We start from the raw sequence: 144,179 nt of genomic DNA on the forward strand, positions 1-144,179 counted from the left end.
CGAGCCTCAAATGTGTTTATCACATTTGAATCATACTTGCACAAGTTTAATAGCTATATAAAGGTTATTATAAATATTTTTTTCTTTTTCCAATGATAGCATTTGGGATCAACAATGCAATTGGGTTTAGTTGTGGTTGTTTTGGTTGTCCATTTTGTTTCATTCAATAGCTATTTAGGTATATCTCTAAGAATACCCTCCTAATTTTAAGTTGGTCTCAAAGCATGTGAGAGATAACCCACTCTTGTAGAGTTTACCTTGAAGCCTCCACAATCTATTGATAAGTTGATTTCACTTCCATAATGACAACCCTAGCCTTGTGAGTGAGATTTTGTTTTAGAAATTGGAGCAATGATTTTGGGATCCAACATAACCAAATGCTCTTTCTTCCAACCTAAAATATGCTATTTTGGGCATATCTTATCTTAGAAAGGGATTTTTGTTGACCCCTCAAAAATTTGAGCCATTATTAAGTGGCCTAATCCTAAAAATATATCAAAGATAAGAAGTTTAATGGGTTTGGCAAGATACTACTAAAGGTTTGTGAAGGATTTCTCCAAGGTTTCCAATCTCACAATCTCCTTGCAATGAGAAGCAAAAATGTGAAATGACCTTTCAACAATTAAAGGAAGCCCTTGTCACCACCCTTATTTTACCTATACCAAATCTAAAAAGAAAAAGAATTTGTTGCATAGATTGATGCCTTCTTAGATGGGTTGGTAGGAATTTTGATGAAAAATGGTCATAGGATTGTCTTTGAGTCTCAAAGGTTGAAGGATCATCAACTTAATTATCCCACTCATGACCTAGAATTGGTTATAATTGTGCACGCCTTGAAAATATAGAGTCACTATTTAGTGGGAAAACTATTCAAATTGAATATAAATCACAAGACTCTAATATTTATTCATGTAACTTGACTTAAGTACTTACCAAAGAAGATGGGTGGAATTATTAAGCAACTATGATTTCAATACCTCTTATCTAAAAGTGAAGAAAAATTAGGTAACTCTATGTGTTGAGCCATAGTAGCTTGGGTATGATCTCCCAAAAACTCAACCTAATTGAAACAATTAAGAAAACGCAAGAAATGGACCCCTTTTGCTAGAAAATGAATTTAGAATTAAGGTTGTTGATGTATAGCTAGGTAGGAGTCTTCTAGGGGACGACCTAGCACGTTTGATGGCTAAGTGGCTTGTCGGCCTTAGCCATAATGATGATATAATTTAATATGTAATCATGGGCGGTAACATGTAACTTGTGTAGCTTGTAAAGCAATTAGGTCTGGCCCTAAATGGGCGAACCCCTTGTGCAATAATGTAACTTGTCAACATGTATTGGTCTGACCCAAATTGGGCACCATATGTAACTTGTAATTAGGGTTGACCTATATGTAACTTGTAATTAAAGGTCTGATCCTATTCTTGGCACCAAAACTACAAGGCCCACTATGATCAATTGAAAGCATCAATTCATATGTATTCAAGATAATTTGTGATCATTCTACAATCAATAAAACAATCAGCAAATTACCTATCTCTGCAAGCAGTGATTTACTTATGCATGTCAATCATCATAGACCTGGGAACTATCACCTTATTGGTGAATTATCTAGGGCTTGCAGACTCATCAAAGTGCAGCAAATTCATCAGACAAGGACAATGAACTTGTATTCAGATTGGCGAACTTCATTTTAATCAGTAATCAACTTCATTCTGGACTGCCGAATTAATTCACAGTGACAGTGATCTTCCCTTGAAGGATAATTGATTAGATTATTGTATGACAAATAAGTTTTCCCTAGTTTTGGTTATGCCCTAGCAAGGGAATATTGTAAGTTTGATACTGTGTTTTGATCTAATACAATATGAGATATTTGTTGTTGGGTTTTTCACCTCTAAGAGGGAGGTTTTCCCAGGGTACTATTGTGTTATGTGTGTTGCATTTGTTATTTTTTGTTTACTATTATCAGTCTGATCCTAAAATTAACATGGTATGAGAGCTTGGTTCGAATTGATTGTGATCATATTGATAGTAGTTTGCTTCACTTCTCCTACTTCACGCTACTTATTGCTTCATTAAATATGGTGAACAGCCTCAGGGTTGAAGATAGATTGGATGGAGCATCAAACTTTACATCATCGAGATTCAGAATTATGCTCGCTTTGAATGAAAGTGAGCTGGCAGAATTTGTGGACAGTGAAGCTTCCGAGCCTAAGGAAGATGAAGAAAAGATTTAATGGAAAAAGAAAGACATCAAGGCACAGAAGATGTTAGTTTACTCTGTGAAGGACCACATTGTTCCTATCATCTCCAAGTTGAAGACAGCAAGAGAGATGTTTAAAAATTTGCAGGAGATGTAGGAAATCAAGAACACAAGTCGTGCTCTAGCCTTAAAGCAACAACTCAATCACATCAAGATAGAAAAAGGAGAATCTATTACTGCTTACTTCATGAGGATATTTGAGTTGAGATATCAGCTCTCTTCTATTGGTCATGTTGTTGACAGTAAGGAATTGACCATGTTGGCTCTTAATGGTCTTCCTGTGTCCTGGGAATCTTACATTCAAGGAATCAGTGCAAGATCGAAACTTCCCAAGTTTGATCATCTTCATGTGGATTGCATTCAAGAAGAGTCAAGATTGATATCAATAGGAGTTGAGCGTGATCATTATGATGTGAAAAATCAAGTCCTTGCTACACTTATGGAAAGAGGCAAAATAAGGAAGTTGGATAGAGACAGAGAATCGGATCCTGCCTCTGAATCAAAAAGGAAAAAGGACTTATCTCACATTCAATGCTTTAGGTGTGATAAGTATGGTCACTATGCTTGAGAGTAAAAATTCAAGTCTACTCCTCTAGCTTCTTCTGCAGAAGTTGGCATAAAGACACCTCAAGAGGAGCCAAGGTCAAATGTCAACTTAGAAGATTTCTTATTCTAGAAGGAGGAAATGTCATTTCAACTTCAGAGGGAGCCTGATTTTTAGCTTCAAAGGGAGCCTATCATTTTTCAGCCTCAGAGGGAGCCTGATTTTTTTTAGCTTCAGAGGGAGCCTAACATTTCAGCTTCAGAGGGAGCTACATTGTCATGAAGATTTGGTTAAAGCATTTTTTCTATGATGGAGAAATTTGAGGTGAAAGCCCTTGTTAATGAGTTCTTCTCTGTGAGGGAGAAGTTTGAGGTGCAATCCCTTGTTAATGCATTCTTCTCTGCAAGATAAGTTTGAGGTGAAAGCCCTTATTCCGCCCTTTGTAAGTAGGCATGGTGGAACCACCCTCTGCAAGTAGGCATGGTGGTAATTCACTCTTCTCTGGGAGAAGTTTGAGGTGAAATCCCTCGTTCCACCCTCTGCAAGTAGGTATGGTGGATCCACCCTCTGCGAGTAGGCATGGTGGATGTCATGGAAAAAATTTAATGATGTAGCACTTATGTTTATCCACCCTCTACAAGTAGGTATGGTGGACCCACCCTCTGCGAGTAGGCATGGTGTATGTCATGGAATAAATTCCATGTTGTAGCAGTTGTGTTTATCCACCCTCTTCAAGTAGGTATGGTGGACCCACCCTCTGTGAGTAGGCATGGTGGATGTCATTCCATGACTTAGCACTTGTGTTTGTTCACTCTCTAGGAGTAGCTATGGTGAACGTCATGTTGAGATGACATCATGTTTCCATCCATGGGAGTAGCCATGGTGGTTGTGTTCATTTGCATTTTTCATGGGAGTAGTCATGATGGTTGTCGCCGTTAGGATAACCAGTGAACAACTGAGAGGGGAGGGTGAATCAGTTGTTAATAGATTATAACTTTTAATCCACAATACAACCTTAAACAAATCAATTACCCATACAAAGAGATGTTGGTAGGAACAGATACCAGTAGACAATACAACTTTAACAATTAACCAGATAATCAATGCAAAGCAATCATACCACATAACACCATGATTTGTACATGGAAAACCCGGAAAGGGAAAAACCACGGTGGGAAGCCTACCCACAGTCAGATGATACTTCTACAGAAAGTATGTGTTACAATGAGGGGCCTGCACTTGCAGGAAGGCACACTGCTTAGAGTGTACTGCTCATTACAAAAGAGTCTCACTGACTACAGAGAGGATACAACCTTCTCAAGATAAATGGACAACAATCCAATAGAGTGAATTGTTGGAAATAGCATCTACTATGCCTGATTACAGTCCTGGTTAAGCTCAATGCCAGAGGACTAAATCCTCTTTTGAAACCAATCTGATCACCAATGATCGATTAACTCCTCTGCCTGAATGATATTACAATATTCGCACATTACATTCCTTGGCCATGACCTTTTCAATAACCATGATAGTTTACAAAAAGTTTCTACCTCTTATTTATACAAACCCTAAGGCCTAAACCAATTAGGTCAGCCACCTAAAGATATTACAATAATACCATTACATAATTCCTTATTACAATGATATGCCATGTCATCTTAAGACCAAAACAATAATATCAAATCCATAAAACATATTGAAACATCCAAGTAACGTGAAGAGTACATGCTAGCATGATACCGGTCCATAACCTAGATAGGTACCAGACCTATTCTAGGTCCACCACGCCAGAGCAATATCTTCAAGCAATTGAAGCACGATCAACAAACATCTTCAGCATCCTAAAATACTCGAAGAAGTTGTACCAACACCAACTGTGCATCATGTCTTGATTCCTCAATGAAAGCTCTGTCAGTAAAGCCTTAAACCAGTGTCAGTAAGGGTTTACTAGTGTGTATGATAACATCCAATTATCAAGCCAATACCAACTGACCAAAACATGCTTATGAAGCATATAACACATGAAATCCAATATACTTAACTAATCCAAACATGTCGGAAGTGCCAACCAGATAATCTCTTCTGTCGATAACACTAGATCTTATACCGATAACCTGTCTGTCAGTAACCATCCATGTCAGCCAGTGTAAATCTGTCTGCCGATAAGAGCTAGTGTTGACATCAATGACAAAACATCAATGCCACACATACCCATAGTGCCAACAATCTCCCCCTTTGGCATCGATGGCAACACTAGATGTGAAAAACATCTAAGTACCAAGAAATGTCAAACAAGTCTCCCCCTGTGGAAGACAACCAACAATCAATAGCTCTCCCCAATGTATACAACTTTTCTTTTATTTTCACATCAATATCTCTCCCCCTTTCACATCAATGCCAGAAACCTGACAAAAATATCAAAGCAATGATATAAACCTTTGAATCTCAAAGCTTACTACTCCCCCTAAGTAGTAGCACCATTCATCAGTGTCGAAATGGATAATGTTCCTGATAATGCATACAGGACTGATGAAAAACTTCATCAATCAAGTCTCTACTGGAGGGGCAGAAACCCCTAACTTGTCTCTCAAGTATTCAAATGATTCCTTAGACAACGGTTTAGTGAATATGTTTGCAATCTATTCTTTAGTGTTCACATAAACCAATTTGACTTCCTTTGCTTCTACCTTGTCCTTCAGAAAGTTATACTTTATTGAAATATGCTTAGTCTTAGAGTGAAATAATGGATTCTTGGACACGTCAATAGCTACAGAGTTATCATAGTAGATAAATACTGATTCACTATAATTTATCCTAATATCCTTCAACATTTGCTTCATCCACAAAACTTGAGTGCAATTAGTTGCTGCTGCAGCATACTCAGCTTCTGTAGTAGACAAAGAAATGCATGACTGTTTTTTGCTTATCCATGAAACCAGTTTCTTTCCAAGAAAGAAAGCTCCACCAGAAGTGTTTTTCCTGTAATTAGTATCACCTGCCCAATGTGAGTCAGTATGTGCACATAAAGTGAAATCATCATTTCTGGAATACCATAAGCCATATTTTGTTGTTCCTTGCAAATACCGGAATATCCTCTTTACTGCACATTCATGATTTTCTTTAGGATTACTTTGATATCTTGAAACAATACTTACTGCATTCATAATATCAAGTCTAGTCTGAGTTAGATATAATAGACCACCAATCATAGATTTATACCTTGTCGGATTTACCGGTGAAGAAGTATGCTTGATAGATAATTTCTCACTTGTAGCCATAGGAGTACTTACCGGTTTGGAATTCTCCATACCAAACTTTTTTAACAATGCCCTTAGATACTTAGTTTGACAGATAAAAATGCCTTTGTCAGTTTGAGTAATCTGCAAACCTATGAAAAATTTCATCTCACCAATCATGGACATTTCAAATTCATTTTTCATGTTGTTAGCAAATTCCATGCACAGTTTATCTTCTCCTCCAAAAATGATATCATCAACAAAGACTTCAATAATCAGAATATCATTACCAGTGATCTTATAATATAGATTACTCTTAGCACTGCCTTTAGTAAAACCAAGTTTCAAAAGATATTTATCCAACCTTGCATATCAATCTCTAGGAGCCTATTTCAAACCATATAAAGCTTTCTTCAATCTGCAAACCATGTCTTTGTCGTTTGTCAATTAAAATCCATCAGGTTTCTCAATGTAAACTTCTTCCTCAAGATCACCATTCAAAAATGCACATTTGACATCCATTTGATAAACCTTATAGTTCTTATAAGCTCCATAGGCAATAAATAGTCTAACAACTTTAATTCTAGCTACAGATGCAAATGTCTCACCATAATCAATTACTTCCATTTTAGAATATCCTTTACAAACCAATCTAGCCTTGTCCTTATAACTTGACCATCCTCATTCATTTTATTTCTAAAAATCCATTTAGTTCCAATAACATTCTTATTTTTAGGCCGAGAAACTAAAGACCAAGTTTTATTCTTCTCTATTTGATCTAACTCGTCTTCCATAGCCTTTAACCAATGTTTATCCTTACAAGCTTCAATAACAGTTTTTGGTTCAACTTGAGAAATAAGACATACCTCTTCATTTGCCAATTTTCTTCTTTTCATTACTCCCTTGTTCCTATCTCCAATAATTTGATCTTCAGAATGATTTAATCTTACATACCTTGGAGTCTTTTGAACTTCAGGTTCACCACTTTGATCATAAGTCATAGTTGAATTTTTTGATTGTGTCGGTGTAATTGTTTCAGCTTCCTGTACCAGTTGAGGCATTGTTGGTTCAGTTATGATCATTTCCACTATTGGTTCCTTGTCATATGATATAGAATGATTTTTGTACTATTCATCCACTTTCACATTAGCACTTTCCACAATTTTTTGCAATCTTTTGTTATAACATCTATATGTTTTTCTCTTAATTGAATAACCAAGAAATATCCCTTCATCACATCTTGGATCAAACTTTCCAATTGAATCATCTCTTTTGATATAGCATTTACTTCCAAAAATTCTGAAATACTTAATAGTAGGTGTATGTCCAAACCATAGTTCATAAGGGGTCTTACTGGTTTCACCTTTAATGTGAACTTTGTTCAGTGTGTAGACTGTTGTACTCATTGCTTCTCTCCATTAGATATGAGACAATTTGGCTTCCATCATCATAGGTCTAGTTGCATCCAAAATGGTTCTATTCTTTCTTTCAACTACTCCATTTTGCTGAGGAGTCCTAGGTGCAGATAGTTGTCTCCTGATTCCATTTGTCTCACAATAACTGTTAAATTCATGAGAAGTGAACTCACCGCCATGATCTGATCTTAGACATTTGATTTTCAATCCAGTTTCTGTTTCAACCTTTGCTTTAAAGATCTTGAATTTCTCAAAAGCTTCAAACTTTTCCCTCAGAAAAGTCACCCACATTATTCTAGAACAGTCATCAATAATTAGCATGCAATACCTATCACCTTGAAAGCTTCTAGTCCTTGTTGGACCATATAATTCAATGTGAATCAAATTAAGTACATCATTAGATTTATCATGTATTCTCTTAAAAGAACTTCTGACTTGCTTACCCAATTGACATTCCTTACATACCAGATTATGAGGCTTCATAATCTTAGGTATATCTTTGATTGCCTTAGTTGAACTGATCTTAACAATACAATCAAAATTAACATGACACAACCTCTTATGTCATAGCCAACTCTCATCAATATAAGCAATCAAACATGTCTTATTACCAGTGTTCAAGTGAATGATATTACTTCCTATCTGAATACCGGTTGCAATCTCCAAACCAGTTTTGTTAATATTTTGCATTTTCTATCCTTAAACTGAAGTTGAAAAACCTTATCAACTAATTGACCAACACTCAAAATATTATGCCTTAAACCTTCTACATAATAGACATTATCAATGTTATGCTTTCCATCCAAAGAAATAATACCTCTACCTTTGATCATACATGCCTTGTCATCTCCAAATCTGACTTGAGCACCATTGTATTCTTGCAAGGACAGAAATTTCCTTTTATCTCCAGTCATATGATGTGAGCATCCACTATCAATTACCCATTCATCCTTATCTTCAACTTTTTTTGCCAAAGCCTTCTCTTCATTTTTGATAGTCGGTTCTAGTTCATCTTCCTCCAAAGAATAGAACACCCATTCCTTTCCATTTCCAGATCCACTAGTTGAGTCTTCTGTCGGTTCATCTCCAGAGTCATCATTTACACCTTCCTCATCTACTATGTAGCAATGTTTTTTTTCTTGAATCTATATCTGTTTGGGTTAGGCTTAAAAGTTTTCTTAACTCTTTCCTCAAACCTTGCATTCCTTTTAGGATATCTAGATGCAAAATGACCAATCTTATTACATGCAAAACATTTAAAAGGTGCTTTTCCTTCATACTTACTTCCAATTGGACCTTTAGGTACTCTTCTAGCAAATAAGGCTTCAAGTTGCTCAAGCTCTTCATCTTCTTTCCTCGTGTCTTTCAATTTTTTTGCATATAGGGCTCTCCAATCACTTTTCCTTGTAGATATTGATGATGATGCATGAAAAGTAGGTTCAGACTTTACAACTCCAGAGGATCCAAATTCTTCAAGCTCAAAAGCAGATAATTTCCCAATCAGAATGTCTTTGTTGACTGAAGTGTTTTCCATTGTTCTTAACTCATTAATTGCAGTTGCCTTCATCTTGTAAGTCGGTGGAAGGGTTCTCAATACTTTGGAAACTATTTCATCTTCACTTAGAAATCCTCCACAACATTGAATTCCCATAACAATCTCATTTACTCTTTCCATAAACACAACAATTCTTTCATTTTCTTCCATTTTCAAGTTTTCATACCTTACCCGATAACCATCAAGTTTAGCAATTTTGGCAGTAGGGTCACCTTCATTCAGAGTTTGAAATTTGTACCATATAACCTTAGCCAATGATTTTTCAGTCAATCCCATGATCTATTGATCAGTAAGTGCACACAAGAGGGCTTCTCTAGCTCTGTAATCATTTTCAATATTCTTGTCTAGGTCTGCAGGAGCAGGATTGTCGGATGTCGGATCATAAGGTGTGTATCCTTTCTCAGTGATCTCCCAAATATCCTTTCCAAGACATCTAAGATGAGTCTCCATTATAATTTTCCATATCCCATAATTTGTTCCATCAAGCTTAGGGGTTTCTCTTCTGAAAACTAGTTGTTGATGGATTAGAAGTGTTAGCTGCTATAGGATCTACCTCAAGCGGTTAAGCTTCTACAAAAGAGGACCAAAGCTCTGATACCAATTGTTAGGATAATCAGTGAACAACTGAGAAGGGGGGTAAATCAGTTGTTAATAGATTATAACTTTTAATCCATAATACAACCTTAAACAAATCAAGTACCGGTACAGACAAATGTCTGTAGGAACAGATACCAGTAGACAATACAACTTTAACAATTAACCAGATAATCAATGCAAAGCAATCATACCACATAACACCATGATTTTCACGTGGAAAATGCGGAAAGGAAAAAACCACAGTGGGAAGCCTACCCAGAGTCAAATGATACTTCTGCAAAAAGTATGTGTTACAATGAGGGGCCTGCACTTGCAGGAAGGCACATTGCCTAGAGCGTACTACTCATTACAAAAGAGTCTCATTGACTACAAAGAGGCTACAACCTTCTCAAGATAAATGGACAACAATCCAATAGAGTGAACTATTGGAAATAGCATCTACTATGCATGATTACAGTCCCGGTTAAGCTCAATGTCGGAGGACTAAATCCTCTTCTGAAACCAATCCGATCACCAATGATCGATTAACTCCTCTACCTGAATGATATTACAATATTCGCACATTACATTCCTTGACCATGACCTTTTCAATAACCATGATACTTCACAAAGATTTTCTACCTCTTAATTATACAAACCCTATGGCCTAAACCAATTAGGTCGGCCACCTAAAGATATTACAATAATACCATTACATAATTCCTTATTACAATGATATGCCATGTCAGCTTAAGACCAAAACAATAATATCAAATCCATAAAACATCTCAAAACATCCAGGTAACATGTAGAGTACACGCTAGCATGATATCGGTCCATAACCTAGATAGGTACCGGACCTATTTTGGGTCCACCACACCAAAGCAATGTCTTCAAGCAATTGAAGCACGATCAACGAACATCTTCAGCATCTTGAAATCCTTAAAGAAGTTGCACAAACACCAATTGTGCATCGTGTCATGATTCCTCAATTGATGGGATGGGGTGAGGGATAGACTAGCCTAGTCTATGCTCTTGGATCCTTTCCATGGATCTCCTAGTGTTCTCTACACACCCTAGGGTCTCTAGGACTTCCCTTTTCTTGAGGAATCCCCTGACCATGCCCAATCCACCCACCAATGAGTTGCAATACTGCTCCTAAGGTCTCACCTACTCATGAGACTCAAAACCCCCTCCTATGGCTAATAAGGGCTAATCTTGTTCCACACCTTCCAAGGTCTTAGCAAGGTTGATTCAGGTCTATTTCAAGGTTTTTCCACCCATTCATGAGCCCCCAAGAGGTTTCAAGATTCTAACCCCTTACTGATTTCACAAATTTGGGTGTTTGCCTTCAAAAAGGGCTACAAGGATTAGGACCAATTAGGCCTCCTAACCGGTCTTCTAGGGCTCCCTCTCACAAACGATGCACAAACAACCCAATCTCCCAAAAAGGACTACCATTAATTTGGCAAGGACTCAAGGATTTTCTAGGTTTTAGGTTTCCAAGTGTCCGTACACTGTCCTAGGTGGATTTTAAGGTTTTCAAGGGTTTTTGTGAGGGTTTTTAGAGTCTGCCTGGGTCACAGTGAAGGTTTTGCATTCTAGCCACCTTGTTTGTATTGGTGGAGGCTCCTCCTTCACACCAATGATGCTTCACTCACTCCTCTGCACTTCCTCCAAAGGATGCACTCTCCACTAATCAACCTTGCTCTCCAAGACCTCTGCACCAACAACCATTCCTAACCGGGCACTGTCCAATCTTGCCTAGGAATGGGTCTTTGCTTGGCCTCCTTACATTTCCAAGGGCCCTGCTTGCTTGGGACTATAGTACATGGTCTTCACATCCATTCCCCATGGTTTCATGGTGGTTCCACAATGGGGAATGGAGTTAAGACTTCATTTACTCAAATTGGTCCAAAACTGGACAGTAAGACTGCAATTACAAATTATTTACAAACACACTCAACCGGTAAACAAAAACCTGATCTAATCACTCACAATGAAGATATATACACCAAAGTAGACATTTCACACAGGTTTTCTCACAAATCAATCCATTATTTTGCTCTGTAACTTCATTCAAACTGACTGATAACCCAAAAACAGTCACAGTCAGGCTTTTCTTCCTTGGGCCGTACAATGTCTGACATCCAACCCTTTAACTTAGGGTTTGTAACATCTTATACTACCCATACCTCAATCGGTGTGCCACATTTAGGGTTGTCCATGCCAACCTAAGGTTTTTGACATCATGGTGGAAAAGTTGCTTGACAACTTTTAAAAGTTGTCATGCAACTTTTGCAACTTTTGAGCAACTTTCCCAATGTTGCTCTTCATGACTCCTAGACCCACAATGGGCCAACCTAAGGACACCACCCTGATATGAAGGACCCCTAAACACCTCTAGGACACACATACTCTCCATTTTCAAGAAAATCACAATCTTGACTTATGACCCCTAAGATCTCCTCTAGGACCCTACCTAGGACCTATGAGCACATGGCTCATTATTTTATGTACAATGGCTTCTAAAGAAGCATAACACCAACAAGACAAAGAAAGAGAAAGAGTCTAGAAGGGTGCTCCTACACCATCAATGAAATCTCTTCCAATAAAGCCTTAAACCAATGTCGATAAGGGTTTACCAGTGTGTATGATAACATCCAATTTTCAAGCCAATACCAACTGACCAAAACATGGTTATGAAGCATATAACACATGAAAACCAATATACTTCACTGATCCAAACATGCCAGAAGTGCCAACCAGATAATCTGTTCTGTCGGTAACACTAGATATTATACTGATAACCTATCTTTTGGTAACCATCCATATCAGCCAGTGTAAATTTATCTATCGGTAACAGCTAGTATTGACATCAATGAAAAAACATCAATGCCACACATACCCATAGCGGCAACAGTCACTATGTGACTCGGTTATTGATAAGTACTCCTCCCTAGCTAAGAGAGAGTGTTGATGTATACCTAGGTCAGAGTCTTTTAGGGGCCGACCTAGCACATTTGATGGCTAAGTGGCATGTCGACCTTAGCCATAATGATGATATAATTTAATACGTAATAATGGGCAGAAGCATGTAACTTGTGTAACTTGTAAAGCAATTAGGTCTTGCCCTAAATGGGCAAACCCCTTGTGCAGTAATGTAACTTGTCAACATGTATTGGTCTGGCCCTAATTTGACACCATATGTAACTTGTAATTAGGGCCGACCTATATGTAACTTGTAATTAAAGGTTTGATCCTATTCTTGGTGCCAAATCTACAAGGTTGACTATGATCTATTTGTTGGTGTAAATAATTATTCATCTTGGATATTATTACACTTACTTAAGTTTACTTAGGATAATGTATTTCATAGTAGTTTGGGTATGAGACACTTGGGTGTTTGTGCCACATTGGGATAGTGTGTGTAGGAGAAATTCCACCTTTTATGGTGTTGATCTTGTTGTTACACTCCACTCTTATTGTTACACTCCACATTCAGTGGGTGGTCCACCTCATGTGGACTATTATATTATTTCTCCTACCTACCCACACCTATTTCCTACCTACCCTTGTTTCTAATTGAGCCACATGTCATGTTTGTGTGCTCACATATCCCTAGCCTTGCCTATATAAGCAAGCTCATCTACATTATATGTAATTTGATTATTGATCATTTTCTATTGATAAGAATACAGTTTATTCTTGTCCCATATTATGTCTCTATTTTGTACATTTCATTGAGCTCTTGATCTTGGCAAAATCTCACATGGTATCAGAGCCATTGGGGCTTCATTGATTCGTCTTGAAGAGGCATTATTGCGACGTTAAGAGGCAGATCTGAGGAGCAGCATCTTTTGGAGGCGTCCTAGACCAGATCCGACCCCACCATTGCGTCCAGAAGGCTGTTTCCATGAATTTTGGTTATAAAGTCAGCCTATTTTGGTGAGAAAAAAAAAATTCTCCAATTTTGCTATAATCGTACGGATTTCGAAATTTTTTTACATATTTTTCGTCAAAAAAAAAAAATTGAAAAAATAAAAAATAAAAAAAAATTGAAAAAATTTTGAAAAATCAAAAAGCAGTTTTTGGGGGTCCGCAAACCCCCCCGTACCTACGTGTTGCAGGTTTTGCAAGGTTGTCGTACCTTCGAGCAGCCGAAGACCTGTGTCGAGATCCGTGCTGCCGTCGTCGCTGTTGAGTCTCCTCCGACGACCACAGACACCTCCCGCCACGCCCATCTACCCAACGCCGTCGCCGGCCGTTTTGTCCCCATCAGCACCCACAGTCACCGGCATCTAGGTCACCTCCCACCGGCCGCTTCACCTGCACGCTGCCGGCAGAGATCTCCCAGCGACCTCGGCTCCCGGCCCGCCGGGATCTTCCTCTCCGGCAACGCCCGCTTCGCCGGCGACCACACAAACCGGAGGACCCGCGCCCACCACGTGGCAAGCGGCCACTAGCCCACAGGTACACCCCGTACATGCAGACAGCCAAGTCATCTACCACACAGACCTGCCCAGTCATCTTTTCCGTACGCCACCGCACAATGCCACGTCAATTGTTCGTACAATATGGACACCCAGTCAGCAGGGGGCGAAGTTTTTGCGACGGTCATACGGTCATCAAATTTAACCCAGTGAATTGCTGACGTCAGGGCCACGTTAGCATTTTTCAAAAATTTGGCAGGCCCCTCTCATTTGCATTTTTTATTTTGCAGTTCAACTTCAAATGGCCATAACTTGCTCATTTTTGCTCCTTTTTTGGTGCAATTTTTTTTGAAATGGGCTAGAATTTCGTGCTCTCCGCAGTGAAGAAGAAATTTTTTGATTTTGATGCACAAATTTTTCAGAAAATGCAGTTTTTGGTGACTGTACATGAGTAATCCCAGTTTTTGAAACTTCAGAGGCTTCGTTTGGGGTCATACAACCTCCTTTTCAGGTGCCATTTATTTTGAAAGTGCGTATTTTTTTTTCTACTTTCACATGATGCTATCAGATTGATGCCATTGTAAGTAGAAATTGTACTTTCATATTTTGGCCATTTTTGGCTTTCTTGGTACTTGTATATTTGCTTGAATCTCAGTTAGATTCATTGCACTATTGATTGAAGTCTCTTGTATCTCATTTGTGAAGTTGTAAAATTTGCATCATAAGTCCACTTTGCCTTGTTTTGCAAGTGGCTCATTGTAATCGCACTAAGTATAAAGTGCCAAAATCATCACTTTGGGGGGGGGGTACTTTGATTGAGTGAATTTGGGGGGGTGTATCTTGTGCTTTTGTGCTCTTGTGTTCCTTCTTTTTTGCTGCTATGGGTTCTTCTAAGTTTCCTCTCTTAACTCCTCATAATTATGTTACTTGGAAAATTGATGCATGGAGTAAACTTATGGAAAAAGGACTCACTCATTACATTGATGGAACTATTGTTGCTCCAGTTGATCCTAAGGCTGATCCAGTTGGTCACTTAGATTGGCTCACTAAAAATATCATGGCAATTGGTACCTTAAGAAAGTATGTATCAAAGGATCTCATTTTTCATATTGAGAAATGTACTCTAATCAAGGATGCTTGGCAAAAGTTTCAAGACTTGTATGGTCAAGTTGATGAGATTAGGGGATATCAAATTGATAGTGATCTCACCATGTTAGATCCCAAGAACTTTGATACTATACAAGATTATGTCACTAAGGCAAATGAGTTGAGGGCACAAATCAAAGATTGTGGCATTGATAAAAAGGATACTCAATTGATATTCAACTTGATAGGCAAGCTTCCACAAGAATATGCAGCATTTGTTTCTAGTTTCCAAACCCATAGGATGACAATGGGTTCAAGCTACAAAATGCCTACATTTGATGCTTTCAATGAAATGTTGATGATGGAACAAACTAAGTTGATAAGCATGGGCATTCTTAAGGCTTCTAAGTCTCAAGCATTAGTGGCAAATCAAGGGAACAAAGGAAATCAAGGAAAGGACAACTCAAACAAGAAGAAATGGCAATCAAAGCCTAAAGAAAAAGCACCATCTTCTCCAAAACAAGGAGATTCATCCTCTTCCAAGAGAAATAATTCACCAAAAAGGGAGAGACCTACTTGTGCTTATTGTAAAAATATTGGTCATGAGGAGCATCGTTGCCATTCTAAGAAGATTGATGAGCTCACACATATCATCAAAAAGCATAACATTGATTTGCCTAAAGTCTACAAGAAGGATGATTCATCAACTTCCACTCCCTCACATTCAAAAGGAAAAGGGCAAGCATTCATGGCTTCTACAAGTGGAAAGACTCACTCTTTTGGAACAAGAAAAGGAAAAGCTCTATGTGCTACTATCAGTCATGATTCAGAGAGATGGCTTCTAGATTCAGGGGCTTCTCATCATATGGCATCTTCGCAGTCTATGTTCTCTACATTTGAGCCTTGCACCATGCCACAGATTTTGATGGGCAATCATACATGCATGGATGTGATTGGGAAAGGATCTATTGACATTGGGGATAACTCCTTCAATGATGTGTTGTGTGTACCCCACTTGACAAACAATCTCCTTTCTATCTATCAAATCACACATGGCATAACTAAGAGAGTTGTGGAGTTCACACCTGACTCAGTTTTCATTAGAGACTTGGAGACTAGAGCTATCATTGCGACTGGGGTGGTTGATCATGCATCTCGGTTATACTCCTTTTCAGATTTTGTTGATGATGATGATTTCACATTTGATGTTTCTACACATTATGATCACACTTCTTGTGATAGTTCAGTTTTTTAGGAGAACTTTGGACACTTGAACATGGGGATTCTCACATGTGACCCCATTCTTGAGTCTTGTATTTCATCTCCTCATATTGCTATCACATCACCTATTGCACCTGATGATGTGGATAGTGTGACAGTTTTGCCTTCATGTGATTCAGTGTAGCAGGATATTCATTGTCTTCCAGCTTCAGATTCATGGGATGATTACTTGACAGATATTGCAGGTTTGTTTATGGAATCCTACATTGCAGATTTGGGAGACATCATTGATGACATTCATCTTCTCTTTGATGAAGGTGATCCTTCTTCGATTGTTGCAAGGGCACACTCTGACCCTCTTGTTCATTCTCTACATGATCATTCTTTCGAGGTTGACATGATTGTGGATACTTATGTACAGCAGTTGGAGGAGGTCTCTTTATGTTTTGAGGAGACATGTGAGTCTTTGGGACATGTTCTACATCCATCTCCACTAGATCTTGGAGTGCCTTTTTCAGCAGTGTGGCACAGTTTACCACCTTTGGAGGGGGTATCTTTCAGCATCGACATGGGGACATTTGAGCAGTTTTCAGAGATTCCTTTCATCATGAGTTTTCTTCATACATCTTCCCTTCATGATTTGGGAGACTTCATGGATACACCTTTGGTTTTGTTTCTTCCTAAGGGGAGGAATGTTGTTCGACGTTCGTGGAGCAGTTTCTTCATACATCGAGCTTCTATCATTGGTGCAGATTCCACATTGAGGGGGGGCTTCCTAGCTTCTCTTCTTCTCTCATATGGGGGGGACTTTTTCCTCACATGGGGTTTTGTTCTTCACATTCTTCTATGAGAGTTCTCTTGTATGTTTTCATCTCTCTTTTTGGGGGAGGGTTTTTTCCCATTGGGTTTTTCTCTCTTTCCCCACCTTGTGAGAGATTTCATTGCATTGGTTTGCATGCATTTGCATTTGTACATGGGTACCTAACATGGCCTCATAGTCGGGACCCATCTTGCATTGCTTAGTTGCATTGTAGACTTAAGTGCATTCCCCTAAGTTGCACTTAAGGGGGGGGTGTTGGTGTAAATAATTATTCATCTTGGATATTATTACACTTACTTAAGTTTACTTAGGATAATGCATTTCATAGTAGTTTGGGTATGAGACACTTGGGTGTTTGTGCCACATTGGGATAGTGTGTGTAGGAGAAATTCCACCTTTTATGGTGTTGATCTTGATGTTACACTCCACTCTTGTTGTTACACTCCACATTCAGTGGGTGATCCACCTCATGTGGACTATTATATTATTTCTCCTACCTACCCACACCTATTTCCTACCTACCCTTGTTTCTTATTGAGCCACATGTCATATTTGTGTGCTCACATATCCCTAGCCTTGCCTATATAAGCAAGCTCATCTACATTGTATGTAATTTGATTATTGATCATTTTCTATTGATAAGAATATAGTTTATTCTTGTCCCATATTATGTCTCTATTTTGTACATTTCATTGAGCTCTTGATCTTGGCAAAATCTCACACTATTGAAGGCATTAATTAATATATATTCAAGATTATTTGTGAGCATTCTGCAATCAATAAAACAATCAGCAAATTACCTATCTCTGCAATCAGTGATTAACTTCTTAATGTCAATCATCCTAGACCTGGGAACTATCACCTTATTGGCGAATTATCTAGGGTTGGCAGATTGATCAAAGTGCAACGAATTCATCAAACAAGGACAATGAACTTGTATTCAGATTGGCGAACTTCATTTAGATCATAAATCACCTTCATTATGGGTTTCCAAATTAATTCACAATGATAGTGATATGCCCTTGAAGGATAATTGATCAGATTATTTTATGACAGATAAGTTTTGCCTAGTTTTGGTTATGCCCTAGCAAGGGAATATTGTAAGTCTACTATTGTGTTTTGATCTAATACAATCTGAGATATTTGTTTTTGGGTTTTTCACCTCCAAGAGGGAGGTTTTTCGAGGGTACTATTGCGTTATGTATGTTGCATTTGTTATTTTCTGTTCACTGTTATCAATCTGATCCTAAAATTAACAGAGGCAAGGAATGAACCAAACCAAATATCTCCCGGGGGGTGATTTGGGGACAAATTATAGTAACCAATCAAGGTGGATTATGAAAGAATCCTAGAAGAGAGTCATAATACTCTATATCAAGGTCATCCATGGGTGACCAAGATGTATACAAACTAAGAATAATCTACTTTTAGTTGGGAATGAAGAAAGCAAATTTTATAGTGAAGTGTCTAAAATGCCAAAGAGTTAAAGTTGAACATTGCTAGCTTGTTGGTTGATAATTTCAATGGATTTTTTGGTGGGTTTTCCTAAAACCTACCTTAACCATGATAGTATCCTAGTGGTAGTGGGTCAACTAACTAAGGTAGCACACTTTATATGTAACAATATTAATGATGATGATTGAGCCATATCAAGAAAACTATTTAAGGATATAGTTAGATTGCATGGGGTGAAATCATCTCTAATGGACAAATGATTCACAATTTAGTTATAGATTACTCCATTTACAACTCTAGGCCCTAAACTTGAATTTAGCACGGCTTATCATTCGAAAAAATGATCAAATTGGGAGAGTTATCTAAATTATGGAGGATGTGCTCTAAATATAAATAATAGAATAACATGTTAAGTAAGAACAATATTTATCATTGGTTGACTTTGCTAATAATCATTGTCACAAAGCATTGTGCCTGAATGCTAAGTGTAAAACTCAGCAATCCTGTGAAACATGGAATGATCCTTAGGCCTGTGGGTTACCTATCTTGATGATCAATCTCTAGAGTGAGCTGGTTCTCTTCATGAATACATCCTAAAACTATTGACTTGACTAAAAAAGGGAGAAAGGTTTTCTCTAAAGCTGAAAACTTCCTAACTCTAACATGAGGTAATGTACCAAAATAACTAACTAAGATTGCAACTTGATTAACTCATAGTACTACACCAAATAGATGTGAATCTTTCACAACTTAACTGAACATGTTAAGCATCAATATTCCATTGGAAGGATTGAATTCAGAGCTTGCTTGAAGGAAACCAGTCTGTTTATCTATTTTCACAACTACAAACTACTAAAATCATCTAGCACAATCAATGTTGCATTAATAATGCATCTTCTTACACCAATCTTATTTGAATGAGACACACATAAAGGATTAAGAATAAATCACAATAATAACGTCGAATCATTCATCCATGATACAGTACGAGAAGTAATAAGAAGGAAAATGTTTCTATTTTATTAAAAAACTAAAGGTGCTTTTGTTGTTACACTACTCAGAAAATGACTTACAATGCTTCTTGCCCTGCTGGGTGCAAAATCAGAGAACAAAAGAAGGTGATCAAAAATGGAGAGAAGAAAAGACTTATAGAAGAAGTATTGAGAAGAACTTGAAGATCAGTTATTGTGCCTTGTTGAAGTGAAGATGAACTAGTTGCTTCCACCTTGTTTCTATCTCCAAATTGCTTGTGATTAACCCCTTGGGTCGAATTTGGAAAAAAAGTATGCAAGAAAGGTATTGAAATTGCCTCAAACTAATGTTGAACTGCTTGAAAGCCATCTTGACTCATGTATGACCCATGTGGGGTTCTCAACTACACTTATACTTCTACAAACTCCTCAGAAAGCTCTTCTTTTCTAGGTCTTAAACTGATGCTTGCTATTGTGACTCCACCTCCTAACTAATTGTATGAATTGTTGGTATATAACTTTCAACTTGTATGATCTTAAAAGTAAATGCACCTCTTAAGGCTTGTTTACAACTTGAAGTTTGACTACCTTATATCAAGCGTAGGTTTTGATTTAGATCCAAATATCTCCAATTCTGGAAACTTGAATTAATACTTTACTTTGTCTTTTCTATCCCTTGAATCAATGCTTTAACTCTTTAACCTTATCATGTGAGCTTTCAATGTCACAATAATTTTCATATCTATGTTCTTTGAGTACCCTTATCAATGTTGTATCAAGTTTATCATCATGTTCTCCCTTATACCTCAACCTCGCTGCCTTTGAGTCCTCTCCAAAACACTAGGATTGTCGATGTATCATCTGGCTACTATAACTATGTTTTCATTTTGTGACAGTGAATACCTTTGTCCCTCCATGGATTTTTGTTTACTGTTCATATGAATGGAATATTCATCTCTTTAATTGTCATTCAAAACTACCTCATATTCCTTGAAACTATCAATGAACTATTGTTACCAACCACTCCATGAAGCATTGTAGAAGAATACAATCATGCTAGAAGATACAAGGTCAACAAGAGCTTTTCTATGACCAGCTATGTCTAGTATTCCACCTCTCTGCACACTTAGTTACCACTCCCTTTTGACAGCCACTATCATAAAATTCCCTAAAACAATATTTGCCAATGGGTTTGTGATCTTTAATGGGAATGACTCCTACTAGTCTGCTCACTGCCCATTGAGGCTGATAGGATTGAATTTTGGTCTTTCATGTAGGTCATTGACCCTTTATTATCACTAATATTGCTTTATCATTACTATTTTCTTGGTATACCACAATGAACTCTCATTTATTTTATCTTGACTACAACTTTTGACTTTATTTGTTGTATTTTATCCTTTGTTATAAGCTTCCTTATTAATCATTATCTCTTCAATACACTGCCTTTATTGATCCATTTGGTGGTCATTTCTATAACTATGATTGTCAGTTTATTGTACAGGGGACCTTTTTTTATTATTTTTTGTCTTTTGATGACTGTTCCTTCTTGAATCTTTATGCTACTCTTGATGGGTTTCCAACCATATTATATCTATCAATCATGATTCTCACTCTATGATCTTGAAAGTTGGCCTCATTTATTCTGATTAATATGAAAAACAGGTTTTAAGGACCCGAAACCTTTAACAAAGGAGTATAAGATAGTTCAGCATAGAGAAACAAGACCAGCAATGAAACAGCATACAAAAGACTAGCAAGAAGGCCAGTAAACCGAATGGACAACAAAAGAAAGGAATAGCAAAGCGAATAAAACCATATTAAAGACCTAAACAACTAACAACAACTACAAAGACTTAAGAAGATCAGCTGCCTTAATGACCAACAGGTCATAGTTTGCCGAAGCAACTTTGAGTTCTTCAATTTCCTTGTTTGGATTTTTCTCATTCTTCTTGCCTCTGGTCCTCATTCTAGGTACTTGCACATCTCCCATACCTTCCATGTCAGGTTCCAGCTCCAGGGAATCCTTCTTGTTCTCTAGCTTGCTGATAAGAATTTTGGTGTTGTCAGTCGAGGCCTTCATAATGTTATGGCTTTGTTCAACAATGCTTTTGAGGCAGGTCTCAATTTTGTTGAGTTTGTTGTCAGTATCTGTCATTCTCTGGTTCATAGCATTGTCATTGGTTTTTATCTCTTCCAGGGCCTTCTCCACTTTCTCAAACCTTGGGTTGAAGGCATCCCTAATCTCTTCAACTCTGGTAACAGTCTTACCCAGGCCATCAACATATTCAACCATGGATTTACCCTCACCAATATTGATTGTCTCCAGAATTTGAACCATGTGGCTTAGCTTCTTATTATCCTCCACAGCTTTCTTGTGACTATTAATTAACCAATCGAGGGTGTCCACAAGCCCTTTCAAACCCTTGGTAGGAGGATTTGAAAGGGGGATTTTATCACCAGCATTGGCCTGTTTAGTATTGGGAACATCTCCACCAATGATCTATTCAGCATTTCCACCAGCACTCTGGTTGAAACCTTCCCCCGTAATCTCCTCCAATTTTTGGTCGATGTCAGGATCCTTTCTCTGCACTTTATCCTCCAATTCCAACTTAGAATTGCCCTGCCTTTTCTGTTTATTCCTTTTCTGAATGGAAGTTTTAGTTTTCTTTTTCTGAGGGGACTGAGATTCATCCTTCTCAGAGTCCTCAGAGACCTTCGATGAGGAGGAGTGAATCTAGAAGACCTTCTCTTTTCTTTTTTTTCTTTCCCTTAGAAGAGGACGGCTTAATACTCACCTATTTTCTTTTCTTACCAGGTTCAGCTTCAGAGTCTTCCAGACTCTCCTCTGTCTCACTTTTTGAATCACTTTCAGACTCATCACCCATAGAAAAATCAGAATCCACCCCTTCCTCCTCAGAATCAGAGATAGAAGGTTGGGGGCAGGCAATTTGGTTAGCTTTTAAATGGTCATAGATTAAAACCATAAGACCTTGGTGCATGGTTGTATCTCCCTTAGGGTTCTCTTTATGGGATTTAATAGTAGCATTCATTGAACAAATCAGGAAATAGGGTATGTTAACTTTTTCATCATACCTAAAATGGTTGAGTATCACAAAATGATAGCCATACACTTTCGTGAATCTACCATCCAAGGTAATGTATCGTATAATAGCAAACAGAACCTCCCTCCAAGGCTTAGCAAATTCCCTAGGAGGGTAGTAAGTCTTGCTTAGCATAACCAGGCACTTCTTCTCCTTTGTCGTTTTAGGGTATCACTCGATGGCCTCCTTGCTAATCTTTTTGTCCCTGTATAAATTTATTCCTTCCCTACGAAGACCCGTCACCTGAGCAATGAGGTCTTCATCAATGGAGATAGTTTGATCTCCCATCTTCAGGGTGCCCTTCCTCCAATTTTTGCATAAAAAATTAGTGATTTTGGCATCCCTCCCATGGAGTCTCTCCATATACTTTGTAAGCCCACCCTTCTGCAAGATGCTCCACATTTCCTCCTTTTGTTTCCACTCCTTACAATTACTGGGCTCATAGTGATGCCTGTTACCTCCCATAGTTTCATAGCTCAAAACAGAAAATCGAGAGTTGCAGAAAGCTACAGGAAAGAAATTTCTCGAAGCGACTCCAAAGACCCAGAAAGCATGGGAAAAGGTGGCATTCATCTTGTCATAAATGGTACTGACACAACGATAAGTAGTAATATCCCTCCAAGTAATGTTATTAATCATTATTTTATCTATTTATGATCTTTGGAATGCAGTTATATCAATCCATGAAAATTATCGATCTAGCATCATTGAGGAGATCCTCCTCACCCTTCCAAGTAACCATGTTGTTATGAGTGACCACCACGTTGGCTACCCAATCAGCGGGGCCATTTGCTTCACGACAAATGTGGGAAATAAAACATTTATCAAAGGTGTTAATGAGATCTCTAGCATCCTTTATAATGTTGTTGATAGTCCATGAAGGCTTAGAAATTCCTTTAAGGAATTTAATGATATTATTAGAGTCCCCCTTAATCCATAGATAGGGACAGTTCCACCTTTTAGCCAGGAGAATGCCTTGGAGAGCAACCATAGCTTCCACCATGTGGTTAGTTTGGCAACCTATAGGAATAGCAACCATTTCCTTACAAATGCCATTTTCATCTCTGAGAATTGCACCACATCCCGCTGGTCCAGGATTGCCTTTGGCAGCTCTATCAAAGTTGATTTTGATCCATCCATGAGGAGGAGAGTTCCATTTAGCTTCAAGTCTCTTTCTTTGTTTAGAATCAATACTAACAGCACTCTTCATATTTTAGGAGTTGAGTATGTGAGCTTCCATGGGATTGACAGGATTCCATGGTTCTCCAATGATCCTAATGTTCTCCACAATAGCCCTTTGAATTTTTTGAAAAACAACAGCCTGGGTGAGAAAAGTATCCCTGAAGATGCGGTTGTTTCTTTCTTTCCAGATCCCCCACAGGATGTGAGGGAGTGAGAGTTGCCACACAGATCTCAAAATGGGATTAGACCAATGATAACTCCAAGAATGGAACAAATCTTGGATAGAGTTAGGAAACACCCATTCCATACAAAAATTCTTAAGAAAGCTTTCCCAAATTGAAACAGTGAAAGAATAGTGGATTGCCAAATGGTCCACAGACTCTTCCTCCTCGAGACATAAAGCACACCTATTAGGGAAGATAAAACTTCCAACCTTCAGGTTGTCTAAGGTCAAAATTTTGTTTTGGAGGATGGTCCAATAGAAAATATTGATCTTTGGGATAAGACCCTTTATCCCGGCTTTAGACCTGAAGGGGTTCTCTGAGGGGGCTGGGGATAGCACTCCATACATAGAAGAAACAATAATGATGCCTTGGGGTTCAAATTTCCAAATAAGAATATCTTCCTCATTGTTCAACCAAGAAGAAGACAGGTGTTCCTTGATATTGATAAGGTCAGGGTGAATACCTTCAATGTTCTGTCATTTATCACATATCCAATACCCCTCAGCCAAGGAAACGAAGACTCTTTTACAAGGGGCAGAAAAAGGGGCCCAATCAGGGATTTCCAGCAAAGGCTTATCAAGCAACCAGGGATCTTCCCAAAATTTAACTTTCCTACCATTACCAACTCTCCATTTCACCCCTTTGGCAATGTTGTCTTTACACTTGGAGACATGATTCCAAATGTGAGACCTGTTGATACTGAAATCACAATTAATGAAAGAGAAAAGAGAAGAAGATAGAAGAGGATACTTACTTCTCCAAATTTTACACCACTCACTGTCAGAGTGGAACAATCTCCAAACCTGTTTAGACAAAAGAGCTTCATTAAGGGCCCGGACTCTCCTCAGGCCCAAGCCACCTTTTCTTTTCAATCTAGAAACCTTGTCCCAAGCCACTAATGCCATTCTTTTCTTTTCCTCTACCTTAAACCAAAGAAAAAAATTTTAATTTTTTTCAATAGCATCAGCAAACTTAACTGGAATTCTAAAGAGACTGAGGGCATAAATAGGAATGCTTTGAAGGGATGCTTTAAGAATTTGTAGCTTGCCAGCCTGACTTAGGAGAGCACCTTTCCAACCAGCAAGCTTTGTTTGAAATTTATCCACCAAAGAGATCCAAAAGGAATCAGGTGGAGCAATGCCCAGGGGGAGGCCTAGGTAGGTAGCAGGGAGATCAACAATCTGACATTCCAAAATTCTGCTAATTCTATGTTGTCTTCTCTCGAGAGTGTTGATGAAAAACACTTCACTTTTAACCCAGTTGATAAGCTGGCCAAAAGAAGATGCAAATTTGCAAAGGGTGTCCTTCAGGATTCTGGCTTCTGAAATGCTTGAGTCCCCCATAATGATGGTGTCATCCACAAATTGTTGGTGGGAGCAAGTATCATCTGCAGAGGAGGGTTGGAGACCTTTAAAAATACCTCTAGTCACCATGCTTTCCATGGACCTACCAAAACATTCAGGCATAATTATGAAGAGGATAGGGGAAATGGGATCCCCTTGCCTCAATCCTCTGGAGGCTTTAAAGAAGAAGGAGGGAGATTCATTAACAAGAATAGCAAAGGAGGTAGAGGATATAAGTTGCTTGAAGAGGTCCACACATTTGTTAGAGAAGCCAAAAGCCAAAAGGACCTTCATGAGAAAAGACCAATCGACCCAATCATGGACCTTAGATAGATCCAGCTTGAGAATAAAACCCTGCTTCTTACCCATAACAAGGGAATGGATGTTCTCATGGACAGTTATGATGGAATCAAGAATTTGTCTTCTTGGCACAAAACCATTGTTCTGATGACTGATCAGAGAGGGAAGGACATTCAAGAGTCTGTAGGTTAGGACCTTGGAAATTATCTTATAAAAAGAGTTGCATAAACTGATTGGCCTGAACTTATCCATGGAGTCAACACCTTGAATTTTGGGGATTAAAGCAATGAAGGTGCCATTAATTTCTTTCAGAAGTTTTCTTGCCCCAAAAAAATCTTTAACCCCATTGGAAACATCTTTCCCAACAATATCCCAGAACTCTTGGAAAAAGAACATAGGGAAATCATCAGGTCTAGGGGCTTTGTTGCCTTCAAAAGAAAAGACAGCATTTTTTATCTCAAAATTCGATGGGATGGAAGTTAAGAAATCATTCTTCTGCTCATCAATAAGGCAAGGAATGTTCTGAAGGAAGAAATTTTGAACATCATCATCCAAGCTTTGATCCCTACAAAGAAGATCAGAGAAGAAACTTTTGGCCTCATTTCTTATCTCCTCCTCCTTAACCAGCTCCACATTGTCCACCATCAGTTTTTTGATCCTATTAGCTGCTTTATGTTTGATTGTCGACATATGGAAGAATCTGTTATTCTTATCTCCTTCCTTTAGCCAAATACATCTAGACCTCTACTTCCAAAAAGATTCTTCTTTAGCTATGATTTCCTGGTATCTTTTGAGGATCTCATTTTCTTCAACAATAGTCACAGTAGAGAATCCATTCTTCTGGATTTGGACCTATATTTGGCCTCAAAAATATTCCCAAAGCTGGATTTATTCCAAGTCCTTATGTTGTCTTTTATGCTTTTAAGTTTCTTCACAACTCTATACATGGCAGTACCCTCAACTTGAATGTTCCACCATTCTTGAATTTTATGAGTAAGATCTAGATGTAAAGTCCACATTTTTTCAAACCTAAAAGGAAAATGCCTTCTCCTATTTATGTGGTCAGCAATAAGAGTTATGGGATAGTGGTCAGACCCAACACGAATGTGAGTAGACAGAGAGCAGAAGTAGTGTCTATACCAATCATCAAAAATAAGAGCCCTATCAAGGCGAACTTGAATAAGGTCATTTCCAGCCCTCCTATTACTCCAAGTATAATTGAAACCTTGCATCTCCACATCATTAAGAGCCTGAGTGTTTATAAAATCCATGAGGGCCAGTCTTCTATCCAACTAAGAAGGGCTTCCACCAAGTTTTTCCTCCTCTCTCAACGGGGTGCTGAAGTCTCCCGTGACCAGCCAGCTGAGGTTCTTGAAGCTGTCCCTTATTTCCATAAGTTTTTTCCAAAAATTGCTTCTAGCTTTCAAGGTGTTAGGAGCATAAATGTTTGTGAGGACCCAAGAGGTTTCATCTTTTAAATGCTCAAATTTAATGCAAGAAAAATTGCTTTCTTGAATAAGAACTTGACCTCTGACACTATTGAGATTCCAAATTGTTGCAATGCCTCTAGAGGCACCTTCCGAGCTACCACCACTGATGCTCCCAGATTTAAATAAATTAAAAGCTTCAACCTTATCTCTAATCATCTTAATTTTTTGAATAAGAAAGATACCAGGTTTACTATCCCTAATCATATTCCTAATAATATCATGCTTGTGGGGATTATTAAGACCCCTAATGTTCCAATAAACAATCTTCATGATTACTTACCAATTCCTAACTCCTTCAGAGTCCTCTGAGTCCCATCTGCTATGTTCTTGTTGGCCTCCTTATCTCTGACTTTTTGGTTTGAATTTCATCCTGGGGATGAGGAGACATACCCTACATCAACTTGAGAAATTCTACTAGACTTCCTTAATTGAGCGGCAGAGGGAGTGGATCCTTTTTTGTTCCTATGTTTTGGAATTTTCCATTCGGCTTCTTTCTCAAAAACCGCTTCAGGATTGCTAAGGATTCTAGAAATTTCCTCTTCATTACCCTATTTAGGTGATCTGGATTCATGTGAAGAGCTATTGACTATTTTAGAGGCTTGATCTGAATCTGAAAGGTTCGGACCTAATATAGCACATTTTTGGGCCTCTTGAAAATCAGAACTAATTGTGAGAGGGGGAGAGTCAGCCTTTTCTTCTTGTGATCCAGTGATGTCCCCTTCCTTAGATTGTTCCACTTCCTTAATATCCTTATCCTTTTGATCCTCTTCATTGGAAGCTTCCTTACTGGCCAAGGTGTCAGCAATTACCATCTGGGTATTTACTTTAGAAGATTCATTCTGATCTATTATTTCCTCTCTTCGGATCTGCCCTCCCAGGGGGTTGTCTGCTTTCATTCCTTCCTTCCTCAGAGATTCTTGGGGGGGGAGATGTTTAGAGACAGGGGCTGAGGAGACCAAATCCATATTCTCCCCCAGGGGTCCAAAACAATTGATATCCACTAGGTCAGTTTCCTTATTTTCTGAATTTTTTGACTTGCCAGACTTTTTTCTCCAGAGCCTTTCTATTTTCTAAGTTGACCTTATTTGTTATTCCTTATGATTATTAGCAGTAATTTCTATGCATTGTTTGTTAGGTTTTGCTCACTAGGCCTATACCTTCTCTATCATAGAATGGTCTCTATCATTTTTTGTCTTTATTATTGTAGCAGACCTCTATCCTCTTATTGACTACATCAAATATCATAATCTTCTCTTTGATAATATTTAATGGTGATTGTTATAACACTTTAAGAGGTCATTGTTTGTACATCATACATCTTTTACTCAGTCTTTTAAATGATCTTACTTCTAATTTGTCTTTGTCAAAAGATTGTTGTCTTACTATCCTACCTCAAAGGATTGTCATTTCATTTCCCATTCAGTGTGTATGGAATTATTTACACCTTTATTTATTTTGTGATTACTTTGAGGCTTGAACTGTCATTGTTCTGAGAGATAAGGCACTTGTAATTTTTCTATACCCTGCTCACACCTTGGCCTTTGTTGGCTTCAAAATGTATTCCTTGTCATAAGGACTGTGACTGTCATAAGGATGGTGTCCTCATCATTATCAATGCAACTTTGGGGGCTTCTTTACTGTGTATAGTTTCATCCAAACTTCAACCACCCTATATCATTGCAAAAAATGTGATATCTTTGTTTTTACCTTGGCAAATCACTGTGTTGACTGTGATCTCTTCCTTTTGTTGTAGCTTTATGTGCATTGTTATGCTTTGAATCTGTACTGTTCCGCTGAAGGCTTCTTCCTTGAAGTATTTTCCAATAACTTTTGTCTCTTTGAGAACACAGTAAGCCTGACTCAAACATGAGTTTTCAGTCATAGGTCATTAGTCATTTTAATTCCAATACAAGTCTAAAATAGAGGACTGCCAATGATTGTAAATGTAGCCATTGAAACAGTGGCCTTCTTTGAATGTACTAACAATGTCTTGATAGTCTATTCTCTCTGTGATCTTTGAAGTTCATTATTATTGATATTGATGGTATTCGTTGTGATCTTTCTGTTCTTGTTCTCATGCCTTGTACACTGAGATTTAGCTCTGTTATCCTAACTCTATTGGGGTTTTGCTCATATTTTGTCCTAATGACAATTAAATATCTATGATTTACAAGCTTTGTGTGTCACTATTTTGACTTTGTCCTATAACTTTTATCCTTATGAAGAATGTCTTGATCTACTCTTCCTAGTGGACTACAAAAAAAGAGCTTATACTGATCTATCAATGTTCCTGAGTCTCTATGGATTGTATCTTTCTTTTTGTGCTATTGATTGCTTACATTGAAAGATCTGTAAAACTCAAAGTCATTGTTGTATTCTATTGTTAATGTTGCTCCTACACACTTCCACAGGGCTGCCTTCAAGGAGAATGACTATCTTTTGATGGAAATGACACCTCAAACAATCTTTCTACCTCTCTTTCACCATGTCTTTTATTTTGTAAGCCACAAAATGATTATGGTTGTTGTATTTGAAGGGTATGACCTATTACTTTAAAACTTGTCCATCATTGAATGTTACATGATAGCTCTCCTCAACTAGTCATACCTTGAACCTTTGTATTGAAAGTCATTGTTATTGAGGCTGCTAAGAACCTATGGTTGCTACTCCGTATCATTTTTTATTGAAAATTATCTTTCTTATATCTTTGTTCATAGAAGATCTCTAAAAACAATATTGACTAGTGTGGCGTATGATTCAAACCTCCTTGGATCAATTTCAAGGTTTTCTCACTCTTGACAAAAACTTGAAAGTAAATCAGTGATACAAAGACAAAATTCCTTATGCCAAGCCTATTCTATAGGATGAAGCCTCCCTTACTTCAGCCATCTTACTTTCTTTTCGGTGTGACTTATAAGAATATCTCAAAATGAAAATACAAGATCCTTTCTCTCTTTAAGAGTAGAGTTTTGAAACCCTACCTTCTAGCAGAGGAAATTGTTCGATTGAACTTTTGATTTGAGAGGCTTTAACTATGCACTTTCACATAAGGATCTCTTGCACAGATCGGATAGCTACTTGCAACTAGTTCTTTAATGATGTATCAGTTGTAATAACCCTTTGCATGTAGTTCATGAGGTGGGAAAGGCTCCATTTTCACAGTGAGGGCATGAGACTGTAAACAAACTTAGAGAAAGACTCAAAGAAGCCCTAAAGCAGCGTAGAAAATCTTTTTAAACTTTTTCTTTTGCTTTTCATTAGGGGAGAGGATCCAAAACATGCACGAGATCCAATAGGTGCAATAGTACTAGAGCGGTTAGGGGCCCACAGGTGTGTGCCTGATCACCTTCATTTCGAACCCCAAAATATACAAATTTACAAATCAGTTAAGTAACTGATATAAATTAAACACATTTTAGTATAAAAAATGTTTGTTATATATATATATATATAACATAAAGTTCAAATTTTAGTGGTCAAACAAGTTGGACTACTTCAAAATCCACCTGTACATATCAGGTCCACAATCCAATGTGCCCAAAAATGGGTTGATTGTTCAAAAAATAAGTGTCTTTTCAAAGCACAAACAAGGAAAACATTAAATCTTTATAGAACCCACTACTTGACATAACATCACTACAATGCCACCTATGCACCCATGGACTCAAAAGTGGCCCATCAAAGGTCACCTAAACATATTGTTGTGTCCATGTGTGCATCATATAACATCACCTCCTTAACACATAACTTCACCCTCTATGTCATCTGTCCAGCTCGAACAAGCATGTAGTGATCACTTCATTGCATACATACTGGTCATGTCACCAACACTTAGGCCACCTGCATCCACCGCAAGAAATATTTAAGGCCACCAATTTCGATACAAAATTAAACAACTTAGACTTGAATGGCGAAAACAAATTGGCTCTACAAATTGAATGGAGATTCAAAATTCAAATTGGATATGGTGCAAACATTAAAGAGGGCACAACAACAAATACATGTATATAGATAAATAGACATGAAATCATCTCATTGCAGTTACGAAGAAAACACGGCAGGCATTGAAAAGGTGTAAGAAGACATAGGAGCAATAAGTCACATTTTTTGTTTCGGGTATTAATCTTCTTCACTATCCACGTTTGTTCTCATTTGCCTACACTCATTACTATATATATTCAAGTTCATACAGTTGTTATCATTTCTTTCATTCAAGTTTTACACAGTCGTTAGTATATACATTTACTTGTGGACATTCATGTTCATAGAATCAAGTTCATACAGTCCTTTATATATTTACTTCCATACATTTACTATATGCATTCAGGTTCATAAAGTTGTTACTATATACATTTACTTCTATATTTTCAATAAAAAATATTACCAAAAACATTTACTATACATGTGGCATTGGAAAGTTACCAAAACCTTCAAAAAACATTACCCGACGCATACAGAACTTAAATCCTTGTAGACCCCTATGGGATCATTAACCCAGAAGTTTCCCAACTCCCATTTTGGCTCTGACGGTCACTAGTCATCACCATCTTCCCCACCTACACCTCCCACCGCCTCTATACCATGCCCATGAGGGCCAAATTATTTATCTCGAAGATATTGTTTCAATAATTTCCACCCCACCGTCGCTTCTGCACTCCTCGAGTCCCGATCCTCCCCAATTTTCCATCTAATAGAGGGGAAGAGGAAATGAAATCCTTCTTCATTTGCATCCTTCCCATCCTCAAGATTAAATCCTATACCTAGGATGGCCCTGTCGAGCAAAGACTGGAAGCCACCCATCCATTCCTTCCCCACGCATGTCTTCAACATCCACTCTATTTTGTCGTTCTTGCCAATCTCCAACCCCCATGCTGCCACTATGGTTACAATATCCACGTTAGTGTGATACCTGTGTGGTGTTTACATGAAGCAGTCCCCAAGAAGCACCTTCAATGTAGTCATAAATTCATCGTCCTGGTACTTGAAGATAGATTTCAACCTCTTATCCAAAAAAATTCCAACAAAAGTTAGTTGTTGTCTCATTGTGTAAAGGGTGAAAGTGGCTTCCATGCTTTCTCTACAATTTCCCAATGTCACTCGTCCCCTACACAAACAACAAAATAGACTATATTCTTCAGACAGTACCTACTTCACCCCTATAAATACTACCATCTTACATCCTTGCATCGACTTAAATGCTTTGAAAATATGGCAGTGTCCCAAATATCTCAATGATCTTCACACAATTAATGCACACTTCCCATTCGAACGATTTGATAAATTGGGATGAAGGCCATTAATTTTTAAATGCATGGGAATTGATAAAAGGAGTATTAATTATTCTAATCACTGGGATTTTATTCCTTGCATCGATATCCCTCATTTATTTCGTAGTTAATAGTCCTTTTTCCAATTCCCATGCATTAACAATTAATTCCCATGCATAATTCTCATGCCTTTAACAATTAATGACCTTCATTACTTGTTTAACAATCAAGAGACTTTGTTTTGTATATAAAAATATATATATATGTATGTTTTTACATAATTACATATAATATATATAGCTTAAACTCTTAAATTGAATCCGTAAAACAATGAAAATGAAACCCTTTAGCAAATTTCAAATAGTGAATTTGAAGCCCTTAAACCCTTAAACGGTAACAATGAAATTCAAACAGTGGATCAAAAGACACTTTATTTTGTATAAAAATATATATAAAATATATATATGTACATACATATATGTATGTATATACATAATTACATATAATATAGATAGCCTTAAACTCTTAAATTGAATCCATAAATCAGTGAAAATGAAACCCTTCAATAAGGAAAATGGAACCCTTTAGGCCATTTCAAACAATGAATTTGAAGCCCTTAAACCCTTAAACAATAACGGTGAAATTCAAACAATGAATCAAAAGACACTTTATTTTGTATATATACATGATATATATACACACATACATATATATACATGATATATATATGTATACATATGTGTGTGTATATATGTATATGTATATGTATATGTACATGTATGTATATATACATGTGTGTGTGTGTGTATATATATATATATATATATATGTATATATACATATGTAAATATATACATATATATATACACATGCATATATACACATGTATATGTACATATATGTATATATACACATGTATATGTACATATATGTATATATACACATGTATATACACACATGTATACATATATACACATCTATATATACATACATATACATACACATGTATATATATACATATATATACATGTGTATATACATATATATACATGTGTATGTGTATGTATATGTATGTATATATACATGTGTATACGTGTATGTATATGTATGTATATACACATGTGTATATACACACACACACATATATACACACATATACATATATACATATATACATATATACATACATATACATATATATAAATATATACATACATATACACACACATATATATATACATATGTATATATGTATATTATGTATATATGTATATGTGTGTGTGTACATATACATATACATATATATACATATACATACACACATATGCACACACACACACACACACACACACACACACACACACACACACACACACACACATAATTGCATATAATATATATAGCCATAAATTCTTAAATTGAATCCATAAAACAGTGAAAATGAAACCCTTCAACAAGGCAATTGAAACCCTCAAGGCCATTCAAACAATGAATTTGAAGCCCTTAAACCCTTAAACAGTAACAATGAAATTCAAATAGTAACCGGTGACTTAGCAATTTGCCACGTGTCCCGGTCTTACTCGTCCACCTTATCGTCTTTATTCCACTTCAGTGTGTGGACCAGAACATGGTTGGGCCTACACCCTAAACTTGTCATGCTTACCATCAGTATTGAACAAGATGGTTGAGTGGCAATCAACCACATGGCAACCCAATCGACCACCTCCTCCATAAAAAATTATTGCCAACAACTTCAAACTTGGTCTACAATGGTATTAACTACACATCACCCATCCTTACTTGCACCTAAAGGCTCACATTGATCAAGCAAAACTCCATTCAATACGCTTGACACATCATGGATCGAGTCATGTTTCATTCCTTTCTATCCCATGTATTATCGACTCTTAGACTGCTTTCACATCACAACGTAACTGGCAATGGGACTATGCAAGTTAAGTTGTCAATCCAAGCCATGCTTTCCATCTAACAAGTATTGATCTCCATTATTGACTATAACGAGAACACACAACCATTTGAAGACCTTAGTACTTGAGAATTGTGTTGCAGAGACCATTCAATTTGAATGTTTCAGTGCAACATAATTCACGAGTACAAAGGTCTCAAATAATAACATGTCCTCATTGTATAGAATTATAACAATTGCAATCAAAAGGCACTTTATTTTGTGTATGTGACACATGGTTGATTGCAGCAGTGTGAGGGAAATTGCATCCATTCATGGTGTATACAATCTATCTAATAATATTGCAAATTTGTAATATTGCAATTTGATTACATTGTTCAAGCTATGTGTGTACTTGTTCAAATTGTTCAAGGTTTGTGGGTACTTGTTAAAATTGTTAACACCTTGGCCCAAACATCGCATTACATTTGAATGGACTAGATAATAAATAAGTCTTGTAAGAAATTATATTGTGGACCTTTGAAGTTAGGGTGTGAACGCTCTGGCCCCCTGCCCCTACAATGTTACTTACACAAATACATATGTATGGTAATCTATACTTGCATGTACAAAAGCATGTACATGTATCTACGTGTATGTGTGTTTGTCAAGGTATAATCAAACAAAGTATAAAGCAATAAGGTGTGTGTGTGTGTGTGTATACGTACATACATACATACATACATACATATGCATTTACATATACATATACATATATGTATATGTATATGTATAGATGTATATAATACATATATACATATGCATACATACATGTATGTATGTATATATGTATATGTATACACATGCACACAAATATATATTCATGTACATACATATATGGAAATACATGTACATATATGTATGTATGTGTTTGTGTGCACTAGTGATATGTCAAGCTTGGGTTTAAGGATTTCAATTTCACTATATGTGTATGTATATATATGAGATGGAATCCCTAAAACAATGAAATTGAAACCCTTAATCCCAATATTGACATATGAGTAGTGCATATATTTCAGGAGGGAAGAACTAGCATATATATACATACACACACACACACTCATATGTCAATATTGGGATTAAGGGTTTCAATTTCACTATTTTAGGGATTTCATCTCATATATATACATACACATAGTTAAACTCGTGTACATACATATATGTATGTGTGTGTGTGTGTGCACTAGTGATATGTCAAACTTGGGTTTAAGGATTTCAATTTCACTGTTTAAGGGATTCAATCTCATATATCTCATATGTGTGTGTCTACATATATGTATGTATGTATGCATGTATGTATATGTATATATTTACATATATGTGTATATGTACATATATGTGTATATGTACATATATTTACACACACAAAGATACATATACAATTATATATATGTATATGTATATGTATATGTATATGTATATGTATATGTATATGTATATGTATATGTATATGTGTATGTGTGTGTGTATATGTATATGTATATGTATATGTATGTGTATATGTATATGTATATGTATATGTATATGTATATGTATATGTATATGTATATGTATATGTATATGTGTGTGTGCGTGCATATATATATGTGTGTGTGTGTGTGTGTGTGTGTGTGTGTGTACATATGTGTGTACACACACACATAGTTATGTATATGTATATGTAGTACACACATATGTACACACACACACACACACACACACACACACACACACACACACACACACATATATGTATGTAGTACACACATATGTACACACACACACACATATATGTATGTAGTACACACATATGTACACACACACACACACACACACACATATATATGTATGTGTATGTGTATGTGTATGTGTATGTGCATGTGTATGAGTATGTGTATGTGTATGTGTATATATATGTAATTGTATATATATGTGTGTGTGTATATAAATATGCATATATATGTATATGTATATGTATATGTATATATGTACATACATATATACACACATGTGTGTGTGTACATATATGTATGTACATATATTGTATATACATATGCATATACATACATATACATATACATACATACATACATACATGTGTGTGTGTGTGTGTGTATTTTGGCCTCCTTATTTCTATGCAAGAGTGATATGTAAGGAGAAGGGATGTGTAGCTAATGCCACTGCAAGGAAGAGTGTATTGTATACCCTTAAACCAATCCAACGAATGGTATACCAAATTGTGTTTAAGGGTTTCAATTTCACTGTTACTGTTTAAGGTTTTAAGGATTTTAATTTAGCAGTTGTAGGGATTCAATTTCATGCACACAAACTCACAAATAAATATAGACAATTGTATTAGGTGTATAATTTTCAATTTCAAAGGTAATGTTGGGTTAAAGGTTTTCAATTTCACTTTAACATTGGGTTTAAGGTTTACAATTTGATTGTTTAAGGTTAACTAAGTATATTATTTTAAGGTGTTCAATTTCACTGTTTAATGGAAAGTAAGTATTAAAGGAACTTCACCACTATTGAAGGAACTTGGCAACTATTTGAAAAACAAAGAAATAAAGGAACTTCAACAATGAAACTATGTATTAACCTAACCCTTCACAAATATTAAAGTAAAGTGGTTTTATAATTGAATGAGAGTAAAGGATAGTAAATGAATGCAACCAAGTATACAATGTAGAGATATAATAGAAGTAGATAAGATTACATAAATTGAATCCCTAAAATGGTTCAATTGAAATTGAAACACTTCAACATTCAAATATAAACTACCTATATATAAAATTGAAATTGAAACTTGTTACTATCAAATTGCAAACCCTTTCACAATGAAATTGAAACCGTTAAACCCAATTGAAACAATGAAATTGAAGCCCTCAAACCCTTAAAAATTAAAAGTGAAATTGTAACCCCTTAAACATTAACATTGAAATTGAATCCCTTAATATGTTGAATTGAATCCCTAAAACAGTGAAATTGAAACATGACAACATTGAAATTGAAACCCTTCAACCCTATTGAAACTTTCAAATTGTACACCTAAAACCCTAAAACACTAAAATTGGAACCCTTCGACAATGAAATAGCAACCCTTAAGCCCAATTGAAATAGTAAAATAGAAACCCTTAAACCCTAAAACATTAACAATAAAATTGTAAACCCCTAAATCGTAGCAGTGAAATTGAAACCCTTAAATATTAGCGAAATTGAAAGTGTTTCATGTTTACTGTTGCACGAATTCAATTTAACTATCTGAAATACATAATTTGAAACCATGAAACCCTTAAACATTAACGGTGATATTGACAATAGTGAAATCGAAGCCATTAAACCCAACATTGACAGTTTAATTTAAACCTTTGTACAAATTAACAAAGAAATTGTAAACCCTCAAACATCAATAGTGAAAATGAATCCCACATTTTGTTAATTTGAATCCCTAAAATAGTTAAATTGAAACCCTTTCAACGATGAAATTGAAACCCTCCGATGCAAATGAAACATTGAATTTGAACCCCTAAAACCCTATAACATTTACAATGAAATTACAAACACATTTACAGTGAAATTGAATCCATTGAACTCTTAAATTGAATCTGTAAAACAGTGAAAATGAAACCCTTCAACAAAGAAATTGAAACCCTTCAAACCAATTCAAACAGTGAATTTGAAGCCCTTAAACCCTCAAACAGTAACAATTGAGATTTTAAACCTATAAACATTGACATTGAAATTGAAACAATTGATTTTCTGCAACAATAAAAGTGAAACCCTTAAACCAAATGGAAATAGAGAACTTGAAACCCTTAAACATTAATGGTGAAATTGTAAACCATTAAACCAATTATTCACAATGATGCTTGAAATCAAAAACATTAAACTCAATATTAACAGTGATGCTCAAAATGAATTTTTTTTGTATTCATAGGTCACCATTAAAATGTCAGTAAAGCTAGAACATAGAAGTATGATTCCCGTTTTTATGTATTTGTGTTTATGAACACAAAATGTAGTGTTTGGAAACACAAAGACATGCACAAACGTCGTAGAATAAGAAAAAAAAACAATGGAGGACATCATAGTTAGAGCACAAGTGCAAAAACATAAAAATAAAGGATAAACTATGTATTCAAGAAATCAAACACAAAAAAGCACACTAGGTGAAATTGGTGGGCCTTAGTGAGGATAAATCCTCACCTAGGTCGAAGGGGAAAACAACATTAGTTTCCTCTATGGTCGTTGTTTGTTTGTCCTCGTCATTCGGCTCCATACCTACAACATGAGCACATGAGGAAGTAATGCAAACAAATGGGGAAAATGAATCCCAAAACGTTGTGAGACCTATTCAAAAACCAGTGAAGGCGCAGAGGAAGGCATGCATTACTTGAGTCAAGATGAAGATGTTTTGGACCCTTGTTGTATTCGCAACATCCCATGTCAAATATGTTGTGGTGTGAAAGAAATCATTGAGTGGAAGATACGCAAGAAAGGAACGAAGGAAATATGGCTCGATCCATGAGGAGTTAGGCATATTGAATGCAGTTGTGCTCGATAAATGTAAACCTTTAGGTGCATGTAAGGAGAGGTGACGCGTAGTTAATGCCATTGCAAATAATGTTTGAAGTTGGCGGCGAGAATTTTAAATGGAGGAGGTGGTCGATTGGGTGGACATGTGGTTGATTGTCATGCACCCACCCCGTTCAATACGGACAGGAAGCATGGCAGGTTTAAGGTGTTCGCCCGACCATGTTCTGGTCGATGCACCGAAGTGGCATAAAGATGACATTGTGGACAGGAACGAATGGGACACATGGTAAATCACCGAGTCAACACCTAATATTTTGATTTGGAGTTGCCAAGTCACTGATATACTTGGTGGAGCAATAAAAGTGGTCATGCCATGGACCCTCGAAGTTAGGGTGTGCATGTTCTAGCTCCTCTCCCCTAGCATGAACCCAATTTTGCCTCCAACATGGATAAATATGCTTAAAAGATCCTTTTAAGAGTTCTATCAAATAGAAAATGTATCATTTACCTTTTCATTTATATTGACACCCCCTTTCAAACTATTCAAAAACCTTTCAAATCTTTGGATAAAACCTAAGACTTGTTGGAAGGCTGGTTTTTTGCCTAAAAATAAAAAGTAGGTAACAATAACAACACCTACAAAGCTCCCCAAAAGTGTGTGAACATTGCCGGTCAATCTTGCAACTTCAAATAACAAGGAAAATGATTATTTCTAGGTACATGTGCCACAAGCAACCATGTCAATCCCACATACAAAAGATCTATTCCTTAAAATAGAATTAAACCAAAAAAATCAAATAATTTATTTATTGATTCAAGAATAATCATCAAACAAACTCCAAATTTGACATAATAGCAAATAATTTAGCAACATTTATTACAACTTAATTAACATTAAATATAGATAAAAATATTATTATTTAATTATTTAAATTTTGTACATTTATTAATAAAAAAAAGTTACAATTATAATCTCAACTCTAAAAATTTTAAGGTAATTGTTATTCATTATGCTAATTAATTTAACATTGTAATTATTTGTGTGGAAATGTTCTATTCTCATACAAATAAATACAAAATTTATTATTTATAAAATTTTAATTTAGTCAAATATTAAATTAATAATAATACTTCTAACAATATACAATATTTATTAATATAATTAATTAATAATTCATTTTAATAAATTATATTGTAAGTAAATAAATAAAGTTGTCTCCCCATTTCAAATTACAAAGTGTATAAATATTTTACATAACATTATAATAAAAAATAATAATATTTTACCATATTAAAAAAAAAAAAAATTATATGCTATATTACACTATATAAACACCACTTCAAATAGACATTAAATCAATAAAGATCACCCTACATTAATAACTGTCTTTTTTTCTAAATATTAATCTCATATGAAACATATTACTACGTAGTTTAGCTCCTAATCTATAAAAGAAAGTATAAAACAAAATTTAAAGAATAGATTTAAAATAAATCATCAAAGGTTTTTTTTTTTTGGTTAATTTTTATAACTAAAAGTTGGATAATTATTTGTCATTTTTAAACATGGATGAATTATAAAAATATTATTGACTATTTAACCTGTAATATATTTGATATTATTAGAGTAGGATGGTGCAATTGAAATATTAGAGATTGTCCTAAAAGGATTTTGTTAATATGTCCATAAAGTTTAACCTCTAATTTAAAAATACTAAAGAAATCTAGCAAACAATAGAGGAAAGTTTATAGCTATTCCAAATATGATTTTTTCAAGTTTATAATGTTGAATGAATAAATATTTTTAATAACATTCATGAGGCCAAACAACCTATGGAACCCACAGATAGCTAGCAACATGGATAAGCACGTAAGTCCAAAACAAAACAGTCCGGGGACACATACCTACTTTATCTTGTTTTCTTTTTGCATCTTTGATCTTCCATTGTATATCTCAATCAAGTAATCTACAACTTTTGTTATCCTTTCTTCTTCAAACAAATTACTCAAGGAGCCCACATTTAGAATCTTGATGTAATTGATCTAAACATCCTTGTAAATCACACACTCCATAATGTAATATCATTCTATGTCCATCATTTCTACAATACAATAGCAACATCTTTTATCTACCCACTCTTCTTTACATATTATCCACCTTCCGATTTCACACCTAAGTTGATGTGAACTAGTTCTTAGCTGAGCCAATAACATTTTTGCTTTCCATTTTATTTCCACTCCTATATTATTATTTTGTGCATAGTCATTTGTGAGATTTAAGTGTTAGATATAATATTCTTTTTTTCTCCCAAGTTGTCTTGTCCACATGCTTTCTTTGAATTTTTCTTACAAATACCTTTTTATTTTTCTATTGATATTTGGGCATTCTTTTATGCTATTTCCGCACATATTTATCCACTTGTCATTTTGTTTCATTCCACATGCTCTTCCTTCTATACAATTTCTCTTATGTTGTTATTTTAGGCCAACAAGATAGATCTATGTTCTTTAGCCTTCTTAGATAACTTAACAACCGGATCATTGCCAATGCCTCCACAAGAAGGCACCAGCATCAGCAAAGACAATCTCATATAGAATGGATGATTTTATATTGAGGCTATTTGTGATTAAATGTTTTTGTAATCCCTCTATTTGTCTCCATTTCATTGCTAATGTGTTGCCACACCACCAATATCACTAGCAACCTAAAAAGAATTTTCTTAGTCTTCCAATCCCACCATTCAACTCTTTTGCTCTATTTTGCAATGAGTACAAGGCTTTTCATCCTTCTTGTATCCTTTTTGTTCTAAATGTCTCCCAACTAAGCTTATTGTGGAAATCAAGACCAAGATACTTATAATCATTAACCACTTGCAAGGTGCTGCCCCTTGAAGAGAAATTCCACAAGAAACTTCTTTCTCTTCAACGTAAAGATCATGACCTTAGTTTTGCTAGTGTTCAACTACATACCCACCTCTCGGCAAAACAATGAGTTTTCAAGCATTCCCTCAAATCATGTGTTGTTTTTGTCATTAAAATAAGATCATCTGCATATAAAAGAAATTTTATTCCATAACTGGTCAAGTGAACATTCCCACCACCAAACTCGTCTATCCACTCCTCAAATTTATCAATGTACAACCCAAATAGCATAGGACATAATGGGCAAACCTGCTTGACCCCAATGTAACTTTTGAAACATTCTGATTATCTCTGCCTGGTCTTAATTTTAGTCCAAACTTGCTTATATAGCCTATGAAAAGCAACCCTGCATTTTTCTGGAATTGCCAATTCGTCTAGTCCATAATTTGCTTCTAGGTACAGTGTTGAAATGCTTTCTTGAACTCAACAAATCAGCAAAAGACCTTTCTTCCCTATTTATCCCAAACTTTCTTAATCGTGTGTTGGAGTGTAATGGAGTGATATGTCCTTTTCTAAAGCTGCATATGGATCCTCTTTGTTTAGTTTCTTCTTCTTATAGGATTTTGAGCCATGGGAAGCAAAGTAACATGCTGCAAGATAAATTACGAATTCTCTAACCTCTATTTTTATCCATATGTAGTGGTTATTTGGATCTTCCTTTTCTACCGGTATGATTCTTTCCCAGGACTCTGTTACTAGAATTGTTACACCGCCATGATCCTTTCGACTTTTGGTTAACTCGTTCCAAACAGATATCTATGTGTAACCCTCAAAGTTCGAAACTTTACATCCCTCATGTTAATGTTTTAAGACTTACGTGATAAAATCAAAAAACCTTAGCGTAAACACAAATAATTGATTGATAACCTCAAATACTTGCAAAAAAACACTCCATGGCCATCTTTGCTGCTTCCACAAATGAACAATCGATCTAATACAGTAAACTTCTAAGGGTTTTGTAGAAAAGCATGGAGAAGGGTAATCATACTGTTCTGCAAAGAAATAGCAGGACAGATGAGCATGAGCCTTGTCTTGTTAAACATGTCAGAATCTGGGGAAATCTAGGAGTGGCCATATGTCAGTGAGATTTCCATGTAATTACCAAAACAAATTGTGTTTTTTTAATACAAATAGATCAGAAAGTTTTGTTGTGCATTTTACAAGCAGGTGTCTGGTTATACATGGTTTGATGGCTACACAACAAACAGGTGTGGCAATACTATTTGAATAAAATGTACATAAATTTATTATATGCTACAGTGTTTTCCCATGCTTCTCTACTAAAAAGCTACAGCTATGGCTTAAGTAATGTGTCAAACAGTTCAAATTATTGTATACTTTTGCACGAGCTAAATATGCCCCTCAACATACACAATGAAGTTTAATAAGATAAGAAGGAAAATAAGCAGTTTCGCAGCTTAAAGTATTAGAATGTAACTGTTCATATCAATATTTTAGCAATCAGGTTTTCTTCTATTTTCAAAAAGAAAATTTATCCAGAAAAAACTTTATCCTCCCCGTAATCATAACTGACCAGTACAACCAAATAGAAATTTATTAATTAGAAAAGCTGGCTGGTTGTAACACTCTAATACCTGAAAGAAACAATGGAGTCTGAAACATGTGTTCCCAAATGACAAAACAAATTTTATTTACACGTGCAGCATGTTCCAGAATAGTAATCATCTAACAGAGATGACTAATAATTTAGCAAACCCCATTTTAAATTAACAAGATTCCATGAGCATGACTTACCCTGTAGGAGACGACAGATAATGTGTTCAAGTTATGATTTTGTATTAGCTATTAAAATTTGCTGTGGGTTGAGAACTTGAGATACAAAATGATTTCTAATCTAACAGCCGAAATTGATTGTAGTTCCTTTAATCTGGTACAAGTTACAATGAATTCATAATCACTGAATAACAAACTTATGTATCTCTACTACAAATTTACAACAACACATCCTCTTTTAAAGCATTTGCTACATAGATTTTCATTCATACAGCCTAAAGTTTCATATAATAATTCAAGAAACCCAGTATGGTAACTTCTCAAGCACACCTCAAAAATCAAAATCAAATAGATTGCGCAACATAATATTCACAAATCTGTCTATTCCTTAGACATCTATTCCTTCCTCAGGAAACCTGGATATCTGATAACCGGACTAGAATTCATAATATGTTTTACTGCTCCTCATACTTATTTATTTTATGAGCTAATAAGAGGGCTCCAGGTACTTGAGGGAACCACAATTTCAGCCTTCTGCAATATACATCATTTTAGTCATTTGTGCATCTACCATCTGACAATGCTTTATTACATACAGGATAATATCAATAAAACCCTACCCTATTAAGTTATTAACTACTTATTTTAAGCAAATTTGCTTTTTCACCAAGACTAACAAGAAGGCTATCAAAGCTCTTCTTGAAAGACTCCACACCTTCCAATTCCAGCAAGGAACCCACTTCATTCCAGTCAATTCCAAGATTTTCTATTGCATTATAAACTTCCTCTGCCCCCTCAAAATTTGCATCAATAGTTCTAGAAACGGTCCCATGGTCCAGAAATGCCTGGAGTGCTTGATCTGGCATTGTTGTGACCTACAAGCAAATGATTTAATGTATATGAGACATATATGTCAAGAAAGGGAATAAAATAATCCCACAAAAAAATACAAGAGCCTTATCCAAAGCACAGATCAACTAGCAGACATCACACTCACACTGTCAGGGCCAATCAGAGGATTCACATAGAGTGTATCTGGATATGCTGGATTTTTCACACTTGTTGAGGCCCACAAAACTCTTTGCTTTCTAGCTCCTCTCTTTTCAAGAGCCTCCCATCGAGGACCAGAGAACTTTTCCTGATATAGTTTGTAAGCAAGAGCAGCTTGTGCTGTGGCAGCCTACATGTGATATATCAATTTGTCAGAACAAAATGAAATTGCTGATGGCCAAAGTCAAACACAGGAGGAGTTGTAAAGGGAAGAAAAGAGACAACAGAAAACATGTCACCTTTCCTCGAAGTAGGAGTGCAGACTCGGTTCCAATTTTTTCAAGCTTTTTGTCTATAAGTGTGTCGACACGACTTACAAAGAAGGAAGCAACACTTGTAACTTTTGAAAGATCCTCAGCTTCACATGATTCTAAACCTTCTATATATGCATCAATCACAGCTTCATACCGTGGAAGTGAGAATATTAGCTACAGGCAAAAGAAAATGTTAATATTTATTAAAGAACGTACAAATCTATGAAAATAATTACATAAGGATTTCCAACTTCAAAGATGCACCAAAAAACTAAAATCATAACCAGTGCTGTTAATACAGAATGTCCCAATGTATTATCCATTAACAAAACTTTAAAATAAGATAATGCAAGTCTCAACTAGATCATATCCAGATGTAAAACTAAGGATGAAACCTAGATTTAAACCAAAAAATTACGAAGAAATTTGCCACCAGAGATTAAAAAAAAGTTAAAAACAAATGTAACCTATTTTATACAGCACAAAAACAATAATAAACCATTTATGGCAATCAGACTTTGCCTGACTTAAACCAGAAAAACTAATGAAAATAATTGCAAAAACTCTTGCAGTTGATCTCTCAGGAAATCAGAGATCCATGTAGAAGCTATTAGAAAATGATCTTAAGCTTTTGCCATAAATCACATGTTTATGCCATTGGAGGTCACACTTCTGTTAACTTTAAATTGGACTCTTTATTGTCGGCCTGAATGTTCATCACTTCAGGCATTACAACCTGGGAAAAGAAATGTGACTGGTAGGTAGGAAGGATCTTTGGATTTGTTAGGGCACGGAATAATGGCATGAAAAGTACTTTCTTTCATAGACCAGATATACCTGAATCGGGGCATTTCATGACTATGCATGGCATGGTTAGGGTTATGGCCTTTTTCCAAGGACCAAAACTTGCCAAAAGCCAGATTTCTGGCCTTAAGGTTTTAGTCTGTATCTGATATAATTTATTTTTCATGGACCAACAAGGATTCAAACCTAAAACCTTCCCATGACCATGCTTTGTATGCTGGGGTGCTCTACCTCTTAAGCCACCAGCTCCTTTTCAGTTCAGGGTGTGGCTTGTTTATTAATTATTATAGAAGATTTGTTTGAACACGTTCACAAGGTTGACTAAAGGCAGATTAATTTGGGGGAAGGGAGTATAGCTGTTCTGTTTCCTTCTCCCCCAAGTAAAGTAGAGGGAAGATATTTTTTATGCCAGAAGGCATCTGATACATGCACAATCATATACAATATAAACTAACACCACACAATTAAACTAAGATTGGAAACATAAGAATATTATGGCAGCAATTCAATTCCTCCCAGGAACCACTTATCATAGCAGTAATTCAATTTGCCCCAGGAACCACAGGGCAAGCTCCGGATGGTGCCTTAGTGAACAGACAAATGCATGTTATGTGTGCCTGGAGGCCAGGCACCTGTTTGTTTCCCATCGGCCGAGTGGCTATTGAAATCCCAATTGACCAATCAAAAAAGCCAAAAAAAGAATATCATTGCACTATTTTAAAAGTTAAATGGGAACATCTGCTGTTGCAAATTACCAATCTTTCTGACAGCAGCTATAGCTCTATGCAGACCAGGATGCAGTGGTACAAGAATTTTACATTTTTAGGAAACAAACCTAGTTTAAGATGAAAAACTCTTCAAGGGAACAAACAGATTCTCTATGCAGAATGTGCACACACATCAGTCACCTTGCACAGGTTTACATCACAGGTGACAGCATATTATGTCATATAGAGCAGAGAAAACACAAACAACAAAAAGCTCTCAATAACAAAAATCAAATTTCAACATTACCCCTAGTTGGAGTTTAGGCCTCACTGATGTCAAACTTTCACAGGAAATTTTTGTTATATATGTACTTTCTGAAATTTCTTATTTGAAATACAACTGGATCTTACTCGATTTATTTCCATAATTATATCTTTTAACTTTTTATCATCAATTTCAGATTTTTAATATTAAAATAAAAAAGAGTTGTGTTTTCAGTTCAAGTTCAGATTTTCATGTTTCTATTCAATTTGGTTTTGCAGCAGTTCAATTTTGGACCATAGCAATAGTATCAGAGCACTTTTTGAGCCTTGTGGGAGAAGCCTATATAATGAGAGACTATTTCACAGAAGTAGAACGACTGCTAGCCCTCACTGATCAAAATCCATGCTGAAGGAACACCCATGAAGAAGAATCTCTTGAAGACCTCTCTCCTTTCCAGAGCATGTTGGGCATTATGAAGCAGATCAAAAGAAGTGATTTTATTAACATGCAGCAGTTGTAAATAGTTCAGTTCATTAAGATGATGGCAAAGAAATGAGACTAAACTTTCTACAGAAGTATTGTAACATTTAAAATTGTGCACTTCAGTTAGTGAGACCCATTGTGTTGTCACCAGAAACAAATAGAAAATAGAAAGTGAAAAATAAACTACAGCTCAAGGAAAGCATCACGTATTGCATGACTTCAAGTTTTTAACAACTTTGTTCAGTGTTTTTAACAAGAATCGCATGGCTTCTACTAGCTAGTGACTTTGATAAGACATGCATGGCTTCTGTTCATTATTGACTTTAAAGTTTAATATGACATGCTTGGCTTGATTAAACAGGCATGACTTCTATTAGTAAGACTTTAAGATTCTTTTCTCAAATCAGTTAAGAGTCTTCCACAAATTTTATTTCTCATCTTAGAACTGTTCTCTGCCTGGTTATTGATACTTTAAAAATTAGAATTTATTTGATCAGTGAATGAAGTTTGGAGGTCAGTTTTTGGAGAATTCTGTTTTAGAAGGTTGCCTGTTAGAAATTAAGATTTTTGGCCGAGTGCAGCACCCATATGACTTGGAATTTTTAGGCCGGAGGTTATGTCAAACATTCTCAATAAAACCATCTAAAATTGCCATTTGAACTACAATAAAGTCCTAATTAATTCTTTTTTAAGTTTTGGGGTACATTTAAAATTTTGTTTTGGCAAAGGGTATCTAAGGCTAGAAGACCTTAACTTGGAAAAATTATTGACAGAGATGCCAACTCCCAGTTGATTTTAACTGAAGAAAAATGGGAAGAGAAAATATAATATGAATTTCAAAAATCAAATTTGAACATCTACTTTTCTGGAAAAGAATATTTCAACTGTGTCAAAGACAGCAAAAATAAAAAGCTTCAGTCTTTCATCATTTATCCATCACCATTTTGAATTTTCTTCTTTTATCATTCTCATCTATTTGATTCAAAACTATGTACCCTGGGGACACGTCCCCTACACATTTGAACCTGTCCCCTATAGGAGGCATTTCAAGGCTGTGGGGATAGGTTGGAAACATCTCACCTCATGCACAAGTCTTAAAAAATCAGAACCATTTCCAAGCTGTCAAAATTAGAGCAGTAAACAGTAGACAATGGCTAGCAGACCCCTATGGCCTAGCCAACATAAAAAACAAATTTGAAAAAAACACACAAATTGAAAAGCAAAGGGGTTTGTGGACCCCACAAAGACCCCCATACCCCTTTAAACTCAACCTAAACCTAAAACAAACACACTACCAACTAAAAAATAAAAACAAACTCATTTTGCCATCTTCCAAATTGTGAAGAAGACAAAGAAAGAGAACGGCTGCAAGAAGAAAAGATAACAGCAGTGTAAAGGAGGCGCGAGAGCACCATATCTACACCATTTGAGGTAAGTTTACTATGCATTGTTTTTTTGCACGAATTATTTTGCATTATTGTTTTTTGATTTTTTTTTTCAAAATTTCAAATATGGGGAGGATTTTGTTTTATGTTGCACATGTAGCTGTGTGTTGAATTATTAACAAGAAAAAACAATGAGTGGCAATGAGGGTAGCGAGATTGAAGAGGTCCAAATTCAACAAAGGCCATAGAAGTACCATTGGTAGTCCTTTTGAGAATGGAAGTGTTGTCGAGACTGTGAGTTCAAATAACCCATTTGAATGCCCTTATAGAAGTACCAAATTCAACAAAGGCCATAGAAGTACCGTTGGTAGTCCTTTTGAGAGTGGAAGTGTTGTCAAGACCGTGAGTTCAAATAACCCATTTGAATGCCCTTATAAACTTAAAACTCATGCAAAAAGCCTATTTTATCCAAAGAAACCTTTTTTACATTTTGCTACAAACATAGACAGACGAAAAAAAAACAAGGTGGAGTAGAGTATAGGTATGTCATTTGTGCAACAAGGACAATAGGGACAGCTACACAAGAATTTACTTTCATCTTTTGTGCGTACTTGAACAAGAGATAAAAGGCTGTGAAATAAATACCCATTGCTGATAAGGCCTAGATGACTAGGTTGTACATGGAGGGTGAAGAAAAAAATAAAGAATGCCAATAGAAACTATACAGCCTAGAATTTCATTGTTTACCAAACCATAGATGTTGAGAGTCAAAAAGGAGAAGGTTCTACCAAGGGAAAGAAAAGGCCTACTCATGCTATAGGGATGTTTAATATGTAATCAGAAGAAGTGGATCAGTCTTCTATTGCCAAGTTTTTCTTTTCCCATCACATACTATTTCATATGCCCCGTTCTCCCTATTTCAAACAAATGTTCAAAAATGTAATTGTTGTTAGTCTCTCATATGCTCCCCTTGGCGAATGGAAGCTACTCACCACCCTCCTTGATAAGAGTATTTTATGGTGAGCCTAGTGATGGACAAAATGAGGCAAACCTTAGATAAGGGATGCTTTCTCTATCATCGTGGCTGAGTAGGCCAATATTAGGCATTGGCCACTCACCAATATCATTGTCACATGTTAAACTAGCTCTTATTTTCTTACAAATATTGCTTGTTCAAGGAAGAGGGAAGGATGCAAGCTTCCAATTTCAAGTTTTGAAGGATGTCATAGAAGAGGCTGCACCCTTTAATATTGTACAAATGGTGATCGATTCAACCCATGTATATAAGTTAGTTGGTTTGATGGTGTAGGTTGATTACAAGCACATCTTTTGGAGCCCTTGTTGTGTTCATGCTTGAAGAATGCATTAAGAAAGGCAGTAGATTAAATGAAGGCAACGGCAGCAAAAGTTAGACATATAGATGTCTGTTTGCAACCATCATACCCCACTGGCTTTGTTTTGAGATTTTACAAGAGAGGAATTCCTCGAGCATATGGATACTAGATACGTTAACTACTTTACTTTGTTAGAAAAGATGCTTGAGATGGGAAAGTCTCTACAATTAATGATGGTGATAGCTAGAGGCAAGGAGGAGAAAGTGCGAAACAGAAGATCCTTGATGATGATTGGTGGTCCACAATGAGGTATGAAATTGTTATTAATTTATTAATGTTTCTAACTTGTAAATTATTCTCATTCTTTGTAATAGCATTCTCATTCTTTGTATTATTATTTCCTGTACTTAATTTATCAGATATAGCAGTAAACAATAGATTTATGGGAAAACAAATTAATTCTGAAGTAAAAATTAAAATAAAGTAACTCTTAATTTAATATCATTCTATGCTAAAATATAGTTCACATATATCGAATTTTATGTGTCAATGTATGTATATAGTATATAAAAGCTCTTGAGTAAAATAAAATAGTTCTTAAGTAGATAAAATAGCTCAAAACTGATATCTCACAGCATTTTGCAGATAGATCTGTGTGTGTGTGTGTGTGTGTGTGTGTGTGTGTGTGTCACGACTCTGCCCTAAATCAGAGAATGCACTTAGATGCATGACATCGAATACACTTTTTGAGAAACAGGAATGCAAGACAGCGATACACGGCAAAATGGAAGCATCAGTTCTAAATACACTCTGAGTGGATTATAATAAAGAGGGGATTAATCTACAAAGGGGCGCGATCAGCATAGAGTCAGTTAAGTGTCTGGTGCAGGAGCACCTAGCTTTTAACCATTTTTGTTGATGCATTTTCCAGATTTTGGTGTGATGGTCCATATTTTGGACTAGGTGTTTGAATAATGGACTAATCAGAGGTCCACATGTGTGTTTGATAGTCGTTTGAAGGGTGATTGTCACCAAGGTTGTTTGTCTTCACAAACTTGGCCTATGAGCCCTTGTAAGCCTAAAAATGGCATAAATTTGCATTATGATGTGAAACGTCTTGTAAAGCCTCATTAGGCATTTAAGCATGTTATTTTAATGTTAGGGAGTCATTCTAGGAGGTTTAGTTTGAGTAGAAAGGCATAAAATGCAAAAATGCACATTTGAGCAAAAGTTGTCATTGTTGTTTGACAACTTTTTGCAACTTTTTGAGCAACTTTGCATTTTTGAGCAAATCGGTGGTTAGGCAACCGATGGAGAGTTGGTTATGACCAAAATGGCATATAAAATGCTCTAAGAATGATTGTACACAGGTTGGAACATGTGTGAGCAAGTTTGAATAGAATTTGAAGACAATTTCCAGATTTTACCTTGTAATTTTGTCATTTTTGTAGCAGCAGTCCGTACCAAATGGATTGACCTTGCTACTGTTCTTTCATGGTGGCTTAGTGTATGTTATTTTATTACTCGGGAGGTGTTTGTAATTTCTTTTAGTGCAGGCTTGAAGTGTGTTTACAAATTTGTATTGCTCTTGGCCTGAGCAAGGGTTTAAGAGCCCAGTCATGGTTCCAACTTGAAATCCCTTGAGTTTTGCTCAATGAACCTTGGGATTCAAGTCATGGAACCCTTGTACAGTGTAAATATGTTTTGTAATGGCTTGGAAGTTGTTTGGAAGCAACTTGCCATCATTTCCTAGGCGAGCTCTTTCATAGCCCGGTTAGGAAAATGATTGAAAACATTGTATTTGCTTGCAGGGATGAAGAGTTGTGAATGTGCCAAGTGTTTGGCTTGAAAGTGTGATGTGTGGCAGAGCCTCTGGGAAAAGGTGGAGTTGTGACAGGGTGGAGAGAGCAACAAAACCCATTGGAGAAGACTGCTAAGTCCCAAACCCTCTAAAAATGCCATTTTTAAGATCCGTACCAATACAGACAGACCAGACTACCTAACCTAGTGGATCATAAAGTTTTCCCAAAAGGGTACTCGGATCACCAAAGGTGTTGGAAGGTTCTTTGAGAGAATTTTGAGAAATTGCCCACAAACCAGTAAGGTAGGGCTAATTGGGGCTCTAGGGCTACTAGGCCTAGAAAATAGGAGAAAAAGGGAGCGATGAGGAAATGGTGAAAAACCAGTTGAAGAATCATTTGATTGGAATTGAAACACCTATAAGACACCCCCTAAAACCCCTGCAAGTACATGTTGGAGAGTTGGATAGTTTAATGGTTGGATTTACCCTTGTGAATCTCAATCATGCTTGAGCAGCTAAGAGCACAAATTGATAGGGAGCACTCCAAGAGAGACTAAGTGTTTGACTTGTTAATGGACAAGTGAAGAGTGATAGGAGTCCACTAAAACATCGTTCAGCTACCAATTGAGTAAGGTGTGACTCTCTTTGAGAACCCCTCCCCATCAGTGTCAAGGGGCATGAAATTAAAAGACATCTCAATTGCAAACAGACCTCCGTGGATGAGTCGTGCCTTTTCATCCCATAGAAAGATATAAAAGTTAATATCGACCCCAAGGGGAATCAGCATTGACTTGAAGGAATTACAGCGATCAGAAGAGAAGATAAAATCCAGATTGAAAAGTATATCCAGAGCTTAACTGAAGGAAGGACAAAAATCAGATAAGATCAGATAGTCATAAATAAGTATATATATACAGAAAATTGTCTTATTTATAAGACTTCACAATTTTATGTGGTATTAAAAGAATGAATGTATTAAGCAGAAGATAAGATATATTCAGTTGATCAAAGAAAGATAATCATTAGACATCCGATCAAGGGATAAGTTTCCAGAATTACAAGTAATAAACTATACAGTAGTTTTACATATTGTTCAAGCACTTGGCTCTAAATCAAGATATTAAGTTGACAATTTACATTCCCAAACATATTCCATACCTCATTTGGGAATTCTAGAGCAAATCAAGTAAAGTCCCAATAGGGAACATTACACTACAGTCTATACCCATATCCTTTATAAATGAGAGGCGAAACTAGTTGAGTTATTTTCTAGAAATGCATACGCTGATAAAAGTTTTTGATGTAATCAGTCCAACAGGGCAGTGAGAACTATTGTACATTTGGGCATTTACAGTTAGAAGCCGCTGTCTTTATCTTGTAAATTAATCACAACTGGCAATAAAAAGACAAATGTCTCAAGCATGGGTTTAAAACTTTAAATGGATTAAAATTTAAATCCAAAATGTACAATCAAGGGAAACAATTGAAAATTGGTAAGAAAAGGAATTGGGACTCACGGTAACATTAACACTGATACCAAGAGAAATAACTTTCTTGATGGAAGGAATGCATTCTGCTGTTGCTGGAATCTTTATGTAGACATTACGGCGATTGACTCTTTTGTGCAACCATTTAGCAGCTTCAATTGTTTGTTCTGTCTCAAGAGCAAGCCTGGGAGAAACTTCAACAGAGACATAACCATCTGCTCCTCCTGTTTCATTATAAATGGGCTCAAACAGTTCACATGCATCTTGAATATCTTTAATGACAAGTTCCCAGTACGTGTCCTCAATCTCTTTTCCCTCCTTAATAAGCTGCCTGTAGAATCATGCAGTTAATGATTTCCACAAAATGCATCATAAAACCCTGTAATCCAACATGCCACCTGATACTGTACAGCTACAGAGATGCATGAATAAAAGAAGAAATCTATCCTTAGATTGGGAAGCCTTCTTGAGAAAAGCAATGAAAATATTTGAAAAAGAGACTATCACTGTTAATTGTGAAGTAGTTATATGAACAATACACATGTAAGCAGGAGATAACAACCTTGAGACAAAGAGATTACCATAAGAAATTTGTGAGACATGAAACAGAGAGCAACTACAATTGTCAAATCTAAGATGTAAATTACAAATATATATCTGTGGACATATCTTGCCAGGTTCTACTAAAATAGTCACTGTACCCATACCGAACAGACACAAATCTGGCCCAGGTACACCCAGGTCACAGCCCTGCCATCCTGGGTACCCCATCTTGCCATCTATACCCAGAGTTCCCAAGAGCGCAGGGCTGTGCCCTGGACGTACCCAAGCAAGACCCAATCCTACCCAAGCAAACACGTGCCCATAAACTGCCCAGAATTTTTATTTTTTTTTTTTTAAAGAAACTTACGTTTATTAGCTTGTAAGTAAACCTAAACATCATTAGATACTCTAAATGTGGATGATGTAACACAAAACATCTCATTTGACAAACACAAGGCAAACTCCCAATATCATTTCAATCTGCCATTCTTCACTCTTGAAGCATGCCGGTGCTTTTAACAAAGGTGAAGGATTGCAAGGCATTGAGTGTGCTCGTTAAGTGCTACAAGAGAGAACTAGCTTGCACAAAAGAGATTTATTAATCAAAGGTAGGTTTATTTTGAGATTTTTTTCATATTTTTTTTTAATATTTTTCCATGTTTTTTCAAAAAATATTTGAAGATTTTTAGTTTTTTTAAAGAAATTTTGACTTTTCCTTTCTTTAATTGCTTTAAATATATTCTAGGCTTATATTGTTGTTTTTTCTATTTTTGTTTTATTTTTCAAAGTTAACATACTGTAATGTCCCCTTCCTAGTTTGCCCTAGAATTTTCCCTAGAATCACTATTGCAATAAATTAGGGTTAGGGATAAATCTTACCTGGTAGAATATCTCTTTAAACATTGTGATTTTTGGATTTGGTTCCTACATGACAACATAACAAACACACACACACACACACATATATATATATATTCAAACTTCCAATTATTAGGGTTAGACATGATCACTTCATATTCATATATCATCAATGATATTATACAAACATGTTAGGGTTTGGAGGAAGAGACAAGATAGGTCCACCCAAAGCCATTTCTAGACTAAGCCCAAGAGTGGATGTCTGCCAGAGCCCTCTTTGCTTGCTTAGTGGCTTGTACCCACTTTCCACATCAATGTCTCATCTTCCTAAAGACAAGTGCCATCTTGCGGAGTCAGGTGGAGGTTGTATGGGGGTTCCTTGGTTCTTCTATGTAAGTGCCCTCTAGCCATGAGAACCATTATGGTCGACTCTAAGATGGCCTACTTACTTAGCCCTCTTATACCCTTTTTGCTTACACCCCAGGCCCTTCCAACAAGGTGGGTTTCAGACAATCAAGCACACCTTATATTCTATCATATGAACATATACTTAAGCATTCTCCATTATGCATACGCAACATGTATATATATAAGATAATGTTTGGCAGAAATATCATGTATACCACCGAATATAGGCTTTGGTAATAATAATTTTTGATAACTAGAAATATGCTATGATGAACTGGAATTGTCTCCTTCGTGATTGCTGCTCTCTATCTTATGGGAAATGATTCATCTTGCTGATCCATCTGACGGTGTTTTTGTGATTTTCTGATTGTTGTTGATCTGTAGAATGCCTTTAGGAATGAATGTTCTTCACCCCCTTCCTGTCACATAAGCAAGCTGACTACAAGCAAGGGATGACAAAGAATTGGGGATGTAAACCCTGAGTGTGCTGATTTGGATGCATGTGTTGTACGGCTTGCCATAGTCACTTTAGAGGATGAGGATGCTCTTATATAGATGTAGGTAATGGAGTAGCACTGCAATTGCTTGTGGTTCAAATGAGACAAGTAATAAATTTGATGCTTTAGATGAAAAGCAAGATGAAGATTATTGAATTTATTTACTAATTAGTATTTTGTAATGGTTTGACATATATGATATAGCATTGACTTATCAATTATCTTTATTACTATGTGTTTTCAATTCTTTCTCTTCTTTTTATTTTTTTGCAAATTATGGGTATGGGTGTGCGTATATATATGGCCATACCCAGCCATACTGAACCTTGGGGGGGGGTGTGTGTGGAGTGGGCGGAATTGCTATAATCTTCAAGTGTCATAATATTAATCTAAGTTACCAATTCGGGTACGGGTATGGATTCACGGATTCAGCAAAAAAAAAAATTCCTTGGGTACAAGTACGTCCGTACACACACACACATATATATATATGTTCAAACATCAAAATTAAAAACATAATAATATAATTTATAAACTATCACTACCATTATTGATTATTACAATGATACAATCCATACAAATAGGAAATATACAGTGTGACTTTCCATACATAAATCATAAATCATAAATCATAAATCCATAATTGCCAATGCCAATAAATATTCATATATCGTAAATGTAATAACTAATATCATATTCATAATTTGCAAAAAAGATAATATTCGAGTTTCAACTGATTCAAGTTTCAAAATGTGAAAATGTCATGACACAATAAAAATTCAAATTACAAGCCATCTATGTGCTTTTTTATTGTTTTTTGTGCCATTATGACCCGTGGGCCCCATTTTTGGGAACCCATGGGCCTTGGTTCTCCCAGGTCCACCTGGGTTCCTCTTGGGTCCCTCCCGGGTCCTTCCCAGGTGGCTGGATCCTCTATGGGTCTTGCGTCGCCGGACCCACATAGGACCCAGCCACCTGGGAAGGACCCGGGAGGGATCCAAGAGGAACCAGGCTCGGACCAGGACCGGGCAAGAATCAGAACCCGGACCCAGGCATTTTGGCAAAGAATCGGTATCTGAGATATTAATAAATCCATGTGTTAGAGTATGACCTGAATTTATTGAACCTTACCTATAGAAAAAGATAAGAAAGCTTTGATATGGTATCATCTTCAAATGACATAATGAAAGATTAATTTAACAGTAAGAACCAACCACAAAAACTGTAACTGATTTGGAAAGGGCTAAATGCATATCCAATAACTACACAGAGATCTGGTAATACCTGAACTGGGCATCATAAGCATCTGAAGATATTATTGCTCTTTCAAAAATCTGCATGATAACAATGAATCTGTCAAAATATAGAACAAACATTGGTGTATTTTACAAAGTATTAGGAATCAGACAAGAAGCAGTAAATATTTCATAATTCTCCTTTATTTCAGTCAATGAAGTATGGAATCAGTAAATAATTTGCAGCGTTCAATTAAAAGATACACAAGCATGTAAATACAAACATCAAAACTGACAACATACAAACATACATTTTGCTTAGCTCCATTACTGAAGGTCATTTATAGTGTCAAGTTTTTAATTCATTACTGTCCTGTGTGAAGCATCTGGAGCTGGAAATTTTTATCTTTTTCTTAGATAATAATAAAAGTAGCTGTAAAGAAAATTCTCTTACAAAGTAAGAAAAACAGTTTTAGAATAGGTATTTTTTACAAATAGCAATAGGGACCAATCAAATTTGACCTTTGGAAAAGAAGCTCTCAAAGAATGTAAACCTTTTTTCTGTACAAAAAAGAAGGAAATTTTACAGTGGTTAGACAGATTAATACTTTTTATTAATTTTAAGAACAAAAAACAAAAAAAAGTATTTGAAGGAATCCAGAAATATTCTGTCTGAAAAAATTGTGTGGATGTGAATTCATTGTGGTTTTATTTCTTAGACTTTTCTGTATGCACTCTAGTTTTGCACATTCCTGCCGTGTTTAGTGTTGGAGCAGGTTAAGATCCTAGTGTCAGGCCACGAAATGTACTGCGATTGAATTTGAAATTAAGAGACCAAAACTTAATTCTCATTAACTTCAAAATATGTTACTAAGTACATATTTATCAATATGAAACGACCATTCAGTTCATCTTCAAGATGACTGTTGAACTTCTATTGTATTTTTGTAATAAAATATTATTACATTTAATACATAAGCCTTGGATTATGAACAATAATGTTACGGCCCCCCTTAATCCATAGGGGTATTTGTGAGCTATGTCACAAGGTTGATGTTTATGTTTGGCAAAGATAAAATTCACACATAAATGATTAAATTCAACTAATATAAATTTACAGATTTTTTTAAATATTAAATATTTTTAATAGATTTAGTCATGAATTTCTACTTTTATAAGCTTAAAAAATCTATTAAAAAATATTAAATTTAATTTAAATATTGTGAATATGTTGAATTTTATATATTAAATATGTGAACAATTACAAATATAAATTAAATATTTTAAAATATTAAATTTTTAATGTATTAAATTTAAAATTAAAAATAAGATAAAAAAATAAAACTAAGGTCACATTTTAAATTCAATGTATTAAATTTTATAAAACAAAAAAAAAAAAGAAAAATGCTCACTTATGCCTATCTCTACCAACTATAGCCGTCTCTTACAATGTCTAACCTCAATGAGTCCGTGATAAGTGGCGGATCAATGAACTTGATTAGCTACTCCAGTCATAATAGCTACTCTATCGAAACAAATGCAAGATGAAAGATCCTATTCGATGTCGCTTCAGCAAATAGATAGTTGGGTGGATACAAGTATATGGTAGTTTTTCCTTCCTCTCTCCCCACCACCCCCAAATATATAGCCCATACATAGGGCTCCAGCTGCCCACAATGGTCACTCCTCTTTGCTTCCCATGCCACACTCACATCACTTGTCTTTGCTTCTAGACTTTGCAACAAGAAGGCTTGAGCAACCAATGAACTCAATAGTGAGCATATCACCTTTGAACTGCAGGCATAGCCTATAAACACCCCTAGACTATAAATTCTCACATGAAAGATTCATAGAATAAACAATGAAAAAACCCTAAGCCTTCTGTGTACAAATTGTATTGTGAACTAAAACAATTTTTGGGGGTTCTTTTAAAGTTTACAAAATTTGTAATTTTGTGTGATAAATTTGGCAAACCCTAGGACATAGATCATGAGACTAAACATGGCTCTAAATTTTTCAAATTTTTTCACTCCTGATTGCTTTGGTCAGAATGTCAGCTAGTTGTTCTACAGCTTAGTAATGTTTTAGTTGTATGTTGTCATCTTTCACATGATGTTGAATCAAATGACATTTGTGTTGATGTGCTTAGTTCAATTGTGAAAGACTAGATATCTTGTCATTTTGATTGAAAAAGTATTGTCAACTATTAGAGGTGGTGAAAGAACTTGTATCTTCTGCAAATCTCCAAGAAGCCTTCCAAACCATAAAATTTATCTTGTTGACTTTGAAGCTGCCACATATTTTTCTTCTACTAATGAGAGCACTGACACTAACTCCTTTGACTTCCAGGAGATGACTATCAATTCCAAATGCTTTATGAAACCTAAAATAGATTTCCTTTTTTCCAAGTCACTTGCATAGTTTGAATCTGAATATCCAACTAACTGAAAATATTGTGGCTTGGAGTGTTTGAGTCCATAGTTCTTAGTTCCTTTAAGATATCAAAGAACTCGTTTGGGTGCTACCCAATGATTTTCTACAAATTGTTACTTGAATCTGGAGAGGACTCTATCAACAAACGAGATGTCTAGTCTTAGTGTCGTTGCATAGATCAAACATCCAACAAGTTGTTTATATTTAGTTGCATCTACAAACTCTAAACTTTCATTTCACCTCAATTTCAAACTTTGCCCCATCATAGTACTCAAAGGTTTATAGTCTATGATTCTAAATTTGCTTAAAATTTCACCAATGTATTTTTATTGAGTGATGAAAATATACTTGGGTTTATTTTTATTGAGTGATGAAAATATACTTGGGTTTTTGAACTACTTCAATACCAGAGTTAACTCGCGGCGAGTCACGCGAGTCACGCAAGTCAGCGGGCCGAGTGACCCCTGCCAGGTCACGGTGACCCTGACCCGGGCTCGGACGGGTCAGAGGGTGTGACTCGCCTGACTCGCCGAGTCAAGCGAGTCATTCCCTGACTCGCCGAGTCTGAGGGTCGTGACCCGGCTGGAGTCACTTAATAAAGTGCAATATAAAAAAAAAAAAATCATAACATTTTTTAATGACTTTTTTCGCCATTTCCCTTTCTTATAACACCCGACACCTTTAGAAAATAATAAAAGTATTTTTGGCCTCGCGGGGCGCTGCCCCTCGACCCCGCCCTGTATCGCGACAGGGAACGCGCAAGGGGCGCTGCCCCTTGACCTCGCAAGGGGCGATGCCCCTTGACCCCAAGTTGGGGGCGCTGCCCCCAAACCCCCGTTGAAAAATATAGGGGGAAACCGCGCCGATAGAAGTAGGGAAAATCTAACCTCTGACTCTGATTAGGCTCCATATAACAACACAACTTAGAAATCTTGGTAATTGGTATTTAGATTTAGTATTTCAAATTTCCTATAGTCTCATTTGAAAATGTAATTCTTATACTGTATTACTGTCATACATCTTTTCAAAACTAGTTTTTCAAGTACTATATGTATATGTGTAACTATATCAGCACCACCACCCCGCCACCCCCCTCGTCCCCAAACTTAGGCCCTTGGTCCCCCCGTCCCGGAAACACGTCCCCTCGTCCCCAACACCTATGGCTACTCAGACTGGCACATCACAGGCAGAGACTATGGCTACTCAGTCATCCAGGACCTACCTTAGATGCCTTTCTAGGAGGCAGATAGACGAGGCTGAGCCAGAGCCTGAGCCATAGACTTGTTTTTGTTTACACTTTACAGTTACATATATGTTTGGGAACATTTGAAGTCATGGATTTTATATACATTGGACAACATTTATAACTCTATATATCTATGTTTTCTAATTCCTTCAGCTACAATTTACATTTCTACGCATGTGATGGATGTATGTTTATGTATGTGATCAAATTAGCTTCTATTTGATGATGTTATAGTGTCTTTAAGCTTAATTCAATAATGGGTGTATGAAACAAGTTTTAAATCGTTAAAAATCTCTAAATTTCAAGGGTTTTCTTATTTTGCCGAGTCATTGCCGAGTCCGAGCCGAGTCACGAGTCGAGTCAGCCTTGCCGAGTCAGAGCCGAGTCCGAGTCTGGGAACTTTGTTCAATACACAAATAGTAACGAAGGTATCCCAAGTCAACCATTCCAAACCAAGGTTGCACCATGACGGTGGTACTTGCAGAATCTATAGACTAGTACCAATATGACTATTTTTCAAAATAGGAGACAAGGGTACTTGAAGACAACAATTTTTTTAATATAATTTAATAATTTATAGAAAATTTGAAAATAGGTGTATATTTGTAAAACTAAATATGAATATAGATAAAGTGTATAAGGAAATTGAAGGCAACGGTCGAACCCAACAAGTTGAATCTTTCAACACTGCTAATCCGTTTCCTATTCTATGCAATTATACATATGAGAATGTCAATATAGATTATATATATGAGATTGTGGATATAGACATACTCACAAGAATGAAGAAAGAAAATGTATATCATAGGAAAATTCCCCACTCTCAAGGACTAATAGAATTCACCCCCATTGTGTATACCGCAAAGTCTACATAAAAGGATTAAAAGAACAGCAACAAGAATATAGAAAATATGAATATCTTTTGAGTTTTGCATCGAACTACAAATAGCCAAATGGCAAATACTTGTGGTCTTGTTAACTCGCGTTGACTCCTACCCTGTGTTGGCTCCTATTTTCCCTTCTATGGTGTGTTTATTTTCCAACTTCCCGTTGCATTTAACTTTAAATTTTAAGGTGTTTTTGTTTTATTTGTGTGGGAGTCAGTGCCTTTTGCGTGGGAGACTATGGTTGAAAGTCTCCTACAATTGTGTTATGGTAAATTGATGTATTTAACAAAGGAGACAAAGGCTCCTTAAATAGATTTACAAAGACAATGTTTCTTAATGAAACAATCGTTAACTAAAACTAATTTAGAAACAATCTAAACTCACTAAGATGACCATTAAAGAAACATTACAATATTTTAATATTATCCCTTAATGGTCATCATTCTAACTACCCTACAAAAGACAATCTGCAAGTATTTTGGTCACAAATGAATAGAAGGCTGCCCCCTTCTGGTCAAGAATGCAAAGAGAAAGTTGCCCCCTTCTCTTCAAAATGCTTTGCAAAATGAGCCTACTACTGAGACCCTCCCTGATTCTGGAAAACTTCTAGAAATGACCAAGAAAACCAAAACAAACTGAGATTCATCCAACCTAATGTTGAGAAACAAAACTATGCCTCCCTGTAGCCAGAGATGCCAAGAACAGCTTCTCAAACCAAGCTTGTAAAACTCTACGATTTTTGGAAAAAATCACGAGTAATTGCGTGCCCTAGCCGAGCGCAAGTCACTTGCACTTATACTCGGCGACGGGTTTATGAAAAAATCACGGCGAGTTAACCGCGTGAAAACTGCCGAAAATCGCCAAAACGCGACCAATAAACCGACGGTAAAAAGTCAAATCTGAGTTTAGGTATTACATAAAAAAAACTAAACACGTCGTATTTTATTTCTCTGCACGCCATGACGAGAGCCAAAAAAAACGACGTGACTGAGATTAAGGAATCGCACGCAAAAAATGGCTCATTTAGGGCACAAATCGCAGGCTTGCAGAAGAAATCTAGGCGTTTTGGAGCACAATAGCAGGTTTTTACAAAAAATTTCCCGATTCAGACAAGCATTTCAATTTTTTTTTAAATACGATTCTCTCATTTTTAAATTTTTATCTTCTAAGTTTTAAGAGTAGGGATATTATTGATAGTATTTTTTTAAGTTTATTATATTAATTTTTTTTAAGTTTAATATACTGTTATTTAAAAATAGCAGTGATAATAAGTTTATTACCATTGTTATTTAAAAAAACAGTGATAAATTATTAACAATTTATCAATATTATTTTTAAATAACAGTGGTAATAAACTTATTATCACTGTTGTTGAAAATAGCAGTGATAATAAACTTATTATCACTGTTAAATAACAGTGACTGTTATTTTTAAATAATAGTATAAACTTATTATCACTGTTAAATAACAGTGATAAACTTAATAGTTAATTGATAGGATTTATAGGAATGTAATAATTGAATAACAATGTTATTGTTCTCTAAATGTCGTCTCTCTCTTTTGCTAGGTTCTTTTCCACAATTTTTTGAAAGAAAATAGCTTCTAGTTCTACAGTTAAAAATGGTGGCAAAAAGAGAGACCCTTGTTGGAAACATGGGACACCAGGTCCAAAACGAGGAGATGTCCTTTGTAACCATTGCACTGAATTTATAAAAGGTGGCATTAATAGGTTCAACTATCACATTGCAAAGATTGAATGTCGAGATACCAGAACATGTAAGAAATGAAGAGGCTACAAGGGATGCAATAGCAGCGCTTGAAGCGTATGATCAAAGGAAGGCAACAAAAAAGAGAACAATAGATGCAATGGCAGCCCCAAGGGCAGATTTGAGTTCTATAGGGTCACATACAAATGTGAAGGCATCTAGTTCTTCCCTTGGGCCACGGATACGAGGAATGGGAAGTGTGGGCAGCCATATGGAAAACTACTTTGTTCCACGTAACACTCCTGGTGCACAACTTGGAATGCTAGGCACTGCATGGAATAAAGAGGCTCACCAACAAGCAAAGGTAGCATGTGCTAGATTTTGGATCTACAACGATATTTCGTTCAATGTTGTTTCTAGTCCATCTTGGGAACAATTGGTCACCACATTGACTGTGGCAAGTAAGGGGTTCAAGTCCCCAAGTCGTTATGAGATTAGTGGACCATTATTGCAAGATGAGGTCCAAAACACTCATGCACTTGTGGAAGAGAGAAGGAGTATTTGGGGAAAGAATGGCTGAACCATTCTTTCTGATGGGTGGACGGATGGTAGGAATAGGACACTAGTCAACTTTCTAGCTGCTTCAAGGGGGCAGTTAGTATTTTTAAAATCAATTGATGCCTCCAATGAAGTGAAGAATGCAGAGACCTTGTGCAACATGTTGGATGAGGTGGTGATGGACGTGGGAGTGCAGAATTTCATACAAGTTGTGACTGATAATGCAGCTGCATATGTGGCAGCCGGCAAACTTCTAATGGCTAGACATCCAACATTATTTTGGAGCCCTTGTGTTGCCCATTGTCTTGACTTGCTCCTTGAGGACATAGGGAAACTAAGTTGGGTAAAGAAAGTGGTTGAAGATGGAAGGAATATCACCAAATACATCTACAATCACACATGGGTCTTGAATCTTATGAGAGAGCACACTGATGGTAAGGATCTTGCGCGATCAGGGGTCACACGCTTTGCTACCAATTTCCTCACCTTGCAAAGCATACTTGCTACATTGCCCAACTTGAAGCGGATGTCCGTAAGTGAAAGATGGTCGGAGAGTCCTTATGCTACAAAGCCTGAAGCAGAGAAGGTTGTGGTTGCCATTTTTTATTCTAATTTTGCCAAGATGGTGGAGGAGATCATCAATGTAAGTTTTGAAACTTTAATTGATGATTTATTATTTAATTTTCTAATATTACAATCTGCTGTTTTTTGTAAATTTTTTAATATCTAGGTGTCGGAACCGTTGGTGAGGGTGCTACGAATGGTGGATGGGGATCATAACTCCATGGGGTATCTGTATGAGGCCATGGATAAGGCCAAAGAGGCGATTCAACACTTGTATGCGTCAAACAAGACCAAGTATGAACCCATATGGTGCATAATTGATCGCAGGTGGAACCATCAACTCCACCAACACATTCATGCTGCTGCCTACTTCTTGAATCCCAAGTTTTTTTACTCCCCGAGTTTCAGAGCAGATGCAGAAGTTAGAATTGGCCTTGACACATGCATTCGGAGATTAGTTGATGATGAGAACCTTCCCTGATACTTGATGAGTTGCAAAGCTATAAGAAGGCCATAGGGCCATTGTTTTCTTCACCTGATTGCAAACGTAGGAGAGACACCTTACGACCAAGTAAAAAAAACATATGTTTAATTTTATTTTACCATTTATTTCTCTCTTTAAGATTATTAAAATCTTTATAAGTTATAAATGACATTTTTTATCTTTGCAGATTTGTGGTGGGAAGATTATGGTGCCACAGCGCCTAATCTTCAAAAGTTTGTCATCCGCATATCATCGCAGCCTTGTAGTGCTTCTAGTTGTGAGCGCAACTAGAGTGTTTTTGAGACCATCCACACAAAAAGGCGCAATAGGTTGACTCAACAACGCTTGAATGATCTTGTGTATGTGCGATACAACATTCGATTGCATGAGAAGAAGGTGCAAGGGCAAGATTCACATGAAGCACTTGACTTGGATGACATTGATCCATATGCAACAGAATGGGTTGCTGCTCCTGATGATGTTGATAATGATTTGGATCCATTCCTTACAGATGAGCAGCTAAGTGAGTTGGAGAGGGCAAGAGAGGAATGGGATGCGGAAGTGGCAACACGTGAGGAGGGAGAGCATGAGGTTGATCATGCAGTAGAGGCACATGTTGAGGATGTTGCCACTACTTTAGCACCACCCCCCAACAACAACAATCTGTTTTGAGCTTTAGTCGTAAGCACAATTTATGATTTCTCATTTTCATTGAACTAAAACTTGAACTTGATATGTAATCAGAATTTCAGAGGTTGTTGTTTTGTGGTCTATCAGTCTATGACTCTTGTCACTATGATACATTGATATGTATTGAACTCTTATTCAAATGTTGCACTTGTTTTTTGGTTTATGCTATGTATATAACTCAAGCTTTGATTTATATATGATGGAAATCAATATATGTTATACAAATTTGGTGTAAATGTGTGTTTTTGAATAATATTTAAAAAATAAATGTATTTTCAAATGTTCGATAAAGTTGCTAAGTATTGCCGAGTTTTTCCAAGAAGTTTTGGCGAGTCCCGAGTTTTTAAAACAATTTGGGTTTGCCGAGTCTGAGTTTTTCACTTTGTCTCAAACTAAAACCACGATTTTGAGGAGAAAATCGCCAAACCTGAATTGCTTGAGAAAAACAGCCACGATTTTGTGGAAAAAATTGGCAAACCCTTGTGCAGACCATTGCCCTAGCAACTCTAGGTGCGATCCAAAACAGCTACAAGAAACCATGATTTTTGTGGAAAAAATTGAGCAAACCCCTCTTTACAAGAAAATTATGGTTTTTGGGAGAAAAACGCACAAAACCCAGACACGATTTTTGAGGAGAAAATTAAAAAACAGACGCGATTTTCAATGTGAAAATTTGATCAAAACCAGACATGATTTTTTAGGAGAAAAATCAATAAAAAACCAACAGTAATTTTTTGAGGAAAAAAATATAAAACCTATATGAATAATTTTCGAGGAAAAAATTATAAAAACCCAAAATAACTTTTTAAGGGAAAATTATAAACCCCACAAATAATTTTTAAGGACAAAAACTTATAAAAAACCACCAATAATTTTTGATGGAGAAAAATTAGAAAAAACAACACTAATATTTTATGGACAAAAATTAGAAAACTCAAAAACCAAAGAACCCTCCCGAATTGCAAAAACCCTAACCAAGGCATATAGGAGCAAACCCTAGCTAAAAAAAATAGATCCATGAAAAACCACAGTTAAAAACCCAAAAACGGAGGTCGCAACAGAAAAACACAGGCATAAACCAAGTCGCAAACAAATCAGAAATTCATCGTAGGTCAAAATAGAGACACCCACAAGGTCACAAAGTGCATACTGAAAACGTGGCGCATACAGAACTTCATTCGCAGCAAATTAGGCTCAAATGCAGCAGAAGAGGGTCGCATGCAGGAGCACAAACGGCTTCCAAATTCTAGAAAAGCCATTGCGCGGGAGAAACCAAAAAAACGTCGCCTAGAACAAATGTGGCTCTCCAAAACCCAAAATCTTGCACAAAAAACTTGGGTCTTCAAAACAAAAAATTGATGCTAGCAAAATGCACGGGGAAACCAAGAAGAAAAAACCTCCTGTCACAAAAAGCCTACACATGCCTTTGAATTTCTCAAACAAGAAACCCTCGGAAGAAAAACGACTTCGATTTGCAGGCTCTCTCAAAACCCTCGACTTTCAAAGGTAAAAAATGATTCCAACAAAACCTCCATTGATTTTTATTATATAAAAATTTGAAAAAACAAATTTCTAGAAAAATTTTCTAGATCAAAAGAGGTTCGAATATTTCTTAAAAATTCACCAAATTGTATGAAATCCCATCGACCCGCTCTGATACTATGTTATGGTAAATCAATGTATTAAACAAAGGAGACGAACTCTCCTTAAATAGATTTACAAAGAGGATGTTTCTTTATGAAACAATCGTTAACTGAAGACGAATTTAGAAACAATCTAAACTAACTAAGATGAACACTAAAGAAACATTACAATATTTTAATAAATTGGAGACGTCTCAAGCAAGGTCTTCGGTACCGAGACATGTCTTGGTCTCCGAGACGTGTCCTAGGGGGTCGGAGATAAATCTTTGTGCAACTATGTTCCAAAACCTTTTCTTCAACTAGTTTATTGTTAGTGTACTTCTCAAGCAAGTCTTCGGTACTGGGACGTGTCTTGGTCTCTGAGACGTGTCCTAGGGGGTCGGAGATAGATCTTCGTGCAACTATGTTCCAAACCCTTTCTTCAACTATTTTATTGTTAGTGTACTTCTCATTGTTAACTATTATAAATAAATCATCCACATATGCAACCAAGTATATAACTATCCTATATACTTTCTTGACAAAAAGAGTTGCATCTTCAAACTCAAAATGCTTGAAATTCATCTTCGAGAGGTACTCAATGAAATTTCCGTACAAAGTTCTTGGGCTTTTTTCCAACCAAACATAATGACTAAATTATCACTTTTCTTTTTTATTATTATCTCTCCATTTTCAAGCAAAATGGAGTGGCCTTGTTTTTGAATGAGCTCTAGGGAGAAGAAGTTCCATTTCAATTAAAAATAAATTTTGAAGATTGAAATCTAGAAGATTTGGTAACTTGAGTCAGATGATTCTTTTTCCTTCTATTTGCAAACGTGTTTTGTCTACCAAATATACTAGTCCACAACTTCCTTCATGAAACTCCTCAAAGAAGCCATTTTTGAAAATCATGTTTTGCATGGCACCCATAACTAGAACAAGCATCATACCAATTTGTTTTGTTGACTCACTATTGTGCATTATTTGATGTGAAAAGAACACAATCAACTTGCAAGGTAGCAATGTGGCAATAACTAGAAATTAAAATGAATTCAACTTATAAACTTCATTTTCTCTTTTTTCTTTTTGATTGCCTCAATCTTTTCCCATGATGTTTTGTGTTCATGAGCCTCACGACTTCCTTTTTTATATCTTTTGCAATGCATATTAGTTCTATCATTTTTTACCCATTCTCTATTGCTTCCTTGATCCTTGCCTTTTTAAGATTCTACTTCTTGAGAAGGTATCAAATAAGCAATAGGTTTCTGTCCTTTTCGATGGACATGATAAAAAGTTTTCACCTCATCAATTTTTCTTCCAAAAGCTTTTCCTCTTAGCCAGCTTATCAACCAAATAATCAAAAGCAAATGACTTCGATTAATTAATTACTAAGCAATAGGTTACTGTCATTTTCGATGGACATGGTAAATGTTTTCACCCTCATCAATTTTTCTTCCAAAAGCTATTTCTCTTAGCCAACTTATCAACCAACTGATCAAAAGCAAATGACTTCAATTGATTACTTGCTTGCAAGAACATCAAATAGATTATCATATATACATCAACTTTTCCACCAACAATGTTAACATCATGTATCAATGCCCAAATTTTAGAAGTCGGACTCATTACATCATTATTTTTCAATTGAAGATTAACCAAATTCAACTACTATTGTATAAATTCCACTCTAAATAGAAAGTTAATCCTTCAATTTTATAAATGCCTCCCAAGGTGTTGCATCCCTATATGTGATGGATATTTCTTCACCAAGGCTCTTATGGACGCAAAGGCTTTTGCCTTTTTCTCACAAAAATGGCATTAGTTTTAGGTCTAGAGGTTTAGCGAGTTGTTGATTTCCTATTTACGCTAATTTACTTAAGTTTACTTAGGGCACCTAAGGTTATTTACCTTTTGTGTCTTAACTCATATGATTAAGACACTTGTCATAATCCTATGTTGTCCTATCCTTTCACCTTACCTATATAAGCAAGGCTCCCCATGAACTTAATGTATCATTATATCATTTTTGCATCCATAATCAAGCAATTCATTTTTTGGCTATTCTCTTGTGAAAGGATGGATATCTTTGGTTTTGTAGGTGATTCTAGAAGCTTTAGTCTATTGCATGCCTCTTACATAGTATTAGAGCTTCAAACCTACAAGCCCCTTCTCAAATCTGGGAGAAATTCAAGCAGGAGCTTTTGTTGGGTGCATTTATGGGAAAACAGAAAGAACAATATGGTGGTTGATGCACTATCTAGGAAGCCTAATTTGTGTTCTATGACTAATATATTTGTTAATTGGAAGGTTTCTATAATAGTTGGAAATGCCAAGAGGTATTTTGGATGGCAAGCTACAAGATGACAAGTACAACGTGGTTGACGAACTCATTCTTCGTAAGGACCGAGTGTATCTTGTTTCAAAATCAAAGATGGAGAAAATATTGAGGGAGTGTCATGACATACCACTAACTGGTCATTTGGAGTATGACAAAACATAATAACATATAAGAAAGAGTGTTTTTTTTCTGAAAGGTAATCAAGGTTATCTTTTGAGGCATGGTAGAAAATGCTTGGCTTGCCAACAAAACAAAAAAGAGCATGTATTTCCAACTGGTTTGTTACAACCTTTATGTAATATCCCGAATATGATATGCACTATAATTCTGAAAAAAAATTCCTTAAGTCTGTCCTAATTCTCTGCATTTTAATTTTCTGCTCCAAACCATAGAATTCTGATTTATATTTCTGTTTACAACAAATGTGGACAGCAAACACATATGCCGATAATGATCCCTTATGATAATGTGTTCAATCAAGAACTCATCCAGCCATACACGATATCAAAAATGCAAATATATATGGAACAAATGTGATTTCAGGATTATTCAGTCTGCTGCTATGAATCAGAAATTCTAAACATGCAATTACATCCAAATACATAGGCCAAACATATGCCCAAATACAACTCAGAAATCTGCCATTACACATAAGACCTATCAATAGGTTTGTAAATACCAGAATGACATAGGATGATGCTCAAAACCCTTCTGGTAATATGTCAACCTAGGTTACCGGGTTCGCCTCTGGGCCCCCCTGGTACGGGTCCGGGTTCGACCGGGTCCGTGGTACGGGTCCGGTTCGACCTGGGTTCGACCAGGGTTCGAAAAACCCAGAGTGGGTTCGACCCTGGTCGAACCCAGTCGAACCCGGGGTCGAACCCGGGCGGACCCAGTCGAACCTGAGCAGCTGGGCGGCCCGTAAAGTCAAAAACAATGCAAATTTAATTTTTTTTTCAATTCCGCCTTGTAAAAAGTGAAAGTTATAACCTTAAAAAGCAGAAAATTAGACGTCTTAAAAAAACAGAAAACTGATGCACGCCATGGAGTTCCGTGTGGGTTTGAAGGTTGTGATTTGGTGTTGGCGGCGGGGGCACTGCCCCTCGACCCCGCCCTGTACCACGACAGGGAGTGCGCCCTGGGCGCTGCCCCGGGACCCTGCGAGGGGCGCTGCCCCTCGACCCCGCAAGGGGCTCTGCCCCTTGACCCTGCTAGGGGCTCTGCCCCCAGACCCCTGCAAGGGGCGCTGCCCCTTGACCCCGTTGGGGGCGCTACCCCCAAACCCCCGCAAGGGGCGCTGCCCCTTGACCCCATTGGGGGCGATGTCGGCAAAATCCAGGTCCTCAGTTTGAAAAATTAAACTTGGACGTTCTTAGTTTGAATCCATTTAATGATCAAACTTTAAATTGTTGAAAGTTGAAACAATGATACTTGAATATTTTATCATTTTGATATTAGACTTGATGTATATGATGCTGTTATGGTATGATCATGATGCTACGATTAGAAGTTTATGTTGGTTTTGTTGTTTATATGATGCTATGTGACATGCTAATCTTAATTCATGCTTATAGGTTGCATATATATATAATTTACATGTTTTTGTACTAACGAACCCAAACGAACCCAAACCCCTTTTCAAAATTTTGCCGTACCGGCGTACCGGGTTCTTCGAACCCGAACCGGTACCCGAACCCGAACCAGTAACTTAGATGTCAACCTGTAAAGGTATAACTTTGAAACTCCACAAATCTCTCCAAATTGAATAATGAAGCACAACTGTGAATTCTGAGATGAATTCACCAAGTGGGCTAAACTGGGTTTCCGTCCAAATAGACAAATCCTCTAGGGTTTCCGTCCTAGGGTTTACTGAACCTGGAAGCTAAAGCTCTCAAGCTCTCAAGGAAAAGTTTTTTTTGAAAATAACAACTCAAGAATGAATCTCATTGCACTTTTTCCTCCTTTTATAATACTTTTCCTTTTTGAAAGTAATACTTTATTTTATTTCTCTTAATTTACTTTTCCCCTCAAAAGTGACTTTACTTTATAATTTGTCATTGACATTATTATAAAGTCACTTTATAAAATAAAGTATGTCCAACTGCTGATTAATTAAATTTAAATAATCCCATAGGACTTAGGACTATTTAACATTTAATTAATTAATTATCATTCAAAGAAAAGGGGACATTACAGTCCTCCCACCCCAAGATTGCTTGTCCTCAAGGAATCACATGTATCAAATCTGCATTAAGCTCAAATATTCCAGCCAATCCCTGGATCCCAAATTAATCTAGGACCTTGGTATGTCTTCCCATTTGTATCTCCTTCAAGCTTCCGCTGCTCCACTTTGATATAAACATCATTATGCCCAAAGTTGTGAAGCAACTCATCATGATCCCAATGAAGTAGTGCACCAAATATGCCAATGCCAAGATCCCAATTCAGCATGCTCTCACACCAACGAAAAGTAGAGGAATGGATGTCTCTTATCATGCCACCAATGCCAAATATCCATCTAAATCTGAATGAATTCCCATGGATGTGAGAAATTATCATTACAAGTGCCCAATCGATCATTTCAATCCACCATATGCTGCTGTAAATCCCACTCAAAATGATGCCGCAAGTACCTCTAATGACACGGGACGATGGAATCTCATCACTATGCCAACCTCCAACAAAGGAAGAATGATCGCAATCTTTCCAAATCCTCCAACCAGCTCTTGTCCTAAAGAACCAATTTGAAGTCTTTGTGATCAATAGTGTGAAACAACCATCTATCACCATTGTGAGAACTCTAACCCAATGAACTATGGCTGAAAATTCCATGCTCGAAAATGTAGAAGAACCCTCTATCCTTGTGATGTAACTCAAAACCCAAAGGTTCAAACATGAAGTGCTAATGTCCTCTACATGCTTCATGGTGTCTTCTTCATTTACCACATATACTCTCCAAGTGTGTGATCAAGGAATGATATTGTTATGTAACAAAGGCATAATGTCAAACCTTGTATGCAATGTGGTTCTTCAATTCTTATCGCATGTTCTTGCATAACAACAAGATGAATGTAACCATGTAAAGATGGAAGATGGCTGATCATCAACATGAGACTCACCTTTATTTTGTATCTTCCAAGTTTGCCTTCATAGATGCTATCATAGGCTGTTGTCCCAAGGTGTGTGACAAACTGAGAACTCCTCTCAAGAGCTGTCAGACTTTCCACCTCAAGGTTGCTGTTATAAATCAGACCAGCAACTAGAGTGAACGCAATGATGTCTGCATACCCATGCATGAGAAAGAAACCCATCTCATACACCTTACCTATCAAGTGAACATGTCTCCATAAACTCCAATCCAACCCAAAAACTGATGTACACCCAGATAAATCTGAAAATGCAATGTACAACTATGTAGGACAGCCATGTGTCAACCATGAATCCATGAAAATTATGTCACAACCCAACCAATAAACAACTGCATAAGCATATGAAATAGATGACAATTCCATAGTTGTATTGTAGTTGTCTCTATTAATATTCAAAGTCAAAGCATGAATGGTTGATCCACTAAACATATCACCCATAAAATCATGATAGACCTCAATGAAATTGTCAACATCACAAATTGATTCATGCCCTTCTTCAACCCCTAGTAAAAATTCAGATTGTTGGCAAATTGAAGTTTCAACCTTTACCTCATACTTATCTATCCACTCATGAATGTCTACCATGCTACACTTCTTGTCACCACTATCCTTCTTGGATTTGTGCGCATGTGACATCACAAGATTGCTGTCCCAACTCAAAAAACTAGAACCTTTCCAAGGTGTCTTCACTGCTCTTTCTTGTATCTTTTATGAGGAGAGATTGTTCCTCCATGAGTGTTGGTCTATGAGGTGTCTCCTACTGCAATAACATAAATTCCTAGCTGCTAAAGCTGATCTGTTTTTCATTACTAACCAACTCCATGGTGTAGTACGCAAAACAAACCAAACATTATCAAATTGTAAGATCTTCCTATTAGGCAATCACTTAGTCTCTATAATCAGTTCTCTAAGACAATATGCCTCATGTGATCTTAACAAGTATTCCTCCAATGTAATCATGTGTACAAATCAAGGAATATCAAACTTACTAAGGGCAGTCATACCTTTCAAGCAGCTTACATCTACAAGCTCCTTCTTATGCACCTCATTGTTGATTGATCCTAAAGTTGTAGCACCTATCTCATGATTGAAATTTGCATCTTAATGTGAAAGTTGCCCCACATGTGTGGCTGCCTTAGAGAATTGTTTTCTTGATTTGCATTCAAAGTCATACCTCTCAAAATCAACTACCTCCTTGACCTCTTCTTCACCAAATTCCTCTTTTGAAGCGTTATGCCCCACCCAAGAGTCATGATGGTGTGATGCTGAAACATAGGTGAATTCCTTGAGTTCTTCGTGATGGGTTAGGTCTTTGCAATCTGAAATAATGTTCTTTTCCACACACTCTTCCACATATTCTTCCTCAACCAAAGATTGATCATTCAAATCATGTTGTGCTAGAAGTCTTTGATCCACAAAACCTTCATATGTATGAACACTGTCTATTTCAACATTGCTTAAATCTAAATTTGTACCCATGGCTACTATTTTGTCATCCTTATTAGTCACAACATCCACATTTGTAGATGCATGTTCAAGTAACGGTTCTTGGAAAATTAATGTGGCACTGTCATCATGCATAACCAAATCAGAATTAGCTTCATCCCTTTCAACAGCATTACCATAGCTGCCACAAGTTTCATGTGCCTCTTCTTCAAGTGAATTCTCAGCATTGGAATGATCTATATGCTCATCTTTAGTGACTTCAATGTGTTCATCGTTGTTATGCCTCTTATTCATCTTCTTAGCTTCTTCCTCCAAAAGCAATTTCTCAAACAACAATAACATATCTGATTGATATTTTTGAAATGCTTGAAAGAAGTCATTCATACCATTCATAAGCTTGTTCATACGTCGATCATTTCTTTGTGGACTTATACTATCCCTTCTATCCTTCCTTGATGGACTTGTTCTGCCTTTATCCATTGTTGTAACTTTTTTACACCTGTTGTATGTGACATTGATTTCGGAAGGAAAGTAGGTGGCAATCTTCCATCTATAATTCTACCCATTGTTGTGACCTTTTATAAACTTCTTGTATGTGGCTGAAACAATTGATTTCAAACTAACATGCAACTGATTAGAAGCAACATGCAACCATAATTTTTGACATGCAGCTGATTAGAAGCAACATGCAACCATAAATTATGACATGCAACTGATTAGAAGCATCATGCAACACTCAAAATCAACATGCAACCATCTGGGCAGTCGCCAAACTGACATGCAAGATTTGAGTAATCACCAAACTAACATGCAAGTTCACTAAACTGACATGCAAGATCTGGGTAGTTTCCGAACTGACATGCACTAATCTGGGTATTCACCATATTGACATGCAATGCTGAAACTCCAACAGGCTAATCTGGGTATTCACCATATTGACATGCAATGCTGAAACTCCAACAGGCTGGCAAGATCACCAGCTCTGATACCACTGTAATATCCCGAATATGATATGCACTATAATGTTGAAAAAAAATTCCTGAATTCTGTCCTAATTCTCTGCATTTTAATTTTCTGCTCCAAACCATAGAATTCTGATTTATATTTCTGTTTACAACAAATATGGACAGCAAACACATATGCCGATAATGATCCCTTATGATAATGTGTTCAATCAAGAACTCATCCAACCATACACGATATCAAAAATGCAAATATATATGGAACAAATGTGATTTCAGGATTATTCAGTCTGCTGCTACGAATCAGAAATTTTGAACATGCAATTACATCCAAATACATAGGCCAAACATATGCCCAAATACACTCAGAAATCTGCCATTACACATCAGATTTATCAATAGGTTTGTACATACCAGAATGACATAGAATGATGCTCAAAACCCTTCCGGTAACTAAGTCACGAGGTTCAAATTCGAATTCGAATTCAACAGCCATGAAATTCAGATGAAATTCGACAAGGGAAAAATTCGAAAAAAAATTCGGATAAAATTCGCCTTCTATAATTTTGTTTATTTTTAAATATATGTATACTTCTAATAAATTATCAGAATAGCGACCCTTGTTGGAGAAAATCCGAGGGCGACCCAGCAGTTGCAGACACCCATGACCCAATAGATACAAAGCATATACAAAGAATACCCATGACCAGCTGAGTTGTGTTTAAAGGCGGATAGCAATGCTTTATAGAGGAAATTCTATTAAATTCGATTTTTTTTATAGAAGTTTGAAATTCGATTAAATTCGAACCTCATCCATGAAAATCGCCGTATCATGTGACTTAGTCCGATAATATGTCAACCTGTAAAGGTATAACTTTGAAACTCCACAAATCTCTCCAAATTGAATAATGAAGCACAACTGTGAATTTTGAGATGAATTCACCAAGTGGGTTGATCTGGATTTCCGTCCAAATAGCCAAATCCTCTAGGGTTTCCGTCCTAGGGTTTTTTACTAAACCTGGAAGCTCAAGCTCTCAAGGAAAAGTTTTTTTGAAAATAACAACTCAAGAATGAATCCTCATTGCACTTTTTCCTCCTTTTATAATACTTTTCCTTTTTGAAAGTAATACTTTATTTTATTCATCTCTTAATTTACTTTTCCCCTCAAAAGTGACTTTACTTTATAATTTGTCACAGAGTTTCGTGACTCGCGGCGAGTCACGCAAGTCAGCGGACGGGGTGACCCCTGCTGGGTCACGGTGACCCTGACCTGGGCTCGGACGGGTCAGAGGGCATGACTCGCCGAGCCCGAGGGTCGTGACCCGGTTGGAGTCACTTAATAAAGTGCAGTAAAAAAAAAAAAAAAACATAACATTTTTTAATGACTTTTTTCGCCATTTCCCTCTTAATTTATCTCTTAATTTACTTTTCCCCTTGACCCCAAGTTGGGGGCGCTGCCCCCAAACCCCCGTTGAAAAATATAGGGGGAAACTGCACAGATAGAAGTAGGGAAAATCTAACCTCTTACTCTGATTAGGCTCCATATAACAACACAACTTAGAAATCTTGGTAATTGGTATTTAGATTTAGTATTTCAAATTTCCTATAGTCTCATTTGAAAATGTAATTCTTATACTGTAATACTGTCATACATCTTTTCAAAACTAGTTTTTCAAGTACTATATGTATATGTATAACTATATCAGCACCAGCACCCCGCCACCCCCCCGTCGCCGTCCCCCTGCCGTCCCCAAACTTAGGCCCTTGGTCCCCCCGTCCCGAAAACACGTCCCCTCGTCCCCAACACCTATGGCTACTCAGACTGGCACATCGCAGGCAGAGACTATGGCTACTCAGTCATCCAGGACCTACCTTAGACACCTTTCTAGGAGGCAGATAGACGAGCCTGAGCCAGAGCCTGAGCCATAGACTTGTTTTTGTTTACACTTTACAGTTACATATATGTTTGGGAACATTTGAAGTCATGGATTTTATATACATTGGACAACATTTATAACTCTATATATCTATGTTTTCTAATTCCTTCAGCTACAATTTACATTTCTACGCATGTGATGGATGTACGTTTATGTATGTGATCAAATTAGCTTCTATTTGATGATGTTATAGTGTCTTTAAGCTTAATTCAATAATGGGTGTATGAAACAAGTTTTAAATCGTTAAAAATCTCTAAATTTCAAGGGTTTTCTTATTTTGCCGAGTCGTTGCCGAGTCCGAGCCGAGTCACGAGTCGAGTCAGCCTTGCCGAGTCAGAGCCGAGTCCGAGTCTGGAAACTTTGATTTGTCATTGACATTATTATAAAGTCACTTTATAAAATAAAGTATGTCCAGCTGCTGATTAATTAAATTTAAATAATCCCATAGGACTTAGGACTATTTAACATTTAATTAATTAATTATCATTCGAAGAAAAGGGGACATTACACTTTACCCATTCCAAATTAGAAATAGGAGAACATCTCAATGGATTTCATGATCTTTGTGTTTGTGGATGACTTGCTAAGTATACTCTTTTTTATGCTATATCTTTGAGTATAAGGCTCACATGTGGCTGATTTATTTTTTACAATGACATTTAGACTACATGGGTTTCCAAGGAATATTTTGAGTGGTAAGGACAGAAAATTCATTAATTTGTTTTGGCAAGAACTCTTTCAATCGAAAGTATGGAATTGACTCCAAGCACTAGTTATCACCATTAACAAATGTGCAAACAATGATTGTGAACGTAAGGATATTTGGGGAACTATGTTATAAGTCAGCAAACAACATGGATTAAGTGGCTCCGCCCTGGGGAGTATTGCTACAATTCTACACCTCACATGTCTATAGGTATGACCCCTTTCCAAGAGCTATATGGCTATGATGCAATTTCATTCATGCATTTGATCCTTTTAGATAGTAGAGTTCATATAGCTAGATATTTGGTACAACAAAGCTTAAATATTTTGAATGCACTCAAGGAGAACCTACACCAAGCCCAAAATCAGCAAAAGACCCATGCTAATCACTACCATTTGGAGAGGTCTTTTGAGGTGGGAGTTGTCGTCTTTTCGAGATTACAGTCTTATAGGCAATCTTCCCTTAAAGGAAGTGGTGCAGAAAAACTTAAGCCATGATTTTATAATCCTTATAAGATCATAAGAAGGATAGGTGAGGTTGCATATGAGCTGGAACTTGCAGAAAAAGGCAGGATTCACAATGTTTTTCATGTGTCGTGCCTTAAAAAGGCCCTTGGACAGCAGGCCACACCTTTATTAAAGTTACACCACTTGATGATGAAGGAAAATTGATTCTAGAGCTCGAGACTATCATTGATATGAAGGAAAAGAAGCTAAGAAACAAGGCCATCCCAAAGTACTTTGTGAAATGGAAGAATCTATCGCTTAAAGATGCTACATGACGAGCGGAGATTTTTTACCATCCAAATTTGAAATTGCTCGAGGGCAAGCAATTTGAGGAAGGGAGAACTACCATATCATCTCTCCTCCATTAACTTTGACACAAATATTTTGGGCTCTCTAAAAGTATTCATTAACAACAATAAAATTTTAAATTAAAAAATAAAATAATAAAAATTAAAAAGTATATATATATATATATAAACTTACCTATTCTCAGTCTTCTGCATTATTATTATCTGCTCTTTGGAGTTCACTGGCCAAAGTGTGGAAAATTGCATCATTTCAGATCTGTACCTTGTCTAGGAACAGCATTGTACCTGCCCATCAGTTATCCATCACCTGTTTGACGGAATATTGGGGATGAGGTTCCAGCTAAAACTGATCAGACAACTGGGAATCAACAGATCACACCAGATCTGTGCCAGGACTGTAATCTTGTAGGCTTTCCACAGAATCAGGACCCTCATACCAGTAGGGACCCTCGATTTGCCTTGTCTTGAAGCACCTACAGCAGTAAGCCAATTCAATATAGCACTATTTCATTGCAGGTGTTGAGACCAGCACCGGGGCAGCTGCCACACAGGGTGTTTAGAGAAGTCAAGGAAGGAATTTCACACCATTTTGAGGCTGCATCTGAGCTTGCTATTCCCAGATATGTGCCTTGGAGAAGCCTCTGCAGACCTACACCCAAATCTGGGCAGTTTACCAAGTCTGTCAACAAAAAATTTCCATCATCATGTGTCCATAACATCCCTGGGAGGAGCAGCAGGTCAAAATTGTGAGTTAACTCTGTCAATCATTATGCAGTCTCTATCTGAGTATATTGTAGACATTGGTGCATAAAATTTTGATACAAACCCTAAGAAATAATCAGATCATGTTGGTCTGCTAGCACCCTAACTGAGTGCAAGATAAAGTTGCATTTACTCCAGCAGTGTTAATATAACAGTCGGGATTAATAAGAGAACTTTACAGCCATGCTCATCAATCTAACAAAGATCAATCAGTGGGGATGCAGGATTGCAAAAATGCATGGTTGCAGAGGACAGAATGTTCTTGTTCCAAATGGTAGAGAGATTGGTAACCATATTGAAAGCTCAGTTTAGATCCTTGTTTTTGGGATTTGATGGTTATAAGATTTTGTGGGACTAAGAGTCTTTTAGTTGAACAGATGTGATTTGAACTCTTTTGGACAATTACTCAAACAAATGGACAAGAAATCTCAGATGCTACGAAACAGAAAAACAAGACAAAATCAGGCAAAAACAGAAAATTACTGTAAGAATGTCTGCATTCAAGAGGTTCAATCACAGTCAAATTTGTCAATGATGGAACTATATAAAGTTAGCAGATTCAACCAGGATTGAACATGTCCCATATAGGACAAAAACGCGGAACTAGAAGGTCATCCAGGGACTCGTTCTCCTTCTTCCTTGATGCATGGAAGGTGTTACTTTTCATCTTTATCAACTCATGTAGCCTTTCTAGTATAAATTCACCCATTGGGATATGTGCTAGTAGATTCTTTCTTTTAATAGTTATTTCTCTTTGGAACATCTTTCTTTAGAGGAGGAAGACATCTTTCTTTCTTTGGAACATAGTTCAATCATGTTAAGTCTTAGGATTATTAACAATCAGAGGTAGATTTCCACTGCCATGTTTCTTGAAAGAGTGATTACATTAGTCATTGGAATTAACTAAATTAGGTACAAATGAGAATGCTGTTAGCCAGGCCCCTGAAGGGAGAAAGCTTGTACAAAGTAGTTTTCATAGAAAATTATTGTTACTGGAATTTTTCCAACATTAGGTTTCTCCATGGAAAATCTCAAGTTACCTTGTACTTTGTGCTTATTCTTTTCCAAACTACTTGTTTTAAGCCAGGATGCTACAAGTTATTAACAACGAAGATACAGTAGTTGTTGGATAACAGGAATATCTCTATTGATTCCAGTCCATGATGCTCTATTTTATCTTAAAGTTACTGAGCAACTAAATAATGAATGAGAGCTTTGTACTGGTGAACCAAGGTGTGGAATAGTCACCTTGATTAATCCCTCTCACTATTGCCCAATAGTATGGTGATCTTACAAGGTTGAAAGGAAAGGAAGCCCATTGGCATAAATACAATGTGTAATGTGCTTGTGAACATTGTCCCTTTCCTCATTTTGAAATGCCCTTTTCTAATAGGTCCACATCCTTAGATCTTTTGTGGGAAACCAGGAGACGATATCTTCTTTTTCTGAAGATGGTGTCACAAGAAATGAATGTACGGCAGTCATTATTGAAGCACTCGAGGATGGCCAACAAGATCCTTCCTTGTCTAGACGATAAGATTATGATGTAGATTTCTTGACTGCATTGTCTACTTCCTCTTGATCTTTGATATAAAAAAGAATTTATCCCTTTAACAACCTCTCTTTGGTTGGACCCCACAAGCTCTAATTCCTTGGGTCAGCAATCACACACAAGTGGGTTTTCGTTGCACTATAAGAGCTTATGTAATGCTTCGGCACTCATTACAACACCAAGTATAACAATCCCCTAGTAAAATTTCACCAAGACGGAAAAAATTGGTAGAGTTTGCCCTAGCCAACCCTTGACACAGAGCTAGCATGTCCAACCATTTTAGACTACAATGTATCTAAACAATTTAAAATTAACAAATATTATTATATTAGTGAAAAAATAATAATATAACCCTTGGCTACCATTACTTATTGACAAAATGAACAAAGGATAAAAAATTAGTAATAAACTTTTTTTTTTTAAATTTAACACTTGCAAAATTTAGAAAGAAATTTTTTGTAAAAATACCTTGGATAGAGATTCTCCTTGAAGCAAACTCCTTGATCTTCCTAACACTTGTCTAGCACTTCTTGAGGCAAAGGAATAGATGATGAAAGCACGATGTTTGAAAATACAGAAAACTTAAAGCCTTGGGCAATGAGTAAAAAAGGAGTTCTAGTGAGCAAGGATTGAGAGGGAGGAATGTATTTTTGCTTTTGTTTTGTGCTGTTAGAAAAGTAGAGATCAATTTTTAGGGTTAGTTCAAGTTTTTTCCCACTATTTTGATTAAAATGATTGTTTTGTGCCCAAACAGGTTCACCCCAAGATTGCCCATGATCCTACCTCTAGCTTGTAGATTTGGCCCACATATGTTTAAACACAGTATTGGGACAGGCCCCTAGCAAACCTAGGCCAGACCCAAACCAAGATTCATCCCCAATCCAGACCAATCCGGGTTCAGACAAGGTTCTTTCATAATCTGGTAATGGAGTTTCAGTTTATTATTAATGCTCCAAGCACATTTATGAAATTGATGAATGAAATTTAATACCATTCCTTAACGAATTTGTTATTGCTTACTTTGATTTGATCATTTTCAAGAGGTCTCAAGAGCAACATTTGCAATTTCTTATATACATTAATTTAAGGAAGTAATCTCTTATAAAGGCCTTCTAATTCCTAACGAAATGAATGGAGAAGAATCCAGAAGTTGTTAAAGCTATAGTGGAATGATATTTTTCAAGGAATTTTCTATAGGTAATATGCTCTCATGGACTAATGAATAATAGAAAAATTATCAAAAACTTCAATGTGATGGGGGCACATTTTAATTTTGCCAAACTTTATCAGATTTTTTCAAGAGAATTGAGATGAAACTGAAGCTAATGTAGGGTATTTATTGAGACAAAAAGATCATTCTACTGCTTATTTCATAGATTCAAGGTTACTACAACAAAGCAATGCGGTTCTGTTGTGTCAGCAATTTTGTTTGGAGCATAGCCGTTTCATCCTAATAGATGAGGTAGTTTTGCCCGTACAATTTAAAAAAGGCAAAGTAATAGAAAGAAATGGTGTCTCTTCACGTTCCATGACATTAGGAATCCTTTATTGCACAAAAGAACAGTACCAATGTTGCCATTTGTGAGAAAACTGAGCCCAATTGCAAACATATGAGCATGAGAAAAGAACTACTGAATTCAATTTGTTGTAGGAGCAGAATTAATTTGGTGTTTATTCTCTATAGACCTGTGATTGGTTTTAGCCAAAGGAAGTGGAGGATGCTGAGCAAGTGCCGCTTCTAGCTGGTTTTCCTGACAATGAAGTTTCCAGGTCTCTTTGTTTCAATCTTGTTTGTGGTTGATGTATCTTGTTGTATTCATCTTTTTTCATGCAAGTGCAATATTGTTTCAATTCCAGCAATTAACAAACACCAATTCCGTCACATAATAAATTGATTTCTCTACTAAGAATCAAATCTATACAAATTACAAATCAAAAAAGCGTTAACATCTCTCCTGTTTACAATTTTGCAGATTTATATGTTTATTATGAACAGGATAATCCCAGGGTTACTGACGAAGAGAAATATAAGTATTAGATGATAAGACACTCTCAAAACTAGTATCTGGTCAAGTGCAAAAGAAAACCCCAAGACGTAATCTCACAGATTTTAGAAATGAATTTCGCAAAAGCTTGGAGGAGAAAGAGTACTTGGTTTTCTTCCATCCAAGGAAAATGATGCGGGAGAATCTTAAGTTGTCTTTTTCATAGAAAATTATGAAAGTAAATTATTTTTTTCTTACAAAGCAAGCAATGTAGCTTTACAATAGGATTTTTGTACATATAGGTGAAAGCAGATTTTTTCTTAGAAAAGGAAGGTTTCAAAGCATGCAAAACCTTTTGTGAAAAGTGAATGGGATGTTATATATTGTTAGATGAAATAATGCATTTTATCAACTAGTAAAGGATCATTTAAAGTAATTCAGAAATATTCTCTCCCTTGAAAATTTCAGTATGGATGTGAATAATTGGTGGGTTTGTTTCCATAGTATTTCCTATCTGCATTCTAGTTTCTTGTGTTCACACAACACCATATCTTGAGAGACAGATTATAACTTATGAATGATTAATAAGTAATAACAGTTACTTCTTGCAAACTTAGTTTGCAGTTCAATTCCTTTTCTTCAACCAAACAAATTTGCTATTAGGTTTTCAGCATTATTTCTGGTCTCTTATTTAACTTAAAGCATACAAAAGATAAGTTGACCTTATATAAAGAATAGTGATAGAAACTATTAACTACAAAAACAATAAAGCTTTAAAATGTTATTCTTGCAGTACCGTTGGATTGCTTGTAATGCCTCGGACTCCGCTTTCAATCAATGGCTTCAAATCACTAACAGGTCGCCTGAGGTTGTCATACCAAGGACTCTGTCCCTGCTGTTCATAGAGCTCATGCAGAAGTGTTTTCTTTTCCACTTTAGGCCCTCGTTCTGCAAGTGCACACCTTATCCTACAAATATAAAATCTGAAACTATTACAAAAGGTAAAAGATCAAATTGATTCAAGATCTGTTCAATAAAGTCATTAGTGGGTGGGCCCAAAAGATTTCAGAAGGTAAATTTTCCCCAAAATGCCACAGAGGAATAGAAAATGAAGCAAGCAACCATAAAGATTGCAGAATTGAAAAAAAAATCTAAGACAGACATATGACCAAAATTTCTAGAGTTCAAGAAATTTGTTGGTTCGACAAGCATGATGAAGAAATTTTGAAGCTGTTCCCTCAAAGAAGTCATGGCTTGTTTCAGTCTTCATATACATTTTCTTTTTATAACTACCTGCACAGTTTTCTTTATGCAAATTTATCATTGGAGAGATGACAACACAAAAATGGTGCCTTCTGACATGTATCCAAAACACTTTCAAGTTTGAAGGTCTATGTTAGGACCAACCATTACAACAACACCTTTATTGGATTGAAACCCTTATAATTTTTGACAAGAACATATTCCACATATTCAGTTATATCTAAAGTAGTTTGTGATTTCTACACTAGAGGTGGATCAGTTACCATTTGATTAGAAAGGTTTGATGTTGAGCACTATATTGTGGATTGCTATATATTTTTGCTGTTTTGGTTACACAAAATGATCTCACTTCTGTAGAAGAACATATTTAATCCCTACAAATGTTATCATTGGTGAACCCAACACAGCAGCATGAGAATGGTTTAAGTCTGTAATAATCAAACAATAAAACATGTATTCTTAATATGGCGGTTACTTCTCCTTGTTTAGTGTCTCTTATATATCTTTTCCCTTCAATAGTCATTGTTCTACACATGCCCCTTAGCGTTTGGAAAAAAACTTTAATTTTATATAATATTATTTATTAAATTTATATTTTATTTTTTGATATTTTAATTTATTATCATTATAATCACCTTTTGGAAAGGGGGGCATTACATGATCAAAATCACCTTCAAGGATAAATTTCCCATTCTAGTGGTCAATGAGCTCTTAGACAAACTCCGTGGTGCTTGCTTCTTTTCCAAGCTAGATTTGTGATCAGGCTATCATCAAATCCGCATCAAAGAGGACATTCCCAAAATAGATTTATGCACTCATCATAGTCATTATGAATTTTTGGCCATGTCATTTGGACTCACCAATGCACCATCCACCTTTTAATGCTTGATGAATCAAATTTTTCATCCATTTTTATTAAAGTTTATCTTGGTCTTCTTTAATGATATTATTATTTACAATTAGACATGGGCACAGCACCTATTACACTTGGTCCAAGCTCCTACAATCCTTTCTACTAACAACCTTTATGCTAAATGCTCCAAATGCTCCTATGGCCCAACAAAGATTGAATACTTGAGACACTATTCTAATACCAGCATTTCAATGTACCAAGCAAAAATTGTGCCATACAAGACTAACCTAAATCAAAAACACTCAAAAGCCTTTGTGGATTCTTAGGTCTCACTAAATATTACACCACTTTGTAAAAGATTATGACAAGCTTGTTGGCCCCCTCACAATTGTGTTGAAAAAGATTCCATCCAATGGTCCATAGCTATAGAAGCAACATCTTTTCTACTTAAGGAAGCGATGTGCACCAAACTATTTCTTGCTATGCCAGATTTCTCCAAAAAATTCATCATTGAAAGTGATGGTTCAAGGTATGCATTGGATGTTGCTCTCATGTACTAAGGATGGTCCCTTGCCTTTAGTAGCAAGGCTCTAACTAGCAAAAACCTCACCCATTCCACCTATGAGAAGGAAATGTTAGCCATTGTCATGTAGTCAATGCATGTCATCCATAGTTGGAAGGCATTTTTGCATTAAAACTAATCCCCATAATCTCAAATATATTTTGAACATGTGAGTCTCCTCTCTTGAGCAACAAAAGTGGGTCACCAAGTTGTTGGGATATACAATGAGATAACCTACAAAAAAGGACATGATAATGTGGTGTTAGATGCATTAGCGTGTCAATTTGAAGACCATCTTCCTTTGATTGCTTTATTAAAGCCCACCCCTATTTGGCTAAATGCTTTACGCCAAGATTGTCAACAAGATAGTCACTCGCATCCACCAAGTGTCCAATCTGTTGGTTGAAAATTTGTACACCTAGGGAGGCGTGCAAAATTGTGGTTTCAGCCATAGCGTGTGAGTTAAAACTCTCATAACTCTAGGGGAAGACTCCCCCTTTTCTACTATTACAAATTAACTATAACACTAATCTAACTTGGGTGCAACAACATCCTTTTCTCTTTTTTCCGAAAAGATGATATTCTTTTCTCCTTTCAAAAAAGAAACTGCAATTAGGAAAACAAATACAACAACTTAAGAAACTTTAACAAATACACAAATGCTTATCCAAAAGGAAGTGAAGTTTCCGTGAAAGCCCAAAGTCTTCCGTCACTTCCCCGTGATGGGAATGTAGAAACAAAAGTTCAGAGTCTTTACTTCCCTACTATCCCATCTACCTTCCAGAATGATTAATATGATAATAATGTATAGCCTAAAAAAGCTCAAAGTATATTGATATGGTGCAGGTCTAGACTACTATAACTAAGAGTAACTACAAGCACAAAGTCTTATGATCTCTCTCTATTACGAACACTTAGCTATTTTAATCCTCAATACTTGTAGCACAAAGTCTACAAGAAGTTAGATCAAAGCTCCTTTTAACAATCTCACCAGAATCTCAAGTACAAGCAGAAAAATATACCACTATGACATAAGAACACAATGGATATAAGAACGAGGTTTCAACACAAAGTCTGAAACTCAAAATGCCTTCTTGATATTGCTTGAGAAATCACAATCACCCTTCTTTAAAGCCCAATTATTCATAAGATGGATCCTATTTGTGGTATAAGAATCATCTAGTCTTGGCCTCACAATCAACCTTATGCATGAAATTTTTGTCTAAGTTCCATTCCACACCACCAATGGATCACTCTAGCTTTCTAAAAATCTACAAAAGACTTTGCCGCAATTTTTCTAGAAAAAATAGTTTGTGGTGGAATGTGAAACCTATCAACACAACAAAGGCAAAACAACTGCCATCTCAAGACAACTTCAACCATTGCCCATTCCTTTCCAAGTATGGACTAACATTTTAGTGGACTTCATTAAATGACAAACAAAGTCTTGTTAAGCAGGCTTCTCAAGGTTAATGTTATTTTTAAGTCTTGTTAATCACCTGCTGAGGACATGTAATTTTATTTGAACTGTTGTAAATTTGTAATTTTCTAAACATTGGTTGCCAGTTTGGAGCTCGACTCTTAATCTTGTCCCCAGGTTTGGTTCTCTCTTGAGCCTGTCATGCTCTGATGTTGTGGATGTTGGAATTCCCTTTGGGCTTATAGTTTCAGTAAATTTTGTAAACTTTCAGCAATATAAAAAAACAAGGTTACTTGTTGACATTAGATTTCCACAATCCATTATGCTGAGATTTGCTGTTTCTGGCTTTTGATTGTGTGAGAGTTTTTGCATCAACATTTTGGATCACACCCCTTCCCTCTCTTCGCTCCTCCCCACCCCTCCTTTTTAGGGTGCCTTAGTCTGCAACTAACCATTTCTCCTTCTCCTTATGCACTCTCTCATCCTGATGATGGATCACGGAGTGTAATCCGAAACCTTGATGCAAAAACTCTCACACAATCAAAGCCAGAAACAGCAAATCTAAACAGGGTTAATGTTTATTTGCAGTATATTGCCAGGTGATGAACTTGTTGCACCAATTATTTGTTAGATTCCATAAGATTTGTTTGTTGGTTATTGCTTTTAACTTTTTCCCACATCATATTTAGTGAATGCTGATCTGAATTGTTAGCATTGCATTTATTTTGTCATGTAAATGCTTGCTTTCAAGCTAGATCCTTGTAAATTCATTTGACTTCAAAAGCAACCCCATCAAGGCCTACATGTATACATTAACAAGAAAATTAATAGAATGGGCCACACCAATGTTACTAGAGGGGTGATTAATAAGCTATTTCGAACAATTATCATGAATTATCATTAAACATAGCCAAGTTTTTCTTAAAATGTAACTAACTAATCAGGAATCAATAATTGATGTTAGGGGAACACTAACAAATATGACTTTCCATTTTTTTTAACTTATTTTGTACAATTTGTGAAAATTCATCAATGATTGCAAAATGCCATTCCATGGGTTTGATGGATCAGCAACACAATAGCATGCTTCATTGCCCAATTTGTGCATCTGATGTCTTCCCCAGTCCTTCAATTCTATTTTGATCAATTTAATCATGATGAGGATGTGATGGTTGGATTCTTTACTTCCCCATAAAGGTCGGGATTAAATATTGATACATGGCATGTCATACAACTTGAGTCAAATTCATATGAGATCCCACAGACTGTTTGAATTTAGCATGGCAGTGTAAGGAAGGAATGAGGTCTTCCTAAATAAACACGATTATTTTCCCATTTTTCACTTTGCAATTTTATTATTTAAGTACACACTTAGGATTCCAAATTTCAAATATATTCCCTTTTAGCCTTCATAAATGTGTGATGAGATAATCCTTACATAGGCACCAGATGTTTCCAAACTTGCCACTCATAAACTCAGCCGAACTTGCAGTGCATCAAATTATGGATGAAATTAAGGCACAAGAATTTGGCATGCGAATGGATGAATGATAGGGTTTATGTTTATGACAATCTTTGGTTGTGTGTGAAGCAACTAGAGAAGGCACCTGATGTAGAGAATATACGCTGCAATGATATTTATTATCAACTCCACTTTTACTTGTGGGTTTGTGTCAGATAGATCTGTTACGGAAGAGAGTCCAACTTGACTTGCAGAACAAAGTTAGCAACCTCCAAAGTCAAATCAGTGATAGGCACAGCTATATATTATTCCCACCGTCAGTTCTTGAAACACCCTGAGAGATGACATGCAATGAAAAAGCAGAACCAAGGAATGGATCAGTCACGACAGAAATGTTTGTGTAAACTTGAGTAATAATTTAACGAACCATATCTAATTCTGGATGGTGTAAGGAAGAGCTTGCTTGGTAAATTAATGAGGTTTCATGCTGGAGCCCAAGTTTAAACCTGGCATATATTCATGATTAAAATTGAGTAATATACAATTCTCTACTCTAGGCCACTCATTGCATCTAAGGATGGGCTTAAGTGGTAAAATCAATGGGATCATAGCAGAGCCCCAGGTTCAAACCTAATAGATATGTTAATGTGTAAAATTGTGTAACAAAACACATCCAGTTGTGTGTCAATTGCGATGTCTAAGGATGAACTCAAGTGGATAATCAATAAGGTTTTATGGCAGAGTCATGTGTTCAAACCCTAAATATACTTTAATCTGTGGAATTGAGTAATAAATGAAATCCAGTTATCAGCCAGTACGGCGTCTGAGGATGAGATCAAGTGATAAATAAATGAGTTTCATGGGGCAGAACCAGGTTCAAACCCCAAAGATATGTTTGCGTGTAGAAATAAGACTGAGATCAAATGCAAAAGGTTTCATGGGAACCCAAGGTTTAATTAAACCAACAACTTAAAAGATTTTTATGTCTACAAATACAATAGAGAAATATGCTTACGTATGAAATTAATAACAAGCCATGCAACCAATTATGGGTGAGCACAGCATCTAAGGGTGAGCTAAGGTGATAAAGCAATTAGGCAAGATACCATGGTAAATCAATGATATAACTACAATTCAAACTATATGCCTCGAATGTGGTATCAGCCTGCAATAGGGGAAAACATCTCAAACACACACATGAAACATTATGTTAGAGGTTAGAAATCAAAATCCAAAACCAAGAAGCTAGCTTTGAAAAACCAAACTCTAAGCACGTTTCATGTTCCTCTATCTCTAAAGATCCTCAAGATTCAAGGTGGCCTTCACTTGGAAGAGCACTCGATCTCTTGAATGACAACCTAGAGAACGAAATTTAAATGATTCTAGGATCAAAATGGATGCAACTAAGATCCTAGTGAAAGCTAAGATGATGGATTAAGATGAAATGCAAGATGCAAGACTAAATGCTCAAGATGATGAAGATATGAAACTAGGTTAATTCCAAATTGAAAATTAAATGCTACTAAATGAGTTGATTAAGCTAGAAAAGGATATGCATTTAAGCTAAATGAAACTAAAATGCTATGAGATGAATGGTTGATGCTTGAAGATAACAAAGAGAGCTCCTTAACCTGCAAAATAACTATAAATTTGATGCACAAAAAAACTCTTTTTTTAAGAAAGAATGGACTCTATTTATAGGGAAAATAGGGCAATGGAGGGTTGAGATTGAATAATCTCAACAAGGACTAGGATTGAAAGTTATCAATCCATGTGAGGGATTCAATCCAATCTCAAGTTGACAAATGTCACCTTGAGAGGGCTTAAGAGGAGATGTAAGAGGCATTAAATGTCAGAGGAGACGTGAAGGTTACCTTAGGAGGTAAGGTTATGGTTAGGTTAGTGGATAACCAATGGATAAAACCTTTACCCAAGGGGTAAACTCTTGTGCAAGGGTTAACAGGATAACTAGGGTCAAAGCCATGAGTGCTTGATGAGACCCTTGGGTTAGCTGAGGGTTAACTTAGAGAGAAAGTATCTAACCATGTGGGAAGGTTGAGTTAACCATTAATGGTTAGGAAGACTTTGGGGACAAATTTGTAAGTCCTTCCAAATTTGGGGAACTCAACAAGTTAGCTTGTTGAAGGAAATAAAGTCTTAAATGCATTTAGAAGACTTTCTTCCAAATTTGAGAAGTGACCTCCTCAAATTTAGGGAAAGGACATGATTAGGAGTTGATTAGGTTAATTAAAAGGGTTTAGAAGAATCTAGAAGGCTCTAGAAGAAGTTTAGGAGGCAAGTGGGAGATGTAGGATTTTGCAAGTGGGTGAGGGAAACAAAAAAATTAATTAAAATAAAATTTATTTTGATTTTAGTTGCAACTTACATTTGTAGGATTTTGCAAGTGGGGGGATTTTTAAATAAATTTAGATTTATTTAAATGCAAAAGGAGTTTTAATTAAATCTACATTTAATTAAAATGGCTAGAGGGGGAATTTTAATTAAATGTGAATTTAATTAAATGGCTAGGATAGAAGAATAGAAATATTAATCAAATCTTTAATTTGATTAATAGACTAATTTAGATAAATAGGGATATTAGATGAATAATAATTTAATTAATTGGAAGAAATAGAGATAATTAAATGAATAAAATTCACTTAATTTGCTGTGCAACTTTTAGGTGTTACACAAACATTACGACAAGAAGGTCACATGGAGAGGACCATAGCTTGAGTTGTTCGGCAGGTGGCCACATGGAAATTTTTGAAGAGAATAAATAAATCGCAACCAAAAAGGGCAATGTGGACAGAACTTTTGCAGGAAATTTTCAGTGGGCTATGAAAGGGGCCTTGAAGCTTTCCTGCACTTCTTCCCCATCTCTTTGACGAAATGGTAGTTTACTTTCAAAAACAACAAATGGATATGACTAGTTATTTTCAGTGGACTATATAGGACTCTAACCAAGGAAGTTTCTTGTGCATGTTTGGGGTGCTCTGTAACTAAGGTAATACCCCTCGTTGTGAACGTGCTTTATCAAGGCCCTTTGTGACGCTTTGGTAGTACGATCCCTTTTTCTGTAACTTAACTCTCATAAAACTCCCTATTTTTCCTCAACAGTTGTTAATAATGAAATTTCACAAAATTTGGTGTAAAACGTTCCAAAATTCTCTCTACAGCAGCAGCTGAGAAAAATCGTGTACATCAGGCGTATAAGGTTAAAAACAAAATGTCGTTGTGCGCGGACACAGAACTGACATCTGGCTTGGCCGTGCCCCAAAAAACTACCTACATATTCGATCTCTTTCCTCTCTTATAAAAAAAAGCGTTCATTCAAAAAAAAATATGGATCGGATTTCTCAGACACCAGCAGAAAGCAAATCCAATCGATCAAATTAAACAAAACAATCACAGTGAATATCCGACCTTAAAACGTTTCCGCCCAGGCCATCTGTGTTGATGCGATTGCCATTACAAAGCAACGAAATAGATGAAGATTTGCCCTTAAAGCTTGCAACAACTCCACCACAGGAAAACCCCGATCTGTTTGCCTGCAGACTATTTAGCATACAAGAAGAAATATTCGCGTTCTTCGAGTGAGCAATGGCAGCCATGGCTACGCACGTTAGAGGGTCGAAACCTGGCAACTTCAATAGTAGAAAGACAGGTTTGTCTAGCAGCAAAATGACAATGGTTGTGAAATTTTATAGGATGCGGGGAACAGAGGTAGTCAAACAATTTGCAGAATTTGCTGTCATCATGTACACGTAAGAGTGAGGTGGATTATATCCTCAGCTTTCCCTATCGTGGCCCAACAGAAAATATTAAAACAAGTAGGTAAGCAGGTAAGTAGGTGGTGTATCCCACTTCCAACGGGGTCGTTGGCTTCATAAAAATTCATTTAAACGCTGTGGTGAATTTTGCATTCCCGTGGGATAAATAAATGTTACTTTCGCTATCATCGACATTAAAGGGTTTTTATTTTATTTTAGAATTTCTAATATCAAATTAGAATTGTAATATTGAATAAATTATTATTTATTTGGTTTGATTTTTTCTATTAGATTTGAATAAAGATTTATTTAAAATTTGTATTTTAAATAATTTTAAATTATTTTTTGGATAACTATTATAATTATAAAAGGTTGTTTCTAAAAATGATATCGTATTAATCTATTGATAAGTATTATAATATTATTAATATTTAGGTCAATGGTGTTATGTTTAATAATGAGAAGATTATAAGGTTCTCAATATAGAATTTATATTTGCATCTCCAAAGTAACATCTATAATTCAAATGTTACGCAATGGCTCCTAGAATTCTATTATGACTTCTAAGTTGAATATGTTGAAAGAGGTGCCCCTTATAATCTTCTATCATGTGAGGCTAGTCTTAAGGAGACTTTCCCTACCAATCAAACGTATATATATATATATATATGTGTGTGTGTGTGTGTGTGTGTGTGTGTGTGTGTGTGTGTATACATGTATACATATATACACATATATGTATATATACTATATGTATATGTATATACATGTATACATATATACACATATATATGTATATATATATATATATATGCATGTATATGTATATGTATATGTATATGTATATGTATATATTAATGTATATGTATATGTATATACATGTATACATATATACACATATATGTATATATACATGTATGTACCATATATGTGTGTGTATACATGTATACATATGTATATATATACATGTATATATACACACACATATATATACATGTATGTATATATAATATACATATACATATATCTGCATGTACATATACACATATCTACATGTACATACACATATTGTTGGCAACAACAATGAAGGAAGACTGTGACGGGGGTGAATCAATCTTCATCGGATCTACAAACTTAATCATAAATCCAGATCGAATAAACTGCAGCAATAACAAAGATAAGCAAGTTCAAAGCACAACACACAACACCAAGATTTTGACATGGAATACCCGGTTAAGGGAAAAACCACAGTGGGAATCTACCCACAGTAAGATGATACTCTGCAGTAGTATGTGAAAATATTACAATGGGGAATGCACATGCATTCAAGCACACTGCCTAGAGCTCACTGCTCAAATATAATGACCTGGAAGGCTACAACCCTCAGGGAAGTCTCGCTAACTTACAACAAAATTCGGACTACAATCCGAAAGAAATGAACTGAAAGAATAGCATCTCCAAATGCCTGATTACAGTTCTAGTTAAGCATAATTGTCTTCTCAACAACACCAATCTCTCCTCAATCACAACACTGAAATATGAATCACTTGATCGCACATACACCACTCTCTGATAATGCAGACACACCCTCTATCTCCAAATTACATGACAATATCACCTATATATACAAATCATCAACCTTGATAACAAGGTCGGCTAAACCCTCAACTTATAAATACAAAATTATATCACACAATACAAAGATCGACCATCGGACCAATATAATGATTTACATAGCATAACATGAACACAATTCAAATTCCCAAGTGCACAACTACACCAAAAATCATGCCAAGATCAACCGCAACACGCTACACTACCAAAGAAACTGCATAACACGAAAAATCACACCGGTTCATGAAAAACCACCAATAACTCGCACAATGATCAATGCAGATCACCAAAACAAATAGGACACAATTAGGAAATACCAACAAGCATGTTAGAATCATCAGCAACAGTTGCACCGACACCACTTATCAAATCTTCATCGATCAACATCTGAAAACTCAAGAACACAACCAATCAGCAACTGTCATGAAGAAGGATAACTTGCGGAGCACCAAATCATGAACCATCTGAAATGAAGATACACAAGACCATCCCAAACAATATCCCAAAAACTCAGATCAAAATCTAATCACACCGGAACATGTCGGAGGAAATACTAAACTCTGCACATCACCAACACAACAAAAACAAAACTGCAAACCGAATCATAAGATCTTCTCAATCTGAAAACACCGAAGCAAATCATGAGAATATGTTGACATCAATGACAACAACATATCCTAGCAGCAGTAATGTCCAACAATCTCCCCCTTTGGCATTAATGGCAACATATGAATGTGAAAAATAATCAATGCAAAGAAAGAAGATATCTCCAACAAACTCCCCTTAAGATCAAGACAAATGGAGCATTTTTTCACAACAACATATCCTGGTAGCAACAATGTCCAACAATCTCCCCCTTTGGCATTGATGGCAACATATGAATGTGAAAAACAATCAATGCAAAGAAAGAAGATATCTCCAGCAAACTCCCCCTAAGATCAAGACAGATGGAATAGTTTTTCATGTGATATCTCTCCCCCTTTGACAGCAATGCCAAAGATCTCAAAACAGAAACATGAATCTCATGAATCTTTTCCCCTAAAACACAAACTACACCAGAGGAGCAACACCAACTCACCAATCCGAATAGAAAGATAAGGCTCTGAAATCCACCAGATTGATGTAGTTCAATGCATGCAATTCTCATCAGGAGGGGTGGATACCCCTAACTTGTCTCTTAAATAGACAAATGTCTCTGTAGGCAAAGGCTTAGTGAAAATATCAACAATTTTTTCCTTTGTAGATACATACTCCAGCTTCACTTTTTCTTCAGTGACTTGTTCTCTCAAGTAATGGTATTTGATTGATACATATTTAGTTTTTGAATGTTGCACCGGATTCTTTGACATGTTAATAGCATGGGAATTATCACAGTATATGACAATAGGATTGTCATAGATAACTCTGATATCCTTCAACATTTGCTTCATCCAAACTACTTGAGTGCAATTACTAACGACAGTAATGTGCTCAGCTTCAACAATAGATAAAAGATACTAAATCTTGTTTCTTACTAGCCCATGAAACCAGATTCTTCCCCAAAAAGAATGCTCCACCTGTAGTACTCTTCTAGTCATCAACATCACTAGCCCAATCAAACATCAATGTAAGCACATAGCATGAAATCATCATTCCTCGAATACCACAAACCATAATCCATAGTTCCCTTCAAGTATTTGAATATCCTCTTAACAATAGTGACATGACTCTTTTGGATTAGCTTGATATCTAGCAGCCATGCACACAGCATGCATAATGTGCAGTCTAGTCTAAGTAAGATATAGCAGTTCACCAACTATAGATTTGTACAAACTCTTATCAGCTTTTGAAGATTCATCATTCTTAGACAATTTACAACTAGTCACCATAGGATTTCCAACAGGTTTGGAGTCATCTAACCCAAACTTCTTTAGTAATTCCTTCACATACTTAGTTTGAGATATAAATATACCTTTTCTAGTCTATGAAATCTGCAAACCTAAGAAAAATTTCATCTCACCAATCATAGACATCTCAAATTCTTTATGTATATCACTGACAAACTTCATGCTCAAGTCATCATCTCCTCCAAAGATAATATCATCAATAAAGACTTCAACAATCAAGATGTTATCATTCTCAATCTTATAGTGCAAATTATTACTGTCAACATCACCTTTATTAAATCCCAATTTCAATAAATACTTATCTAATCTAGCATACAAGGCTCTGAGGGCTTACTTCAATCCATAAAGCACTTTCTTCGGCTTACATACCATGTATCCATCATTTGATAATGAAAATCCATCAGGTTGCTCAATGTAGACTTCTTCTTCAAGATCACCATTCAAAAAGGCAGATTTGACATCCATCTGATATACTTTGAAATCTTTATAAGCAGCATATGCAAGCAACAATCTAACAACTTCAAGTCTAGCCACTGGAGCAAAAGTTTCCTCATAATCAATTCATTCTTTTTAAGAATATCCTTTGCAAACCAATCTAGCTTTGTTTCTGACAACTTCACCGACCTCGTTCAATTTATTCCTGAATACCCATTTAGTACCAATCACATTCTTATCCCTGGGTCTAGGCACAAGCTCCCATGTGTTATTCTTTTCAATCTGATCTAATTCTTCTTCCATAGCTCTCATCCAATTTTCATCTTTGCAAGCTTCAACAACATCTTTAGGTTCAACTTTAGAAATCAAACATACTTATTTAGCAACTAACCTTCTTCTAGCCATCACACCTTTGTTTTTATCTCCAATAATCTGATTTTCTAAATGATTCAATCTTACATACCTCTGGGTCTTCTGATTGTTTTGATTCTCATGTTCCTGCACTTCTTCACTGGCAGCAGCAATATTCAGGTTAACTATCTCTACCGGATCAGTCTACTTTGGTTCTTCGGTCTGAATAGGGGCTAGAACAATATGTTGACAATCATCATATCCACATGCTCTAATCTCTTTCCCAAGGTTCTCATCCACCTTCACATTTGCACTTTCCACTATCTTTCTCAGTCTTTTATTATAGCACTAGTAGGATTTGCTCGTTGTTGAATATCCTAAGAAAATTCGTTCATCACTTCTAGCATCAAACTTTCCTATGTCCTCATTTCTCTTGATATAACATTTGCTACCAAATACTCTGAAATATCTCACAATAGGAACATGACCAAACCATATCTCATAAGGGGTCTTACCGATATCACCTTTGATATGAACTCTGTTGAATGTGTAGACAACAGTGCTAATAGATTCTCTCCAGTATATCTTCAGAACATTTCCTCTAATCAACATAGTCCTTGCAACATCCAAGACAGTTTTGTTCTTCCTTTCAACAACTCCATTCTGTTGAGGGGTTCTAGGAGTATATAATTGTCTTCTAATACCATGCTTCTCACAGAATGAGTTGAATTTACCAGAACAAAATTCTCCACCTCTGTCAGATCTCAAACATTTCACCTTCAATCCAGACTCAGTCTCCACCTTTGCTTTGAATATCTTGAATTTATTCAATGCTTCTAATTTCTCCTTCAAAAAGTGATACAGGAGCATCCTCGGTTCATAGCAATCTTGCATCAACCAAAAATATTTTCCTTCATGTTTTGTTTTTTGTTTGCAGTTCCAGTTTTCCTTTCGGTGTGTCCCAGTTTTGGCTCACTGGATCCTGTGGAGTTGGATTCTACTTGAAGACTCGATCATCTTTCTTGCTTTCAGACTACATCGCATTTGGATCATTTTCTGGCAAGATATCGCTATCGGTTTTCATGATAGTTTCTTGTTACCGGTTGATAGTCCTCTATTACCGGTTGCCTGGACCTATTTTGGGTGATCTACCCCGATGTTCCTTGTTGTGTGGCCGACCTTTTCCCGCTATCTATGTTTCATCCTTTGGATTTTCTAGAGGAGTCTCTTGGTGGAAGTCGACCTTGTTATTCTTCACGTTAGGTCTTATTCTTCGAGTTTTGATCTCTTTTGGGCCAACTGAATCCTTTGGATCGATATATATAATTGTAATTGCGCATTAGAATGTAATCAAATCAGAGAATGAAGTAGCTAGACTTTGCGTAGAAGATAGATCTCACAATTCAAGGTCTCAATTGTGACCTATTATGTATGTTCTACTAGGCCTATGAGTTGGTATGTTGTAACCCGGTTGTTACCGGTTGTATGTGTTCAAATTTAATGCAATAAAAAAATCTGTTATGCATTGCCTCCACCATATCTTTGTGTTTCTATTGTGTTTACTCTTGCTGACCGGTCTGGATTGATCTCTTTGAGGTCCCTCCTCACCAATGACTACTTCAAGTGGTATCAGAGCGAAGTTTCATTCTGGAGGTTGCGTGTCCTAAAAAAAATTTGTTGTAGGGTGACGGATTGCAGATCCGACCTACAGCTACAAAGGACTAGCATGAACGATGGCATGAAGAGGAGCTAGGAATGGTGGAGCACGTGGGAATGCACACCCTGTTGTGATAGAGATGTTGTGAAGTATAACAACCCGGTTGGAAGTCGTGGAGACAGCCCAGAGAAGAGGCCGATATATTGAAGATGTAAGTGAGGATGAAGGAGAAGAAGCCCTGATAGAACAAGCAAACCTACCGACAGTTGATCCGGATGAGGAAAGGTTTTTGAGGGTTTTAAGTAGGGTGAATACTAAACCTCATTTTACCCCACCGGAATATGATGAGAAGTTAGATTCGAATGAATTGATGGATTGGATCTCGGAGATGGAGAAGTATTTTAATTTTGAAAACATTGTAGAAGAGATGAAGCTGAAATATGCCTGTACCTAGTTGAAAGGTCATGAATCTCTTTGGTGGGAACATTTGCAAGTTGATAGACAGAGAAGAGGTAAAGAGAAGATTAAGACATGGGATCAAATGATTGCTAAGTTAAAATCGAAGTTTGTGCCAGTGAATTATCAAGTGGATTTGTTTCAGAAGTTGCAGAATTTGAGACAAAAGGAATCTAGTGTGAAGGAGTACACCGAAGCATTTTACAAGTTGAATATCAGATTCAGACATGTTGATGATGAAGTTGAACAAGTTGCAAGATATTTGAATGGATTGTAGATGTCTATACAAGATGAACTCGGTATGATCAAATTGGAGAGTGTTGAAGAGGCTTACCAGTATGCCCTAAAGGTGGAAGAGAAGTTAAACAAAATACATGAGCAGAGGTAGACAGGCAGAGGTGGAAGGTTCACCGGAGGAAGATTTCAAGGAGGAAGAGGATATACCAGAGGAAGAGGAACTAGTACAGATAAGAGAAAAGACAAGGAAGTGAACAAAGAAGGTAATTCATACCAGAAGGATGATAGAAATTTATACTGGAGGAGAGAACCAGACGGTTACATGAATGAGAACTTTGGAAGACAAGACAAGAGGAAATTTATAGGAACCTACTTTAAGTGTGGAGGAGAAGGACATCATGCATTCGAGTGTAAGAAAATAGTAACTATCAGAAGAGAAGCAATGGTGGAAGAAAACCCCACTGGATCAGACATAAACCGGAAGATGGAGAACTGTTGACGATGAGGAGAGCTTTGTGTCATACCGGGGGAGATGAAGAACCCTTGCAGAGGAATAATTTGTTCAAGACCAGATGTAAGGTATCTGGTAAGTGTTGTAAAGTTGTTATTGATAGTGGTAGTTCAGATAATCTTATTTTAGAAGAAATAGTGAATAAGTTAAAATTGGAGAGATTGAAACACCCTAAGCCTTATCAAATAGCATGGATTCAGGATGAACATAAGTTGTTAGTAAGTGAACAATGTTTGGTGAAATTGAAAATTGGGAATTATCATTATGAAGTCTTGTGTGATATTATGCCTATGGATATTTGTCACTTTTTGTTGGGTAGACCTTGGTAGTTTGATAGACAAGCAATGCATGATGGGAGAAGAATACATACACTATTGTGGCCAATGGGATGAAGCAAACCTTGTTACCTTTGGAGGAACCTTTGAAGAATGAAGTCTGTACGAATGCTAGAATCTGTTTGGTATATGGAAGGAAATTCCTAGATGGACTGAGACATGAGAATGCATGTTTTGCCTTAATTCCTAAGAAGACTAAGAAACCAGAACCAGAAGGAGAACACCCATAAGAGATAAAAGATTTGCTGACAGAATATGAGGACATTATTTCAGATAATGTACCTGATGGATTGCCACCTATGAGAAGTATTAGTCATTGCATGGCCTTGGTTCCTGGAGCTAGTTTGCCTAACAAAGCTGCACATCGGTTGACACCGACAGAGAATGAATAACTAAATAGACAAGTGCAATAGTTGTTGAAGAAAGGTTTGATCAGGGAGAGTATAAGCCCTTGTGCAGTACCAACAGTATTAGCACCTAAGAAGAATGGATAATGGAGAATGTGTACCGATTTCAAAGAAATAAACAAGATCAGAGTGAAATATCGATTTCCTTTGCCTGGGATGGATGACATAATGGACTATTTGAGCAAAGAAAAATACTTTACAAAGATAGATTTGAAGAGTGGATATCATCAGATCAAGATCAAAGAAGGTGATGAGCGGAAGACAACATTTAAGACAAATGAAGGACTATATGAATGGCTGGTGATTCCTTTTGGATTGACTAATGCACCGAGTACTTTCATGAGAATGATGAATGAGGTGTTCATAGTATTATCTGTCGTAAACAACACACACTTCAATACCTGCAGGTAGTACAATATATAACAGCCGAAGGGGTGCGACACAATCGGCGTGACTCCAACTACCTACACGTCGGCTAACTAACTACTAACAAATAACATTACTACCAGAACATAAGATATACATATTTCCCGACAACATCATCCCCCCCAAAAAAGAAGTCGTCTCCGATGACTAAAAACAAAAATGGAGACAATGCAACCCATACAAAATATATATCCAAGACAAAACTAAGGAGGGGGCTAGGGAAGCATCCTTGAAGTAGAAGGCTGGGATGTCGGTGTCTGGGCCGCCAAGCGGGTGCGAAGCTCATAGACCTGTTGAGTACGTGCAGTCACCATGTGCGCGGCTTCCAACAACTCCTTCTCTTTCGTATCCACTGTCTTTGTCATATAGACCAATCGATCCTACAACAGGCTCCTCTCGACAGTGACTTCAGCCAACTCCTGCTGTGCGAGGCTCCTCACACTCTGCTCCGCCGAAAGGCGAGTCTCCACCTCAGCCTTCTCTTCTCGGGCCATCTCAAGTTGTGCCAACAACTGGGCCCTCTCTGCTGCCCATGAGGCATGCTAAGTGGCCACATCCCTCTCCAACTCGACTCGAGCAACCTCGCGGACCACAAACTCATGCTGCGTACGCCTTAGTGCATAGTAGGCATCTTGGTAGACCTGCTCAATCTCTTGGATGACTGCCATCACCCGACTCTCCACAATGGGCTCATGCACAATCCAATCCTATAGCATCTCATCCGTCTGAGTAGTCGGCCATCCCGAAGACTCAAAACATGCAGCAAAGGCTGCGGGGCAGCCCACCCACATAAATTGTAGGACCCTCTCTAACTCCACCACAACCTGTTGCAATGCTCGTGTCTGGGTTGTGGCCACTACTCACCTACCCCTCATCACCATGTCAACTAAATAGGCCTCAATGTCCTCCCCCTCCTGCTCTGAAGGTTGTGACCGTGATGGAAGTGGTCTCTATGTAAGAGTGCCAAGGAGTAACTCAGAAGTCTCTGGCGGACCTGATACAACTACATCCCACTGGTATGAAGGTACCTCCTCTGCCACTAGAGGTGTAGCATCCCCCTACTCTTGGATGGTAGAGATGACCTCTCCTACCTCGTTCCCAACTGCTGGTACATGTGTCTCACCAGGGGAATCGTCCAAGTCTACTACCTCAGCTTGAGTCTCTCGACAAGGTGAGAATACATCAGCTCCCACAAGTGGTACCACTGTCATCTTAAATCGTTGAGTCAGCCAGCTCTCCATAGCCACTACTGACGGGTGTGTACTGGGGATCTCCGAGACTCTCTGCATCTCTACGACCAGAGTGTGGGTCGCCATAGCCATGGGCTCCTGCAACAAGGAGGCATAAATAATCACCATTGCCTCAAGTCCAACAACATCCAACTGCACCTAAGGCTCCGTATCAACCACCTCCCTTAGTCCCTGCTCCTCATCTACCACTACTCGATGCGGCAACTCCTCCACATGCGACTCTGCCATGTCTTCGGTAAGTGCCTCCGTGACCAGGGCCGGTCTCGAAGGTGGTGCTCGATCCTGCGGAGGTGATGCTACCTGCTGCTGGATGAGGCCAAGTGTAACTGGCGTGCAACTCTGCCCAAATGCCAAAATAAAGGTGCCTCCCACTCCAGATGACATCACAGGTGTGCCCATCGGTAGCAAGGGTGGGGCAAAAGGACCCTCTCCTTCGTCGCCCTACTCCTATCATCCTCTGCTTCAGAATCCTCTGTACTACTGGAAGTCTCCCTCCCACTATCAGGTTCCCCTGAGGCCATATCTACCATCCGTTTCCACTTCGCGGAAGAGTGCCCAATGTCAAGGTGTCTCCAATACATGATAGGAGGCTCACCTGCTGCCAACGGTCCTTGCAGTTGTACCTCCAACTTTGCCTCCGACACTGCTTCCTGTGTGGCCTCCAAAAATAGTCCTATGGCATAGTGGGGCATATAGAACGTGTGATGCTGCATCGTCAAGAACTCATACATTCTCTCTGCTAGCAACGCAACCCAATCGTACATAATGTCGTTCATAAGCCCGTTCATGAGCATAATCTAGGGGAGGACGATGTCCGACGCCCTACCAGATCCCGTTAACCTGCTCTTGATGACATCCATTATGCACTGCCAATGGCCCTCTGCAACAAAGGTCTTATGGATTCCTCGTCCCTTCGTGGCATTAGCCACGCTGTCCAGCTCCGCTATCGTCAAGTTTCTGGATACTAATTTAATCCAATATTCTTTCTCCTCACGTGTCATCTTCTTAGCCTTCAACTCGATTTTCCTGCCCTGTCTGCCTGGGATGTCGAATACTCTGGTAAAGTCCACAACTTTGAAGGATATGGTGACATCCCTCCGGAGATACTCAAAAGTACTCGTCCATGTGTGTCTGTCAAAGGTGTCCACCATGAACCGTAGGGTGATAACTCAATGATGAACCACGAGTACCAAACCGGTACTGAGAGGGGGGGTGAATCAGTACAAACACAAATACAGTCCAAAACCAGTTTGACAGCAAATACCCCAAATGACTGACAAACAGGGATACCGGTAAAATAGAGTGCAACTGGTAATATCCAGTACAGCTCAATCAGTCATGAACCGGTTACTCAATAAGCTACCCTCTTAGCTCAATACTACAGTATCATTATATTCTCATGTAGAAACAGGTAAACTTAACCATCAGATCTTCACAACAGTGAGTTCAATATGTTTTATAGACAGGCATAAAACATAGAACCTTCATATGCTTAATAGGTAAAATAAAGCATCACAAGACAAAAGCATTTCACATGACACACATATTTTTCACGTGGAAACCCAACTGGGAAAAACCACGGTGGTGATGAATACCCACAAGCTGCTTTTTGAACTCTTTAGAAGTTCGCTCTATTAGGAGCCTTATCTGGTTAAAGACATTACAATAGGTTCTGTTAGGAACCGATCTTGTTAGGGATCACCCGGATAAGGGTTAAACCTAGTAGGGTCACCTTGTTAGAGGATTTCAACAACTCAATAGCTGAAAGGATCTCCTAAGCTCTATAGCTTCTCAGAACTCATTAGCCTCGAGTTACCTGGTTAAGGGATTTGAATCAAGCCTGTTAGGACCACCTGATTTAAGGGATTTTGAATCAAGTCAGTTAAGGCTACCCTGTTAGGGGATTTTACAACTGTTGAAGTGGTTAGAGATCAACAGGAATTACAATGATCTGTTAACAACACTTAATGCTAATGCAGATCCATTTAGGCTCCTCTTTTCCTTCTGCACATCACTTTGCAGGTATCTCTTCTCTCCTTTGGTCTGGCAAGAATTACGTATCACTTCCCTTGGATACACACTCACAACTTTTGCCAACAACCTCAGAAAGAAACACAACATCGACCTTATAGGAAACATACAGGTCGGTAGCAAAAACCCTAAACCCTAAACCTGTTAGGTTAAGTAATTCAAACGGTTCGATCCTGACCGTTGAATCATACTGCATTAAATGCAACAATCTTGAATCGATCTCAAGACATTCTCCATCATCCATTATCCACCGATTTCATGGTGGATGATAACCCATCACGCATTATCACCGTTTGACAGACTTCACACATTCCCGAGGTAGATAGGAATAGTCATCTTCATGCAAGATCCTTCATGCACACAGATCTTACGTGGCAACACGATCTGTCCTCCATCATACTGCTAACTCATCACACAAAGATCACCAATTGAGTCACCCAGACTTGAGGTACTCCAACCGGAAATCCTAAAGTGGAAGCTACCTACCAACCAGTAGTCATACAATGCTTCCATGTGCCGGTGCCCATAACTACATGCCGGTTCACCTTGAACAAATATGTCGCTTCACTTTGGCATATAAACCGGTTCATACAAATGCCGGTTCCTCTCTCTCTTCACTTATCACATGTGTCGATTCACACTATGTCTCGTATTGGCATCAATGACAACATACAATATCATTATGTCTTCATGTCAGTTCACATAATGCCAACATAGGGCACCCTCATACTCGTAGATAGGAAACACGAGCATTCGAATAACCCCCTCTACTTCTGCCTTACGAAGCTTCTGCTTCACCAAATCATCGTCGGGAGTGTCCTGCCACCATTTCAAGCATTCAGACCCGTTCAGGCCCTTGAAGGTGATACTCTAAGGCATCAATGTATTTTTTCCACTTGTCGCAGGTTGTGGTGCTTTCTGCTTTTTCTTCTGACTTGCGCTAGCATCCATTGTGTTGCCTGCAACACGCACACCTGACGACAAGACCCTAGTATTTCTATCCATCTGGCTGCTACTGGAGGAAGCCTACAATTGCTTCTTCCAACTTCGTTTCCCAACCAACTCCATTTAATTTCTCCTGCTGGTTATAGTCGTACCGTTGCGTAACCACCTTAACTACCTCCTGGATGGTTGTGTGTGGCTGTGTATGCCTTCCTTGTGCTTGCGTGGGCGCTGCGTTATTGGGTGGAGTGCATGCGTGTTTATGTCTTTGTGTTTGGGCGAGGGCTGCTACGTGTTTTATGTTTGCGTGGGCGGTGGTATCCACCACACAGTGGTTCCACTGTCGGTGGTCCCACCACACAGTGGTTCCACCGCCGGTGTTGCCACCACATGGTGGTCCCACCGTCGATGTCGCCACCATCGGTGTTGCCACCGCACGGCGGTCCCACCGTTGATGTCGCCACCGCCGGTGTTGCCACCGCACAGTGGTCCACCATCATTCCCCCCCCTTTTTTTTCTTTTTTTCTACATAATATTGTCAAACACCCTGATTGGAGGGTCTAGGTTCCCTCTGTTCGTGATAAACCTTCAATTTGGACCCGTTCACGGCTTCGGTCACTTTGCGGTTGTCCAATGTCCATAGCCGAACCGATCCATTTGTTGCAACTTCACAAACTTTGTAAGGTCCTAGCCACCTCACTTTAAATTTCCCAAGTTTAATTTCATTTCGCCCATTATATTTCAACACAAGTTGTCCTGGGGTGAACCTCATTTGCTTTAGATGCTTATCGTGCCACAACTTTCTCCTCTACTGCATTGTCTCGGTTGCCCATTGAGCCATCATCCACTTCTCATCAAGTTTATTCAAAGCATAAAGTCACTCCCTCAGGCTCTCCATATCATTGAGTCTATTTTCTATGGCAATACGAAGACTTGGTACAATGAATTTGGCGGGCACCACTGCTTCTTGCCCATACAAAAGTTGGAAGGGCATTTGTCCCATAGTCACTTTGTACGTCGTGCGGTAAGCCCACAACACGGAGGGTAACTTCTCTTCCCAATCTTCCCCTTCGACCCCGCATGACTTATAAATGACTCCTATAAGGATCTTGTTTGTGGCCTCTGCCTGTCTGTTGGCTCGAGGGTAGTAAGGGCTCGACAGAGAATGGAAGATCTTAAATTCTGTCATGAGCAACTTAATAACATGGTTGACAAAATGGCCCCCTCGGTCACTCGTCAGTTTCATGGGGATACCATAACGAGTAATGATTTGCTCATAAATAAATCTGGCTATACTCATCGCCGATTTATCGGGTAGGGCCCGTGCTTCCACCCACTTAGTCAAATATTTCGTGGCTACCACGATGTATCTGCACCGCCTAGCATGACTGACTTTGAGTGGTCTGACAAAGTCCAACCCCCATCGTTCAAATAATTCCTACGCGTGCGAGGGGTTGAGTGGCATAAAGTCCCGCTTCAATGGTTTCCCAGCCCTTTGGCATGTGTCGCAACGAACAACCCATTCTCAGGCATCATTATATAGCATGGGCCACCACAAGCCCGCAAGTAGCACCTTTCATGTAGTAGTGTCTGGTCCCATGTGTCCCCCTGTCAGTCCTTCGTGCGCCTCTCAGAGAACTCCTGGGACCTCCTCCTCCATCACACATCTTCTGAGTATTTGATCTGGTCCCATCTTATATAACAGTCCATTGATCAATTGAATGTTTGACTTCATAAAACCAGTTTCCTTCATTCTCCTGGTAGCATGCCTGGCAAAAAGACTGAAGTAGAAAGATACTCCCTAATGGTTGTGTACCATGATGGCAATGCAGCAATTTAGAATAAGTGGGCATTTGGAAAATCATCATTCACCCCTTCTGCTAGTTCTCCCAACTTTATGTGTGATAATTGGTCCGCTATCACATGGATTTTCCCAGGGCACATGATAATGGTGAACATAAACTCTTGTAGCAAGAGTAGCCATCGACTAATCCTTCCCTGAATTATCAACTTGTTGACCAAGTACACGAGGGCTTGATGGTCTACGTAGAATGTGAACGATGTTGCCAACAGATAGTGTCTGAATTTTTGTACCGCATAGATCATCCCCAATGCGTCCCGTTCTATTGTGCTGTAATTTTTCTCTGCTTTGGATAACAGTCTACTAGCAAAATAGACGGGATGATCCAACCCGTGATCTCCCACTTGGGCCAGTGTGGCACCGATCGCAAAGTTTGAAGCATCCACATGGACATGGAACTCCTTGTCCCAGTTGGGGTACACGAGGATGGGGGTAGCTACCAGCCTCATCTTCAATTCATCAAATGCTTCACTCTCTGAGGTCCCCCAGGTGTGCGGCTCACCCTTGCAAGTAAGCTTGTCCAAGGGGTGGGATATTTGTGCAATTTTTTTTATGAACCTTCTATAGTAGCCAATATGGCCCAAGAAGGACTTTACCCTGGTGACATCCGTAGGAGGCTCCATCTCCACGATCACCCGTATTTTGTCTGTGTTTGTCTTCAGACCCGCTTTGCATACAATGTGCCCAAGCAATTTTCCTTGTGGTACCATAAATCAACATTTTTTTGGATTAAGGGCTATCCTTGCCCTTCGATATCTCTCTGGGCACTCTCTGAGGGCTACCAAATGTGTATCTTGCCCGCTATAGACGGACCAGTCATCAAGGAAGGCTTTAAAATTCCCTACCGACATCTTGTCGAATATGTGTAGTATAATTCGCTGGAATGTTGCAGGTGCATTGCATAGGCCGAATGGCATCCGGTTGTATGCATAGACACCATCTTCGACCACGAAGGTGGTCTTCAGTTTATCTTCCTCGGCGATTGAGATCTGGTTATATCCGGAGAATCCATCCATAAATGAGTACATCTCATGGCTGGCCACCTCCTCCTGTATGTTGTCCGTAAACGGGATTGGGAAAGGGTCTTTAATCGTAACTGCATTGAGACATCAGAAGTCCTCACAAATCCTTATTTGGTTAGCCTCCTTCTTTAATGAAATGACTATGGGTGACACCCATTCACTTGTCTGTACTTTAAAAATGATACCTACCTCCAACATTTTTCCTATCTCGTCGTTCACCCATGCTGCATAGTTGCGGTTCATCCGGTATGACCTTTTTCGTACAGGCTGGGCTCCAGGTACCAACAGGATGCGGTGCACGCACAGTTCAGGAGGTACCCCCTTTAGGTCTTTATATGTCCATGTGAAGACATCTTTGAACTCCAGAAATATTTTGAAGGCTGATGTCTTTAGCACGGGATCCCAGTCATCCCCGACTAATATATTACGTGGGTTCTCCTTCTTTCCCTGGTTTGTTACCTTCAGCTTGGACTCTTCAAATTGAATTGGCTTGTCTTTCTCGAACTGATGTGCGGGTTCCTTGTCTACTCAGGCTTCCCACTCCTTATATTTGGTGTATTCTAGAGGGAAGACCTCTGGATCGGCGGGCTTCTCTATCTGCAACATGTTGCAGTGAAAAAGTTCGTAGTCCTCCATTTGCCAATGGAAGAGCCCGTTGAGTGAGCACACCTCATCTTTAGAACATCCCTCCAATTCGAGCACCCCTTCATTGTTTGGCTTCATCGCGTTCTTGCCCTTGCTTTCATCGGGACCCCCTTCCCATTTATTAGAGTCCTTTGAGTCTGAGTCTGAAGAGGTGAGCTCTTCGCTGACATCTTGGGTCTGTAGGTCAATGATATATTTCTGCCCTCCCTTCTCCATGGAGAGTGTATTTTTCTTCCAGTTATGGTTCACCCTCGCGGTGATCAACCACACTCTCCCCAGGATGGCATCAAAGCCTTTCTTTTTCAAGGGAATAGCTACAAAATCTAACAGGAAGGGTTGCGTACCAATTGTCACTTGCTGGGCCATCAATATGCCGAGTGGCTTGATGTCGTGTTGGTCGGCTCCTACCAGATTAAATGTGGATGGCGACAAGGTGGGTTTCCCCAGCCTCTTCCATGTCCTCAAATGTGGCATGGAGTCTAGAAGGTCTTTTACCTTTATCAGTACCTCCATCTACAAGACTTGCCCAATAATATTCTTTTCCACTTTTAGGCGGGTTGAGGGACTCCTCATCTCCATGTCCTTTTGTCCTTCTGCCACCATCTCCCGTTCAATGTCGTTCTTCGCTTCCCGTAGTCTCTCCTTCTCTGTGCGGGGGTTGGGATACGTCTTCTTCACCTGTGCGTGAATGATTGCCAATACTTCTTCGTGTTCGCCCATCTTCTTAATATTGAGTAGATTCACCCCCGGCTTAGGATAGTTTGCGTCATCGTGATCATCGGGGCCACACCATCTACACAAGCTCTGGGGGGTTTCAACATTCTGGCATTTGTGAGCGAAGTGCCCCCATTGGTTGTAGGTCCTACATTGAATTATTGGCCACCCTTTAGCATCATACTGCATTCTTCTCTGATTGTTGTTGTTGCCTCTCTCTCCTCTTCAGTTGCCTCTATAGACACCAGATGATGTAGTGGCGTTGGCTTGCGGCTTGGCGGAGCCCGCTGCTGCAGACAGTGAGGGTTGCTCTTATGCAAAGAATACTTGGTTCCCTTTTGTTTTCATGTTGTAGGGACACTCTTTGATGGCATGTCCCAACATTTGGCAAATTTCACATAATGCCTTCTTCGGGCAAGTGCCTTTTGTGTGACCTTCTTCCTTACAATCAGTGCACCACACGTCTTCATTTTTACTCATGCTTCCTTTCATGTTCTTAAATTCCTTCAACATACGATGCATATCCTTTTGAAGAGCTTGCACCTTCTTACTTGATGATTCATCACTGCTGCTTTCTCCCAAGGACTCCTCTTCTGCAGAGGACTTGTCTTATTTCTTCCACGATGTTTTGCCTTCACTTTCCAAATCCATTGCGCGGTTGTATGCGTTATCGTATGACGTGTGCGATACAATTTTCATCTTCCTCCGCAGGGATGACCGCAACCCTTCCCCAAACCATATCTTCTTTAGTCTGTCAACCGGCTGGTTCTCCATCTTCCCCAGTAACTCTCTTAACCGTCGGCTGTATGTTCGCACTATCTCGTGCTTTCCTTGCTTTGTGCTTAATATCTCCACCACAATCTCATTATCATCTTGAAGGAGTCGAAACTCCATCTCAAAAACTTTTTGTAGTTCATCCCATGTTCCCACCTTTACTTTATACACATCAGAGTACCAATCAATGGCTACCCCTCTCAGGGTGGCAGGGAACTGCACCACCCAATCCACTTTGTCAACCACCCTGTTGGCTGACCATATTGTCTCACACGTACAACAGTGTCGTACGGGGTCATCTTTACCATCTTCGTTGAGTTTGGGCAAGTTCTATTTGCCCGCCATCGATGGGGGTCGTCTCCCCGAAGGTGGTTGTGTCTGTGTCTGTGCCCCTGCGTCACTCCCTCCAACGCTGGTGGTGTGTCCTGCGTGGGTGATTGGGGGTACGGTGTTTTTCCTACCATGTGTCACACCTACAACCATACGATTGTCCTCCCCTTCGTTCTCACCCGCACCCACTACTGGCTCACCCGCGCTCGCTACTTGTTCCCTTTGGTGATCCTCACTTCATGGTGTAAGGGATAAGTTTCTGAACTGATCCCGGGTCTCTTCAACTAGATTCCTTCATAACCTTGTTTCCTCCATAAACTCTTCGTGGCTTCTCACCCTACGGTGTTCTGGCAACGCGTAGAAATTTCCCTCGGCTTCTACACCCTCCGTGACACCTCCTTGGTTCCCTTCAGGCAACCCCTCGGCAGGTCGTCCTTTGGCAAGTTGCCTCAGCCTTCGTCTACGTTCTACTCGTTGTTCCAGAATCAAGGCCCTCTGTGCGGCCTCCCACTCCTCTGTTTCTACTTTCTTATTTCTATCTTTGTTTAATAGGTTGGGCATTAATTCCCGTACATTTCCATAAATAACAACACATAAAACCAGAACACTCCTTTATTAATTCATTTCATCAGATACAACTTGTGTCAATATTATGACACCTTTATTTGAATATAGAATGTCCTTTTATCCCTATGGGATTCAGGGTTCAATCCCCTCTTGGCCTCATGCCATCCCGCTCCCCTTCTTGACTGTTGTTTTCTTCGTACTGTTGGAGGATTTGTTGGCATCGCTCTTCCTGGGCAATCTCCTCCAGGCGAGTTTGTTGTGCTAGTGATGCCTGTGCAAGCAACCGGGGGAGGTGGTTCATTAATCGATTTACTGTCGGGCTAACTTCTAGTGCTTTCCACATGACACTTGGTGGGATTTCAGCCTCTGTGGCCTCTCTTCGGACGTAGGTATCAATGGCTACCTGGAGCAGGATTGAAAATTCCCTCATCACAGTGTCTTCTCCATTGTAGAGCTCTGTTTGCGCATCGTCGACCTCTGGGTTTATCTCACCAACAGGTGGGCCCATCGTGTCCATGCACCATTCGCTCCCTCCTTTCCCGAGTATGTCTAGGCAACGACGCCAAATGTTTGCCTCATTGGGTAAACAGAAAGAGTACAAAGGTAACATAGAAATAAACAATGCAATAACATCATGAATACAAGAATAAGCTTTCCATTAATAACTCAGAGTGTATCCAATGTTCATAGTATTATCTGTCGTAAACAACACACACTTCAATACGCATAGGTAGTACAATATATAACAACCGAAGGGGTGCGACACAACCGTCGCGACTCCAACTACCTACCCGTCGGCTAACTAACTAATAACAAATAACATTACTACCAAAACATGAGATATACATATTTCCCGAAAACATAAGATATACATGAGGTATTGAAGAAATTCTTGGGTAAGTTCCTTATTGTATATTTGGATGACATTCTAATTTTCAGTAAGACAAAAGAGGAGCATTTGTTGCAGTTAAGACAAGTTTTGCAAAGATTGAGAGAAGAGAAGTTGTTGATCAATATCAAGAAGTGTACTTTCATAAAGGATGAGTTGGTCTATTTGGGATTTATGATATCTGAGGATGGTTTGAAGATGGACCCTGAGAAAGTGAAAGAAATTGTTGAGTGGCCTACACCGAAAAGCATTGGAGAGGTAAGATCATTTCATGGATTGGCTAGTTTTTACCGAAAGTTTATCAGAAATTTTAGTTCAGTTTGTAACCCTATGACTGAGACCATGAGAGGAGATCAGAAGTAATTCAAGTGGACCACCGAAGCAAACAAAAGTTTTGAATTGTTGAAGCAGAAAGTGACCTAGCAGCCTGTGTTGGCTTTACCGGATTTCAATAAAGTATTTCAAGTGGATTGTGATGCAAGTGGAACATCAATAGGAGTAGTCTTGAGTCAGGAAGGGAGAGAAGTAGCCTATTTTAGTGAGAAGTTGAATGATGCTTGGAGGAGATATTCAGTGTATGATCAGGCGTTGTATGTCATAGTTCAAGCCTTGAAGAAGTGGAGACATTACTTGTTGCCTAAGGAGTTTGTGTTGTATACAGATCATCAAGATTTGCAATATTTGAACAATCAGAGTAAGTTGAATCAGAGACATGAGATGGGTAGAATCTTGCAAAGTTACACCTTTGTGTTGAAGCATAGAAGTGGGAAATCTAACAAAGTTGTTAATGCATTGAGTTGGAGAAGGAATTTGTTGACAGAGATGAGAGTGATATTATTAGGATTTGAATATTTGAAGACCTTGTATGATGATGACCCAGATCTTGCAGAACCTTGGAAAGCATGTAGAGAACCGGTTATGGTAGATAGAAGCAAGTGGTTGGATTACTTCATTCAAGATGGGATGTTATTTAGAGGAGTTCAGTTTCGCATACCTAAAAGTTCTATGAGGGAGAATTTGATAAAGGATAAACACAATGGAGGACTAACTGGATATTTTGGCATTGACAAAACAATAGCATTGGTGAGTGAGCAATAGTTTTGGCCCCAAATTCATAAGGATGTTAAGAGATATGTGCAGAGTTGTACAGTTTGTCAAGTTGCAAAGGGTAGTAGTCAGAATGTGGGATTGTATAAACCTTTGACAGTACCGATAAGACCTTGGGAGGATATAAGCATGGATTTTGTACTTGGATTGCCTAAGACTCCGAGAGGGAATGATTCTATATTCGTGGTAGTGGATATATTCTCGAAGATGGTTCATTTCATACCTTGTAAGAAGACATCATATGCATTGCATGTTGCAGACCTATTTTTCAAGGAAGTGGTGAGATTGCATGGATTACCTAGGAGCATAGTTTCAAACAGAGACACTAAGTTTGTTGGCTATTTTTAGAGAACACTTTGGAAGAAGATGAAGACATATTGGAAGTTCAGTTCTCCTTTTCATCCATAGACTGATGGATAGACAGAAGTTGTTAACCAGAGTTTGGGAAATTTGTTAAGATGTTTAGTGGGAGATAAAACCGGAAGTTGGGATTTAATCCTTGCACAAGTAGAGTTTGCGAGCAACAATTCAGTGAATAGAAGCACCAGAAGAATACCTTTTGAGTTTGTTGTTGAATTGCATCCTAGAGGTATATCAGAATTGAGAGACATTGGTAGTGAAGACCGAAGAAGTTCAGAAGCATAAGACTTTGCAGATCACATGGCAGCATTGCATATTGAAGTTAAGCAACATTTGGAAGACATGAACAACAAGTATAAGGATAAGGCAGATGATAAGAGGAGACACAAGAAATTTGAATTTGGCGATGAAGTGATGGTATATCTAAGAAAAAAGAGATTCTCAGTTGGAACTTATAACAAGTTGCAGATGAAGAAGTTTGGACCTTGCAAGATTTTGAGGAAGTTCAGTTCTGGAAATGCATATGAAGTAGAGTTACCAGATAGTCTAAGTATTTCACCTGTGTTTAACATTGCAGATCTTCATGTGTACCATGAACTAGAATTCATTGAGGATAGTGTTGCGGAATTAGAGAAATAGTTGCCCTGGAAGGAACTGGATCAGATTGAAGAGATTTTGGATATTAGGATTGGGCATAGTACCTGAAGCAGTCAATATAAGGAATATCTTGTGAAGTGGAAGGACAGACCAGTTGAATATTCATCTTGGATTTCTTAGGAAGAGGTAGACCGCCTTGGTTTCCCTCTCACCCCAGCAAAGTGAGAGGCTCATTTTTTCAATAACCTTGGATGTTTGATGTAGGAGCATCCCCGGTTCATAGCAATCTTGCATCAACCAAAAACATTTTCCTTTATGTTTTGCTTTATGTTTGCAGTTTCGGTTTTCCTTTCTGTGTGCCCCGGTTTTGGCTCACCGGATCCTGTGGAGTTGGATTCTACTTGAAGGCTTGATCATCTTTCTTGCTTCCAGACCTTATCGCATTTGGATCATTTTTCAACAAGATATCGCTACTGGTTTCCATGACAATTTCTTGTTACCAATTGACAACCCTTTGTTACCAGTTGCCTAGACCTATTTTGGGTGATCTACTGGAACCCCTTCCAAAGATTGCGGAGCCTTGGGCATTGATTTTTATGTTCCTTGGCATGTGGCCGACCTTTTCCCACAATCTACGTTTCATCCTTTGGATTTTATGGAGGAATCTCTTAGAGGAGGTTGACCTTGTTATTCTTCACGTTAGGTCTTGTTCTTCGGGTTTTGATCCCTTTTGGGCCGACTGGATCCTTTGGATTGATATATATAATTATAATTGTGCATTAGAATGTAATCAAATCAGAGAATGAAGTAGCTAGATTGTGCGTAGAAGATATATCCCACGATTCAAGGTCCCAGTTGTGACCTGTTCTGTATGTTCTACTAGGCCTATGAATCGATATGTTGTAACTCGGTTGTTACCGGTTGGATGTAATCAAATTTTATGCAATAAAACAACATGTTCTGCATTGCCTCCATCACATCTTTGTGTTTCCATTGTGTTTACTCTTGCTGACCAGTCTGGATTGATCTCTTTGAGGTACCTCCTCACCAGTGACTACTTCAAAAAGACAACCCACATCATCCTGGAATAATCATCAATTAGCAACATAAAGTATCTATCACCCTACACACTTCTAACATTTGTAGGTCCACATAGGTCAATATGCACAAGATCTAGCAATCCATCAAATGTATACTGTTTGATTTTGAAAGAAATTCTTATTTATTTACCCATCTGACATTCTTTACATGTCGAATTAACAGGTTTAACAATCTTAGGCAGATCTCTAACAACTTGTGTAGAACTTATCTTAATCATCGAATTATATTTAACATGACACATTCTCCTATGCCACAACCAACTCTCATCTATCTGAGCAATCAAACAACTTTTCTCATCAGCATTCAAATGAAAAATGTTACCTTCAGTCTTAGTTCTAGATACAATCTCTATACTGGAGGCATTTAGGATTTTGCATTTTCCAATCTTGAATTCTAGATCATAACCTTTATCAACCATATGTCCAACACTCAAAAAATTATGCTTCAAACCTTCAACATATAAGACATCATCGGTATTAAATGCTTACCATCAAAGGATATAGAACCTCTCCCACAGATCACACAAGCTTTGTCATCTCCAAATCTTACTATTCCACCATCATATCTTTCCATACTCACAAATTTGCTTTTATCACCGATCATATGATGTGAACAACCACTGTCTATCACCTATTCATCTCTTTCCTAGACTTTAGCAGTTGAAGCTTTCTCCTCAATAATACAACTAGTGGAATCAACAAGTATAGGCCCATCTTCCTTAATGGCAAGAAATACAACTTCATTCCCTTCATATTCATCATTTGTAACACCTTCATCAACAACATAATAACATTTCTTCTGATTTCTACAATTCCGATTAGGCTTGCAAGGCTTTTCATACTTCTCATGCTTCTCATATCTATCATTCCCATCATGCTTATTAAACTTATCATGCCTATCATATTTAGCCATTCTCTTTGGACATGTAGAAGCAAAGTGTCCTATCTTATTGCAAGAGAAACATTTCAAAGGCAATTTTCCATCATACTTACCGAGTCCTTTAGGCAATCTCCAAGCAATCAATGCTTCAAGCTCATCCAACTCTCTTTCTTGATCTTCCATCTATCTTCTCTCTCTTTCATATCTGGATATTTTGCACTCATCAAGATCATACTTCTGCTTTCTAGATACAAATATTGATGCTCTAAATGTTGTCTTAGACTTTCTTCAAAAGCAACAATCTTTCCAAATAGCATATCTCTTGTCACTATGGTCACACTTTGGATCTCATCAATAGCAACAACCTTATGTTTGTAAGCAGGAGGCAATGATCTCAACAACTTAGCAACAATTTCATCTTCTTCAAGGGTTCCACTGGCACATTTGATGCCTAGGACAAGGTTATTTACTTTAGCCATGAAAGAGTGTATGTTCTCATCTTCTCCCATCTTCAACATCTCATACTTTCCCTTCAAACTATGTAACTTAGCAACTTTCACTTTTTTGTCTCCTTCATACAAGATTTCAAGCTTCTCCCAGATCTCATGTGTTATTTGCAGTCCCATTATATTTGTCATCTCAGAAACAATCAGGGCACTAAGCAATTCTTCCTTCACTCTAATGTTATGTTTAGCTTCCTTAATCAAATCAACAGTAACCAGTCCATTCTGAGGAACATAATAGGCATTCTTTGTAATCTTCCAGTAATCTTCTCCAAGACATTTCAAGTGCACTTCCATCCGGTTCTTCCATATAGCATAGTTACTTCCATCAAAACTTGGAATGTCATTCTTAAAGATATTAGTTGCAGTTGCCATACCAGATCTCCTCAAGTGGTTAATCTTCTTTCGAAGGATCTAGCTCTGATACCAATTGTTGGCAACAACAATGAATGAAGACTAAGAGGGGGGGTGAATCAGTCTTCACCAAATCTACAAACTTAATCACAAATAAAGATCGGATAAACTACAACAATAACAAAGATAAGCAAGTTGAAAGCACAACACACAACACCAATATTTTGACGTGGAAAAACCACTATGGGAAACTACCCATAGTAAGATGATACTCTACAATAGTATGTGAAAATATTACAATGGGGAATGCACATGCATTCAGACACACTGCCTGAAGATCACTGCTCAAATATAATGACCCAGAAGGATACAACCCTCAAGGAAGTCTCACTAACTTACAACAAGATTCAGACTACAATCTGAAAGAAATGAACTGAAAGAATAGCATCTCCAAATGCCTGATTATAGTTCCTGTTAAGCATAGTTGTCTTCTCTGCAACACCAATCTCTCCTCAATCACAACACTGAGATATGAATCACTTGATCGCACATACACCACTCTCTAATAATGAAAACACACCCTTTATCTCCAAATTACATGTCAACATCACCTATATATACAAATCATCAACCTTAATAACAAGGTTGGCTAAACCCTCAACTCACAAATACAAAATTACATCAGACGATACAAAGATCGACCACCAGACCGATATAATGATTTATATAGCATAACATGGACCTAATTCAAATTCCCAAATGTACAACTCCACCATAAATCATGCCAAGATCAACTACAACACGCTACACCACCAGAGAAATTGCATAACATGAAAATCATCATCGGTTCATGAAAAACCACCAATAACTTGCACAACGATCAATGCAGATCACCAAAACAAATAAGACACAATTAGGAAACACCAACAAGCAAGCTAGAATCATCAGCAACAACTACACCAACACCACTTATCAAATCTTCATCGATCAACATCTGAAAACTCAAGAACACAACCAATCAGAAACTGTCACAAAGAAGGATAACTTACCAATTAGAAACTGTCATGAAGAAGGATAACTTACCAATAAAAAACTGTCACGAAGAAGGATAACTTACCAAACAGAAACTTTCACGAAGAAGGATAACTTGTGGAACACCAAATCGGAAACCTTTTGAAATGAAGATACACAAGACCATCCCAAACAATATCCCAAAAACTCAAATCAAGATCTGATCACACCAGAATATACCAAAGGAAATACTGAACTCTCTACAACACCAACACAACAAAAACAAAACAGCAAACCGAATCATAAGATCTTCTCAATCTAAAAACACCGGTGCAAATCACAGGAATATGTTGACATCAATGACAACAACATATCCTAGCAACATCAATGTCTAACAATATCTAACACACACACACACACACACATATATGTATATATATATGTATATATATATATATATACATATACATATACATATACATATATATACATATACATATATGTATGTATATATGTATCTATGTATGTATATATGTATGTATATATATATATACATACATACATATATACATACATATACATATATATATACATATATATGTATATATATATACATATATATATGTATATATATCATATATATATACATACATATATATACATATACATATATACATGTATATATATACATACATACATATATACATAAATACATATATATAAATATACATATACATATACATATATACACGTGTGTATATATATTTACGTACATACATGTATATAAATATATATATACATATATATGCATATATGTATAAATATGTATATATATACATATACATATATACATATCCATATATACATATATATATACATACACATACACATACACATACACATACATATATATACACACATGCGTATGTATATACATGTATGTACATACATGTATATATGTATAAATGTATATACACATACACATACACATACACACACACATACATACATTTATATATATATATATATATATATATATATATATATATATATATATATGTATATATATGTATATATATATATGTATATATATGTATATATATATATATATATATGTACACACACACATATAAATACATGTATGTACGTACATATATGTGTGTGTGTATAATACACACATACACACACATGTACATACATGTATGTACGTACATGTGTGTGTGTGTATATGTGTGTGTATATATGTGTGTGTGTGTGTGTGTGTATGTGTTTCATGCTTGAAATCATCTAAATTAAATCTGATTAGGGAGTAAAGACGATCACAAATCTTTAACTAATCAAATACAATCTGAAAACATAAACCAATAGAGTTAACACAAGATAAGAATAAATTCAAATAAAGGAAACTCCCTCATCCTGCATTGTGACTTCCATTGTTCTTCTCCGAAATTGCGTGGGTGGCTCTCAGGTATTGCACTGAAATTCCTGCATAAGATTGACAATTGCTTTGAAGAGTGTGATCTCGTGATTCTAGCTTGAATTAAGATGTTGATGTTGTTTATATATTTTTTCATGAGAGATCGGGAGGGATTTTGAATTCAAGTTCTGATTGATAGTCAATTGAGATTGATTGATCAGTGAACTAGTCATGATTGATTTGTTAACTAGTTTGATTGATTTGTTAACAGAATTGATTGGGGAGTCAACTGAATAGATTAGCTGGTGGACTGAATAGATTAGCTAGTTGACTAAGTTGATGGATTAGAAGACTGAATTGATTGGAGAGATAAGTGGATTGATTGATCAGTAGACTAAATATATGGATTAGTTAGAAAAACTAATTTGGAGTGAAAGGGGGGTGATTGGTGAGTTAACTGAGCTAACTAATTAGTCAACTGATTTGTGGTTCTGATTTCAACATGTGCTGTAGGATTTTGAAATTGAATTTGATTTTCATTTTCAATTTGGGTTTGAATTTTGATTTTCGAATGTTGAAATGAACATGAAATTAACTGAAATTCAAATTTGGTGAAATGTTAATTTGATGATTTGGAATTAGACGGAATTAATTGAAATTTGAATTTGGGGAATTGGAGGAATAAATTAATTAATTAAAATAATTTAAATGAAATTATTTAAACATTATAAATGTGATTAATTAAATAGTAAAGATTATTTAATTAAGGAATAAATCATAATTAATTAAATAATTAATATTTGAGATAGGGTTAAATGATGAATTGATAAGAGAATAGAAATTGAATAATTCGTAATGTAGAAAGTGATGATTTGTGTAGTTCAAAAGAATAATTAACTTAATTAAATAATTAAAGAATTACTTAATTAATTAGGACAAATAATTAGTACATGATGAAAAAGACATTTTTCAGTGTCTACAATATGTATATACATGTATATATATATATACATATATACATACATGTATATATATATACATATATACATACATGTACATATGTATATACATATCCATGTATACATGTACATATGTGTGTGTACATATATATGTATATATACATATATATGTACACACACACATGTACATGTATACATGGATACATATATACATACATGTACATATGTATACATATGTATATACATATCCATGTATACATGTACATATGTGTGTGTGTATATATATATATATATATATATATATATATACACACACACACATACATACAGATACATACACATACATACATATACATACATACATATATGTATGTATATGTATGTATGTGTATGTATCTGTGTGTGTGTGTGTGTGTGTGTGTGTGTGTGTGTGTGTGTGTGTGTGTGTGTGTGTCTATTTACATATGTATATATATACATATGTATACATGTATAGATGTATGCATATGTGTGTATATATTTATATATACATGTATATGTATATGTTTCTATACATATATATGTGTGTGAGTGTATATATGTATATATACAGGTATATGTGTATGTATGTATATATTTTTTGTATGTGTGCGTGTATACATATACATATATATCTATTATAGACATCTAAAATTTCTCGCATCTACAAACACTAATTTCACTAATTATTCATCCTTATTAATTAAATAATTTTAAAATTATTCATCCTTATTAATTAAATAATTTTGATTATTCAATTAATTTAACTATATTCTTCTAATTTAACATCATTCCTTCACTTCAAATCCAAAAATTCAAATTTCCCTCCAACTATATAATTAAATATTTAATTATCTAATTTTTCCTCTAATGGTAATTAAATAAGTTAATTATCCATTTACATACTTTAATTAAATAATATTTATTGTTGAATTAAATCAATTTATATTATCTTCCCATAATTAAATAATCATTCCAAATTATTTAATTAACTAATTATGTCCTCTCAATTAAATAAATTCCTTAATTTATTTAACTTTTTTGATTAAAGGGGTAAAACCATTATTGAAAATCAGACACAAGAATTACAAAGAGAACCAGAGCCCCGAGGCCCTAGAAATGAACCACAAAACCGGCTCCAAATCAGCCAGCTTCATAACTATCCATGTCCTTAGCAAAAATCTTCTGCAAGTCTTGACAATAATTCGAGGAGAGATGCTCCCAACCTTCAACTTTCCAATCACTACCATGTTCCGAGGCCCACTTGGCCAAACAATCAGTTGCTCTATTCCATTCACGAGGAATATGGATGAAAGACACCTGCTCCATTAAAAAACTAATTTGAAGAATCTGCTGAACAATCCCTACCAACTGCCACTGAATCCCACTCACCTTCTGCTCAGTCAACAAGTTAACAACAATTTGTGAATCTGATTCACAAATAACCTTTCTTCATCCCAACTCCCAAGCATGCTCTAGGGCATAGAGAATCGCAAATCCCTCCATAAAATTATTAGACTACCACCCTTTATGCACCGAAAAGAGGAAAACCACCTCCCCCATGCTATTCCTACCAACACCACCAACTCTACCAGGGCCTGGGTTACCCCTAGAGGAGCCATCGATGTTAATCTTGATAAACTCATCCTGAGGGGGTATCCACCTTCCCACCCTTTTCACCTTCTTCATAGCACGTCTACCTCTCCTGACACAAGCTGAGTCAGGAGACAAATCCTGCAAACCAAACCTACTCACAATATCTACCTCATCTCTACCCAGAGGAAAATTCACCTCACATTTAGCTTCCACTGTCTCTCAGATCATAACAATGATCCTATTCCAAACTTGTTGAACAAACAATCTGATCTCATGAAAGATCCTCTTGTTCCTCTCAAGCTAGATTTGCCATAGAATGAAGATGGGCCCAATATACCAGACAGTCTGGAGGAAGGAGGACAAGATAGGAGGTCTTCCTAAAGTGCTCCAAAACTCCACCGGAGAATCCGCGTGACACACAAGGATGCTTCCACACCCTCCACCAGTAATGCCAAATAAGCAAAGAGAAGGGGCATCTGAAGAACAGGTGTGAGGAATATTCCTCCCCTTTACCACACAAAACACAAATAGAAGGCCCCAAAAATCCCCGCTTGCGGATATTGTCCCAAGTTAGGCATCTATTCAAAGTCAAAGTCCAAGCAAAGCAGTTACACTTCGGCCAAGAAAAATTATTCCACACCCGTTTCCACCAGTGCACCTCTCTTCCCTCTAGTCTTCGGTTCAACAGTTCCTAGTATCCACTAGCCATAGTAAAGACGCCCTTAGGATTTGGAGACCAAGCAAGCCCATCCCTACCCTTGAGGAAACTACCATGTCTACTCGCTAGAATGCCATGCAACTCAACACACTCTTCCTCCATCCCAACAACCGACCACTCATTAGGAGCCTTCCACCGCTCCAAATCCAGCTGCCCACACCTATAAATAGCCTTGAAATCACTCACCCTTGACCACCCCACCTCCAAAAATCTCTGGCACAGATTCCCAAGGTTAGGAAACTGATCAAGGATGGGGGGTATCCATCCCAAGAGTCGTTCCAAAAAAAGACCTCTTCCCCCCTCCTGCAAATCCAAAAGAGTCCTGCCTTAATGAGAGAAGCCCCCCTCTTGAGAGTATACTAGATCGTTGAGCCGGTATTTCCTCCATCGAGATCCTCTACATATATTTGTTGGCCAAAATACTAGCCCAGCCTCAATTCTGCTCAACACACCACCTCCAGTACAATTTAGCTACCAGAGCTTCCGGAAATAAAATAGACTGCCTTAAACCAAGCCCCCCCGACTGCTTTAGGCTACACACCAAGTCCCAATTGACAAGACTCCATTTGGAAGAGGAAAGATTTTCTGCCCATAAGAATTTACTAGCCCGAGAATCCAAACCCTTCAAGAACCACTTAAGAGCCACTTGAAGCATACATCGATAGATCGGAAGAGCCTGAACCACCGACTGAATCAGTTGAACCTTCCCAGCAAATGATAGCCATTTGTGAGTCCAGTGTTCAACCTTCGTATGAAATTTATCCAAGATACCCTGCCATGACTCCCTAGGAGGGTTACCAGGAGAAATAGGAATACCCAAATAAGTCAAGGGCAGAGAGCCAACTTGGAATCTCAAGATAAGAGCAATCCTCCTTTGAATAGTTCCAGGAGTGTTGAAAAAGAGGATAGAAGATTTATCCTCATTGATCAATTGGCCTGAGGCCACAAGATAAACATCCAAAACCTTATGCAGATTAGTAGCTTCTCTGACCCAAGCAAGTCCCATAAGGGTTGTGTCATCAAGAAACTACAAATGAGACTACAACTGCAAGTCATTACCCCAACTCCAACCCTGAATAATACCCAGACCCACATTATGCTTAATCAGCTTCCCCAGACCCTCAGCGAAAAGAATGAATAAATAAGGGGAGAGGGGGTCCCCCTGGCGAAGACCCCTAGAAGCACCAAACAACTCAGTATGATCTCCATTGATTACACAGAGAAAGAAGTAGACATAACACAACTCATAACCCATTGGATCCATTCATCAACAAAGCCAAAAGCCCTGAGGATCTTCTGGAGGAAGGACCACCGAAATCTATCGTAAGCCTTAGCCATATCCAGCTTGATAAACATAGATTTTTCCTTGGAGGTTGCCATAGAATGAATGGTCTCCGTAGCAATGACCATACCATCCAAAATTTGACGCCCTTCCACAAACCCACTTTGCTCCTCAGAGATAACATCCCCTAGACACTTCTTCAACCTATCCGCTATCAGCTTAGAGATGATCTTATAAATCACATTGCAGAGAGAGATAGGGTGGAACTAGCCTAACCGATCGACCCCATCACACTTGGGGATTAGAGTAATGAAAGTCGCATTCAAAGCCTGAAGCATCTGCTTATTCCTCTGGGACTCCTAGACTACTTCCAATAAGTTCAGTTTGATAATATCTCATAACTCTTGAAAGAATTCTACTGGGAACCCATCTGGTCCAGGAGCTTTTCCTTTCCTCATGTGAAAAACAATCCTCTCAAGTTCTTCCAAAAAAATAGGACCCAAAAGCTGCTCAGTCATCTCCCCCATGACAAGAGAAGAAATGCAAGCAAGAACCTGATTCTCCTCCACCGTTTCCCCCTGAGAGTCCTGATTGAAGAGGGACCGAAAATACTATAACGACTCCTTAGAGAGCTCCTGCAAGGATAAACACTGCTCACCTCTATCATTGACCAGAACATGGATAGAATTTCCATGTCTGCTTGCTTTCACCGAGTTGAAGAAGAAAGCAGTGTTCTTGTCCCCCACCTGAAGCCAATCAATACGAGCTCTCTGTTTCTAGTATATTTCTTCCCTAAGCTCCCATTCCTCTACCACCTTGACAGCCTTGTCTTCCTCCCTAAGCAAGGCCTCAGAAAAACCATGCTCTTTGATTTCACTGGTGATGCCATTCAGCACAATTTGAGCAAATTTCTTAGCATGAAAAATGTTCCCAAAACCCTGACGGTTTGACTGTTTAAGTTGAAACTTAACAAATTGCAGTTGCTTGGAAAAAGTGTACATAGCATTGCCAAAGGCCGACCTCCCTTTCCTCCACCACTCCGCTACAAGAACCTGCAAAGTAGGATCCTGAAGCCACATAAGTTGGAATTTGAATGAAGGAGAGCGAGCGAACCGAGCCGAAGAAGAAACTAGCTTGATGGGCCAATGATCTAACCCTCTTCAGTCAAGAATCTCAGAACTTGTGGACCACCCCCCACCAATCCAAAAACTAGAAACTAGAAAATGATCTAACCTCTCTGCAATCCAATACTCCACCCACCCTCCTATTGTTCCAAGTGAACAAACCATTACTAGGATTAATGTCAACAAGCTGCAACATTGATATACTATCCTGAAAAAGGAAAGAAGAAGGTTCAAACTGCATAACACCCCCCTTCTTTTCACTCAACTCAAGGATGGCATTGAAATCTCCTGCCATAATCCAAGGATGAAAAAGGACCAGCCTTCGCATATAAAAAATATGAGACCATAAGTTCTGCTTACCTTGAATATCAGTAGGGGCATAAATGCTAGAAAATAAGATGAATTCCCCAGTCTCAAGACTAGAGACAATCCCGAATAATGAAGATCTAGAGGCAACCCACTAGACAGGGCAAAACCTTAAAGGGTCCCAAAGATAGGCCACCCCTCTAGAGGAGCCAGCTACCCCAATACATTGACACTTGCCTCGCCCCCACAACTTTGACATCAAACCCATCACACTCTCCACTGAAAGTTTAGTTTCTTGCAACAATAGGACATCAGGTGAATGATTCTTAATCAATTCCCAAACAACTTTTTGTCTAGGGCCACTGTTCAAGCCCCTCACATTCCATGAAAGCACAATCATTTTGGAGGATTGGAAAAGTGAGAATCCTTCTTTCTACCAGCCTTTGAGTTCTTCTTCGAAGTACTTTTCTTAATATCTTTCTGATGTAGACCTAGGTGAATGGAGGACTTATAACTTTTACACCCAGCCAGTTCCAATTTCAGAGCTGATGGAAAACCTCCCCCCGACCACATTCACCTCCAAACCAGAAGTGAGTCCCAAGTGGACCCCTACTAGCTGATCCATCTTCATTTGTTGGCTTCCCACCACTTGCCGAGCCTAGGAAAAGTCCTCAATCACTCTTTCTGGAGCCCCCCCTAATGCACCTTGGTCCAAAGGGGTTAACCCTGGGTTCACCTCCTGCTAGCTAAGGTCATCTAGGGCTTTGAATCTATTAAAGGTATTGTAGCGTCCTAAAATTGCGACACTTGCAATTTCGACCGCATTTGGGTCTTCGCGATGGCGACGCAACACTAAACTCGAATGGAGACCCCGAAACTTGCTCATGACACCAAAAACTGCATTTTTCCAGCACCCTGGCCTGATCCTCCTTGCACCCTGCTGTCCTGGGAGGTGGGACCAGAGCGCCCAGCGCCCTGGTCCCCCAGGACCATGGCGCCCAGGGCCTTGGTCCCTGGCCCTATTTTAGGCCCGGTCTCCTATGGGACTTCGGGCCTTTTTGTTTGCAAATTGGAAAATTAACATTTCCTGGTCGGCCTAAGGTCGGGAAAATCAGTCTATCAGCCCTAATTGACAAGTATATAAACTACATTTTCCTCTTTCATTCGAAATGATGGAAAAGGCGTGGAAACTATACTCAAGCATTCAAGCATTCAAGCATTCCTTCAAGCAATTGATCATTCTAAGTCTCCATTCAAGGCTAAGTGTTGCATTCAAGACAAGGATTCAACCATTGAAGAGGAGATCACATACTACATGCTACATACAACATACAACATACAACAAACAACAACATCTATACCTTCGCATATAAGGATACAAACATCCTTACAACAAGGTATTAGTACTTGTTTTACATTACAGACATTTACATTTACAGCATTTCTCATTTCTTGGTTAATTCCAAAACCAGGGTTTGACCTAAAGGCAAACCCCTAATCCCTAACCCCCCAATCATCTTCGCTTTCTATGTGTAGGTTGCAAGTACGTGGCTGAAATTGAAGATCTGGAATCCTTGTGCAGAGACGAACAGATCCCCCTTCGTTTCGCGGATTTTTCGGAGGACCGTGTGCACGCCGGGCGCCATCATCCTGTCAACTTTTGCTCAAATTTGTAGGACAGTGCCGTATCAACATTTTACTGCTAATTCCAGGTCCGCAGCTTCATCCTATATCCCTATCTCAGTTTATAAGTGAATCTTTATCACTTTCTATGCATTCCTAGTTCAATCTTTCCATCTACATTCTTTACAAAAGAGGGTATCCTTGCTATCACAACCCTTGAAACTCATATAGAATCCAATCTTGCATTGCGTGGGATTGGATCTTGTGGGTTTCAACCCCTCTTTTGAATGTAAAGTCCCTCCTAAGTGAAAACCATCAACCCTAGTGACTCTCCCTTCTCCCTCCTCGGAGTTGGGGAGGGGAGAACGACTAGGGTTCGATTTTTCTGCTTTACATTTTGGTGAACCCAACGTGAACATCCTTTCTGATTATTCATAGTTAGATCTGAAAATTGGATTCCTTGATTACATTTCCATGTTTTGATCTTTGGCAAAATTTTAGAGGTTAATTGCATAAAAACCCTAAATTTTCTTTTTAAGTAATTAAACATGTGAAATGTTTAATTGTTGATGCTTGTTTCAGATCTGCCCTTCTATTACAAATTATCAATTCATATTTGTGCTTTGATTTTGAAAATTAAGTGGTTAAGTGTCAAAACCCTAATTTTTGAAACCCTCTTGATTCAACCTTTGACTGATAATTTCACTAATCAAAACACCTCCAAATCGGCTGTAACTTTGGATTCCGCAATAAAATCACAATATCTTTTATCCCTGAAAATTTGGAAAAAAGTTGCGAGGACCGTGTGCACTCCGAGCGCCATCGTCCCTGACATTTTTTCCGAAATTTCGGGAGCAAGATCTTACTGTATTTTCCTGCTAAAATCCAGAATTTTGGCTGATTTTATCAATTTTAACACCTTCAAAATTACAGTCGAAGTTGGTCTAGCGATTGCTTGGATTGAGGCTTCTAATCATTCAAAAATTGTTGAAATTGAAATTTGTGTCAAAATTGTGTTTCTTACTGTCCTAAATCTGAAAAGTGTGTTATCATTCATTCGAAATTTCAGTGATTTATTCAAATTTTTGCAATTTGTGACTTTTGAAATTAAGTGCTTAAGTACAACAACTTTGATTTCCGCTTTCAGAATTGAATTTTGCGTGAAATTGAGTCAAATTTTCAAATTTCAAAACTTGCATTGCTTTTGGTATTCCCTCTAAAATCATAAAATTCAAAATTTCAGTTTCCCTCTCTTTTTCAAAATTCAAATTTTGCATTTTTCGACAATCTTGGTAGGGTTCAATTTTGAGATTGCAACTTTAATTTGGCCTATCTACAGATCGTAAAATCACTCAATTTTTTTAGGTTAGCTGTAAAATCATCATAACTTTCATCCCTGCAAATTTTGAAAAAAGTTGCGAGGACCGTGTGCACCCCGAGCGCCACGGTCCCGGACATTTTTTCCGAAATTTCGGGAGATTGTCCTGATTGTATTTAACAGCTTAAATCTGGAAGATTGGCTGGCTTTACTGAAATTTGCTACCTCTAAAATTCAAAATCTTCTCTCTTTCTTTAGTGCATGAGTTTTACAACAATAAGCCCTACCTACACTATTCCCGTTAGACGAAGCCTTAGAATTAAGTCTTTCCAAGGTTTAATTACTGAGGAGATGGAACCTAATTTGAATAGCCTTTTTAACGAGGACATGGGTAATTCCTCTAATCCTCTTAATGATGAAGAAGCTCTCCATGAGGTTTCTGTAGAACAACTTTCAAAATTGGATAACCAATTTGATGATTTTCGACAGTGGATGTCTCAAGAATACCCTGATAGTCAAGCTCTTCCTTTAATTGAGGGTCTAAAACGTATGCTTCAAAGTGATAAGAATGGAATTGATATTTTGCGTGGTATTGCACACATTGTGGATTCAAATGTGATGCCTATGAAAAGTTGTGCCAAAACTTTGGGTTATACACAACCTCCTACTCAAGTCAATCATTCTATTCCTTTGACAACTCCTATTGCTAATATACCTACTTTTACATCAAACATAATAACTACTTCAATACAGGACATTCCTCCTATGATCACCAGTCATGGGGGCAATCCCTCTTCTTCAATTAACCCTCTTCCTTCAATCAATCCAACTTCTTCATTCATTCCTTCAGTGAGTGTTCCTCTTATATCTCCACAAATGAACATGACGCAAGGGGGCAATTCATTTAATCATTCCATTCCTCCTTGTAGTGCTCCTCATGTCCAATCATCTCCTATGACTAACTATCATAGTGTCCCACCACCTTACTCTCTACCTTCTTTCAATAACATAACACCTCCATCACAATCTAACACGTCTAATATGAATTCTTCGACTGAAGCGACCATTAACAATCTTGCACAAACTGTCTCTTCTTTACAGCAACAAATTGCCTCTATGAATCAATCTAAGTTTAGTGTGCCCACATTTGATGTTGCGAGCCCACTTTCTTTTGATATTGTTCGAGCTATTCCCCCTAAACATGTTGAAATTCCACATTTGGAGCTTTATAATGGTAAGGGTGATCCTCTAACACATGTTAAGACCTTTCAAACAATATGTACTGATTTTGCTTATGACCAAAGGTTGCTTGCAAAATTGTTTACTAGAACATTAAGAGACAAAGCCCTACAATGGTATTGCTCATTGCCTTCCTATTCTATTTCTTCTTTCGAACAACTTGCAAATGCTTTCATTCAACAATTTCAAAACAATATAAGTCCTAAAGTTACTTTGATTGATTTAATGCATTGTAAACAAGGTGTTAAAGAAAAAGTGACTGATTTCATTGGTAGATATAAGCATTTGTATGCTCAAATTTCCTTTCCAGTGCCTAACAATGATATTCAAAGAATCTTTATTTCTAATTTACAAAAAGATATTCGAGACAAACTCCTATTTTCTGAGTTTACTTCTTTCCAACAGTTGTGCGCAACTCTTCACAATTATCAACTGACTGTGAGTCAAATGGAACAATCACATCCTATGACTCCGAGTGATAAGGGTGATAGTAGTCAACAACCATTTGGGAAGATTAAACCGAACAGAGAGTCCATTAAATTCAATGAAAACATCATCAACAACAATGTGAATGTAGCATCAGGTGTGTCTCCTATTTCTAAGTTTTTCAAGAAAGAAAGAAAGTTTACTCCTTTGAATGAATCATTGCATAGTATTATGAATAAGTTATTGGAACAAAATGTGCTTACTCTTCCTCCTATAAGGCAAATTGATCCTGCAAAGATTACTTCACCTTATTTTGATAACAAATCTTTTTGTCAATTTCATCGTCAACCTGGGCATGATACTGAAAAATGTTTTGCTTTAAAGGGGAAAATTCAAGATTTGATTGATAATAATACTATCTCTGTTTCTGGAGTGAATGATAAAGGCAATACATCTGTAGCTCCTCCTAACCAAAATCTTCAGATTTTCACTGATCCATTACCTTCTCATACGTCTAATGCGATTGATACTACTGATTCCTCTGTCTCACCTGATGATCTTGTGTCCATGACTCCGAATGTGATTAACTTTGTAGAGCAACAGAAAATCCCTAAAGAACCTTCCATCACATTTGATTCCAGTGAAACTATCAGGGCACCTGATGGTCCTTTATATATAGTTGCAAAAGTCAAGAACACACCTTGCCGTGGAGTGCTTATTGATCCTTCTTGTATGGTTAATGTCATTACTGAAGAATTTCTGTTTACTTTGCAATTGAATCAAGTTATCTATGACAAAACAGATGTGGTTGTGAAACTATTTGATGCATTTTCTTCTCCTACAATTGGTTCTATTACATTACCTATTGAGGTCCGTAACAAATCCCTTGATGTGAACTTTGCTATTATTCCATCTTCCGAACAATTTCGTGTGAAGCTTGGCTATCCTTGGCTATCTTCCATGAAAGCTATTGCTTCTCCTATTCACAAGTGTTTGAAATTTCCCCATAATGGTGAAGTTGTTACTATCAATCATAGTCTCTTTAAACCAGCTGAAAGAACTTCTAGCGTTCCTCTTGATTACTTTTGGCCTAAACAATTCCAATCTCTTCCTCCGCGAAGTGATCATCTTTTCAAATCTTATCAAAAGTGGAAAACAGATATGATCCTATCTCTAAGTGAACCTAGAACACCCAAACTTGACATTCCTATCATTCTTGAGAAGGAAGTTCTTCCTTTGAAAGATAAAACTAATGTCTTTCCTCAAGAAGATTCCTCACCCATTCCTATGGATGTGACTATGCCTATATCTAATAAACTTCCTAAAAGTAGACCTATCCCTCCTCGTCATGATGGACTGGGTCTCCTTCCAAAACCAAATATTCCTCCTTTATATGGAGCAGTTCCTCCTCCTTCCTCTTATGGAGAGAAGAGACCTTCCTCTTCTCCTATTGTTCAGCCTAAGAGACCACAACCTAAACACCCAAGTGATAAGGATGAGAACATTCCTCCTCCTCAATCTTCTCAACTTCCTACTAAGACTAGACGAAATCGTTCTGCACGTGAACGCCGGCGAAAACGTCGTCTTAGAGCTCAAACTTTGCAATCCCCAAAAACACCTTCAACAAGCATTATTCCATTTTCTCCTCAGCCGACGATTGAGCTGAAATCTCCTAAACATAAGATGCATGATGGTCTTGATCCTGTGCGAGTTAAAGATCCTATTTTTATAAATCTTGATGATGATATAGATGAAAATGTTATTCATGATGAAAATGCTACTTCTCCTGTTCATTCTGATAGTGAATATGAACTTGTTGATATTGATAACCATTTATCTAACGAATTTTCTAAAGCACTTGTCCTAGCTCCTAGACAAGAACACCGTGGCTTGGGATATGAACATAGCCCTTGTTTGGATCTTGTGATAGCTCGATCTGCTGTGTTGGATGTTCCTCCTCTAGCGTGTTCCCTGCCTTCCCGAAATACTGATCAGCAAGATCGGGGGGTAGATGACGTGCTAGACTAGTTTCATTAGCATAGCAGATTCTCTCCTCCTCTCTTTCGTTACTTCTTCTATGTGTTATTCTCATTCTTCTATTTGTTGTCCTTAGTGTTGTCTACTTGAGGATGATGCAAAGCATTGAGATCTCTCGATCTCTCTCATGTTGACTCAAAAGACACATGTGTTCCCTTCTTCTAGGTGACCTTCCTTGATTGGGGAATGAAGAACAATTATGCATACATACATATGATATAAATGAATTATCATACAACATACTGACCCTGAGGAAAGCGAAGTCACCTTGTGCTTTGTGTTTTGTATCTATTATCCTTGGGCTTATCTCACACTTGGGGGCTAAATCCTTGTGATAACGTGCTCCTTTCTCATTTCTTATATGTATCACTACCTTAAAGCAATCACCCCTGGTGAGGCGTGTGCGATCGCTTTAACGTAGGGGGGCATACATCCCGTTCATATCTTTTCAAGATACTTGAAAATTTCTTGACAAATTCAGCTTTGCCTTGAAAATTTTTGATATCTTTCTTGCATGACTCATAGTGAGGGAACCTTACTACTGACAGTCATGGTTCTCCCTCATGATCTTCCCTTTTACCTTGTCAATCGAAGTCGTAAGATCCTTAGTCCACTGGGGGCTTGGTGTATCTTGCCTCCTTGACGTGGTGAAAGTTTTTCAATGTTGTTTCCTTGTACTTTACCGGAAGTATGAGCGTACGCTTATACTCCCGCTAAAGTGGGGGCTAAATGTAGCGGCCTAAAATTGTGACACTTGCAATTTCGACCGCATTTGGGTCTTCGCGATGGCGACGCAACACTAAACCTGAATGGAGACCCCGAAACTTGCTCATGACACCAAAAACTGCATTTTTCCAGCACCCTGGCCTGATCCTCCTTGCACCTTGCTGTCCCGGGAGGTGGGACCAGAGCGCCCAGCGCCCTGGTCCCCCAGGACCATGGCGCCCAGCGCCCTGGTCCCTGGCCCTATTTTGGGCCCGGTCTCCTATGGGACTTCGGGCCTTTTTGTTTGCAAATTGGAAAATTAACATTTCCTGGTCGGCCTAAAGTCGGGAAAATCAGTATATCAGCCCTAATTGACAAGTATATAAACTACATTTTCCTCTTTCATTCGACATGATGGAAAAGGCGTGGAAACTATACTCAAGCATTCAAGCATTCAAGCATTCCTTCAAGCAATTGATCATTCTAAGTCTCCATTCAAGGCTAAGTGTTGCATTCAAGACAAGGATTCAACCATTGAAGAGGAGATCACATACTACATGCTACATACAACATACAACATACAACAAACAACAACATCTATACCTTCGCATATAAGGATACAAACATCCTTACAACAAGGTATTAGTACTTGTTTTACATTACAGATATTTACATTTACAACATTTCTCATTTCTTGGTTAATTCCAAAACCAGGGTTTGACCTAAAGGCAAACCCCTAATCCCTAACCCCCCAATCGTCTTCGCTTTTCTGTGTGTAGGTTGCAGGTACGCAGCTGAAATTGAAGATCTGGAATCCTTGTGCAGAGACGAACAAATCCCCCTTCGTTTCACGGATTTTTCGGAGGACTGTGTGCACGCCGGGCGCCATCGTCTCGTCAACTTTTGCTCAAATTTGCAGGACAGCGCCGTATCGACATTTTACTGCTAATTCCAGGTTCGCAGCTTCATCCTATATCCCTATCTCAGTTTATAAGTGAATCTTTATCACTTTCTATGCATTCCTAGTTCAATCTTTCCATCTACATTCTTTACAAAAGAGGGTATCCTTGCTATCACAACCCTTGAAACTCATATAGAATCCAATCTTGCATTGCGTGGGATTGGATCTTGTGGGTTTCAACCCCTCTTTTGAATGTAAAGTCCCTCCTAAGTGAAAACCATCAACCCTAGTGACTCTCCCTTCTCCCTCCTCGGAGTTGGGGAGGGGAGAACGACTAGGGTTCGATTTTTCTGCTTTACAGGTATCCTCCTCCTGTCTCTCTTGTAAGGACCTCTTTTGTCCTTGATTCCTGTTCTTTATCTTAACTAAGATAAAACCATCAGCACCCACAACCTCGATCGACATAACAACTTTTCCTTTATCAACCACATCAAGGTTGTGGGCCGACAGCTGAGGTTGGCGCACAACCGATTTATATCTAGGGCACTTGCACTGTAAATGATGATACTCATGACACAGACGACACCAAAATGGTAAAGTCTCATAATCTAACTGCTAAACCCAAGAATAAGAGCCTGCACACATATCTATAGCATTTGGTAAAGGTTTACTAAGATCAATTTCAACATAGATACGCACAAAGGTCATTACCTTTCTCCCTAGGGTTTGTGTTGAAGATCCCACTGGCTTCCCAAGCAGTGCAGCAAGCATCCGAAGCACATCCTCCTGACAACATTCCACTAGAAAGCGTGGTAAACAAACCCACACTAGAACCCTATTCAGGAGCTCCTCCGAAGGGTTAAACCCCACATGCCAAGGTTTGATGAACAACCCCAGCTGGTTGTAAAAATATGGGCCTCCTTCAAAAACCCTATTGCAATCCTCCATGCAGTTGAAAGTAACCATGAAGTATTTGTTTGCCAGCAGTATAATCTCCATTTCCCCTTCCGGTGCCCAAGTCCTCTGTGCCCAGTTTTCCAAGAACTGCAAAGAAACCCTCATTCCCAAAAACTTGCAATATAGCGAGTGTTTTGAAAAGTACTCAACATCTTCAACTATCATCTCTGGAGGAATAACCAACCTCGGCCTCTCGCTACATCTCTCCAAACAACCATTAACCTTCATAATGCGAGAGCTACCAGCACTACCCGACCCCGAATATGAGGAAAATAGATTATTGTTAAAAGTCTTCATGCTCTGGGATGGGGATTTTGAGCCCACTGTAGCATGAAAATCCATGGCAGGAGGTACCTTCGAGGCCTCACCTCCAAAACTTGACACTAGATCTCAAAAAAGATAAGGAAACCGCACCCCAAAGGGGCCCGCTAGAATGCACGACACCTAAGACCCCACCCCGGGCAAGCACCACCAGGATGAAGATCCAACTGAAGCCCCTAGCCCCACTGGAACCCTCGACTTGTAGAAAAAAAAGAAGAACTGAACCCTAATCGCGCAACCTACACCCCTCCTGCAGCCCTCCACTCTACTCCCCACACCCTTGGCCTCTCCCTGCCCTGCACAGTCCTCCACTGCCCACCCTCGATGCCCTGCACGCACAAAATGCTCACGAGCTAGGGAAACGGTGCCCTAGCTCGACCCTTTGCAACCTCTCGCACGCGCGATGCCATTTAATTTATTTAACTTCTCTTACATGTCCAATTTCAATTTTGAAAATTAAATTCCCTCAAAATTAAACAAAATTATAATTTCGTTCATTCTCCTACAACACATGTCAAAAATGGCTATTTGCCACTAATTCTTAGTGCCACTGGTCACTCATCAATCACCTTTTTCTAACTAGTCAGTTAGTCCACCTTTCATAGACATTAAGTTTCCAGAAGCCATGAGATATTGATAAACTATTTTCGAAATCGATTGTGTGTAAATTTTTTGCATCAAAGTTTCGGATTACACTTTGTGATCCATCATCAGGATGAAACAAGTTTGGAACTGATATTGATCTACATGTTGTCTAACTCATTTCATCTTGATGGTCGATCATGAAGTGTAATCCAAAACGTTCATGCAAAAAAATTACACACAATCGATTCCGGAAATAGCTGATCAATAGTCCAACTTTTTCAAAACCACTTTTCCTGACTAACTCATTTATCCAATAACCAAGTAAGTCAACTGAGTTAACTTGCCAATCAATCTCAATTAAATAAGTGGCCATCTTTCAATGATCCTCTACCATTAATCTTTTTGTTCAATTCTCAATCTTGATCGTTAATTCAAATCTTTGAAATATATAAATCAAACCTCATTCTTAATTATCATAACCACGATCTTTGAATTCTCATGCTATCATATTGCAGGCATTATGCTATGATTTTGAGAGTCATCCCACATGAGTGACAAGAAGGAGAAGAGTAATGTGCACACTTGCATCAAGTTCAACATTTGGTTTGTATTGATTTTTGCTCAATTTGTTTAAATTATTGAATTTGGTTTGCTTTCTTCATTGTGCTTATGCTTGAAGATTTTGTGATTGATCATGAGTTAATGATTTCTCATATGATCTTTCTCATGCCTTTCTCTTTTTCTTTGTCCCGCAATTGCCAAATCTATCACGCATAAGTCAGAATTTGTCTCACATTTGATCAAATTAATCACACATTCTATAGTCTGTGCCATTTTATTTTTTAGTTGGCATCATGCATTTGTTTGAAAAACTCATAAACTTTGATAGCCATACCAAGACTATAAATTGGGATCCAAATCTGTCAATATCACTATAATTGTCAAGGCTAGTCAAATCAATAGTGTCATTTAGATTTTGCATCCAATAGGTTAAGTCTCCCTTAGGATTGCCTTAAGTCAAAAATCACCTTAGTTCTAATCTTCAAAATATGCACTTAGTTACAATACAATCTTAGTTATTAGTTCACACTATATACCATCATTTGTTATCGCATAGGATCATCAACCTTTTGGAGTCTTAGTACTTAGTTTCTTATTAGAGATTAGCCATTATGGGAAGTGTAGAGATCAAATTTTTGGATCAAACCTTAGTCCTTGTTGGAATAACAAAACCCTATTGATTCAACTTATCAAACACCAAACAAGACCAACCCTTAGCTCAAAAGTCTAGTGAAGGGTTAAACTTTGTCAAAATTATTCCATCATCATCATTTTTAAGCTTAAGGTTCTCATTTTGGTTCTTTCGGTTGGTATCCATAGATTTGTAATCAAGTCTTTCTCAAAATAAAAAATTCAAAAACATAGAATTGCGTAGTCATCTCGTTATTATTATCATCATCTTAAAAGTCTTAAAAGTCCAAAAAAATATATAATTGCATAGTCATCTTGTTAATAGTGTCATCATCCTAAAAGTCTCAAAATCAAAAAATAGAATTGCATAATCAGTTCCTTAATAGTGTTGTCATCCCAAAAGTGTACAAAATTCAACAAAATAGAATTGCATAATCAGTTCCTTAATAGTGTTGTCATCCCAAAAGTGTACAAAATACAACAAAATAGAATTGCATAATCATTTCCTTGGTAGTTTCGTCATCCTAATAGTATCAAAAACCCCCAAAATATAGGATTACATAGTTATTTCCTTAGTCATATAGTTATCCTCTAAACTTTTCAAAATACCAAAAACATAGTGTCTACACTTGCATTTTGTTAGCATATTCCTAGGAGTATCTCACGGCCTAAACATGATCACAAAACAAGAAAGGTCAAATGGACCCAACATATGACCCAAATTTTAATCCCATAAGTACCATGAACATAGGGTCAAATACATGCAAGACACCTCAAAGGTCAACAACTTTATCAAATCTTACCCTTGTGTTAGAGCTCGAGGATCCATTTTCTATCCAAAACATCTTAAAAATAGTTAACCCTTGAAGAAATTGAACAAGTACAACAAGATCCCCAAGTTGTCATGGCCATAAACGCCCTCTTGAATCATGACCCAAATAGGTACTTTTGGTTGTTAGCTCAAAATGGAGCTAAATTACCCATTGATTTTGACAACTCCACAATATTGCAACCTAGAACACAAATGTCACAAAGTATAGGGTGCTCACATGTTTCATCCTCACAACACATACCTCCTATTCTTCCATTAGTCAACATAGATCAAGATGTCACTCAAGTCACCACATCAATTTCATGATTTAACTCATGATTCAACAACCCTCTTTACAACAGTCCACCTATTGATCAAAATAACATCGTCTCCATGCAAGCCATTGTAATTTTTAACACTAGTAATCCAAAACAAAACCAAAATAAAACATGTTACCCCCAATGTCTAAACCAAGCAATAATATCATCTCCCTACCTATAGTAACAACAATGATATCTCAAAGCAATACATCCTTCCCATTAGGTACCACTTCTAACAATCAAAACACCATTCCTCATAGCACTCCCCCCAAACAAAACTTCAATTGGCGAACCTCATCACATCATCACAACAAAACTTGATCCCAACCACCACATATCCTCAATGCAATTATGTTTTCCTACTACATAATTCAACCAATTCCCAATTCTCATACGTTCATCCACCCACATCCACACCTTCCTCTAACTTCAATCACCTTTTCCAAAACACCAACCAACATGCTTACATTTCAATTAAGCACCTATCCACATAAACACAATCCTTTTGTAGATCCAAACTAGAACCTTAACATTCACGTTACTTTGATGGAAATGGACATCCTTGCACAAAAACAAGTACAAAAGTTGCAACAACTATTGATCAATATTCAAGTCGACAGTACCAAGAAAGCATACACTTTGTAAGACCTATGTCCATATCCTTTTGACAAGTTGTTATATATGCATCCTTTTCTCCCAAAATTTGAAGCCCCAAAATTCAACAAATAAAATGGAAAAGGAGATCCCTAAGACCATATTAGGGAGTTTTTCACCACCTGCATCGAGGTCACATACAATGACATTTATCTTATATGTCTCTTCTAAAAAAGTTTCAGTAGACAAACTATGGAGTGGTTCTCCCACTTACCACATGGCATTCAATCTTGGAGTGAAGTAGATGAAAATTTCATTGCACACTTCTCACTTAACATAGAACATTGAATGACAATAATAGATTTGTGCATGACCAAACAAAAGAATGGAGAGATTTGCTTCATTCCTACAATGATGGAGAACCCTTGCTAGTAAGAGCCCATGTCATATACCTGAGAAGGAACAAGTACAAATATTTATCAAAAACTTGAATTGGGAAATGATGTTTGTACTACAAATGCAATGCCTAGACATGTTTCATTAGGTAGTAGATAAAGGACTTAAGTGTGAGAAGGCCCTCGTTACTAAGAAATAGATAAATATTTACAAAGAGAACAACAATAACAACCTTAGTACATCAAATAAGAAAACCAAGTTTTGGTCCAAGAATAAGATTGTAACCAATGATGGAGTGGTTGGTACCAAAGTGGTTAATAGAGTTCAACCCACAATAAGACTTCAAGGGCCAACAAACACAAATGTACCACCTTCAAAGAAAGATCAACCGCATAATAATGATCATTTGGCTAATGTAGATAAAGGTAATCCATAATGTGGTCCTAGAAATAATAATTTGAAGCGAAAATACACCCCCCTTATGGGAGCCAATTGAGTTGGATTTGAAGAAGTTGATCCAATCTCATGGTATCACTTTACCAACAATAAAACATTATGAACCAAGCCTTTTCAAACTATCCTAGTGGAATGACAATGATTTATGTGAATATCACCAAACAAAGAGACATAAGACCTCAAATTGCTATAAACTCAAAAACTTAATCCAAGACCTAATTGATCAAGGTGAAATAATAGTTGATATTCCCTCAAGATCTTCAAAAATTGATCACATCATCTTAAAAAATTCATTTCAAAATCATGATAAAGAAAAATCCTCCAGTTAAAAAAACATAATAATAAATTCAATTACACCAATGCATTCCACAACTACACCATTAACCATATCCAACAAGCCAATGATAGATTCTACACCATAACCATAAAAAGAAAGATTCTTGACTATGTTGTCACCATAGTCAATCTAAGGTAACCTTGCAAGGAGTCACATTGAAGTCTCAATGCACTAGTTAACATAGTTTCTTAGATCATCTAAAGAATAATCTCGCAAAAATATCCATCTTTGAACTTTCACAGATATCGCCAAACTACAAAGTAGTCCTAGGTAACGCCTTACAAGAGTCTTTAGTAACCTACAACATAAATATTATCGAGTTTCAAGTCATGGTCAGACACCTCTCTATCACACATCTTGTTGCATTCACCAAGAAAGACCTACCTACACATAAGACTTTCCACAATGATCCTCTCCATTTGGAAGTTTATGTCCACAAACACAAGATCTAGTGAGTTTTGATAGATGGAGAAGTTGGCCTTAATATCTGTACACTAAAATTGGTTGAAGCATTGGGATTTTTTGAGGCATGTGTTGATGTATCTAAGTGGATAAATATCAAAGTATATGAGGGCATGGAGCATCTTTCCAAAGGAATCATTATCTTCCCATGAGAGTCGACCTATCAATTTAGGAAGCAATACTTCAAGTTCTAGACCTTGACCTTGGGTACAATATTATCCTCTCTCGACCATGGATTCATGATATGTAGGTCATTCCCTCCACATATCACCAGTGTTTCAAATCCCTATAATGGAGTAGATATTGTTGGCAGTGGGCCAATGTCCCTTGCGAGGATTTGCGACATGGTTTAACAGTCTCCTATGGATTTTATAACTCTAGTGGTTGTATCGAGCATTGACAGGTCGATCTTTTGGTGCAAAGAAAACCCTAGCTTTTAACAAGTGAGGTTCGAATCACGCAGGCCGCGACGAGTGACGCTGGGAGGGGGATTGTTGGCAGTGGGTCAACGTCCCTTGCAGGGATTCACGACATGGTTTAACATCCTCTTGTGGATTCTATAAGTCTAGTGGTTGTATCGGGAATTGACAGGTTGATCTTTTGGTGCAACGACAACCCTAACTTGTAACAAGTGGTATCAGAGCTTGGTCATAGGTTCAAACCCCTCGCTTGCACTAGGAGGGGATTATTGCAAGGTGTGCGCCCTTGGTCTCCCTATGCTGTGCAACATAGTGCTTGGGTTTGTGACATAGCTTAACTGCCTCCTGTGGGTTATATGTCTAGTGGTTGTATTGGGCATTAATAGGTTGATCTTTTGGTGCAACGACAACCACACTTGTAACATATATCACCATATCAGGTGATTGGGACCCATTTCAACATTGCAATAACCTAAGGGGCACTACTACAAACCAAATGCCTATCAACCAAGAAGCCTCATCATCCACCTCAACTTACATTGATCATCTATCTTTATCAAAATCCTCCACCCCATCCAATTCCTCATTCGAGATCGAGATCCATGTAAATGACAAAGGATGTAGAGAATATACTTATGTGGAATCCTTCTATGTGGGAAAATTACCAACATCACAAAGGTCTTATGGGAAACCTCAACCAGTCAAGCACAAAACAAAAGTCACCTTTCAATACCAACCTTCCATTATCTTCACTAAGTGGGGTAAACTTAATGAGGATTCCTTAGAAGAAGACATCTCTAAATGGATCTATAGAGATGAAGAAGAAAGAACCCATGTTTAGTTGTCTATAGAACAATATGGAAAATGATTCACAATCATGTAGAAAGGTGGTTGCAATGGTCTTAGCGCATAAAAGCAAAGTCTTGTGGAACTATTTTTTCCTAAGGCACAACCAAGGAATAGAGGATTAAGGTATCAAACATAGGCTCTAGGTTCTACAAGTAATGAGTTGCCTCCTAATGAATGATTCTAAGGAGGATGAGCTAGATGATGAGAATTACATTGAGATTGATTCTAATGAGTATGGATGGAACACACTTAGAACTTCCAATACTTATGTTATTGGCCTAACCTTTAGGGACATTAACCTAATGATGATTCAAATTTTGAAGATAAACATATTGATGTTGAATCCTAGAGTCACCATTTCTTGAAAACATCCCTAAATCATCCATCTGTACCATAATTGTCATACCCATGACCTATGCAGACCACGATGATAACATCTATTTAGTATATTGTAACCTTATAAATTGGGGCCAACAAGATTTACCAAGATTGGACATATCAAAAAATGATAAAGTCCTCATTGAATTTTTGGGATTATGAGATGGTATACCATTGAGGGATAATAGAGTTAGTTTTGCCATTGATCTTGATTGCACAACTTACTTTGGAGAATCTAGTCCTCCTAGTCATAAAAATAAAAATAGAGATGAAAATATTTGGTCTTTAGGTGAAAACCAAAAGGCATCTTTTGATCACAAAAAAGTAAAAACAAAAGGTGCATTCGATGGTGAAAACCTCTCTTAGGCACTAGAGGATGAAAGATCGGACTCTTGATGGGTCCTGAAAGATACTCTCCATTAGTATAGTATTCATAAGAAGTCAACCTTGGTAATAATGATAGTCCAAAAATGGTCTACTTTGTAGAGTCACTCACACCAATAGAGAAGAGAACTTTATAAAATTCTTAATAGCAAGGCAAATCAATTTTTCATGGTCCTACACCAATATGCCAGGGCTAGACTCTGAGTTAGTCTTCCACTATTTGCCTCTTACTTTAGTGGCCAAAATAGTGAAGCAAATGTTGAGGAATATGCAGCCATAAATTTCCTTGTTAGTCAAAGTTGAGCTCAAAAATCTGCTAGATGTGAGTTTTATCAGGCCAATTGATTATGCAAAGGGGATATCAAACCTAGTTGAAGTCACTAAGACAAATGGGAAAATAAGAATTCATATTAACTTTCAAGACCTAAACAAAGCATGTCCCAAATGTTATTTCCCCTTGCAAAATATAGACATGATAATTGATCTCACATCAGGATACAAATTGTTATCTCTTGTGTTCATGGGTTCTTCAATTATAATCAAATTAGAATAGCACCTGAAGATCAATACAAGACTATATTCACATGCTTGTGGGGAACATACTATTGGAACACCACCATGCCATTCAAATTGAAGAATGTAAGGGTAATGTATTAGAGAACAATAATAATAATATTCTATGACATGTTGCATGATTTAATGGAATATTATGTCAATGACTTATTAGAAAAATTAGTTACAAGAGGTTGTCATCTAGATTTATTAGCCAATTTTTTTGATAGATTGGAGCAATATAAGGTCAAGTTAAATCCCAATAAATGTGTCTTTGATGTTACCTTGGAAAATCTATTTGTTGTTTCTCACCAAGGGATTGAACTAGATCAAAGACACATTTATTGGGATTTAACTTGACCTTATATTACCCAATTATAAGTAAGCTACGAAGTCTACAAGGAAAATTGCAATCTATTTGAAGGTTTATTGCCCAGTTAGCAAATAAGTGTCATCCATTTAAGAATTTTCTCTGCAAGGGAGTACCTTTCAAGTAGACAAACCATCAGCAAGCAGTTGAAATGCTCAATAACTATGTAATTTTCCCACCAGTATAAATGCCTCCTATTCAAGGGAAACCTTTGCTATTGTATATATCAATTGTTTCCTCATCCTTGGGATCCCTCCTAGCTCAAAATTCAATGAAGAAGGAAAGGTAAGGGATATTTATTGCATCAGTAGGACACTTGTAGGGTATGAGTTGAATCACACCCCGATAGAGCATGCATGCTTAACATTCATCTTCACTTCTCAAAAGATTGGGCACTACATGCTTAATCATAAGACAAAGCTCATAGAAAATATTGATCCCCTAAAGTATCTCATACACAAAGCGATGGTCACAAGGAGTTTATATAAGTGGGTAATAATTCTCAGTGATTTTGACATGGAATATGCTAACAAAAAGCCATATAAGGATAGGTGATAGCAGACTAGCTCGTAGATGCTCCAGTCCCAACAAATCACCTTTTTTTATTAGATTTCTTGGATGATCCATTTGTCACTTCAACTGTATTGACCCAATAGAAGCTCTATTTTGATGGATCCTACACTCAACATGGAACGAGAGTAGGTTGCTAGGAAATAATGCTTTAAACCCACATGCAAATAATCCATTTCCTACATAACCCATGAGAGAAAAGCATGCATACAAGCTTATGGAATCACCATAATGCAAAGCTCAAAATAGACAAGAAACAAGATATATCCTAGGAAAACCCTCATGAGGAAAAAATCTAGCCTCCAAAAGCATCCATACTCCGTCATATTAATCAGCCATGAAGCAACATAGACTTACAATGAATACCTTCAGACCATCAAGCCCTCCAATGCATTTTCATGTGTCCAAGCATGAATCCACACATCCCATGCCATGCTTCACAAATGAAAACCTCCAAAGGACTCAATATAATGACAACCCAAAACCACCAGCCAACCTTAACCACTAAACATGTGCTTTTTTCTATAGACCCAAGCTCACACAAAAACTAGTGGTAAAGTAAAATCATGTGCTCACAACTACCCTTGACCCAAAATTTAATATTGGGTACCAAGTTTTATCTTTTTAAATATTTTTCCGCAATATTAAATAAATACAATATAATAATCCCAATATTACAATACAACTCATCAAGTGACCTTGAGAATATTCTCAAAGAATCTCTACATGTTACACATCCATGTGCAACATCAAATAAATAAATGTTACAATACATGTTCATGAGAAACATAATAAATACATATTACAATTATAAACATTATTATGCAAAGTGTACAACACCTCATTTCCCAACACAAGTATCTTATTTATCACACCACAAGGGAATGTTGCTCCAAAATCCTACAAACTAAACTTGGCATGTACAAACAATGCAATAGAATGTGAAGCTCTTATTTATGGTCTTTATACAACAACGCAATGGAAAATTAAAGATATTCATGTCTATGGTGACTCCCAACTTGTGGTCAAACAAGTCAATGATTACTATCTCACAAAGGATGACAAACTCTTGCCCTATAAGCGCATGGTGGATGACTTCAAGAAGTATTTTGATAATATCGTGTTGAAAAGATTCCAAGGATTCAAAACAAAGTTCAACACATAGCTACCATAGGATCTTTGTTCAATATGCCCAATAACATAACAAACTTTGAGTTCTTGGTGAAATGGAGACTGATCCCAACATTTGATATTTCCTAGTTTGAATTTGTGTGAAAGGTCATTGGTCCCATATTCCCCTTGGTACAAATAATTTTATGCTTATCTCTATGACCGACATCTTTCCCCCAACTTGTCCATGAACCAACAAAAAAACCTTATTCAACAAGCTACC

The 144,179-nt window shown here is 37.3% G+C and overlaps 1 protein-coding gene across 1 annotated transcript; it reads right to left on the reverse strand.

The window, feature by feature from the left end:
• Positions 1–43,959: 43,959 nt before the first annotated feature.
• LOC131071657 (uncharacterized) lies at positions 43,960–91,900 on the reverse strand. Its single transcript, XM_058007582.2, has 7 exons — positions 91,567–91,900; positions 83,377–83,548; positions 56,789–56,838; positions 53,229–53,529; positions 44,918–45,106; positions 44,626–44,808; positions 43,960–44,503 (listed from the first exon to the last, which is right to left on the reverse strand). Exons 1-7 carry the CDS (start codon positions 91,752–91,754, stop codon positions 44,261–44,263), a joined length of 1,326 nt encoding a protein of 441 aa, XP_057863565.2. The 5' UTR covers positions 91,755–91,900; the 3' UTR covers positions 43,960–44,260.
• Between the last annotated feature and the right edge of the window lie 52,279 nt (positions 91,901–144,179).

This window comes from Cryptomeria japonica, chromosome 9 (assembly GCF_030272615.1).
Source record: "Cryptomeria japonica chromosome 9, Sugi_1.0, whole genome shotgun sequence".
In the NCBI taxonomy this organism is placed as follows: Eukaryota; Viridiplantae; Streptophyta; class Pinopsida; order Cupressales; family Cupressaceae; genus Cryptomeria; species Cryptomeria japonica.

Bases quoted from the DNA above. Each gene is read 5' to 3' on its own strand.
- LOC131071657 (XM_058007582.2), bottom strand. From the start codon at position 91,754: ATGGCTGCCATTGCTCACTCGAAGAACGCGAATATTTCTTCTTGTATG. The intron at 83,549-91,566 runs GTCGGATATTCA...TTATATTTGTAG, and splicing joins CTGGGCGGAAACGTTTTAAG to GATAAGGTGTGCACTTGCAG. The intron at 44,809-44,917 runs GTGACATGTTTT...TATCACATGTAG, and splicing joins CACTCCTACTTCGAGGAAAG to GCTGCCACAGCACAAGCTGC.